General features: G+C 46.5%; 2 protein-coding genes across 2 annotated transcripts; one reads left to right on the top strand and one right to left on the bottom strand.

Moving 5' to 3' along the window:
* Positions 1 to 41515: 41515 nt before the first annotated feature.
* LZTS1 (leucine zipper tumor suppressor 1) lies at positions 41516 to 88052 on the top strand. Its single transcript, XM_053578230.1, has 4 exons — positions 41516 to 41706; positions 79116 to 79580; positions 80880 to 81668; positions 84268 to 88052. Exons 2-4 carry the CDS (start codon positions 79236 to 79238, stop codon positions 84898 to 84900), a joined length of 1767 nt encoding a protein of 588 aa, XP_053434205.1. The 5' UTR covers positions 41516 to 41706; positions 79116 to 79235; the 3' UTR covers positions 84901 to 88052.
* A 21298-nt stretch (positions 88053 to 109350) lies between these two features.
* ATP6V1B2 (ATPase H+ transporting V1 subunit B2) lies at positions 109351 to 135245 on the bottom strand. Its single transcript, XM_053578231.1, has 14 exons — positions 135035 to 135245; positions 127163 to 127218; positions 121899 to 121997; positions 121090 to 121183; positions 120888 to 120965; positions 120240 to 120379; positions 119818 to 119919; positions 119356 to 119453; positions 118678 to 118801; positions 116884 to 117034; positions 115048 to 115130; positions 113957 to 114061; positions 113034 to 113163; positions 109351 to 110770 (listed from the first exon to the last, which is right to left on the bottom strand). The coding sequence occupies exons 1-14, from the start codon at positions 135168 to 135170 to the stop codon at positions 110631 to 110633; spliced, it is 1536 nt and encodes a 511-aa protein (XP_053434206.1). The 5' UTR covers positions 135171 to 135245; the 3' UTR covers positions 109351 to 110630.
* Between the last annotated feature and the right edge of the window lie 8934 nt (positions 135246 to 144179).

Below are 144179 nucleotides of genomic sequence, written 5' to 3'. Positions count from 1 at the left end.
GACACACAGTGAAAAGCAGCCTCCCCCAAACACCCTGTATGTAGGGCCTAACTCTGAGAAGGAAACTGGGGGTCCAGCCTGTAACCCCAAACTGGAATCTTAGGTGGGCCTCAATGACAATGCAGACGGGGAAGGTAAAAGAGACCAGAGATCTCCCAAAGTCCGCAGCGGCTGTCCAGGGAGTGAGGATGTGGGCAAGACAGGGCATAAGTTATCCATTCATTCATTCAGCTATGTATTGTAAGCACTTACCTATCCAGAGATGAGTGGTGGTCTCAGACCTCAAGGACTGGCCCCTCTGGTGATCCTTCAGAATTGGCAGGCTCAAGAGCAGCTTGTGGTGGAGGGAAAGTTTAATCCACACATTGAACACTCAGTCGACCAGAACATCTGCTGACCTGCCTGAAGTGCCTCCTTCAAGGAAGGGGAAACTATGGTTAAGCGATCAGAATTCCTCAGCTTCCTCACTTCTTAGAGAGAAAATAAAAGTAGTAGGTTGTTTTTCTTCTTAAAAAAAAAACCGTCTGACTTTAGACCCACTTCTCTGAGCTCCTTATCTAAGAAACAGTGGGACTAGAAAAAACACAAGAAGAAAAATATCCTGACTGAGAAAGGATCTTTTCAATTCCAATTCACATTTTCAAGGACTTATGGCGGCTTTAAAATAATATTTCATTTCATCCTCATGAACTCTATGAAGGCTAAAGATTAGGAAGGGTATGTTTGCCACCCCAGGCCAATATAAGGGGCAGAACTGGGATGTGAAGCTGACCCCAGGGCCCAGGCCCTTCCTGCTATGGCTTCACACAGCCTCTGCGGGGGGACCCCCACCAGCTCGGCCCTACCCCCAGCTGCCCGTGCACCTCACCTCTCTCTAATCAAATGCATCCTGTCTTATCTCCTACCTGGCAAAAGTGGTCCCCACCCAGCTCTTAGAGTTAACAAATCAACCAGCATCAGCACCAATTTTTTTTTGAGACAGAGTCACCCTCAGTAGAGTGCTGTGACATCACAGCTCAGAGCAACCTCAAATTCTGGGGCTTAAGCGATTCTCTTGCCTCAGCCTCCCAAGTAGCTAGGACTACAGGCACCCGCCACAACGCCCAGCTGTATTTTTTGTTAAAGTTGTCATTGCTGTTTAGCTGGCCAGGGCTGGATTCGAACTCGCCATCTTTGGTGTATGTGGCCGGCGCCCTAACCAATGAGCTACAGGCACCACCATCCCCACCAAAGTTTCTCTGTTTAAGAAAATTCCTCAAACCAAAAAGCTACCATGATGCTTTTAAATTATTTTAATCATCACAACAGTTTCTACATAAATTTGCAAAATCGTCTTACAGAGAAACATGATCTACCCACTCAGCCTAAAATGCTTCCTGGGCCCGACCATTGAAAACTCCCTTAAAATAATTCACCTTGAAGTCTCTGGTGGTTGGACCGGCTGAGGACACTGCTGTCCATCCCATAATCTCTCCACCTACTAGACCAGGGCATTCTGGTACTGGGAAAGGAGGGTGTATCTTTCTCTTTTCTTGTTTATTCCAAGCTAGAATTCCATTCCCCGCACATGTAACAATCAGCAATCCAACAACAAAAACCACATCTGACATGACCTTGCAGCACAGACGGCGCACTTACCATATTAACGCGTTTCATCCTCAATTCAGCCCTGTGAGGTGGGCAGTAAGATGGCCATTTTCCTCAAGAAACTGGGCCTCCTTGAGAGTTAAGCAACTCAGCTACAGTTGCTCGGCTCGTGTGTGGGAGAACAAGACCCCAAAGCCGGTGGTGGTCTGACTGGCTTTCTTTCCTCCCCTACCATCTGCATCCTCCCCCACCCTCCCTCTCAGGTGGCCATGCAAGGTTCTGGACTGTCTCACGGGGGGGGGAGCCTTTGCAGCCCCAGGATGGAGTCTCACTCTCCAGCCAGTTTGATGTCTGAGGCTTCACACCAGTGTGAACCAACAATCCTACTAATGAAGAGGACAGTTCCACTTTCCCTTTTCAGACCCCAAGTGACCTCAGGCGGCATAGAACAGTCCCTGTGTGCGGGAATGACCCCCTTCGAGAGCAGAGGCTGCTGGGAGTGGCCCCAGGAGGGAAGCAGCTGCCAAGGGCATTCTGGCCAGCGAAGCTGGGTAATTTTTCTTGGACTGTTTTCTGAGATCTGCTTGGACCAGAACACACAGAGTCTGGGAAGCACTGACTTCATTCATTATCTCTGGGCTGTTGTCTTCCCCTCTATGACATCCCTTCCAAATAGCTCCCTCACCTACAGCTGAAACCCCGCCTGTGGTGTCCACGGGGGCAACATCCCAGGCCAGCTTCCAAGGACTCTTCCCTACCCTACAAAGATCTCAGCAGTCTCCCTCTTGCATTACCTTGAGTGCCTTCCAAGCCCCCTAGGTTAATCGCCAAACAAACAGCTGCCTCAGAAAGAGATGTCTCTCCTCTTCTGCTGACTATGACTGAGGCTGAGACAGAATTTGCACCTTGGGGCCCCAAGGCTCTGGCCCATCTGGCATTTCTCCCTCCCTCTTCTACACTAAACAGTCTCAGGCAGGAGGTGGCCAGCTGGGCCGAGGCCCTTAGAGATCTCCACTTCCCAGACTCCCTGGAGTGACAGCCTCCCTCCTGCCCCCCATGCACAATTCAGGGGCTGACAAGGGCCATCTGCGCCTAACTCCAGGAATTGGGCAGGCAGTGCCCGGGGCCTCCAGGGGCCTCCAAGCTGTGAGGAAATTCTGCCAAGTCCCCAGCTCCTCCCCCAAAGCCTCCAACACCAAATATAACCAGCAATTTCCCTGCCTTTCCCCACTGCCTGAACCTGAGAGCAAGCACCAAGGCAATCTGATTTCCCACCACCCCACCTGGGGAGATGCAATTGCATTAGCACAGCAGAGACGCATTCAGCTACTGATTCTGCAGCTCCTGGGGGTATCCGGACAATTCAGGCTGGTGATGTGGGAGAGATGAACAGGAAGAAACCAGGAACTTATAGGTAAACCCTCAGACCTCCCAATTCCATGTATCAGATATGTGCAGAAAAACCAGCTTCGGTGTCATTGTGAAGAATATAAGAGATAATGTCTATTTTTTTAAAACTGCCTTGACAACGAACTGTTATTTAAACCTTCACACTACTTACAACCTGAAGATAAAAGAGCTCTCAGTCTCCTATACGCCCAGGCTTCTGATCTACCCCCAAACTAAGAGAAAGGCCTGCAGACAAACAGAACTGACGCATCCTTTCGCTTGGGACCTCCTCAAGTCATACAGTTGCTTCCCTGTCTCTCTCCTTGGACAAATTGATTACGCTCTTTCTGGTTTTTGCTTTTTGTTTCTTTTTCTAGACAAGCTCTCTCTCTGTCTCCCCAGCTGGAGGAGATCATTATAGCTCACAGCAACCTCAGACTCCTGGGCTCTAGCCATGCTCCTGTTTCAGCCTCCCAAGTAGCTGGGATTACGGGCATCTGCCACCACACTGGGCTCATTTTTCTACTTTTAGTAGAGACAGGGCTCGCTCTTGCTTAGACTGGTCTGGCACTCCTGAGCTCAAGGACTCCATCGGCCTCAGCCACCCCGAGGCCTGGGATCACAGCTGTGAGCCACCCACCATGCCCGGCCAAATATGCTCGTTCTCACCTTGGTGCCCACCCTCCTCCTGCAGTGATTTCCAGCCACCTGTTGGAATGCACCCATTCATAAAGTCCCATAGCAGTGACGATTCTCTCCAAGAATACTCCAGCCTCCTCTAAACTTCACTGTGATTGGGCAACTCCTTTTTTGTTCATCTTGTCTTTTTAACAGAACTGTAGTTCCTAGAGAGCAGGAATCATGCCTTATTTGTAAGTCTTCTTATGATCTACTGCAAGATCAAGTGTATGTGTAATTGACAATGTCAGTTTGCATAGGACCATTTTCCTGTACCCTAATCCAAAACTCTTCTCTCAGAGGCTCCTTCGTGTATAGGCAAAAGGAAGCTATCAACCCAGGGAGATGGGTACGAAGGAGGTCTTCCCACTTGGTTAAAGATATGAGGCTTTCTGTGTCTATTCGTTCATTCATTTTTTTTATTATTATTCTTTAAGGAGAAGAGAGTTCCTATATCTGCCAAGCATAACTCATGCTGGAGCAACTCTGGACAGAGATGGGCAAACGCCTGGAAGATTTCATCGGACCTTGAGACAGAGCCAGCAAATCCTATGAAATAATTTATATCAATCATAAGTCCTTTTCATACATTCATGATTCTATGAGCTTTATGTATTTGCTCATGCAAACAAACCTTATAACTGTCTTTTGAAGTTGGTAACTACTCCCATTTTGTAGCTAATGAAACTGAGGCATTAGCCAAGCCACTTGGCTAAAGTCACAATGTGAGTGAGTTATTGTTGGAAAAGAAGCCAGACAGTCTGGCTCAGAACCCACTGAAATGCATCTCAGGGCAGAGCCACAGAGTGTGCAAAGGTGGAGGGACACTCGGGGGAGGACAGCAGCATTGAGAGAATGCAGAGCCTCTGGTGTGGGGTGGCTGGAGGATGCCAGGTCCTCCATGACAGCCACTCCCTGTCCCCAGCTCCTGCTCTGTCTCTCGCCCTGTGAGTCCTCTCCTCACAAGGACATCTGGAACCCCTCCTAGAATCTGCCTGTGGAGCTCAGCTGACACAGGGTAGCCCCATCTACCTGAGATCAGCTAGGCCTTGGACACAGAGTTTTTGATTTCTCTGAAACCCACCCTTTGCATTTCTAATGCAGTCTGCCTTGCATTTATCCTATAAAATCCTCAATCCCCTCCTCCTTAGTTCACCTAGTGACAACCGTGGGGTCTGTCTGCTCTGTCCTAGTGGCGTGCAGTGGCAATGCAGAAGAAGAAGCTCAGGAAGGACCAAAGAGACCATCAGAAGAGGCCAGAAAAGGGTGGATGCTCACAGCGCTCAGCACGGAGCACTGCAGACCAGGAGTCCACCACCTCTTGGTCAGGCAGAGAACTGCAACTCTTGAGGGTGTTCTTAAAGAGGAGGAGAGTCACGGTGCCATCATGGCTGTGCACTGATGCAGTGTGAGGCCACCAGGCCACCACTCTTAACCAATAGCCAAGCCAACTGTGAGGCGTGGGAGGAACTGGATACCAGAATCACAGGACCGTGGGAAAGTCTATGTGAGAATGGAAAGTGCCAATATTGCCCAACTAGATGTATGAGAGCAATAGTTCCCGGAGAAACCTTCACCCACTTTTGGCACAACAGCCACTCGTAGAAAGCCAGCTCTTTTTTCATGTAGTCAAAGACAAGTAGAAGCCCAGAGAGGGTGGAAGCCCCAGCCAGCTCCTGTTGATGTGAGATGAGTCCAGGCTGTAAAGGCCCCAAGGTGGGGCTTCCCTGAGGAAGACAGGGAAGGAGCTGGAGACAGCACTCTCTGCACCATGGGGCTGTCCGAGGTTTGAGGGCTGCAAATGCAGCTCACGGAGGGAATCACCCAAATGAGTGGCAGGATGGAGCGTATCAAGGTTAACTCTGGCACTCCACGTGGTACCCTCTGTGGGTTATTGTCCTCTAGTGCATCTCATAGCCTCTCAGGAGCTATCATCTCCCACTCCTGTTCCCACTTTCTCCCATGCCACCACCCCTGGCTCCTTCTGCTTCAGCCACACTGGCCTCCTGGTTATGCCACAGGACCTTTGCACGTGCTATTTCCTCTGGCTACATTCCTCTTTGCCCAGGTAGCCAAATAACTCTCTCTGCCTTTCGGTTTCTACTCAAATGTCTCCTTATCACAGAGGTGACCTGACCTCCCAGAGCACCCTCCCCTGGAATCAGCACCTTGTATACCCTCCCCCACTTCTGTTTCCTCAGACACACATCACCTCCTGATGGTGATGTATCCGTGTATAGACACGTGGGTGTGGACATATATGCATATGTATCTGTGTGTGTGTATCACCCATTTGATCCTCATAGAACCCAATCTCCATGGGAACATCTATGTTTTGTTTACCACTGTATCTCTGTACCTAGCACAGTGCTAGGCACATGGGAAACCTCAAAAGCACTTACTGACTTGAATCCCCTCCTCCCCACTTAGTCTCTGGACCATTCCCTTCTGAAACAGGCCCCGTGACTTCTTTTGTTGTTGATGTTCTTGTTAGTTGTCTTGGCAACCTCAAAATCAAGGTGAATGGAAGGCCACGTCTCCTTCCAGAAGCTCTTGGCTGAACCCATAAGTAAACTGCAAAAGATTCTCATCCCCATAAGCCTGCAAGGGATCAAGGCCCTCAGAAACAAGGCTTCCCCTCTCTCTCTGCACATCCCCCGAAAGAACCCAATGCCTTATGATGACAAATGCATTTCCAACTTGCACTTGGCTATGGGCCCCCACTGGCTCTGTTTCCTAGCAAATGTGAACTCCCTACTGCTTGTCTGAATCCCACTCAAACTTTCACATTCTATCTCCTACCTTCTTTTTGTCTATCTGTTCACCAATTTCTACTTTCTATGAGTCTTTATATCTCTTTGACATTGGTTAGCACTAAAAGTTTAAAATGTGCTGGGCTCTTCTCCTTAATCAAATTATAGCTCTTTGAGGTTAGGACTCGTGGTGTCCTCACGGTGCAGGGAAAGGGGCCTTTAGAACAGCATTCCTGCTGGTTCCTGCTACATCCAAGTGTACATCTGAGCTAAGGAAAAGCATAGGAAAGCCCAAGTCCAAGGCTGGGATCCTGCAGCCCCTTTGGTCACTTATTCAGGGCATAGCACTGCACTAGCCAATCTGAAGACACATTCTAGAACCACAGAAGACGGAGCTGGAAGGAACCCAGGAGAGCATCTCCAGGAAGCAACGCCTGACATCAGGCCACAGGACAGGTTGGGTGAGGAAACTGGTACAGCTATCTGGACACTGCCTTTGAACCGCCGAGGCTCAGCCCTGTGTGACAGCTCTACCTGCAGAGGCTGCCACAATTCTTCCTTCCTTTTGACTCACACTCCTGCCAGGAGCATTTGATTAGGAGTCCGTAGTTAACCCGTCTCCACCTTGGCTGCAAAGAAGAGGAGTAAATAGGCTCATGTCATATTCTTTTTTTTTTTTTTATGGAGTATAATGTGCTGGTTTTGTATACAATTTGAAATGTTTTCTTCACACTGGTTAACATAGCCTTCCTGGCATTTTCTTAGTTATTGTGTTAAGATATTTATATTCTACACCCAGTAAATTTCACATGTACCCTTGTAAGATGCACCGTAGGCGTGGTCCCACCAATTACCCTCCCTCCACCCATCCTCCGCCCCCCCAATTTCCCCTTCTTCTTGGGCTATAGTTGGGTTATAGCGTTCATAAGAAAGCTATAAATTGGTTTCATAGTAAGACTGAGTACATTCTTTTTTTTTTGAGACAGAGCCTCACTATGTCACCCTCGATGGAGTGCCGTGGCGTCACAGCTTACAGCAACCTCAAACTCTTGGGCTCAAGAGATTCTCTTCCTTCAGCCTGCCAAATAGCTGAGACTACAGGCACCCACCACAATGCCTGGCTGTCTTTTTGTTGCAATTGTCATTGTTGTTTAGCTGGCCCAGGCCGGGTTCGAACCCGCCAGCCTCGGTGTATGTGGCCTGCGCCGTATCCACTGTGCTACGGGCGCCGAGTCTTATTTCACATTCTTAATGAGATGTGGACACTGCTTCTGACACAGTCTCTTTAGGTGGCAGATTTCCCAAATGGAGAAAGAGATTCAATGACCTACATCCCCTCTGTCTTTCATACCACAACACAGGCAACCATGGTCCAGAGAGCTAGAGTCCAGGGTCGTGTTGCCAATGGCTCGCCGCTGGGATGAGAATCCGGTATCCCGAATCCATGACTCATTCTTCCGACTCATCTATTTGTGAAAGAAGCAACTGCGAGAAAGTCAGGTGAGGCAGGACAGATCTCAGGGGCAGGCTGCTCAGTGGTCCGTGCCCCTGGCAACTGTTTCAGGTAACAGCTATCTCTTGAATTTAATCGCTGCTTGAATCAGCCATTACCTGCTCTGGGAACCTCTTCTGAATTCCCAAGATCACTGGATTCAATGACTTAGTGCCATCAGAGCATTTGCTATTATTTTGCAATTTTCTGCACATGTGTCACCTTCTTACCAGGCTATGAGCAACTTGAGGGCAGGCAGTAAGTCTCATTTATATCTAAATACTGAATACAAAGGAATGGAAGGGTAGAGTCTCTGTGATGAGATAGAACCATTCGAGAAAGACTAGTATTTGGCTCTCTCCTGTCCTTCCATGGGTGAATACATTGTGTTCATGCTAAAGTCTGTGCCCGCTCTATTACCAAGGACTCTGTAAGGAAGGCTACTCTCTGTGTATCTGTGTGTGTGACTGGGGTCCTCAGGCTCTGTTCACTCATTTATCAGACTAAAAATGAGTGTTCAGTAAATACAGATTGTTAAAATGGGCAGGGAGATAACAAATGTAATATCCCCACTTAACAGATGAGGAAGCTGAGGCCCAGAGAGATTAGACCAGGTTCTAAGGCCTGAGCTCCCACCGGAAGTCAGCACTAGACCCTGCAGCTGGCCCAGCACTGCCCCTGTGCTCGTCCCTGAGCCCTGGTCCACACGTCCTCTCAGCGTGTGACTCCACCCTACGACTCTCTCAGTGGACATGGATTCCAGTATCCCCCCTCCACCACCACCACCAAGATGTCCTGGGTTAGTGCTACAACTGTCATCCATCTCTCGTTTCCAGAGTACCCCCAAATTACCCTCTCCTAGTGTCTTATCAAGGATCCCAGCCACAGATCTCAAGTCACAGACTCACGGATGCTGGCACCTGAGGTGGTCTCACAAAGTCATCTCCAAGGTCTCTTCCTGGTGGGTGGAGGAAAACAAATGGAGCAATTGGCAAAGCAGGTGTGTGAGGCTCGGAGGCAGAGGTCTCAGTGGGGTAGAAAGTGTAGGCAGGTGCCTAATGGATGGCAGGAATTGGGTTCTTATCATCAAGGGCTCTTGGAAACAACAAGAACAGGCCTGCAGAGAAGCTGAGTCAGCAAGACAAATGTCACAGGAATGAGCCAAGAGCTCCTGGAGGGAGACATGGCCTTCCCTTCACCTTGGAATGGAAAGACTTCAGCATTCATTTAAAAAGCTTTTCAAATTCACCATAGCTCTTGATTTCAAGGTTGCCAAACTACACATTGGCCCACGCAGGATACATGCACGGCGGTGTGCTGTTGCCATGCTTGAAAAGCCCTTCCCTGTGCCACCCTCTGAATTCTCCCATCCTTCAAAGCCAAGCTCCAGGAAACGCCTCTCACCATACCTGTTTCCTTGCTGATCCTTCAGGATGATACTTGTCTCTACCATTAGCTTTGATATTTTTCCTGTTATATATATAATCTACCCTATTGTATTTTCTGAATGTAGGATACACCTCCTTCACTAGATTATAGATCTTCCAATGCCTGATCATATCAGAAAGTTCCTTTTCCTCTAAAAGTGCCTCACGGCCAGACAGGCTGGCTCACATTTGTAATCCTAGCACTCTGAGAGGGAGCCGAGGTAGAAGCATGGAATTGTTTAAGCTCAGGAGTTCAAGAGCAGCCTGAGCAATAGTGAGACTTTGTCTCTACAAAAAATAGAAAAAATTGGGAAAACACTAGGGATTCTACTACAAAACTTTTAGAAGTGATCAAGGAATACAGCAATGTCTCAGGCTACAAAATCAACACCCATAAATCTGTAGCCTTTATATATACCAACAATAACCAAGCCAAAAAAAACAGTCTCTATTCCTTTCACAGTAGTGCCAAAGAAGATGAAATATTTGGGAGTATACCTAACAAAGGACGTGAAAGATCTCTACAAAGAGAACTATGAAACTTTAAGAAAAGAAATAGCTGAAGATGTTAACAAATGGAAAAACATACCATGCTCATGGCTGGGAAGAATCAACATTGTTAAAATGTCCATACTACCCAAAGCAATATATAATTTTAATACAATTCCTATTAAAGCTCCATTGTCATATTTTAAAGATCTTGAAAAAATAATACTTCATTTTATATGGAATCAGAAAAAACCTCGAATAGCCAAAACATTACTCAGCAATAAAAACACAGCAGGAGGAAGCACCCTACCAGACCTGAGACTGTACTATAAATCGATAGTGATCAAAACAGCATGGTATTGGCACAAAAACAGAGAAGTAGATGTCTGCAACAGAATAGAGAACCAAGAGATGAATCCAGCCTCTTACCATTATTTGATCTTTGACAAGCCAATTAAAAACATTCAGTGGGGAAAAGATTCCCTGTTTAACAAATGGTGCTGGGTGAACTGGCTGGCGACCTGTAGAAGACTGAAACTGGACCCACACCTTTCACCATGAACTAAGATAGACTCTCACTGGATAAAAGATTTAAACTTAGGACATGAAACTATAAAAATAATTGAAGAAAGTGCAGGGAAAACTCTTGAAGAAATCGGCCTGGGTGAATATTTTATGAGGAGGACTCCCAGGCAATTGACGCAGTATCAAAAATACACTACTGGGACCTGATCAAACTAAAAAGCTTCTGCACAGCCAAGAACATAGTAAGTAAAGCAAGCAGACAGCCCTCAGAATGGGAGAAAATATTTGCAGGTTATACCTCCGATAAAGGTCTAATAACCAGAATCCACAGAGAACTCAAACATATTAGCAAGAAAAGAACACGTGATCCCATCTCAGGGTGGGCAAGGGATTTGAAGAGAAAGTTCTCTAAAGAAGACAGACACACGATCTACAAACACATGAAAAAACGCTCATCATCCTTAATCATCAGAGAGATGCAAATCAAAACTACTTTGAGATATCTCCTAATCCCAGTAAAAGTAGCCCACATAACAAAATCCCAAAACCAGAGATGTTGGCATGGATGTGGAGAAAAGGGCACACTTCTACACTGCTGGTGGGAATGCACACTAATATGTTCCTTCTGGAAGGATGTTTGGAGAATACTTAGAGACCTAAAAATAGACCTGCCATTCGATCCTATAATTCCTTTACCAGGTTTATACCCAGAAGACCAAAAATCACAATGTAACAAAGGCATCTGTACCAGAATGTTTATTGCAGCCCAATTCATATTTGCTAAGTAATGGAAGAAGCCCAAGTGCCCATCGACCCCACGAATGGACTAGCAAATTGTGGTACATGTATACCATGGAATATTATGCAGCCTTAAAGAAAGATGGAGACTTTACCTCTTTCGTGTTTACATGGATGGAGCTGGAACATATTCTTCTTAGCAAAGTATCTCAGGAATGGAAGAAAAAGTATCCAATGTACTCAGCTCTACTATGAAGCTAAATTATAGCTTTCACATGAAGGCTATAGCCCAACTATGGCCCAAGACTATGGGGAAAGGGCCAAGGAAGGGGAAGGGAGGGGGGAGGTTAGGGTGGAGGTGGAGTAATGGGTGGGGCCACACCTAAGGTGCATCTTAGAATGGGTACAGATGAAACTTACTAAAAGCAGAATACAAATGTCTACATACACTAACTAAGAAAATGCCATAAAGGCTACGTTGAACAGTTTGATGAGAATATTTCAGATTGTATGTGAAACCAGCACATTGTACCCCTTGATTGCACTAATGTACACAGCTATGATTTAATAATTAAAAAAAATAGAAAAATTAGCCCAGTGCAATGGTTCATGCCTGTAGTCCCAGCTACTCAGGAGGCTGAGGCAGGAGGATCATCTGAACCCAGCAGTCTGAGTTTGCACTGAGCTATCGACATCACTGCACTCTAGCTGGAGTGGAAGAATGAGATCCTGTGTCAAAAAAATAAACAAACAAAAGCACCTTCAACAATGATGTGCACTTAACAAATATTAACAAAACACCTTGTTGGAACAAGTTCTATGGTCTACAGTATTTGTGTGGCCTCCATTGAAAAGGTTCAGTTGATGATCTGCAACCTCTCTTCTTAAAAAATGTATTTTATTCTCAATTAATACATACCATGGAAGATGCCAGGGGTTGGGTCCATCAAACATTCCTAGATATTTCTCTCATTTGCCTCTACTCACAAGGCTAGAAAAATGAAGTTACTCAATTTCCTGGCATCCTTTGGAGTGTGGGGGCCGGGGATGCCGGTTCCAACAGTGATGCAGATGACGGAAGTGGTCGTCTTCTGCGTTGCTGTTTCCCATTCCTCTGATGGTCTGCCTGGAGCACAGGTTATGACCATGACCGCTGGAATGGCTAATACGACAAACGTAAGGAGAAGCACATAAGACTCTCAGAGATGCTGACTGTCCCTGACACAGTCAAGGTGACAAACCAGGTCCAGAAGCCGTTGACATGCAGACTTCCAGCAGATGAAGGGGGAATCTGTTTGATCAGCCACTGCAACCAGGTGTCTGTAATTTGCAGGCAGATGATAGCATTCCTAACCAACACACAGGTATGCTATCCAAAACAGAGAAAAGTACCAAGATGAAAAATCCTGCCCCCCTACCTCCACAAAGTTTGTTGCATATGAGTCAATATTTTTTAAAATATAAGTTGTGTTTTTCCAGCCTGAGCAAGAGCGAGACCCCGTCTCTACTAGAAATAGAAAAAAAAACAAAACTAGCTGGGCATTGTGTTGGACACCTGTAATCCCGGCTACTTGCAAAGTAGAGGCAAGAGGATTGCTTGAGCCCAAGAGTTTGAGGTTGCTGTGAGTTGCGACGCTGCAGCACTCCACTCAGGACGATGGTGTGAGATTCTGTCTCCAAATAAATAAATAAATAAAAATTATGTTTTTTCCAAAAATGTGATCTTTTAATTATATGGTTTTCCAATTAACATGTATTATTTAAATGTCAAATCTCATCAAGAAGTATTTTATAGCATTATTTTAGGTGAGGTATACCGTTCTTTATTTTGCTAATCATCTTCCAGTGTCATGGGATATTCTTCCTAATATGTCACTTTCTTGAACATCATGTTCATTATGGAAATATGCTGATACGTAAATTTTTGGGTAAATGATTTCTCAAGGTCTTTTCTTAGAGGTGAACTTGGTAAAGGTGCATGTACCTCCAATATTCTTGATATGCCGCATTCAGTTTTCCTCCAAGATTTTTGTATCATTTCCCCAATAGCACAAATGATAAAATACGAAATATTTAACATTTATAAAGTTCCAAGAATAACCAAGGAAAAACAAAAGCCTAAAAGAATATCAAGCTAAATGACCAAGCTTGCAAGTAAATCAGAGTCTACAATGTTTGTGTAGGGATTCAGAAATGGATCCCACCACCACCACCACCACCTCTGTGGTCTCTGCCTCTCCTCTCCTCTAAGAGAAAGAAATGGACAAAAGTCACAAGATTGGATTCTAGAAATCAAAGTACTCAAAGGTGAAGATGGAACACAATCTTCTACTTGTGGAGAGACAAAGATTCGGAGCACAGTTTCCTGAAGGTCATGGCCAGATGGAGAGAGGTGAGAGAGAGTATAATGTGGAGACAAGGTAGCGTGGGGGAAGATTGTCTGGGTTAGAAGGAGCTGTTGAATACAAGAAAATAAGAGAGGAGAAAGGAGGTTAACAGGAAAGAATGCATTTATATTCCTGGTTGAAAGGCGTCAGTGAGAATTTGACTTCTTCCTGCCAATAGGCAGGTGCAGCTCTATGGCCAGCCTACTTGGGTTGGAGTTTTTACACAGGTTATACAAGGCCTAGTTCACCGATCTTTGGCTAGTAGCTGCTCCTGCCACCCATTCTGCCCACTCTCAATCTGCTTCCACAAGGTGGGAGAGACCGTGCAAACCCCAGCCCTGGGCACACCCCCACAAGGGCTCTTGTGTCCTCAGGAGCCAAGCAAGAGAGGGAGGAGCAAGGCCTCCTCTTTTCTGCCCTCCCTCCTTTTAAAGGACTGACTTCCTGTTCTCTGCCCAATGAGGATGAGCAAGAAAATTCTGCTCATCCTCAAGAGCAACCACTCACTTCCAGATACACTAGAACCACCCAAAAGGTACGTCCTGCCCAATGGGCCTGGTTTTGAAAAATCAGAACTGAACACAGGACAACTATCCTTGATTTGATGCCTAGATGGGTCTCATGTTTCTGCTTTTTCTCATATTCAGTAATTTCTGGATTGGATATGAAAAATCATAATTTATATATTGTGTGCTGACTTTTACTGTTTTCATTTTAAAAGTGTTGAGAGTATTGCAATTTAAAATTCCCTATGGATTGGCCTACCCAGTCTTGTTTTTAAGTTTTGCTGGGACAGGTTTAGGGAAGCCCTTATACTAGCACTCTAGTTTCGCCCCACTATTACAGCAGGACCCCCTTTCCACTGAAAGCCTTGAGGGTTCAGGGAGGACTCTCAGCTCCAGCTGGTCAGAACTCAAATGTCTTCCAGCCTGTGTGGGCTCTAGCAGGTGTTCAGCTGACTGCTCCTTAAATGTCCTTTGCCTGACCTGGTAGGTGTGTAGCCCAGTCTTGAACAACAGATTTATGGGGCGGACTCCCATGGAGATTTCTGGGTCTCTGCCTTATTTCTTTTTCTTTTCTTTTCTTCTTTTTTTTTTTTTTTGTAGAGACAGAGTCTCACTTTATGGCCCTCGGTAGAGTGCCGTGGCCTCACACAGCTCACAGCAACCTCCAACTCCTGGGCTTAAGCGATTCTCTTGCCTCAGCCTCCCAAGTAGCTGGGAGTACAAGTGCCCGCCACAACGCCCGGGCGTTGCAGTTTGGTTGCAGTTTGGTTGCAGTTTGGCCGGGGCCGGGTTTGAACCCGCCACCCTCGGTATATGGGGCCGGCGCCGGCACCTTACCGACTGAGCCACAGGCGCCGCCCTTCTTTTTTTTTTTTTTTTTTTTTATTTCCAGCACACCTCAGCCTTCCCAGATTCTGTTCTCTGTTTATTTTACTCAAAAAGACTGCTATGTTCTCACCTCCCCAAGTTCATGTCCAGAAAGTGCCTCCAGGCAAAAAGCTAGGGCAGTCTCAGAGCTCAGCATCTTCGTGTCTTTTCTCTTGAGACCACAGTCCTCCGCTACCTGTTTACCAATACACAAAAACTTTTGCTTCGTGTATTTTCCAGATTTTTAGTTGTTTGCAGCAGAAAGGTACACATGGTTCTCAGTTATCTCCACATGGACAGTTGTGGAAATTGTGTGTCTGTTTTATAAACCAAGCCACAAAACCCTCCTAGATTTGAACAGCAGGGAGCTCCAGAGATCCACTATGGCTGTGCTACAGCATTAAACACAAGAGAACTCTAAAAAGATGAAACGCAGGGGAGAGAATCCCAGGCTGCTTCTGTTGTTGCTCCCTATTACTTGGAGAGATTTTCTTGACTCAAACTTCACAACTCTCTATCTGTGCTATAAAGTTTTCCACAATTTGGCCACAGTTTTCTCTGCTAAGGGTTTTTTTTTTTGTTTTTTTTTTGAGACAGAGCCTCAAGCTGTTCCCTGGGTAGAGTGCTATGGCATCACCGCTCACAGCAACCTCCAACTCCTGGGCTTAAGCGATTCTCTTGCCTCAGCCTCCCAAGTAGCTGGAACCACAGGCGCCCACCACAATGCCTGGCTATTTTTTGGTTGCAGCCATCATTGTTGTTTGGCGGGCCCGGGCTGGATTCGGACCCGCCAGCTCAGGTGTATATGGCTGACACCTTAGCCGCCTGGCACCAAGCCTCTGCTAAGGTTTTATCTCTTAACTTTCCTTCTCTGCATTTCAGCTAAGGCATTGACTTCTGATCAGTGTGCATGAAATACAATTTCCCAGCTTCCTGTCCTTCCTCTCAGCTCATTCTTTTTTCTATATCTGTGAAATACTTTCTTTCAGCTCGGTGCCTATAGCTCAGTGGCTAGGGCACCAGCCACATATACTAGAGCTCCCGGGTTCAAACCCAGCCCAGGGCTGCCAAACAACAATGACAACTACAACCAAAAACCAGCCAGGCATTGTGGGGGGTGCCTGTAGTCCCAGCTAGGTGGGAGGCTGAGGCAAGAGAATCGATTAAGCCCAAGAGTTGGAGGTTGCTGTGAGCTGTGACAAGGGCAACCTAGTGAGACTCTATCTCAAAAAAAAAAGAAAAGAAAAAAGAAAATGCAATCAGTGTAACTTGGTTTCTTGTACCCTCAATTAATCCCCAACACTAAATAAATAAATAAATAACAGAGAGAGAGAGAAGAAATGCTTTCTTTATCCCAAATATTTAAACATACAAGGATTATCTGTCTTTAAAAGTCCTACTCTAAGACTGTCACATTCAGGACAATGTTTATACTCTTAGAAGAAATCTTTCTGTCCTCTCTCTCCGTATTCAATCTGAACTTCACTTATTATGCATATCACTGGCTTCCTTATACTACAATCATCACAGTAAACCCCTCTACTATAGAGTCTGTATCCAATTCTTCTCGGGGATTCCATAAGTATCTAATGCACTGATGTGCACATAAGGGTGCTCAAGTAATGTTTGAAGAGTGCAAGGGGATGAACAATTGAATGCTACACACAGCCAAGCATCACTTGATGCCGTATGTCATTAGACGACTTTGACATTGTGAGAATTAACGCGAGTGAACGTTCACTGCGTGGTATGACTTACCACTCCTGGGGTACCAACCTGGATGACATGTTATTGTACTGAATCCTATAGGCAGTTGTGACACAATTATGAGTATTCATGTAGCTAAACATATCTAAACATAAAAAGGTATAGTAAAAATATAATGGAAACGATTAAAAAGAAACTGTAAACCTGTATAAGGCACTTACCATGAAAGGAGCTTGCAGGACTGGAAGTTGCTCTGGGTGAGTCAATGAGTGAGCGGGGAGAGAGTATGAAGGCCCAGGACATTGCTGTAGGCTTTATAAACACCAGATACTTAGGCTACAGTAAATATGTTTTTTAAATGTTTTCTTTGCTCCTTAAGTTAACCTTACTCTGTTTTACTTTATAAACTTTTCAATGTCCTCAATTTTTTTTACTCTTTTGTAATAACACTAGCTTAAAACCTATACACATCAGACCGCTGTACAAAATTACTGAGGGGAGCGGGGCACGGTGGCTCACGCCTGTAATCTCTGCACTCTGGGAGGCAGAGGTGAGTGGATTGTCTAAGCTCAGGAGTTCAAGATCAGCCTGAGCAAGAGCAAGCTCCTGTCTCTAAAAACACCCTGTCTCAGTCGGGTGTTGTGGCAGTTGCCTGTGATCTCAGCTACTCGGGAGGCTGACGTAAGAGGCTTGAGCCCAGGAGTTTGAGGTTGCTGTGAGCTATGGTAGCACAGCACTCTATCTAGGGCGACAAAGTAAAACTCTGTGTCAAAAAAATTGTTTTCTTTCATGATATCATATTCCCTAAGCTTTTTTCTACTTAAAATTTTTTTTTGTTGTTAAAAGCTAACTCACACACGGGCGGCGCCTGTGGCTCAGTGACTAGGCGCCGGCCCCATATACCGAGGGTGGCGGGTTCAAACCCGGCCCCGGCTGAACTGCAACCAAAAAATAGCCGGGCATTGTGGCGGGCGCCTGTAGTCCCAGCTGCTCGGGAGGCTGAGGCAGGAGAATCGCCTAAGCCCAGGAGTTGGAGGTTGCTGTGAGCTGTGTGAGGCCACGGCACTCTACCGAGGGCCACAAAGTGAAACTCTATCTCTACAAAAAAAAAAAAAAAAAAAGCTAACTCACACAAACACACACACACACATTCACCTAGGCTGACACAGGGTCGGGACCATCAATGTCACTGTCTATTCCCATCTTGTCCCACTGGAAGGTCTTCAGGGCGGTAATATGCATGGAGCTGTCACCTCCTGTGGTAAAAATCCCTTCCTTTGGAAGACTTCCTACAGGAACTGCCTTAGGCTGTTTCATGTTAACTTTCTTTTTTACCAAGTAGAAGAAGTAAACTCTAAAATAACAATAAAAAGTATAGTGTAGCAAATACACAAACCAGTGACGTAATTATTTATTATCATTATCACGTGTTAGGGACTGAACATAATTTACACACCATACTGTTCTATGACTGGCAGGACAATAGTAATAACACGACACGGTCACACTGTGACATCAGGATGGCTCTGCTGTCACTAGGGAACTGGAACTTTCCAGCTCCGCTAGAATCCATTGTTGACCTAAACGTCATTACACAGTGTATAATTGTATGCTCCTTGTTGTTCCTGTTGGTTAATTTAAAATGCATACATCTGAACCGTGTGAAATTCTAGGTCAAAAATAGCCAAGGACCAGGAACTTTGGATGGTTCAACCTTATATATCTTCCATGTCATTTTAATGCAAACCATTGTATTATGTTTTTAAACTCACAGGATGACTAAACTAGTTAGGAGCAAAGGGTTCTCATTAATTCAATAAAAATGTTGTCACAGGTAACTATTTATCAGAAGAGAACTGTGTATGAAATAAACACTTCTGTTCCCTAGAGGACCAACTAGTTTAAGTCTACAAGGGATGGGTTGGCAGCACGTTGGAACATCTTACAGTCTGAGTAAGGTGGCCTTGGGAGGGGAAGGAGTCAGGGCAACTTGGGAAGACCTAAGCAGCAGGACTTCCTGGGCTTTTCCTCCTACAGCCTTCATTCCCAGTCTATTTGGTTTAATTCCAGCTCCCTGATAGTAGCTAATTGACAACCTAACCAAGGACTCTCCTCTGCTTTGTTTAAGGTGAGAAAGCTGTCTGCAGGCTGGCCCTCCAATCCAGCAGCTAGAGAGACAGGGTAGGTATAGATACATGATTTCTAAAATAAAAAGTACACAGAGTCAAAGAAACTTGTACAGACCCCCTATTAGGGAGACATGGGCTCTGCTTTCCTCTTAGAAGAAAAGTTTAAGAATCATCAAAATCAGAAAAAGAAGAATTGGCTTGGCATCTGTAGCACAGTGGTTTCAGTGCTGGCCACATACACCCAGGCTGGTTGGCCCGGGCCAGTTAAACAACAATGACCACTGCAACAACAACAACAACAAAAATAGCCAGGCGTGTGGTGGGCACCTGTAGTCCCAGCTACTTGGGATGCTGAGCCAAGAGAATCGCTTAAGCCCTAGAGTTTGAGGTTGCTGTGAGCTGTGATGCCACAGCACTCTACCAAGAGCAACATAGTAAGACTCTGTCTCAAAAAAAAACAAGAAGAATCATCAAAATACATGATTTCTATAGCATCCAAAGTCTAATGTTTCCTGTTTATAAATCTCTATAGAAAACCCAAATCTTTCTCTTCCCTTCTCCAACTTAGCTCAAGGTCTTTAAAGTTGCCCTGTGAGTGGCTGGTCTGCTGTTTGAGATGTCCGAAGGGGAGAAAAATTTGCGAAGTTGAATTACTGGCCCAAGTTGACAGTGGTCAGGGGAGAGCTAGGCTCAGCTTTCTTTGTAATCCATTTAATCTACATTTGTTCAGCATTTACTCTGCAACAAAACCCAGCACTTGACAACATGAAATATTGCAGATGCTGTGAGAAATATGAAGAAATTTAAGGAATATTCTCTGCAGTCAAGAAAGTTATGATTTGATGAGGAAACCCAGATTAACACATCAGAGATGTTGGCAACCTTGCAAGCTTGGTGGTTAAGGGGGCAAATGTGTCTCATCAGATGCCAGTGCAGACGTATATGTTATTTCATCACAAAATACTGCATGTGAGAGAACCAGACCGACGCCATCTTAAGGGTTCAGCCATTTTGGCTTCTATCAGCCATTTTGTTCAAAACTGATGAGTCACCGTGAATCGCTGGTTTTCCACTTTGAGTCATCGGTGTCCAATCAGAAACTGCCTTCTGGAGTGAGCCATAAAGCAGGACCAGTGGCAGCCAATCCAGAAGCGGTCCCTTTGTTTAACTTGTATACACCTACTTTGCTGTGCTATACTATAAAAACACCCCTGTTACAGAGCTCAGGGCTCCTGGCTTGGATCTGTTGTAGCGGAGTCCCTGGGAGCCGAAGTTCGAACTTGCAATAAACGGCCCTTTTGCTTTTGCATCGGACTCGGCTCCCCAGTGGTCTTTGTGGGGGATTTCGGGACCTGGGCACAACACATAGACATGAGCCAAAAGAATTATTTATAGCACAGGACTATTTGCTATAGAAATTGGCAATAATTGGATCAACAACACCCCACATGAGCCATTTGCAAGACTTGGAAATCGAGTTCTCTGAAGCTCACTCTGAAATGTGGTTTAATGTGTTTTCTTTTGTGTCCCTTTCAGCCTCCGTGCTAAATAACAAGGAGTTGGGTCTGAGCTTTGAGCTGCTTCACCTTCCCCTTCCCACTAAGGAAAGATCCGCAAGCATTCCATGTTCTCGACACGCAGGCTTTGGATGGGGACTAAGGCCCAGGCAGAGGGAGGAAGCAGCCTGATGAATTGAAACAATCTGGGAACCAGAAAACCCTGTTTGGACTCTTACTCCAGACCCTAACTTACGGCAGTGCATTGAGCAAGCTGCTTAATCTCTTTATACCTCAGTTTTGGAGCATCTGTAAACCAATGTGTGTAGAAAAAGGTTTAATAGATTTAGCAGCATGTGTTATGAGCCACCAAGGAAATGCCCTGTTCCACTAAATGCTTATGGGCAGGACTGGAAACCTAGCTTTGCAGCATGAGCCCTCAGACTGTCTAATAAGAGACAATGAATAGTATGACATCTGTTCCCTTTCCCAGTCTCAGGACCCATACCTGGCTAGTCAGGCCATGTGCCTCCCCTCTCTGAAGCAGTGAAAGTCTGAGAACAATTCAAAGCAGAAGATCATTTGGGGACTTCCATGGAATTTTAACTTGTCAAAGACTGTCCATTGCAGAAGCATTAAGAGTATTTAATGCGATGCTAGATACAAGAGCTCACGAACCAGATCTGGCCTCTGAAGCCTTCCTCCTGGAAGTCTGTTGTTGGAAGCTGCGGGTTCTGATTGAGCACTACCAGGGGACAAATCCCACAGCTCCCAAACCCTCCTCCTCTTCTGCCTCTGTTTATGCTCTTAGTTCCGGAGGCTCAGTCCATGACAAAGAAGGGGCAGCTCTGACTCACAATAGCGCTGTGAACACTGTGACCCTGGTGGGCTGCAGGGCCTGGGATGTTTATTTCATTTCCCTTTCATTTGGTGCTCAGCTGGGCTCTCGGAGAAGGGGAGCAAAGTAGCCCACGCTGGCTAACTAGTCAGGAAATATTTACTGAGCACTGCTCGAGTACTGTACATCATGAGAAAACACAAGGACGTGTTGGAAGCCCAGACTTCGGAGCTGCTTGGGGACTTGGTGAGAACCCCATGCCCTAGTTCCAAAGAAAGAACACTTTGGCCCTATTGGAGGGTGTGAGGTTGAGAGAGGCCTGGGATAGGATGTGCTGGTGAAAAAAAAAAAGGGGGGGGGAGGGCTTATGACCAAAGGACCTCAATTCCTCTATGAATTTAAACATGTCCCCAGAGCAGACTGACTTTTTTCAAAATTTGAATGCTTTGGAGGGTACAGAGGAGTGTCCTGGACTAAAAACATGTTCCCAGAAAGTGGCAGAGCAGGAAGAAGATTCGAAGCAGCAAACGTGTAGTACTGTGGTCCCCAATCCCTGGGCCACAGAGCAATACTGGTCCACGGCCTGTTAGGAACTGGGCGGAACAACAGGAGGGAAGTGAGTGAAGTTTCACTGTCACTGACTCCTGTTACTCTCAAATGAGTCCATCTAGCTTCAGGAAAACCAGCTCAGGGCTCCCACTGATTCTCCATTATGTGAGTTGTATTATTACTTCATTATATGTGATAATGTATTATATGGAATAATAATAGAAATAAAGTACACAATAAATGGAATGTATTTGAATTGTTCCAAAACCATCCCTTCATTCCCACCCCTGATCCATGGAACAATTGTCTTCCATGAAATCCATCCCTGGTCCTAAAAAGACCACGGGTATCGCCCTTTTTCCTAGCCTGTGGGCACTACTCCAGAAACAAACCTAGTAACAGCAAATCAGGAAGGCTACAGTCACACTTTCACGTGTTTGTGCCACTGTACGAGCTACTGGTCCCCTAGCAGAGCACTCACAGGTATCCAGGTCTACGGGCCCCATAACCAGCTCAGCGGCAAGGATGAGAGACTGGGGCAGCTGTGCTTGCAAGGGCATCTCAAACCATACTCTCTAGAATGTGATTTCTATCCAGTCCAAGTAGGAAAGAAAAACAGCTGCCACCAATTTCAGACCCCTTACCAGGGGCCAGACACTAGCTAAACGCCTTAGTTGCCTTACCTCATTTAATCTCCACACCACCACCCCCAGGCCCCCCAGGGAGCAATCGTTACCTCTGCTTACCAACAAGGGAAATAAAGGCTTAGAAAGGTCAAGCCACTTGGTTAACACGGATAACAAGAGGAAGGAAGGTGTTGCTCAGGTTTGTCTGACTTCAAACTCTGTGTTCTTCTGGCTCTGACAGCTTGCCAGCAAAGAAGTTGGAAGCTCTGGGAAGAGGGCGGAGGAGAGTGGGTGGTGATAGAGACTGGGAGAAGTGTCAGGAAGCTGATCTCCGTTCAAGCCTTGGAACAGAGTAGAGCCTGTCTCCAGGAAATGCCACTGGGTTGGCGTTCAGCACAAAGTGGTAGGGTCTGTCTTCTGCATCTGTGTATGAAGGTCTTGGGCAGACATTCCCCAGGGACTGAGCAGTCAGCAGCCCTGCTCAGAGTTCCATGAGGACTTGTCTAGACAGAATTGTAGACTGAGGCCCCCACACGGTGACTGTGCACCATGGCAAGTGATACTGTCTTCAATGCTATCAAGCTTTGTCAGCTAGGAGCTCAACCAAGCACCAAGTCAGTGAGTTCCGTCTCTTTGCTCTTTTTACTCATGGTATTACACAAAGAGGCATGAAGACTGGTCTCTGCCTTCATGGAGCATGCAGCTTGAGTTTGGTTTGGTTTGGGTATTTTGTGTGTTTTTTAAGAGCTTTATGGAGATATAGTTCACATACTGTACAATTCACCTAGTTCAAGTGCACCATCCCATGTTTTTTAGTATAGTCACAGTATTGTGAAGCCATCACTACAATTAATTTTAGAACATTTCATCACCCCAAAAGGAATCCTGTACCCATCAGCAGTCACTCCCCATTTCTCTTCAACCCACCTCCCTTCCCATCTCCTGGCAATCACTAATCTACTTTCTGCCTGTATAGATTTGTCTATTCTGAACACTTCATATAAATGGAATCATAGCATGAGTGGTCTTCCGTGACTGATTCCTCTCACTTGGCATCAGCTTTCAAGGCCCATTCATGTTGTGCTGTATGTCAGAACCTCATTCCTTCTCACACTGACTCCTCTGTCATGGCGTGGATATACCACAGTCTAGTAATCCATCATCAATTGATAGACACTTGATTTCTTTTCACTTTTTGACTTTTATGAATAGACAGCCATGAATACTCACGTGCAAATCTTTATGTGGATGTAAGTTTCCATTTCTCGTGTGTGTATAATAGAAGTGAAATTGCTGGGAACTCTATGGATAGCTTTTTCAGGAATTGCCAGACTGGTTTCCAAATTGGCTACACCATTTTATGACATGTCATCAGCAATGTCTGATACTCTGATTTCTCCACAGCCTCACCAATACTTATCATTATCTGTCTTTTTGATTATAGCCATTGTAGTGAATATGGTTTCTCATTATATTTTGATTTACATTTTCCTAAAGATTAATGATGCTGAACATCCCTTAATGTATTAATGGGCATTTCTATGTCTTCTTTGGCAAAGCACCTATTTAGATCCTTCACCCACTTTTTAATCAGGTTGTCTTTTTATTATTTGGTTGTAAGAGTTCTTTATATATTCCAGATATCCTGGTATCCCTTCTCAGATATACAATTTACAAATATTTTCTCCCAATCTGTAGTGTGTCTTCTCATTTTCTTGGTGTTCTCATATGCAGCATGAAATTGTTTATCTATTTTTTTTTTATTTTGTCATTTGTACTTTGGGTGTTTCATCTAAGAAATCATTGTCTAATCCAAGTGTCATGAAGATTTCACCAGTGTTTTCTTCTAAGAGTTTTGTAGTTTTAGCTCATATATTTAAAGCTGGCTAGGCTGTGATGGGATTAGATCTCCTTAGTCCTTGGTGAGCAGAACAACCCCAGTTTCTTCCAACAAGCAAGGCAGCTCAGTGCCCTGTGTGCAATAGGGTACTACTAAGGTTCTAATTTTTAATTGTTAGGGCCAGGCCTATGCAGAGAGAGCCAAATGTGCTGCCACAAACATCATTTTATATTCAAGTTCAAGGAAGGTATGTCTGGAAGAATTAATTTTGTATTCATGAGTCTTGTCCTGAGATACAATAGAAAAATGTAATGATAATATTTCTAGGTGAGTTTCAAGGTAATACATGTATTGTAGGTGGACATCAGCACTGCTTAGCCCTAAGAAAATGAGTCCAAGATATACTTTGAAGGTCAACAAAATACAATGTCTCAAGAAGTCAAGGGGATGGGTTCTTTCTAGTTCATGGGGGCAAAAGGTTTAGAAGCCCACAGAAGCTGCTGGGAATAATCATTGCAGGGTGATTTTTAGCTTAAACAAATGAGAGCATGAGGTGAAAACCTTTTCTAGAGTGTTCTTGGTCCTAAGCAATCCCAAAACAAGAGGCAGGGGAAGCCCTCTCTGTGGTCCAGAAATGAAAACATCTACTCACTTGATAGACCAAAGGCCATGCTACAAGTCAAGGGTGACCCTCAATTAAGCACTGGAATTCCAGGAACTCGGGGCTAGAGGGACAGTACTGATGCAAATTTGCAAGGTCTGCAAGAAGACAACAGCCCCTCAGTGTCCTTCTCAGAGAGTGCAGGCAGTAGACACAGATGGATTCCCACCCCAGTTTAGGCGAATTCATCATGCTGAAAATAAGGCATAGTGCCAAAATTAACCTTCTGCTTAGAGATTTCTTCCAAATGAGGTTCAGTTCATCAGCTGTGGAGTCTAGACAACCGATGCTGATTGAAAGGCGTGACGGTGAAGTGGAAGCCGATGACTCCTTTGTCTACCCTCCTACCCTTATGTAGAATGGCCCTAGGGCAGCACTTAATATTGGAGTCCAAGAACATAATTTTGCCCAGGGTAAGTGCTAAAGGTTGACTGATTTTCTTACTTAGGGCATAGGAGTATATAAAGTCTTCACTTGGATAATCTACATGTGTCTTGTTAACTAGTCAAGCTCTTTAAAATGAGGTGTCCATATGAGTGTGTAATTGTTTACATATTGGTTTCATATTAGTATGGAGTATGGTGGGTATTTATTTTTCCATTCTTGTGATACTTTACTAAGAAAAATGTATTTCAATTCCATCCAGGGCTATTCTATCCATTATTCCATCCAGGTAAATGTAAAAGCTGTAAAGTCTCAATCTTTTTAATGGCTAAATAGTATTCCATGTATACATATATCACAGTTTGTTGATCCATTCATGGGTTGATGGGCAATTAGGTTGCTTCCACAACTTGTCAGTTATGAATTGAGCTGCAGTAAACATTCTGGTGCAAATGTCTTTGTGGTAAAATGATTGTTTTCTTCTGGGTAGGTAACTAGTAATGGGATTGCGGGATCTAATGGAAGGTCTACTTTTAGATCTTTGAGGATTCTCCATACTTCTCTCCAAAAAGACTGTATTAGTTTGCAATTCCACTATCAGTGTAGAAGTGTTTGTTCCCTTCTCTCCACATCCATGCCAGCATGGTATTTTGGGACTTTGTGATGTGGGCTAATCTTGCAGGGGTCAGGTGATATCTTAGAGTGGTTTTGATTTGCATTTCTCTGTCAATAAAAGACAATGAGCATTTTTCTATGTGTTTGTTGGCCATTCATCTGTCATCCTCAGAGAAGTTTCTGTTCAAGTCTCTAACCCACTTATAGCGTAGGTGGTTTGCATTTTTCTAATATGGGGATAGAGGGAGGTGGGAAGGGAGAAGGGAGTGGGGGGAGGACAATTGGCAGAAGGAGGGAGGGGATGAAGTGGGGTCTCACTTAATGTGCACATAGTGGGGGTGTATAACATGCCCCCTGGGTGAGGGGCTCTTTTACAACTGGAACTTTACCCTGGAAATGAGAACAATGTAACCTAAACATTTGTACCCTCATATTAATTTGAAATTAAAAAAAATAAAAGTGAGATATCAAAGAATTGGTGTTAGAATAACAAACTCCCAAAGAAGGGAATTATACTATCCAGTAAGTCCACGCTGTGGCTATTGAAGGGACTTTAGCTTAACCCCACCACCAGGAGCTCCTCTGGCTGAGTCTGAGCAGAATAAGACATAGAAGAGGATGAATTTCAGGCTTTCATTTCCTTGAACTTTACCTCACACAAGCAAGTGAATTTGATTATGGAGATCAGCATCTTTGAACTTTGACTTAGCAAGGGAATTTTCATCTTTGAACTTTAAATTCTCCTTAGAAATTCAATAATGAGGAGGCATTTATATTCAAATCTGAGGTGTTCCTTCATAAAATGCTGACATTTTGTTATTGAATTGTCTTCATGCAGGTTATAATTGTGTGATCTTGGTCATTTCATTTATCGAAGAGCTTCTTATGTTATAATTGTGTGATCTTGGTCATTTCATTTATCGAAGAGCTTCTTATGTGCTGTATTGAAAAATGTGGCTGGACCCAATTTTCAACCGTGAGTATAGAGTGGTTGGGAGTTTATGAGTGTAGAATGTTATGATCTATTTCAGAGGGTTCAGAGATAAACTCTGAACTATTGGGCGGAGGCCCCAGGAAGATTTCCAAAGATGCTACAGTTGGAACTGGGAGCTGAGGACTAAGCCAGGATGCGCGACTGCCCAGATTCAGTATTGCTCTCCACTCTTGGTGGGGAGAGCCATGTCCCTGGTTGGCGATTTACTTCATAGCTAACCCCCATAGGTTAAGCATCTAAGTTGGGGAGAAATGTTTTGTATCCATTCCTGGTTTTCCCTGAGTTCCCTTATCTCCTCACAGGAGGGTTTCTCAAGATATTTACCTGCTGACATAAGCCACATTCTCCAACCCCGTCTTTGTGAGTAATCAGGGTGAAGTTTTGTTTTGTTTTGTTTTGGACAGACAGAGTCTTACTCTATTGCCCAGGCTAGAGTGCCATCATGTCAGTCTACCTCACAGTGACCTCAAATTCCTGGGCTCAAGTGATCCTCCTACTTCAGCCTCCCAAGTAGCTGAAATAACACCTGGCTAATTTGTTCTATTTTCAGTAGAGATAGGGTCTAGCTCAAGCTGGTCTCCAACTCCTGACCTCCAGCAATCCTTCCACCTCATCTTTCCAGAGTGTTAAGATTACAAGCACGAGCCACTATACCCAACCAAAGGTGATGTTTTAATGTTTTGTGCACTTCCATTATTTCTTTGTCTTATTAATCAATATTTTTTCACCACAAAGTAGAAACAAATGACACTATTTAAATACCCAAAAGAATATTATCTTCAAATTGCATAGTAGTTCACGAGGTCTATTTCATGTGCTTACAATGATAGAGGTATATATGAGATTTATATTAATATCCTGTATCATACTATAAGTATATATGCATACATGAAATTTATATATCTTAGCTTTTAGATATAAGCCTACATACATGACTTCTCAGATTGAAAGCAGTAATTCTCTATCTTGAGTGTGCCTCAAAATTGCCTAGAGTGCTTGCTAAACGTCAAATTGGTGAACCCCACCCCCAGAGTTTCTGATTCTGTAGATGGAGATGGCGTATTTCTAATAAGTTCTCATACTTTGAAAATCACAGCATAGAAAATAGGGGCATATTGATTCCATGGTCCTACCTATCCTTGGATGGTACTTTAATTTCATAGTTAAAGACCTTCTTCTGCCCTATAGGTCTCTATGTCTGTTTTAACGTCCAGGGCGAGCTGAGAATTTATGCAGGCCAGCACGAGTTGACTTTACCTTCATCCTTGACTTGTGAGCAACTGGAAAGGCAACTGTACTTTAGGGTTGAAGTTAGAAGTAGCCAATGGATACTTGGTCAGAAGACAGATGTTAACACAGCTGGTCACAGGGGCTGAAGTTGCACACAACTCTAATCCTTCTGAGGACCAGCTTCTCAGCTTCCCTTCTTAATTGTCCTTCAAAATCTGGTTGTAGAGACAAGAAGAGAGAGTCTAGGGAAAGAAACGGAATGCCTGCCAATTCCTCACCACAAGTTTGAACAACATCTTTGTTGATGCATAAAAAATTCCTGCTATAACAAGCATCCTTTTGATGAAAAATAATAAATTTCTTCTGGTTTGAGTGACAAGTGGTTAGAATCATGCTTCTTGCTCTCAGCACACACAGGGAGAGGAAAAGCGAAACTGCTCATTCTGCAGGGGAGGTACCAGGGCTGAAAGTGAGACACCAAGGGATAAAATCCAAAAGGCACAAAACAAATATTCAAAGAAATTAAACCGCTGTACAGAGGAGGAGCACGCTATGTAGCACTCAGACACGTTTAGTGTGCCTACAAGCTTATGCCCTGAGACCTGCCACATCCACATCCCTCTTCTGAGAGATTCCTTGTGAGTCAGGGAGTGTGCCTGGTCCCTTAAGATGCCACAGCCCTGGGCGGCACGTGTGGCTCAGTGAGCAGGGCGCCGACCCCATATACCAAGGGTGGTGGGTTCAAACCCAGCCCTGGCCAAACTGCAACAAAAAATAGCCAGGCGTTGTGGCGGGCGCCTGTGGTCCCAGCTACTGGGGAGGCTGAGGCAAGAGAATCGCCTAAGCCCAGGAGCTGGATGTTGCTGTGAGCTGTGATGGCACAGCACTCTACCAAGGGTAATAAAGTGAGACTGTCTCTACAAAAAAAAAAAAAAAAAAAAAGATGCCACAGCCCTGTGCATAGCTAATTTAATCAGGGTCATGCCTAAGTCCAACAACCCGGGCCATCCAAGTACATGATTATTAACAGAGGTGCCGGGATGAATCAGATTTGGGCAGCAAAAGCAGCAAATAAATGCAGCTGACCAAATAGTGTAGAAACGGAAAGTCACAAAGAAAGACAACAGGAAGACATTAAGAATGGCAGAGGAGAACACTGCAGTGGCTGAAGGGTCCCCAGGACCAGTTTGCTTTTTGCAGCTGCTGAAGTCAACCCCTCAGTTGTGAACAATGGTGGTCCCTTTGGAACCCTTCTTTGGAAGCCCTCACTAGCGGTCTGCAGAAGCTTTCCTTGTCCTTGCAATAAACTCCCAGGAATTGGGATAAGAATTTGTACATTTAGGGCGGTGCCTGTGGCTCAACGAGTAGGGCACCGGCCCCATATGCCGGAGATGCTGGGTTCAAACCCAGCCCTGGCCAAAAACTGCAACCAAAAAAAAAAAAAAGAATTTGTACATTTATAAGAATTTACATGTTCTTATACATTTATAAGAACTAGAACTGTTTCTAGTTCTAGAAACAAAGATACATTTACGAGAACTGGAACTGGGTCTAGTTCTCATAAACACATCTTTTTTTTATTTTTATTTTTTCAAATTTATTTATTTAAGACAGGGTTTCACTATGCTGCCCTCGGTAAAGAGCCATGGCGTCACAGCTCACAGCAACCTCAAACTCTTGGGCTTAAGCATTCTCTTGCCTCAGCCCCCCAAGTAGCTGGGACTACAGGCGCCAAACACAAACCCCAGCTATTTTTGTTGTTGTTGTTGTTGTTACAGTTGTTTAGCAGGCCTGGGCCAGGTTCAAATCCACCAGCCCCAGTGTATGTGGCTGGCGTCCTAACCACTGAGCTACAGGCACAGAGCCATTCTTTGAAACTTGAACTTGAATACAGGAGTTTGAGTCCAGCCTAGGCAATATAACCATCTCTAAAAAGAAAAGCAGAGGTAAGAAGAAATTGTTACAGACTAGAATCTCAGGCCAAACCCAAAACATGAAATATAAGTATATTATTTCCAACATTGACAAATGTCAAAAATAGTGTGGCTTGAGCTGGACACAGTGGCATGCCTGTAATCCCAGCTACTTGGGAGACAGAGTTGGGAGGATCACTTGAATCCAAGAGTTTGATTCCAGCTGGGGCAATACAGCCAGACCCCATATCTAAAAAGAAAACTAGAGTGGTTTATTTCACAAAATAGCTCTTTGTTAATGTACATTTTCAAGGAGAGATGGAACACCACCTGCTTTGTGCCTTGCATTGGGTGAGACATTGAACAGAAAGACATGTAGCCTCATCAAATTCTGTGACAATTGCAATTCTGGTCTGGGTATTTCGGTTTGGGTGTCAAGATTGTGAACCAATCAAAGGAAGACATGATGGCTGCATTATTTCATGGCAGCTTGTTAGGTATGTAACTTAATGTGATTGTGCCTCCATTTTCTCATCTGCTAAGTGGGGATAATAATACCTGTCCTTCCTACTTTAAACGATTGGCAAAGATCAAAGGAGAGAACATTTGGATCTTGAATGTGTAAAGTGTTCTACAAATATATTAAGTCTGCTCCTGAGGGAGACTAGGAAATCCATAGGGACACATTCCCCCCAACCCCACCTCGATGTCCAGGCCAAGATTCTGTCAGTCCAAAATAAGAATGTTTTTCCTCAAACCTCCCTCTCTTCCCTACTTTGTGATAATAGGGCTGTTAACTTGTTTTTTTCAGTTGTGGTGATTTCATTTGCTGCATAAATGTCAAGTTCCACTTGACTAGAAGTTAACATGTAATATCTCTTCCCTTCCCTCCCAAGTATAATCCTGTTAAATTATCCCTTTATGCTCTTTATGCTCACATTGAATTTTTTCTTTCTTTTTTTTTTTTTGCTTTTTAGTTTTCAGTCTTAAAATAGCATATTCTACCCAACTGCTTTCAAGGCAATGGGAACGGTGGCTGGCATTGTGGGAGTTTAATGCAAATCATAGTGAAGTTGGCTGCACTTCAAATAATAAGAGCACCGTCAAATGGGCGTTTATCAGGAGAACCTGACAATTCCAGGAGCTGAAATTACCTTACATTTGCAGCGTTTAATTCACAGTCTCCTGTCATTCTCATACAAGCCAAATGGAAACACAAGATGAGTTTTGTTATCCCCATTTTCCTGAAAGGAAAAACTAGAATACAGAACAACAAAATCCCTTTACAAAGGCCACTGGGCCTGACCAGTCTTGGATGTGAGTTTCTAAGTTGGGCTTCCAATTGGCACATTACTCTTGTTACTAAATCTTCAGGTGCCACTAGAAGGTTCTCTCACCCCATAGGTCATTTCTACCCCCAATTTACTCTCATGATCAATCCCACCATCTCCCAACCACCAGCCGGTCTTGCTAAGAAAGGCTCTCTCCTTTATCATGTTCCCTCAGACTATCAGAGGAAGATTCAGGGAAATGGTCCTCAGAACAGGAGGAAGAAACCAGAAGAGCAAGCTTGTTGTGTTGTTGCAATTTCAGTGTTTAGTCCTTTATGGGAATACTGGGGAACAGGTCTGCATCGGGGAGACCCTGAATGAAGGATGCACCTGCTGTGTGCACAGTGACCTATGGGAGGGGTGAATGTCTCTCCACTTTATGGATAAGTCAGTTGACCTTGAATCACTTGCAGCTGATCTTGTAGCTGGTAAGCATCAGAGCTGCCCATGAGCTCTGCTCTGCAGGTAACACTAATATAATCTCTAGCTAGATGAATCTGTAGCATTCACTAACAACTACAGGGAAATGTTTAGAAAAAGGAGTCTCTTTTTGGCCTCCCAGAAATAATATCATAGAGGCAAAAACTGTATCTCTATTCTTTCCCTGCAAAAGGTCGACCCTGCGTTATTCATAATAGCTTCACTCACTCATTTCCTCCTCAAGAGGACGGAGGCCCCTTCCTGTGGACATGGCTCTTCTCGGGAACCCCGAGAGAGAGGCTGGGAATGTTTGATCTTAGCTTTTAAAACCAGTTGGAGACTTCCCCATGCCCAGAGGGAGAGGGGCTTTCCCAGAAAGCACTCTTGCACAAGAGCACCCTCTTTCTTGTCCCCCCACCTGCACCTCAGTGGAGAGTCACCTTTGTCCCACACCCCTTCATTACCGGATAGCCAGCAGCCTGCTCACATCTCTTGGCTTCTGAGCAAGCAGCCTCTCCCTCAACAAAGATCAGGGTCAGGGTCAAGCCAGTCAAATGCAGGTCTGAGGAGTGGGAAAGCCTGAGCAGCTCCCCTGAGAGGCAGCCATGGGGGCCCCATAAAGCTCCCCTCCCCCCTGCTTCCCAACCCATCACCCCTAATCTCTGGGCTCAGCCCTGCAATGACAGCTTAGGTGGCGGCAAGGAACTTAACCGCTGCAAGTTGAAACAAGACTCCCCGCCTCCCCTCTCAGCAACCAGGCTTTAAATAGGATTAATGAGAGAGAACATTCTAAACACTGCGCTGAGAGGTTCCAGAACAGGCAGCCGGCTACTTCCTCTCAAGCTGCCATTTTGGATCTGTTCCCCTGGCTGCCTCCTCTGACTCGGAGCTAGCACTTTCCCGCTCTGCATTCCAGCTCAGCTCTGAACCCAACCTTGGGATTTCAAGGACAAGGTGAAGTCCTATTGTCCTTCCAAGGACCTCCTCAGCTCACTCAGCCCACTGCTAGTGCAGGGAAAGTTCAGTCTTGCCTTAGTCATTTAGATTAATTGATTATCTGCACTGATAAAATTCAAAGACCTCAGGAAGGAGTTGGGGTGGATCCAGGAAGGAAGCAGCATTAGGCATCTTGTTGACCTAGAGTGGGACGTGGCCATCCCTGGGAAGGGTGGACATTGTCTTAGTCCATTGCATGTTGTTTCCTGTGTCCAACCCTGTGGAATTATATGGTTAATTTCACCCCAAAGAATACAAAACTGAGCTTCTGGGGGCAAGGGACTAAGCCAAGATCTCACTGCTGCTAGAATTCCAACCCAGGCCTTCAGCTCCAGGTCAGTAGCTTCAAAACGTTGTTCTTGTCCCTACTACATCATGCTGATGGGCTGCAGGCCGCACAGAGACTGTTTCTAATTGGAAGAAATAGGGTAGAAAAGTCTCTGGGTATCTGATTGGGGGAGGAGTGGCACAGAGGACAGCAACTAAACACTTAACAAGGGTTTGGGGACATATTTGGCCCTGTCTTAAGTGGTTACAATTGTTAACTCCTGAAACACTCATGGCAACACCATGGGGCAGGCACTGTTAGTGGGAAACCCAGCGCTATTTCACGATTTTGTCTCATGGAACCCTGCAGGCAAAATTAGCTAATTAACAAGAGACTTTTCCAGATAGACCACTCAACCTGGCTTCCATTGATAGCCCTTCTTTGCTATTCCTAGCAACTTTAGAAAAAAAAGTCAGAAAATGCTGAAAGGATTTCAGCATTTCCTTAGAGAGGACCTTGTGTGACCACCTGCCACCTCCACTCTGCTGCCCCCTTTCGCTTTATGTTAATTGGGGATGTGATCAGATTAAGTCTATCTTATGGGAAGTGCAGTCAGCCTTAGGAATAAAAGCAAAATATATGGTCAACACCTACAGAACTTGATATGTAGAGTAAAGGAGTCTAGTTAATCCCAGAAGACAGGAGGAAAAAGTAAAGATGCTAATCCAGCGTTTCAGTGGCTGGAGAATTCAATTAGAAAGTCGGCCAGACCAGAAGGGGCCCACGCCCAGGGCAGCTCCTTGTCTCAGACAACCAGTCTCTAAGGCCCCCAAACCCTCCAAGAACAGCATCATCCTCTCATCTAGAACTCCTGGAGCAGCTTCCTGAGAAACAATTGAGTAAAAGTGTAAATTAAATTGTAGCACACAGGGTCTCCAAAGCCTCTGCTCTTTTTTTTTCCGCCCCCCCTGGGGAGAGGAAATGAATGTGCCAACATTCCCCATAGAGGAACTAAATGATTTCCCAGAAGTCTGGTCTCATATGCTCTATTTGTTTAAATGAGTTTAGGGCCATAAGCAAATGCGAGTTTGACAGGGCCCATTTGCGAAAGGCCTCCCTCAGAACTGACAAGGGTCATGCCAATTTCTTTGTCTGCAGCCATTTCTCAGCCCTGGGGGAGAAATTAGCCCAAAGTCAATTAGTCCATTAGTCACCAGCCCTGTGCTCAGCAGCAGGCTGAGTGTCATTAGGGATATGGAAGAATAAGAGGTGGTCTTTTATACATTTATTTCTGTAATGTTTGTTGACTGCCTATTATGTGCTGAGCACAGAGCTGGGCACTTAAAATCAAATAGGAAACTGGTGTCCATCCACCTTTATGTTGAAGGAATGAACAGCAGGACGTGTGTTATTCAGTAGGACTTGAATGGGGTGGCAGAGGGACCCAGCGGAGAGCAGGTTAGGACTTTCAGAAGGGCTTAAAAGACCCTTCCATTCTGGCCTGAAAGAAGGCAAGGACACTGGCAGGTAGACATTGGTAGGCGAGGAGGCAACGTGGAGCTCTGGGCTGACCTTGACTCAGGAGCCTTACATGTTGGGCAGGTGTGGGATGTTGGAGTCATAAGCACAGATGTTTGGACTTGGTAGCAGAGGGGAAACTATTTTCTATCTTGTGCTATCTATTTTCTATCTGTGGTCCTGAAAGTCTCCCATGCACTTTGGAGGTCTCCAGCCTGGGCTAGGGCTGAGGTTGACTCTAGAGAGACAGCCTGAAAAAGCAGAGAGAGCAAAGGGTTTGGATGGGCCTGAATCCCACCCTTTTTCCTTGGCTTACTAGTGGTAGGATTTGGGGCAAACTGTTTAGGCAACTCTAAGCTATAGTTTCTTCATTTGGAATAGAGATAATGATTTCTACGATTATTAAAAATAAAGACTCTGTAGATAAAGTGTCCAGCAAAGATGTGACAATTAGTTGTAATAGGCAAGCAATGAATATCGTTTTCTCCAGGGCTTTCCCCTTTTTGAAGACAAAGGCGAACTATACAAGTATGTCCTAATACCATTTCTATTCCTAACCAATTGGTCAAAGTCAATCAGGGTAACTGGGTAACTTCGCAGTTTGCCACTGACTGCTGGATGACATGGCCAAGCCTGTTCAGAGTCAGCTGAAGGCTTTGTGAGAAAAGCTTTCTTGACCCTAAAAAAGAGACGCAGGAACAAAGGTCTTTTATTCCTCAGCCCATTACTGCCTCTGGGTGTGACAACCGGACGGATAGAGTCAACCTGTCATCATGAAGCAGCCATCCCCAGGGCAAAACCTATGCTCTGAGGCCGGCAGAACAAAGAGAGATCCAGTCTCTGATGCCCACTAGAAAGCCAAGGTATGAACCGTTAGGATCTGACCTCTGTGCTTATTAATTCATAAATTTATTTCTCTATTTTCTAAGCCACTTTGAGCCAGGCCTTTCTGCTACTTGTTCATGAAAATATCCTCTTAATTCACAACTGTAGACAAACGTGTCTAAACCACAGAAGACGCACATTTCCGAAAAGGTGCTAGGCCAGGCCCTTTCAGAGACTGGATGTTAAATTAGAAATAGTCTTTGTTACATCCTATTGGAAACAGTGGGGCAGGGGAGTTGACTCAGAATGCTTCCTTCTTGTTTCTCTGTAATCTTGTTCAACCCTGAGTTTACATCAAAGGGCTTGCTACACAATTTTCACATTTTCATAGTAGCTCTCAAAGCTATTCACACTAGAAGCCCCTTAGTCCCATTGGAGCTCTGGTATTGCAGTAGCCAAAGTGGCTGGTTCACTGTTCTCCACTCAGGGGAAGGAAGGTTGCCTGCCTGTGGCCAATGCCGTCCAAAACCAACCACATCCAGGTCTTGCATCGGTTAGTTACACAGTTTCTGAGCAGTTTCGAGTTATGTGTCATCAAAGCCTGAGTTCCAAACTCCAGTGAAGCTAGGCCAATTTAAGACAAGAGTCTTATATTTTGATTCCGTTTTCCTTTCAACGAAAGGCTAGGCTGAACATATTTCCTAAGATGACCTGAACATCTTCGTGGGGAGAGGTCATTACTGAATTGAAAATTCTGATGTCAGAGGCCAGGTTTGGTGGCTCACGCCTGTAAACATAGCACTCTGGGAGGCCAAAGTGGGTGGATTACTTGAGCTCAGAAGTTCCAGATGAGCCTGAGCAAGAGTGACACCCCTGTCTCTACTAAAAATAGAAAAAACTAGACGTGCATGGTGGTGCCTGCCTGTAGTCCCAGCTACTCAGGAGGCTGAGGCAAGAGGATCACTTGAGCCCAAGAGTACAAGGTTGCTATGAGCTATGATGAAACTGTGGCACTCTACTGGGTGACAGAGACTCTGTCTCAAAAAAAAAAAAGAACAAAATCTGATGTCAGGAAGATCTCGCAGGGTGTTTGTTCCCACTGTAACATCTCAGGTCTCCCTGAGCTTAGGTGAAGTACTTAGCATGAAGTTATAGACAATAATTCTAATGATGATGATGATAAATAATTCCTTGAATGCATGCAAAGCAGAAATACTATTTGCATTTTATCTCATTTGTCTTTATAACACAAAGAGAAGGCAGGGAAGAGAAACATTCTTCCTGATTCAAAGGCAAATTTACTGAAGACCAAAGATACTATGAAGTGCAAAGTGCCCAGTGATTTACAAGTAAGGGATGTAATTTCTTTTCTTTCTTTTTTTTTTTTGCATCCTTATTTTCTTCCTCTTTTACCTTTCTTTTCTTTTTTTTATTAAGTCATATACACATAGATCCTGAATACATTTATGCATATGTGGGGTACACCGTGTTGACTTTTTTGTACAATCTGATGTGCTTACATCAAACCAATCAACACAGCTTTCACCTCATTACTTGATTATTGTGTTAAGACATCTATGTTCTACACTTGACAGATTTGACTTGTACCCTTGCAATATGCTCCATAGGTGTGGTCCCGCCGTTTACCCTCCATCAACTCTCCCCTCTCCCCTCCCTTCCCACTCCATTTCTCTCCTTCATCCTGGGCTATAGTTGTGTTCTATCTTTCATAAGAAAGTGTGAGTAAATATAAGTTGGTTTTGTAGAAGTACTGAGTACACTGGATAGTTTTCCCTCCATTCTTGAGATACATTACTCAGGAGAATATGTCCCAGGTCCCTCCATGTTAACATAAAAGAGCTAAAGTCTCCATCTTTTTTAAGGCTGCATAGTATTCCATGGTATACATATACCACAATTTATTAATCCATTCATGGGTCGATGGGCATTTGGGCTTCTTAGGATGTAATTTCTGGTAATAAGATCTGCACATCCAGAGCAACCCTGAAGGGAAACAACACAGTGTTGAGACATCCTCCCAGGTCGTGGAGCATTGGCTCTGCCTGCAGGAAAGCTGGCGATCGGCAGCAACACTCTGTTGATTCCTTAAAGCTTTGCTTAGGTCTCTAGCTTTATAATACTTTTTATCTGACCTCACTTAAATATAATCAGCCTTTTCTATCTTTCAACAAAAGGCCCTGGACTTCTTCGACTTGAAATAATTATTAAACAATTATTTGACCTTGACATTTCACTTATTTCCCACTATATTCAACATTATTCTCTTAATCTTCATATAGTTCCCAATATAGATATAGTTGCCAGATAGATAAAATGTTATTAACCCCATTTTACTGACGAACAAACTGAGTCTTAAAAAGACTGTGAGAAAATTGCACGTTTGAAGAAGTGAGAATAAATCTTCTGAATTTGAGTCCAATCTTCTCTCTGAAAAATCATCCTGTCCCCTCTTCCCCCCCTTCCCTCCATAGCATTCGTAGCATTTTTTGAGTGCTTACTGTATACCAACAATGCGTTGGGTCCTGGGGATTCAATGTTGGGTAAGACAGACGGGTCTTTGAGCAAGAAAATTACAGAAAAGTTGAAGAGATAAGCAAGAAGCCGGGGAATTATTTGAACTGTGACAGGTAAAAGTATCTTGAGGAAGGCAGAGACAAGATTCTGCTTTAACTGGTCAATGGGTCTGGTTTGGTGGGCCAATATTTTTTTGTTTGTTTGTTTAGAGACAGAGTCTCAAGCTATTGCCCTGGGTAGAGTGCTGTGGCATCACAACTCACAGCAACCTCCAACTCTTGGGCTTAAGTGATTCTCTTGGCTCAGCCTCCCAAGTAGCTGGGACTACAGGGCCCAACACAATGCCCGGCTTTTTTTCTGTTGAAGTTGTCATTGTTGCTTTAGCTGGCCCAAGCAGGATTTAAACCCACCAGCCTCGGTGTATGTGGCTGGTGCTCTACCCACTGAGCTACGGGCGCCGCTTCAGTGGGCCAGTCTTGTTCCTAGTGGTGAAGAATGAAATGAAAAGCCAGAACAATAAGCCCTGTATCTCAAGTGATGGGTAGATGAGAAAGGGAGGAAACTTTTATGAGAACCATGTTCTGGGTCTTTCACAAAGACCCAGCTTTCTAGACTCTACTCAAGCGAGGGAGGACCTGAGGGATACATCAGAGGTCCACATCAGACACTTTATCTGTACCCAGGGGCCCAGGAAGGGCAACCCTTCCTAGACAAGGAAGAAGAAGAGCCACATTGAGAACCCATCAGTAGTGTTGGGGGTAGACATACTCGGCGTTGCATTACCATACCCAACTGCTGACTCAGGGAGCTAATTATAGCTTTGTACTGCTGGAGACCACATTCCTGAGGCTTTCATGCTCTCTCCCTCTCACACACAACCACAACACACACACACACACACACACAGGCACACACGCGCACTATACCATTCATCACTGGTCTCCTCCCCATTCTGCTGCCTCACTTCCACCCCCTCTGTCAATGCGTCTCACTTTACCTCTGCAGTATCATCACGGGATGTTTCTGTTGTCCCATAGTCTATCACGGTTCCATCCCTTGCATATACATCAATGCAACACTCGCACCTTTTGCCTAACTCCATCTTGATAGAAGGGCTGCATAGTGACCCCAACCTAATCTTCCACCTAGAATGTCTCTGATAGAGATTCAAGTGCGAAAGGAAGGCCCTTAAGGAGTGTCTCCTCCAAACTACCCATTTTGCAGATCAGAAAACTGAGGCCTTCCCGGCCAGGGACACAGCTTGTCTAAGAGGATATAAATAGTCAGTCCAGGGTCCTTTGCCCCTTCCATGGAATTCTACATCTGAAGACACAAAAATGAATTTGAACTGATTCTTTAGTCAAATATTTGACCTATGTTAGCCTATTTAGTAAAAATGGAATATTTGACCTATGTTAACCTATTTAGTAAAAACTCATGAGGCAGTCTCACAAGCAAACGAGCATACATATTCTGTATCAGTGAACTGAACCTACTGGGCTTTAGAGAAAAGAGGCATCCTTCTGCCTGGGGTGATCAGAGGTGTGAGTAAGGACTGCATTTTGCGTCTCAAATTTCAAGAGGTAGGGCGGCACCTGTGGCTCAAGGAGTAGGGCGCCGGTCCCATATGCCAGAGGTGGCGGGTTCAAACCCAGCCCCGGCCAAAATAAATAAATAAATTAAAAAAAAAAAAAAAAAGAGGTAGGGTTAGAGGAACAAGAGGAAAGCTCTTCAGACTGAGGCACAGGTATTTATAAACATGGGGAAAGGAGATAATGTTCCAAAAAGGCTGAGTAGCCTTTGGGTTTGACCTTTAGAAAGTGTAGTATTTTCATAATATGGGTGAGTACATTGGGTACTTTTTCTTCCATTCTTGAGACACTTTACTAAGAAGAATATGTTCCGAAAGGGGAAAGGGAGGGGAAGGAGGGAGGAGGGAGGGGGAAGGAGGGGGATTAATGGGATTACACCTGCGGTGCATCTTACAAGGGTATATGTGAATCCTAGTAAATGTGGAATGTAAAGGTCTTAGCAAAATAACTAAGAAAATGCTACAAAAGCTATGTTAACTAGTGTGATGAAAATGTGTCAAACGATCTATGAACCAAGTGTATGGTGCCACACGATCATACTAATGTACACAGCTATGGTTTAATAAAAATAAATAAAAAAAAAGAAAGTGTAGTATTACTTCTATTTGCTACCATGCGTATGCGCTTACCACAAGCTAGGGGTTCTCACTTAGTTCTCACAACAAACCTATAAACTAGGAATTCATTTGTTTAACAAATATTCATTGAGTGCCTACCATGTACCTGGCAAGTTCTAGGTGTTGGGGATACATCCCTGAATAAAACAGAACACATCTCTCTGGTCAGAAGAAAAGAGAACAAATCTCTGCCCTTGGGGAGTTTACACTTCACACTCCGGGATGGCTACCATTTTTTTTTTCTTGTGGAGACAGAGGCTCACAGCAACCTCAAACTCTTGGGCTCAAGTGATCCTCTTGCCTCAGCCTCCCCAATAGTTGGGAGGAACTACAGGTGCCCGCCATATCAGGCCATTTTTTGAGACAGAGTCTCTTGCTCAGAGCTGGTTTGGAATTCTTCAGCTCAGGCAATCCAGCCTCTTCAGCCTCCCAGAATGCTAAAATTATACGTGTGAGCCACCCTGACCTGGCCACCTCATTTCAAGTGAGGCTATGCTACCTTTCAAGGAAGAACAGAAGGCTGGAGGCAAAAGAGTGTTCTCAAGGGGTTTGAGCTGAGAGTAGCAGAAACAAAATGTTTTGTTTCTGTTTGGACTGTCTCACCTCCTATTTGTAATCAGAGGTCAGCCATCTCAATCCTACCCCCAAGAGCCCCCCTTCACACACCCATCTTTCAGGCAGAGGTTTACACTCTCAGCAGAGGTTTACACTCTCAGCAGAGTTACCACCATCCCCTTTTAGGGGATTAACTCGGTGTATCCTCAGGCCCCCAAGCCTCATGCAGCACCTGGCTCCCCAGTTAACAGTTCCCCGTCGGATTAATTGATTGATGTTAAAAATTAGGGTTGGGGAGAAAATGATAGTGTTAGTGGGTATTCGGTGAGATTAATAGCTATAGACTTGAAACAGGCCTGGGCTTTCACCTGAAACTCAGCCCTGGAAAGGAGCTGGAAAAGCTAGCTTTTGAAGTGTTTTGGGAGAGGGAGTGCCCGCCGCAGATGGATGTTGGAGACTCCAGCCTGAAACCCTGTGGGGTGAAGCAAGGACCCTCACTGGCCTGCTGGTCAGGTGGGTCCTTGAAACAAGAAATGCAGCCTTCTGTGGGAGAGGGAAGAGGAGCTAGGAAAAGGAAACCGGAGAATAAGAGGAAGGGATTATAAACAAGAAGGGAATAAGGAGGAAAAGGGCAGAAGGAGGAATGGATAAAGGAGAACTGAAGGAGAATGGAGTACAGGTAATGAAAAAAGGAAGGGATAAAAGAAAGATGGGGACAGTTGGAGAAAGGGACAGGGGAGAGAAAGACTGAGCGGGCAGTGCTGCGCGGCGTGGCTGATAGAAGTCAAGGGAGGGGGAAAAAAAAAAGAAGTCAAGGGAGGGGAGCCTGGGGACCCAGGACTCCGCGCCGGCCGGGCCAGGGCTCTAAGGAGCCCGAAGGTCGGGAGCAGCCTCAGCTGTCAGCCCGGAACAAAGGCCGCGGAGCAGCAGGCACTGGGCTGCGGGCCGCGCCCCGGCCAATGAGCGGCGCCGGCGCTAGCCCCGCCCCGCCCCGCCCCGCCCCGCCCCCGGCTCCGGGACCCGCGCCTAGGCCGGCGCGCCGGGAGCAGGCGGGCGGGCGGGCTGGCCGGCTGCGGGGAGGCCGAAAGTTTCTCTGGCTGCCTTGTCCAGCCAGCGACAGCTGCCGCGGGACCAGCCCGGCCCTGCAGCTCTGGAAAAAGAAGAAACTCGCCGGGAAACACACTGGGGAAAGAAAAGATCTCAAGCCAACCCGGCAGCGCAGGAGACAGGTAAGGTGCAGGGACGAGGTCCAGCTCGCCCCTGGCCGTGTCCGCTGCAGGGCGCTGGGCTGCGGGGAAACTGCGCTCCCGCGACGTGCCAGGCAGCCGGTGCCCCCGCGCGTCCGTCGGTCTTTGTCTGGGCCGCTGTCTGTCTAAGTGTCTTTGTCTGGGCACGGAGCTGTCAGGGTCTTCCCCTTTGCCGGGGTGGATGCTGCGGAGCTGGCCCCAGCATGCAGGAAATGATAGTGTGTCTGTCCTTCTGTCTTTGTCTCCTGGTCTCTTTCAGACAGAATTTATCTCCTCCCTGCCCCAATCTGATCTCGGTGGACTTAAATATTAGGTGACACTGGTATCAGAGGGGAGGTGGGAGGCGAGGAAGGGGAGCTGCGGTGGCGCTGCCTTTGGGAGAGGATCTGACAGTCGGGCAGGACACTGAACTTTGCGGTCTGGAACTTTGCAGATGGGCTGTCCACGCTGGCTGGCAGGGAGGGCACGGATGCAGTTAGAGGTTTGGAATGTTTCCCTCAAGGAATAAGTGACATGGGCTGGGATAGTGAGAAAGGAGGGTGTTAACCAGGGGTGTCTAAGTGGCTCCCTGGGGCTGCAGGTCTTCAGGGTCAGACCTGGGTGTGCAACTCAGGAATTTAGGAAAAGCCACACACGGAGAAACACACCGAGTCACACACAGCACATTTATTTCTGTCCCTCAGCCAACCACAGGCAGCCAGACCCACCCTCCCTCCCCAACTCACCCTAGAGAGCTCACACAACTCAGCCACAAAGGCTGAAACATCACCAAGGGCCAGGTGATGTTTCCCTCCCTGCTCCAAGTGGAAGGGATTGAACTGTGGAGCAAATGAATGTTCTGCCCGCCCACGAGTGCCAGGCCTGGGAAAGTGCTCCAGACTTGTCAGTTTCCCAGGAATAAGGATCTTGGGGATCTTAACAATCTTAGGGATCTAAGCACCTCAAGCATTCCTGGGTCCTTCCTCATAGTCCATCCACATCCTTCTGCTGCTATCGGTCCTCCTGCGCTGGCAAACTCATGACAGGGCAGAATTCTGGACAGTGCTTGGTGGGGACTGCTCAACAGCAGTGTCCCCCACGCTGCTGGACGTGCGGCCTCATAGCAATTGAGGAAGCCACAGAGAGATGAGCTGTCTGCCTGACAGTCCCTCCTGTATGGAGACCCTGGAGAAGAGGCAGCAGGTGGGCAAGAGGGTGTTTGTAACCTGAGCTTTCTCCAAGTTCAAATACAATTTTCTGCAGGTGTGCTGAGGAGAGTGGAGGTGTTGGTGGGGGCAGTGTATATGGGCTTTAAAGATAGTATTTACCGACAGGAAAGGTGTTTGTGTTCAAGGGTGGATAAGAACACAGTCTGTGGGCAGGAGTCCGTGGGCAGGAAGCGTACAGGCTAATCAGGTGTGGTGTTCCACCTTGTATTTATCCAGCACTTTCCTTCTGAGGAGCTTTCTCCACTTCATAGACGTTATCTCATTTGTTATCTTATTGATCTTCACAACATAACTACCAGGTTGGCACATTTGACTCTCTGTGTCTGTCAGCCAAGAAACTGAGGCCACCATAAGGGAAGGATGTTCCCTGAGGTCCTACAGCTAAAATGGGAGCAATCGGGGCAACTGGTAGTCCAAGTAAAAGGTCCCAGGTGGGTGGATGTGAGTGTGGGGCCCTCTTAGCTTAAGGTGAGAAGAAAACCAGTGAAAAAAAAGAAAGGGCATCTCTTGTGGGTGTGTGTCTGCAAGCAAGAAGGTGGATGGGATATTTGCTGTTGCTGGAGATGGCTGTTATTTAACATTTATAGCAGCCACTGTGTGCCTCAGGGTAAAACTGTTCTAACAGTTCAGCTCGGGCATTTGTGTATCTGCAGGAGGTACCCCATCTGTCTATGTGTGACTCAGTGGATGCATATTGGGGGCCTGCCACAGAAGGATTGCTGCTGTGTACAGTGTGCAAAGTTGGTGGGGGGGAGCAATGCTTTGGGAGTATATAAGGGAAAGATTTGCCTTTCAGTTTTGAGCAGCCATGTGTCTGCACATATAGTGAAGAGGTAGATGGTTCCAGACATATATAAATGGCTTTCTAATCCTGAAATCTTATTTAAATGCCTTTGCACTTATTCAACATTCATTTCATAAATATTCATGGGGTGCCTACCAAATGCAAGCTCTGGGCTACACAGTGAGGCTACAAAGATGAATAATGTAATGATGACAAACCCGTGGTTAAGCTGCTTATAGACCTGTGTACCGGATAACATTGTAATGTTTAATACCATTCCCTACTGCTCTGTGTGCTCCGTGTTTTTTATTCATTGTCTCATTTAATTTTCACTGCAGCCTGCAAAGTACTATAACTTAAATAACCCAGCTAGGTTGGTAAACAGAGGAAGAGGGGTTTGAACTCAGCTCAGTGAGACTTTGGACCCTGGTTCTTCCCACTTTTCTTCTGATGCCTTTGAGCACAGAAACATACTGTTTCTTCTTTGTAGAACATTCTTATCCAGTCCCCCCACCTTCTCCACTTTGGGTTTTAACCATAGGATCAACCCCTCCAAGAAAGCTTCCCCCATCTTTTCCTTTCCTACCATTATCCCATGCTATGACAGACAGCATTTACCCACTGGCTCCTGAAGAGTCTACAAAGTTTCTAAAAGCAAAGATTGTGTTGTGAATCTCCAGCTCAGAGTACTGAGTAGTCTCTTGGTAAATGCTTGTTTAATAAAGTAACAGAAAAAGGAGAGCTGTCAGAGGCCATTGGCAGAGAGCGTTTTTTGCAACAGTGGATATCTATGTGGGCACTCTTTATAGGCGTGGCCTCTGATTTTTCTCCCTGAATTATCTGGCCAGCTCTTTTCAGGGTCTCTGCCTAGATGAAGCTATCCCAGGCCCTGCCACCAACAGTTTGGGAGAGGGGAGTACCCTCACCTCCCCACTCCATCTCCAGATCTATCAACCCCAAAGTACAATTACAGAAAGGGAAATTTCTAGGTGTGAGGTAGACCTGAAGTTTTAAAATCCTGCCTTTTATGTTTTAGAAAAGGCACCTAAAAAAAGAATGAAATAAAATCTCGCACTTTGAGGGCAGCACCTGTGGCTCAGTGAGTGGGGTGCTGGCCCCATATACTGAGGGTGGCGGGTTCAAACCTGCCCCGGCCAAACTGCAACAGAAAAATGGCTGGGCGTTGTGGCAGGCGCCTGTGGTCCCAGCTGCTCAGGAGGCTGAGGCAAGAGAGTCGCCTGGGCCCAAGAGCTGGAGGTTGCTGTGAACTGTGTGATGCCAGGGCCATAAAGTGAGACTCTGTCTCAAAAAAAAAAGAAAAAAAAAATCTTGCACTTTCAATCTGAAAGGGCAGATGGTTCCAGGGCAATATTAGATGTTTCTGGATTTTTCCCTACAAAGAAGTATCCAATTGGCCAGGCGCAGTGGCTCATGCCTGTAATCCCAGCACTCTGGGAGGCCGAGGCGGGCGAATCAGCTGAGCTCAGGGGTTCAAGACCAGCCTGAGCTAGAGTGAGCCTCTGCCTCTAAAAAGAGCTGGGGTTGTGGCGGGCGCCTGTAGTCCCAGGGAGGCTGAGGCAAGAGAATCACATGAGCCCAAGAGTCTGAGGTTGCTGTGAGCTGTGATATCACAACACTCTACCAAGGGGCGAAAAAATAACACTCTGTCTCAAAAAAAAAAAAAAAGTACCAACTGCCTGGGGAATCTTTAGACAATTTACATATCTGCTCTTTGAGTTTGCCTTTGAATGGATCTTTGTACTGCTACAGCCTAGAAACTGTAATGGACACTCTTGAGCAGCTGTTGGGAGTGTGAATTGCTACCGTGTTTGGGGAGGTAATCTGGCTGTGATTTCTCCAAGGTCACACAGGTCAGGTGACTCTCTTCCCATGTCCTCGGCACCACCCACTTATTTCTTATATTGGGTTTACCACATGTGTTCTTATATGTCCACAATGATTTTAGTTTTCCTTTCAAAGATCATTACTTAAGTTTGAAAAACTCTACAGTTTACTATTTATTAACGATCTGATCCATGGGAGGTCCCGGGGAAATGGGGGACAACAAGAAAGGCTAACTAATGCTTTGAGACTAAAATCTGAGATGGGAATTGGGAAGAAAAGCTAGCACACCTGAGTCAGTGACAAGTACATTGACAATTGGGTTATACTAGGTTTGAACACAGCAGAAGGCAGGTGAGTTGGAACCTTCCCCACCAGGGAAGAGGTGCCCTGAGCTCAACCGTGAAGTTGAACCAAAGGAGGGTATGAAGAGAGTTGATGAAACAGCAGCCAAGGTCCTGAATCCAGAATGCAAGCTGAGAGGTGAGAACAGGGGACTCTCTCCCTAGCAGGATGGGTGGCCTCCTGGGCAGGGCTGTGCCCTGCCCTCCAGTCCAGACAGAGCTGCAGAATGGTAAAGATAAGTCACTTCTCACCACTGCCTCCAGCCAATATGCAGACTGGTCTCTAGATCTCCTCCTTGAACGGTTTGGAGAAGCTGATGGGGCTTGTCCACTGGAGCCAGCATGGCTAAGCTGGGCTTCAGGCTAGCCGCCTCCATGCCCCCTGGCAAAGCCGCTCTGCCAGGCTGCAGTTTCCACCTGGGGTCTCTCACACTCATGCTTCCTGCCAGACCCTGACTTTCACCATCTCTAAGCTTCCTTAATAATGATTTTAATAGCCCTTTTTATTTGTACAGGACCTTACACTTTAAAAGGGGGCATAAATTATTATTATAATTGTTTACACCTTATAACAACTCTGTGAGATGGTCCTTCCACCATTTGGCTGACATGGGAACTGAGTGAGCCCCTCAAAGGGGGAGGGGTTCACCAAGGATTTTAAGAGGAATGCCGAGATGTGAACCCAGCTACCTTGACTCCCACTCTGGGGTTATCACAACCAAGCCATGGGTCTCATTAATGATTTGGATTTAGGCTCAACAATTAAGTGGGATTGTTAGGAGGTGTTTCCTATGCAGGTAAAAAAAGAGATTTTTTAAAATTCTAATAATGGGGTGGCGCCTGTGGCTCAAAGGAGTAGGGCGCTGGAGGTGGCGGGTTCAAACTCAGCCCTGGCCAAAAACTGCAAAATAAATAAATAAATAAAATCCTGATAATGGGTTACTTTCATCACTATTGTAATTGAAGCATGATAAAAGTGTTAGAGTGGCGTTCACTTGTTCTGTGGTCTTTATTTGACATGCATAAATGTTTAGCTCAATAGACAATACATTAGGGAGTATCCAGGGTGATGACATGTCTCCTTGAAATTTAAGGAATGAAATTTATCCAAAGTCAGTTCTTTTTTTTAATAGTTTGTCAATCCATCAGGTTTAACCCACTCCGCATTGAAATTAGAGTAAAACTTGCCTCTACAGACTCTGAATTAGTGAAATTTCATGGGAATACCAAACTTTATCCTATAATATACAGAGGATACCAAAAACTGTATACATATGTTAAGATAGGAAAAAAACTGTATTAAAATTTTAACGCTATTACATTTTAATACAGGGTGGAAGTTCACGTGCAATTTTACTAGGTTCAACTATTTTAAATTGCACACAGACTTCCTGTCCACCTTTATATTGATAACAGAAGGTGAATTGAAGTCACCTTGAGCACCTCTTGTAGTTGCAGACGTCAAAGGTGACTTGAGCATTACAAATGTCAGTATTTCGCTATTTCCATCTTGTCCATAAGTGAGTAAAGCTCCCAACTAAAATGGGATTGCAGTCTGTTCGCTGGTGACCTAAGCAGAGTGTGGAAACCAGACTTCGGGGGCAATCTGGCATGGAGGCTGCCACCCAATTGGAAAGAGAACTGGAGGAGCTACATGAGAAGAAGCCTGTGGAGGGAAGGGGGGAGGTGACAGAGACAGGCGACAAGCAGGGAGGGAATGGGTGTGTTAGCTGACAGCTAAAGCTAATTGTTTTAATCAATCCAGCAGAGGGGTGATTTTTCTTACTAAGTGGCAGGCCACATTGGTGTCTGAACAGATGTGATGTGAGTTATATCCAGTACTTGGAACAAAGGCAGCGGAAAGCTGCCCGGCACAGATCACTAGGAGATTCGCTTCCATGTCAGTTAATCACTGTGGGAGAAGGTACCTGCCTTCAGGGTGATGCCAAATCCCGTGCACGAGAATGTGCGAGCACACCAACATTCATTCATTCACCCTTTCCCATCGTCTCTAGCTCTGAGACGTGCTCTCCCATGATACCCAGACTCACAGTCCCAAGTGCATCATAGAACACAAATCTTCAGAGACTCCCATGAGGTCTGGACCTGGAGGATCCACACCCTGTGAGCTGGATACCACAGCACCTCAATCTCTGCCATGCCTGGAGCAGTGGCCATGACCCCGTCAGGGCTGCAGATCCTCCCAAGCCGAGCAGCAGCCACCAGAAGAGAGGAGAGCAGAGTGAGACAGAAACAGGGGCCCTCAAGTGTGTTGAAAGTGGAGCTGAGATCAGGATGGGGTGAGCATCCTTGCAAACCCTGCCTGTCCCTGTACGGGTCTCTAACCTCACCACACAGACTGTTGGGCATGAGGCAATCCCTGCCGGAGGCAACAGGGCAGGGCTGTGCACTTGGACACCGGGGTGTTGGCTTGGGGGGGCCCTTCACTCTCCTTGCTGTTGCAAAGCCGTTTGCTACTAAATTACCTCCTCCTGGCACCCTGGACTGCTAAATTGGTCTCGACTTGCTGTACTTCCACCCACCACCTTAGTCATTATTCACTGGCAGCGTTCAGAGAGTGGGTGTAAGACAGCTGAACATTATATTCCCGCTGTAAAGAGGGAGAATTGGGCATAGACACGCAAGGAAAAGGGAAAAAGGGAAGGAGGTGAGACAGTGCGCGAAGGAGGCAGAGAAACAAAGCTTGGGGTTTGCCAGCACCTGTCTCTGGGGACCCCAAAGCACTGGATGGAGGGGCCCTGGGGGTGCACTCACTGCTGAGGGGCTGCACAGGCCGAGCCTGGAGGAAGGAAGGGATGTCAGCCGTGGGGAAAGAGGAGTTCTGCCCTCCACGAACTCCCTGTTCCTTGAATTCGGGGGCAATCAGCACAAGCTTCTCATGCCTGTTGAGCATTTGTTCCCATGTATTAATATTTAGCTTGTCACCTCCACCCTCCCTCCCACCCTAGATTAGAAGCCCCCTGAAAGAGGAAGTGTGTCATGAGTCCAAGAATATCTAGCACCAGGTCCTGGAGACAGTCAGGGCTCAGCCCTGAATGATTGAGGTGGACGGCGGAAAGGCCTGCGGTGGCCCTTCCTGCCCAGCCGTTTCAGACCTCTCTGTGCTGCCCAAGAGCCAAGGAGCCTAGAATGCCAGGCAGGCAAGAGGAGAAACAATAACCAGGGAACTTGCAGGGCTCAGTTTACACACTTCAGGGAGGGAAAAGGCTCAGAACAGACCAGCTAGGAAAGCAGAAACAGAGGCCCCCTGCCTTGGCGCAGAAGTCTGGAGTGACCTCCCGCCCAGAGCCTGGGGCTCCCCTGATAGCACATCTGTGCTCAGGGGGTGGAGAAGAGTCAGTTCTCAGGTCGGGCAGCAGAGACAGGGTCAGGAGAGGTGCCCAGACAGAGGTTAGAAGCGGGAACAGCACCAACCCAAGCTGGCTTGAAACCTGGAGGGCCCCAAACCCAGGCTCCTTCTCTCCTATACTCTGTATGAAGATAATGAGAAAACCCCGAGAACAGAAGCCTCTGCACATCTAGGGAGGCAGAGACACTTGGATCACATGGAGATTGTCAGGGGCCAGGAGAATGAACCCTGAAGCCGCCCTTGACCTTGTACCAGTCCCTGAGAGGCAGCCCCCTGCCTGGTATGTGCAGGGTGCCTGTGCTGGGCCTGCCCTGCCCCCAGGCAGCTGCCCGGCTCCAGAGGACAATTTGAGCACTCAGGGCAGCTTCCCTTATTTATTGTATCCTTCAAACACTCCAGCTTCAGCCTCTCACAGGGTGTCTGAACAGCGCAAGGGAAGGAGGGAGGGAAGGATTGCACTGTGCTCATGTCTTGAGACAGCCTCCCCCTCCTTGCCGATCAAATTCCCCCAGCCCCAACGCCTCAGTGGCGCCAGCAGACAAACCGCACTGCAGGCAGGTGGGAAAACAAGGGAAGCCAGGCGGAGCCCCCAGCCTCCACCTGCGCCCTAAGTAAATCAAGCTGACCATTGAAGGAGGCGGGGAAGGCTTCCCCAGCTGCCCGGGTGCCTCCTTCTGCAGGCCCACAGCTGGCCCCACTCAAAGGCGGCTGGCTGGCTGGTGGGGCAGGTGTGGGCAGGATGTGTGGCTTTTTCTGAGACTAACGTCCTTATCTCAGGAGTAGGAGCACTAGGCTTTTAGCCTCCCTAGGCCTTCCCCGAGCTTCTCAGACATCTGTTGACTTAGACCCTTTCTCTTGATAATGGAGTTACTTCTTACCAGAGCCACAGATGGGACCTCCAAGTCTAGGCCTCCAAGATTTATCCAAGGAAATTAAAGAGCCTGCCCTGAAGAAATGCCAGATACTCTGCACACAAACACAACAGGGCCAGGTTGAAAGGGTCCTTCAATGCCATTTTAACCACATTACCCACTCCTCCTCCCCTTAACACACACACACACACACACACATATCCATCCCCAACTTGCCTTTACTCAACTCTAAGAATTCTCGTTTCAGATTGCTGGGGCCCTGTTCTTTTCTTTCTTTCTTTTGTATTAAATCATAACTGTACATTGATGCATTCATGAGGTTCAGGGTACTGCTTCGATATACAATGTGAAATGCTTACATCGAACTAAGTAACACCTCCATCACAATTATACTCATTTCTTAATAGTTTTGAAATACACCATTGCATCATGCACATTAGGTGAGGTCCCCCCAAATACCCTCCCTCCTCCCATATCCCCCCTCCCATCCCCTCCCCTCTCCCTCCTCTTCCCTTCTACTTTCTGGACTACAGTTATGTTTTGCCATTCATATGAGTGTGTAGGTGGTTATATATTGATTTCATAGTAATATTGGATACTTTTCCCCCCCATTCTTGAGATACTTCACTAAGAAGAATATGTTCCAGCTCCATCCATGTAAACATGACAGAGGTAAAGTCTCCATCTTTGTTTAAGGCTGCATAATATTCCATGGTGTACATATACCACAATTTATTAATCCATTCGTGGATCGATGGGCACTTGGGCTTTTTCCATGACTTAGCAATTATGAAATGGGCTGCAATAAACATTCTGGTACAAATATCTTTGTTATAATGTGATTTTTGGTCTTCTGGGACCCAGTTCTTTCTATTTTATTTGCATCATCTTGAAATCTTAGAAGGCTAGGATTATCCCCAGAGCTGACCATGCTGCATCTGGGAAGTGCAAAGATGAGGACAGAGAGCTGGGGTTGGGAATGAGACCAAGACATACACACGAAAAAGCCGGAATACAAAACAGGGTGAGCACAGCAGAGTCTTAATGGAAGACACACAGCTAGGGAAGGGTCCCAAGGGCTGGGTGTGATTTCCAGGCAGTTGAAGTGTAGGGGTGTCAATATAGGGGCAGCAGGTGGTGGCAAACAAAACTTTCTAGAAAGGTCAGGTTGGGAAGGGCCAGCTGGGGGTGCGCATGAGGTGCTGCTGAAGTCACAGGCAGAAGAGCACCTATAGCCAACTTTGGTTTTAGGAAGTTGCTCTAGCAACGGAGTATAGAATGGATTTGAGAGCGGGGAGACATCTGTCTACATCTTTCTATCTTCATCCTGTATGTCCTAGTGGATAGCACAGGTCCCCAGAGGTCTCAGGCAGCCTAGAAATACAGCGGGTAGCTAAGGCTTCAAGGAGAATGAAGTTCATAGTTCAAGGTCAAGATGCTGGCACAGTATTTACTTATACAATAGGAAGGATGCATGGGTAATGCCTCCCTGCTCTGAACCTGGAAGAAATCACAGAGGGCTTTTAAGCTTTTTGTTTTTGTTTTTCAAGATGAATATATGGGCCCAAGAAGTGGAGGAGACTTGTTCAGCCTCCCACAGCTGTTTAGTGGCAGGGCCAGGACCCACACATGGGTTTTTCCACTAGGACATAATAGCCAGGAGAACCCAACAGCCCCTCAAACCATGGGTGTCAGGCCAGCCTGCCCTAGAGGACATGTGCAAACAGACACACTCCATCCTTGTGGCCTTTTCTCTCCATTCACGTCAAGGACGCCCCTGGACTTCAGTGACAGCTGATACCGCAGTCTCCATTTTTCTCTCCTCTCTCGTTTCTTTGGGCTCTTTAGGCATCTTATTTTCTTCTGTTCCTCTGCCTTTTCTGTCCGTAGGGTTCTGTGACAGTGAAGGCTGACTGTGACAGTCATAGTTGCTACCAGTTGGTACTTGGAGAAATGAAAAAGCAAGTTCTCCGCCTCGGTCTCATATGTGCACAGCTGAAACAAAACCCAAACAAAACAGGAGGGTGGTTGGATGCCAGGAAGCTCTACGAACCACCCGGAGAGCGACATCACAGAGGGAAAGCTTCCCAGACAGAAGGCAGGTGCACGTGCCAAGGCTGAGGGACGCTGATGACAGGGCAGGACACCCCTCAGTCTTAGAAGAGCAAGGTGCCAAGGGCTGTCCTGGCCGCTGCTATGAAACTCTCAGAACAGCATTTCCCATCTCTCTCTGGAAGGCCCCCAACCTGGTGCCCAGGATTTTCTGTCTTACCTACTAGAACCCTGGTTAGCCATGGGCGAGGGCAGAGTTGGAGCAGTGTCCCGTGAGAGCTCAAAAGAGGTGACACCTGTGCTCCCTTAGTCTCCCTGAGGAGTTCACTCTCCCCTGGACAACACTCTATGGCCCTGGTAGAGACAGCAGGTAAGTCCTCAAGGCAAGATGTGCCGTTTTTCCTGTGTGTAAACCCTGTGGACAAGTTTGGGAGTGGACAGTGGAGTAAACATGGGTTTTGGAATCAGATCAGCCAGTGTTCAGATCCCAGCTCTGCCACCTATGAGCTGTGTGACATTGGACAAGTCACTTGGCATCTCTGAGCTTCAATTTTGAGAACTATAAAATATGTTGTGTCTCATGGAATATTTGTGAAAATTACATCGGCCAATATAAATCAAAGCATAGCAAACGTAAGAGCAACTCAGTTTATGTGAGTCTTGCCCCCTTTCGGGCAGCTGCAAAGGAAGGGAACTGGGCATGAGGCTGAGGTGCCTGTGCAGGAGGGCCAGGAGCCCTGGGTACAGGCGGTGTCCAGGAGGTCAGCAAGGGATGACTTTAGGGCCAGGCAGAGCTACCTGTGGCAACAACCTTCTTATCCACTGACTCTGGCAAAGATAGACGGTTGTAACAACACAGTCTGAGAGGGAATCATTTCCACCTTCACCAGTCTACACCTCCATCTATATTGTCAAGTTCACTGTATTAAAATAGACTGAAAGCCTCTGAAATTACATGGAACAGGTGAGTGAGGCATCCCTGAGTCTCCTGAGGTTGGGACTCAGCACTGAAGGCAGGTGTCTTACCCAGATTGTGCCAATGTGTGTGCAGAATAGGATGAGAGAAGAGAGGGCTGGGGGAGCATCCAAGTCGCCGGGGCTTCCCTCCTCCTCTGGGAAGGACCCCATACCTCCATCTCTGCCATCTCAAGTCAGGGTGTGGAACAGACTCTAGGGAAGGAGGATTTCTCCCCAGGGCAAACAACTGGGTGGAAAGAAACCTCCTCTCCCTTTTCTTCCTTCCCCCGCCTCCTGCTTCAAAGCCAGTGTCTTTCCATCTGGATCATTTTCCGGATTATGTCTTGTGTAAGGTCAGGAAAGGAGGAGGAAGAAAAATAAATAAAGTGAAACTTCTCTCTCTGTTCACTTTATGGGGGCTGCACAGATGTGGGAGGACCCTGGTCTGCCTGAGGCTCACATAGGAGAATGCAGAGACATGTTTAAGAGTCTAATTCTGCATATTGGAAAGTTGGCGAAACATTTATTCTGCCTAAGTGGCATTGAACAAGTTGGGGGCAGACTGGGGTTGGGGGGTGGCCGAGGAGAAGCTGCTTCTGTTTTGGGCACACACTCCCTAGCAGGGACACTTGTATATGAGTTTTCCCACGTGAAACAAGCAGGCTGGCCTTGAATGATTGAATGCGTCTCCCAGGAGCTCCACATCACCTTTCTTCTCCTCGGTGTGTGTGTGTTTCTTTTTTTGGAGACAGAGTTTCACTCTGTCACTCTTGGTAGAGTGCTATGTTGCCATAGCTTACAGCAACCTCAAACTCCTAGCTTAGGCGATTCCCTTGCCTCAGCCTCCCAAGTAGCTGGGACTACAGGTGCCTGCCACAATGCCCGGGTAGGTTTTACAGATGAGGTCTCTCTCTGGCTCAGGCTGGTCTTGAACCCGTGAACTTGAGCAGTCCACCCACCTTGGCCTCCCCAAGTGCTAGGATTACAGGCATGAGCCAACACTTCCATCCTGTGTGTGTTTTTTTTTAAGTGGAAGAAACTTCTCCCTCTTAATGGTGTGGCCTAGGGAGTTAAGGGAAAGAGCTAAGAGAGCTCCAGTCTGATGTTAGAACTTGCATTGACAAAGTCCAGCAATTTCTCCATCCTCCTGTCCAAGTATTAACCAGGCCAGACCCTGCTTAGCTTCCAAGATCAGACAAGTTTGGGCGTGTTCCGGGTGGTAAAACTGAAGACAATTTCTCCTTTCTAACATGTTGTTATCGACTAGGGGGAAGGCAGTGTCTCCAGGAAACAAGCACCGTGTGACTGGTAGAGGAACGTCTAGCAGAGGGGATGTTGTGTGACTTGTGCCAGCCCAGTTAGAAGAGCTATCTGATTCTAGAACAGAAATGTTCCCCGAGATCTCAAAAAGCTGCCTGGGAACAAAAGGAGTCCTGAGATTTCCCTCTGGGCAATCTCAGCACCCCCCCTCACCCCACCTCTCTAAATTATGGGTGGTGGGAACCTCCCACCTGTGGGATGGAGACACGGAGTTCAAAGGGCTGCCCTCTGCACAGTGCCAGAGACAGCTATTAAACTCCCACTTGACCTTGCTTTAGGGATTCAGAAGCTGGTGAGAGATGTGGAACTTGTTAAAGAAAACACAAGGCAGCCTGGAATTGGACCTGACTTTAGTTGGCATGAAATGCTTTTAGGGAAGTGTGCCAAGAGTCAGAAATAATGGAGCTACCCTGTGGGCTCTGCTTAACATGTCTCCACCCAGAAGGCCCTAGGGAGGTGCGTCCCCGGACAGGAAAACATGGAGGTGGCAACACAAACCCGAGTCCTTCTCTTTCTCTGTCCCTCCTCCCTTGCCTGCCCACGACTGAGAACTGCGCCCCATTGCCTGACCCAAGAAGGTGAGGGCGAGGAGGGGTGAGGCTCTTTTGGGAGTTCCTGGCTGCGGATAATGTCCCCCGGCTTTGCCCAGACCTGTGCTTCTGAGGCCGCCAGTTCAGGGCTGTGCAGGGAGAGGGTGGCTTGAGAGTTTGGCCCACTTCTCCTGAGGATCAGAAAGGGCTTTCCGGAGTCAGCCTTCACTGGAGAATCCTTTCCACACTGAGTGGCAGAGGAAGAGTTTGCTTTCTAAGGGTGGTGGCTTAGCGTCCTGGATCTGGTGCCAGCCCGAGCATGGCCCAAGCCATGAGGCAGGTGATTCCTTCAACTCCTCACTCTGTCCTCCTCTTTCTGTTCCCTGAAAAGGACCCCACAAGTGCTCCTGTTCAGGCTTCCTTACAGAGGCAGTAGGATGTGGCTGAAGGTGGAGGCTGACATCTCATCCCCGCCCTGGGGCTGTCCTGCTCTTACCTGGGAGGAAAGGTGCAGAGAGGGAGAGGAGATGGCACTAACCCAAAACACCCCACCCCTAGGCCCTCCCTGTCACTATGGCAGGCCTCTGTGTCACCCTGGCAGGAGGCTAGGACTGCTCAATCTGGCCCACACAAGTGCTTCTTTTCTTTCTTTTGAGACCGGGTCTTACTCTGTTGCCCAGGCTAGAGTGCCCTGGCATCAGCCTACCTTATAGCAACCTCCAACTCCTGGGCTCAAGCGATCCTCCTGCCTCAGCCTCCTGAACTATAGGCACTGTGACTCCAGGTTAATTTTTCTGTTTTACACAGAGACAGAGTCTCGCCCTTGCTCAGCTGGTCTCGAACTCTTGAAATCAAGTGATCCTCCCGCCTTGGCCTCCCAGGGTTACAGGTTTGAGCCACTGGGCCAGCGTCGACTGCTCTTTTCTTAAATGTATTGGGTTCCACCCGGGTGGAAGGTTCTGTGCTTCTGGGCCCTGCGGTGGGAGGCCTCCTGGAGTTTTTCTTTTTCCCTACCTTTTTCTGCCACCAGTTTATAATCTATTTATCAGATGAGTGATTTCCATGCACTTTAAGGGCAATTCCTGCAAACAATTGATATGTGATTACTAATCTTTTGTCTAAATCTAATCTCTAAAGTCCCCAAATGGAAATGATTAGAGTTTTTTAGATAAGAAAGGCTGACAAATAGTGCCCCAGTCCTTGCAGCAGTGGTGGTGATGGGGAAACAGAGAGAGAATCTGAAACCCTGCAATCGGGTGTCTTATTGCTAAGTCCCATAAGTTAAAAAAAAAAAAAAAAGAAAACCCAGCTGCTAATAAAATTATTAACCTCTTAATTGTATCCTTTTACAAATAAAATTTTACTCGATCCTTACCAAACCCTGTGAAGTAGGCTCTGCTGTCAGCTCCAGTTTACAGACAAGGAAATGGAAGCTTGGGGGGTGGGCAGCCGCGCCCAACACGAGAAAGGGGGAAGTTAAGGGATCACGGACTGATCCCAAAGCAGACAGTGGGAGGACACGGGGAGGGGGCCTGGAGGAGGGACAGAGGTGGAGTGAGGTCTGCAGGAGCAGGGACGCCAGGGGGACAGAGGGATGCCACAGGGCTCTGTGGTGGGGAGAGCTGCTGCCCAGTGCCCTGTGTGTGTCACCCCGTGTGTGTTGCAGAGCGGCTTCCTGCCTCTGTTGGATGGGGGTGATCACAAGGGCATGCCCGCAGATCATGTGTGTGTTGTACATGGTCCGAATCTTAGTGCACAGGGAATACACAGTGAACAGGGGCCTGAGCCTTCCGTGCCTGCCCAACATCCCGGGGACAGAGCACGGCTGCTTCACCTGGGGCATTGCCTCTGCCCAAGGCAGGGAAGCTGGGCTGTCTCCAGATAGCCCCTGCCAGGCAGTGGCGACCCCCTTCCTGAGCTGTGGGAGGCTGGCAGGCAGCCCCTGCAGAGGCTCCTGACAGCATCCAGGTCCCGATTCTTCAGCGAGGAGGCGGTGATTTAAGAATCTCCCAGCTGCGTGGGGGAGGGAGGGAGACAGCGGGAAGGCCAGCCCTGACACGGGAGCTGCCAGCACCGGGAAGCTTCACTCCTCTTTAGGAAGGAAAAGGAGCTTGCTAGGCCCAGACGGTGAGGGAGGAGTGGGAGCTGGGGGCTGAGCAGACAGTGCGGTCGGGACCCCCACACAGCTCAGCAGAGAGCACTCTGAGAGGAGGGCCCGCCCCTGCTTGGTGGTACGGCTGCAGGTGGACTGGGCTGTGGACAAGGAAGGACCCAGGGGCAGCCCAGTCTTTCTCCCTTAAAGCGCTGCTGCAGCCCGCCTAGAACTAGAGACCCACCTTTAAGGCACAAAGCCCCAGTGAGGAGCCAGGCTGCTTGGGAAAGTGAGTAGTTCTCTATGTGAGTCAGGGGAGGCAAGGGTGGGCTCGAATCTTGGCTCTGCCTCTCACGCTTATGTGACACCAGCTGCCTTCCTTGTGCTGAGACTTGTTCCCTCATTGGCAAATTAGGGAAAAAGAACCACCTTGTAGGATTAGGGCGAGAAGTTTTTAAAAAACAAAACATGTAGGGGGGGCACCTGTGGCTCAAAGGAGTAGGGCACCAGCCCCATATGCCGGAGGTGGGGGGTTCAAACCCAGCACTGGCCAAAAAAAAAGAAAAAAACCTGCCAAAAAATAAAACATGTATTGAAGTAAAACATACATATAGAAATGTACACTTACCATGGATGAATAGCTAAACGAATTTTCAAAATGTTCATATATATAGAACTCATGTCCAAAGATTAAGCATGAAAAGTAGGCCAGAAATTCCTAGTGTTTCCCTGCCGGTCTCTATCTCTCCCCATTCTGACATCATCATGGTTACCCATTTTTAAACATTTTATTTATTTTTGCAGTTTTGGCTGGGGCCAGGCTTGAACCCACCACCCCCAGTATATGGGGCCGGTGCCCTACTCCTTGAGCCACAGGCACCGCCCCCTTGGGATTGCACAGAAGGTGCCCTTTGTGAGACTGGCCCATGTTGTATGTAGCAGCAAAGCCCTCATGCTCGTCACCCAGCCCATTTATTCTGTTGATGGACATTTAGGTTTCCAGGTACTTCCGGGCTGGGAATTTCACACACAAAGATGCTGGGTCTCATAGTAAACTCATGTGGCCATTTCTACCAAGAGCAAATCCAACAGTGGAGTTGCTGGGCCATAAAGTATGCCTCTGTTTGACTTCAACACTGCCACGAGTTGTCCTAGTGTGGCTGGGCGTGTGTCTGCGTCCCCACAATGGTGTGTGAGAGTGTCCCTTGCTTTGAATTCTTGTCAGCCCTTGACCCCATCAGGCTTTCATTTTATGACTCTAGTGGTTGTCCAGTGGTATTTAATCATCACTTTTATTTCCATTTTCCTGGTGACTAATCCTGGTGAACACGTTTTCAAACATTTTCAGCCATTTGCATATCCTATTTTATAAATTGCCTCTTCTGATGATTTGCTCATTTTGATTTGGGGCTTTTTTTATTGGTGATACCTAAGAATCCTTTTCCATATTCTGATACGAGTCCTCTGTCAGGAATATGTATTATAGATACATTCTTTCATGCTATGACGTGCCTTTTCACTCCCAATGAAGACCTTTGATGAAAAGAAATTCTTAATTTATTCTTGGAGTCCCAGCTACTCAAGAGGCTGAGGCAAGGGGATTGCTTGAGCCTAAGAGTTTGAGACTGCTGTGCTCTAGGGTACCACAGCACTCTCCCGAGGGCATAGACTAAGACTCTGCCTCGAAAAAAAAAAAGAATTCTCAATTTATTAATATTTTTCCTCTAGGGTTAGTGCTGTTGTTGTAGTTGTCATTGCTGTTTGGCAGGCCAGGGCCAGGTTCCAACCTGCCACCACCAGTGCATGTGGCCAGTGCCCTAGCCGCTGAATTACAGGAGCCACCAGGGTAGGGGTATTTTAAGTCCTGACTAAGAAATTTTTGCCTGGGTGGCCCCTGTGGCTCAAGGGAGTAGGGCACTGGCCCCATATGCTGGAGGTGGCGGGTTCAAACCCAGCCCTGGCCAAAAACTGCAAAAAAAAAAAAAAAAAAAAATTTTTGCCTATCCAAAGGTCAAGAAGATATTCTCCTGTGTTGTCTTCTAGAAGCTTTAGTGTTTTACCTTTTGCATTTATTTATGTCTACAATCTATCTGGAAATATCTGCATGTGAAGTAGTGGTGGAGATTCTTTTTTTTCCTAAACGGATACTAGTTGACCCAGCTACAATGTCCTCTTTGTCATAAATCAAGTGACCACATATACATAGGTCTGGTTTGGGATCCTATTCTGTTCCTTCGGTCAGTTTATCCATGTACTTTTATGTCAACAACAGATTGTCTTAATTACCATTAATTCATCATAAATCTTGCTATCTATTTGCATTAACCCCTCACCTTGATTCTTTATCAAGATGGTCTTACTTTTTCTTGGTCCTTTGTATTTTAATATAGAAACTGCTGAGGTTTTGATCGTGATTATGTTGTAGGTCAATTTGGAAAGAATAAAAATCTTTAGATTATCCAGACTTCTGATACCCAAACCTGGGATATCGCCTCATTAATTTAGATTTTCTTTATCACAGTAATAATTTACAGTTTTCAATGTGGAGGTCATATCTAATTTCAGCCACATTAATTCCCAGACATACACATTTTGTAAATGGTATGTCTGTTCTTAAAATTTGTCTGTTTATTTGTGTTGCTAGTGTATAGAAGTGGTCATTGTTTTGAGACAGAGTCTCATTTTGTTGCCCTCGGGTTAAAGTACTGTGGCATCACAGTTCACAGCAACCTCAAACTCGTGGGCTTAAGTGATTCTCTTACCTCAGCCTCCCAAGTAGCTGGGACTACAGGCACCCGCCACAACACCCAGCTATTTTTTAGAGATGGGGATCTTGCTTGGGCTCAGGCTGGTCTCGAACCCATGAGCTCAGGCAATCCACCCGCTTGGCCTCCCAGAGTGCTAGGATTATAGGCGTGAGCCACTGCGCCCAGCCTGGTCTTTGTATATTAATGTTGTAGCCAGAGACCTTTCTAAGTTTATTATGAGGACTAAGTGAGATAATTAGGACCCCCCCCCACACACACACACATAGTGGGGCTACTAATTGTTATCTGTGCACAAAAGAAGTGGGGCAGGTCAGGCTCAAAAGTAAGGGGTGTGGTGAGTGAAAGAAGGTTTCAGGGTAGGGGCCTGGTGAGCTTTGGAGGTCAGGATTTGCCTGCCAGTAAAAGGAAGAGAACGCCTATGGAGGGAAAAGTATGAGGACCATCCTGAATAGACCTTGAGAGAGGTCCCCAGCACCCCCGTGAGCTGGAATGTTGCCAGAGTTTGTAAAGCCCTTGCATCCGCTGACATTGATGTTCGCTGCAGGTCTATGAGGTCATTTTCAGAGAGCAGGAAGGTTTCCCCCTGAGGAAGTAGTGGTAAGATCAGTCAAACACAGTCTTTTGATTTCACCACTTAATGGAGAGTTTTTCTAAGACTATCAGATGGCAGCGTGGGTCTTGATGAGAGCACGAAAAGGTTAGCGGGCTGCAAGAGCATGGTAAGGCTATCAGGCAGGTACCCTGTTTCCCCGAAAATAAGACATCCTTCGAAAATAAGACCTACTTACAGGAGAAACAGGGTAGGTGACCCAAGTATTGAAATCTGTGTTTAGAAAGTCCTTTGTGGAAAATGGGCTGGGGCAGAAGAGGTAGGCAGGCCACGTCAGAGGTTGTCATTACAACCTTGAGCTGACCGAGGGGGGACCGGAGAGGGAGGATGTGAGCAAATGCAGAGGAGGGGACCACAGAACACGGCCAGGTCCCCCCGGGTCAGGTCCACGGGTCTGCATGGCAACACACAGAGATGAGTGACAAAGGTTCCTTGGGGACTTTTGGTTCTGGACTCTCCCATTTGTTTTTAAACTTCAGATAATATGAGGGTACAAACGATTGGTTATATTGTGTTTGTTAGATAAAGTTCAAGTTGTAGTTGAGCCCTTCCCCCAGGGGATGTGCTGTATACCCTTACCTGGTGCCCGTTAGGGGTCAGCGTACCATGTCTCTTCCTTCCTCCTCGCTCCCTTTTCCACTCCCCTGCCCCCACTTGAGTATACTTGTTTTACAGGAGAGAAAAACTCTCCTTTTTTTTTTTTTTTGTAGAGACAGAGTGTCACTTTATGGCCCCCGGTAGAGTGCCGTGGCCTCACCCAGCTCACAGCAACCTCCAACTCCTGGGCTTAAGTGATTCTCCTGCCTCAGCCTCCCGAGTAGCTGGGACTACAGGCGCCGCCACAACGCCCGGCTATTTTTTGGTTGCAGTTCAGCCGGGGTCGGGTTTGAACACGCCACCCTCGGTATATGGGGCTGGCACCTTACCGACTGAGCTACAGGCGCCGCCCGAAAAACTCTCCATTTTTAAAAACAGTAAACAAGCATGTGCATGTCTGTATCCTTTTGCTAACCTGGTGATTAAAACAAACAAACAATAAACTCTTTGCCCCCAGACTTCTCTGGTGGCCCTGCTCCTGGCAGAGCGCTGCAGGGCCCCAGCTCCTGTTCTGCACTGACTCACAATTTTCAGAAGGACAACTCTGCTGTGGCCTCCTGGCCATGGCCCACCTTGCTTCGCCCACCTAGCGCTCACCTGTAAACTCAGTCCTTTCATAAGGTGACTCCCTCTTAAATGGCTCTGTTGTGGCCTGTGCTCCCTCAACACAAAGCTGGCCTTGTTGGTGGACTTTCACCAGCAATCCTTTTTCTCTTCTCAAAGTGTGTGTGGTCCCTGATCTGACCCGTCGCTGATAGAACCTTTCTCTACTGGAAAGAGCAGTTACAAAGCTGTCCATGAGCTGAGGAGGAAGTGAAGCCTGGGAGAGAAAGCCTCTCAAGACCACACAACCGGTCGATGGCTGAGAAGGGCAAGTTCAAGCCTGGGATGCCTGACCTGTAGACCATTGCCATTTCTACTCCACCATCAAAAAAAGGGAGGTGTTGATAGCTTGGGCATCTCTCAGATTCCCTGTATTCAGTTGGTTTGGCCTCTAATGGAACCCTGAGTTGTTGACCTGGGAGATTTTCAATGACCCTAGACCACTGTAATGGAGAGGCTGCATCTGACACTGCAGCTGCTTGGGCCATATGTGCAGTGGGCATAGCTGGTTAGTCTGCTCTGTGGCTTGTAGGCCCTGGGTCTTTCCTTCCTATGCCATAGCCAAGATGACATCTCATCAGTGTCCCCACACTCTCTCCTTATGGATGAACTGCTGCTCTACATAACCTGTATTCTTTTATCTGGCCATGTGTCTCCCCAGAACAGCCAGGTGGGGAGGAAGAACTGAGAAACAGGCTGTCTGCTTGGAAACAGCTCTCCATGTAAATTGCTGAAATGTGTCCCTCTCTGAGCCTCCAGAAGGGACTTCAGTCTGTTCAGGCTGCTATTAAAAAAAAAAAAACATGATGAGGATAGCTTACAGGCAGTAGAAATTTATTTCTCATGGTTTTGGAGACTTGGAAGTCCACCATCGAGGCGGCACCAGCAGGTTCAGTGTCTGGTGAGGGCTGCTTGCTGTTCTGGAAGGTGAAAGGGACAAAGCAGCTCTCTGGGGCCTCATATATAAGGACACTGGTCCCATTCCTGAGGGCTCCCCTCTCCTGACCTCATCACCTCGCCCACATTAGTGATCAGGTTTCAACAAGTGAATTCTGGGGGGATGCAAACAGTCAGATCATAGCAACTTGCAACACCCTTTTCCTGTTAGATGGTTCCAGAACACATCTGAGCATCCACAAAATGTCTCCTTTTTTAATTTAAATCCTGAGACCCCTAAAGCCACTGGGTCTTTATCACTGGGCTGGGATAAAGCTCTTCTAGGCCAGCTTGCACTATCTCCCTTCTGACCCCCCAGAGATGCTCCTGGAAGGTGAGGATGGAAGGAAAACTGCCCTATTCTATTCTATTCTATTCTATTCTATTCCATTCCATTCCATTCCATTCTAAAAAAATATCTGTTCTTTAAATGTCAAATGGGACAACATTTACTAAGCACCTACTATTGTATGCTGGATACTGGGTCAGATGCTTTAAGTATGTTATCATATCATCTAATCTTTAGAACTACCCCAACCTGTTTATAGTAGTGGTTTTCAACTGGGGGAAGCTAGCTGAGGCCCGTCTGCCTGACCCTAGAGAAACTCTGCTCTTATGGTTTCAAACATGTTCCTGATGTTCAGGAGCAACTGCCCACCAGGTCGTATCTGTCAGGGGAGAGGACACGTTGTATTGTTTGCTTGAAAAACATCAGCCTGCCTTCACTGGACCAGAGGCCCAGCAAGCACGGAGAGCAGCTGTTCAGGTGTAAGCGTTTCTCACAGGTGCTCTGGAGGGTGACAGAGGCATGAGCCCCCACCTCGCCTGTCTGAAACTTGACATCTCACCTGAGGATTAACCACACGGGACCAGGAAGGGGCCTTACAAGTACCTGCAAAGGTGTTGCCAGGAAGGCCAGGGGCAGTGAAGAATTGTGTGCCTGGGGGCAAAAGGAATGGCCTCCCTCATGGAGGGCAGAGCTAGGGTGGGTCTTAGAGGGCCTGGTGGTGGGATTTTGGTATCAGGGGAGTTCAGATCTGGGGGCAGCCAGGGACTGCACTTTGGTGGGTGGGGAGCAGAATGGAGTACAATGATAGACCATCCTCTCCCAACTCTTTCCCCCTTACCTCCTGTCGCAGTCTTAACCTGTGTGCTCCGCTTCTTTTAATGCCTTTCAAGTTAAAACGTTCATAGTCCTAACAACCAGCTCGCTAACCATTACCCTAAAAAATGTTGATGAAACATTGTTTTGCTGAGTTGCATAGGGAGAACAGCTGTTCTTGCAGCCCCCCATCCCCTAATCAATGATTTAAAAGAATATATAAGCAAAGTGAGTGTTCATGATGATAGGAGCAAAACTGGCCAGGTGGAGCCGAACTCAGTGCTGGGAGGAGAGAGAAGGTGAGTCTGGAAGGCCAGGCTGACGGCCGAGGGAGAGGTGGGGGAGCTTCAGGATGCGCTGGTTCTGGGACAGACCAGAGGGGACGAGAGTCAGCCTATAGACTCTGTCTATCTGGAGTCCTCTGTCTGCAGTGATTGATGTTGCTGCTGGAACCACCTCTGTCCCTTTGTCTCTTCCTGCCCTGCCCTGCCCAGCCACCAGTTCTCCTGGCACTTGGCACTTCTTGAAATAACATTAGTGCAGTGGACTCCCCAGCTATTTAGCAGGGAGGGCAGTTCCACATCCAGGCAATGCTGCCCTTTATTTCAAGTGTCCTCACTGCTAATGGGACACGGGGTCTGAACACATGTGCACGCGCCTCCGCGCATGTGGCAGCGGGAGGAATTATCCCCATGAATGTCAATGAATGGGCAGGGACAATGAAGTACAGTGAATGAGCCAGTTGTAAGGGGGGCCTTTCATGAGGCCTGAGTGACAAGTGAGGTCCCGAGGAAGACTGCCAGCGGGGACACTATCCACATCCAGAAAATTCAGGAGGACTTTTACATCTAACAAAGCAAGGCTGCAGGAGGAGCTGACGTCCCTCCAATTAGCACTGTCACGGGGCAGATGGAAGCAGGAGGAAGGGGGCACCCTCGCTGGGGGCCGCTTGATCTAAGATCAGGGCCAATACTTAGAAAGAAACAACTGATAAAAGGGGGGAAATCCGACCTCCTCTGCGGGGGCGGCTTGTGGTGCGCCTAAGGGACCCAGAGCATCTTCACTTCCACCTTTATGGGAGGACTGTCCAGGGCTCCTTCCTCTCTCCTGCCTCACTCAGTAGCAATTCTGCATCTTGGGACGGAAGCTAAATCAGGAAAAGGAAGTTCAGTGGCAATTTCGGCAACTTTGGAGGCAAAGAGCTAAGTGCCTGCCATTTTTTATTTCCCTAACACTTCTTCCAAACTCTTCGGGCTTCTCTGGCTTGCCTTCCTCATCCTTCGAACAGTTGTTTACTGAGTGTGCAGAGACAAATACACCAGTGTTACTGTTCATTTTCAAGAAGCCCAAAGATTAGCAGAGGATAGGCCCCTCCACCCTAAAAAAATCTATCTGTTTTTTACAATATGCCAATTGTCCATTCAGTAAGCCAGTGTATCTTAGAATGAATAACACAAAACACATTTTATCCTGAGATTGTATTATTTCTTGATAATCTGAAGGCTTTTTCTACATTTTCTTTCCTTATTTTTTGGAGGTGGTGGTAAAAGGGATGCAGGTAGGTGGCTACTAGTTTTATAGACTTCTCCTCCCGTTAAAATGTGCTCCAGTCCCCGAAAACCCGCCTCCATTTCTGCAGGCTAAGATTTCTCCTACCCGTTCTAAAGTGCGCTCAACCACACAGCTTGCTACTAAGCTACTCCTTTCAGTTAACAGCAGCTCAGGCTCGTCTGGAGCATCTGCGCAGAAGAAACCAGATCTCCTAACCAGCAGCTGGGATACAATCTCTGTAAGCACCGCTGCTTTTGCGGGGGGCTTTCTCCCTCCCCTTTTCCGCTTTGTCACTCCATTTAGATCGTGGTGCAGCCCCAGTCTGGTGCCTCCCTGTGCTCCCCGCCGCATGGTCCATCCTTCTCGCTATGTCTCTGCTCCTTTTCACCCAACCTCTCCTCACCACAGACAGATGGCCCCTCGCCCTTTGGGGTTCCCTTTCCTCCCCCATCCCCTTAACCCTCTTCCTCCTGCTCAGGCTCCCCCCTCTCTCTGGAGTCTGGGGGTGCAGGGGAGAGGGCTGGGGGCTGACCAGCACGCACAGTCCTGTCTGCCTGCACTTTGATGACATTTCCTCCACCCACTGCCTGCAGACACTTCCCTCCCCCCAGCCCAGGGTCACACCCCTGAGCCCTAACCCCATTGAGACAGGCACATGGCAGCCACTTTATCTTTGTTTTTGATCACATCCCTCCAGAGAGCCACTCAGGGAGGGACCAAGGGTCAGGTCAAAGGGTCACTGAGAACTAATTCAATCTTCTTGCGTACAAATCCCAACTTCCAGCCTAGGTGGGGCCACCAGCTCCTCCCAGCTTTACCGGGACTCTCTCTGTGATTTAGCACTGACGTCTCACATCCCAGGAATCCCCACAGTCCCGGGCAAATGAGGACAGTTGGCTGCTTTGTGTGTCCCTGATTCTCTTCCCAAAATGGAGTGCAGAAAAAGCCAACATCGACAGGAGTGTTGATACAGTGCACACCCGTCGCCTGCCGGGTATCACTCAGCTGTGATCTCCTCTCTGTGTGAGGAAGGTGGAACCCCCAGACTCCAGCACTATAGTCCCTAATCCCTGGGCTGCAGAACTGGTCCACACAGCAGAGGGTGAGTGGGGAGTGAGTGAAGCTTCATCTATATTTACAGCCTCTCCCATTGCTCACATCACTGTCTGAGCTCTGCCGCCTGTCTGATCAGCATTAGATTCTCAGAAGAGGGCGACCCCCTTTAAACCATGCATGTGAGGGATCTAGGTTCCATGCTCCTTAAATCTTATGAGAATCTAATTGCCCCTTATTCCTGCCCTATGAAAAAATTGTCTTCCATGAAACTAGTCCCTGGTGCCAAGAATGTTGGAGACCACTGCTGTAGCAAACATGCAGCCCAGGCCCATCCACTGAGGCAGGAGTGTCCCCATGACATGCGGGGTGGAAATTGTCACAGCTGTGCTCTGGGCTACCTAGTGTGTACCAAGGAATGCCTTAGGGTGGGGGTTAGGGTTGAAGACATGTAAACACCCACCATGTAGAGTGTTCCATGGTATCGGAGTTAGGAAAGGGGAGCTCGTGGAACTCAAGCACCATTAAGGAGAAGACAATTTCTAAACACACGCCTGTCCATTCATTCAGTCACCACCTGCCGAGCCCAGGGGCAGGCACTGTGCTGGGAGTCGGATGAAACACAGTCATCCAGTGCACTGGGGAGGAGCCAGAGGAAAGAGGAGCTGCACTCTGTACAATTCATGTTGCCATAAGAACAAGCACAGGCTGCCTTGCAGGCACATAGGAAGGCTTCAGAGCCGGTGTGATGTCTCAGTAAAGCCCCAGCAGCCAGGGCGTAGGGACCAGCCTGGGAAAACCCGGGGCAGGGTCCTCAAGAGAAACCGGAGACCTACAGAAGCCTGGTCAGCCAGCAGAGATGGAGGGCCGAGGAGAGGCAGCCGGGCCATATAACGAGAAGATGCAGAACAGAATCTGGAGGGCTTCTCTGTCACGTTAGAAAGTTTGGACTTCGGTCTTTGGGGAACAGGGTATCCTTAAGAGAAGCAGGGAAAGAGCAAATAACAGGTCTATGAATAGCCTAAGGGAAATATGATAGCAGCTTCAACCAAGACGGTGGCAGTAGAGCTGCAGGGAAATGTTGCGTTTTAGGAAAACCAAAAAAAGACAGAAGGGAGGGAGGAGAAGGATCGCGTGTTCCTGGCTTGGGCAGGTTTCCTGGGGTCAGGTTTCTAGCTCGCTCACAGCTGTGCTGTTCTCTAAGACTGGGAACCCAGAAGGGGGGGCCTGTGGGGGTGCAGGTGGATAACGGCAAGGAAGATGGAGGAATCGTGGACGTGCTGGGGGAGAGCTCAGAAGGGAGGTTTGGGCTACAGGCACAGAACTGAAAATGGTGCACTTACGGATGCGGCTGAAGCCAGTGGGGAGGCTGCGGCAGAGGGGGCAGAAGACAGGGTCCAAGACAGACCCTAAAAGAGCATCCACACTTAGGGAATGAATGGGACAAAGGTGATAGAGAAAGTGCAGCCAGGAGGGTTGGAGGAAAGCCAAGAGATCCCACTATCACACAGGCCTAGGAAACAGTGTTTCCAAAAGGATGGAGTAAAATAAAGATGGGGTAACTGAGAGGTCAAGTTTGATCATTAACAGAAATGTCCATTGGATTTTGCAACATCCCTGGAGAGCAGTGTATTAGCAGGGACAGAAGCCAGCCTCCCAAGGCTCAAAGAATAAGTAGAAAATGAGTGCGTATCAGTAGTGAACATGGTGTTCTCTAAAAGCCAGGCTGGGGACAGGAGGAAAGAGGCGTTCTGAGCTTGTATGTTGGTTTAGAACTAGAGGACTTATTCGTGTTTCGGGGCTCATGAGAAAGAATAAGAAAAAAATCAGAACTTGAAGAAATAGAAGGAAGAAAACATAATTCTTGGAGCAAGACCCCTGAGACGGTCAGGGTTGACAGGAATCATGCCTTGATGGAGGGGGTCACCTGGTATGAGGACAGACTTCTGTTTCACGGTGACGGGCACAGAGGAGGCTGCAGTCACTTTGATCGCAGGCTCCTGAGTTCAGGGAATTGAGGGAGTTTCCTGCCAATAATTCTGCTTCTCTCTGTATTATAGAGCTGAATTTGTCTGCAGGGGGCGAGGTGGCAGCAGGGCTGCAGGGCTGGAAGAGTCGCAAAGGTCTGATAGACAGGACTTGAGAAATGTGAATGGGGCCGTGAGCGTCCAGGCCAGCTAGGACACCATGAGTCTTTAGTGCACTCATCAGAACCCGGCTCAAAAGGTGTTTCCTGTGTAGTTGACAAAAGCACTAGCTAATGATGTGAAGTTTCCCAAGCACACGAGGGAGGGAAAGGGTGGGCTGGGACATGTAGGGCTGGAAGGTACTGGGAGGGAAGTGACATGCCGCAGTGCCCACCCTACCAGGCCAGGCCCCTGCCTTTGACTCAGGGACTTCTGTGGCAGCTGGGACACAACCCTGCTGGAGCCCTGGGCTTCTGTCAAGGGTGGTGGGGTCACTGGATGCCCAGCAGAGGCTCAGAGACTCCTGTGCTGAATGTGAGCCCTGGAGGAGTTGAGGAAGGTTGGGAAATCAGGGCAGAGGTGATGCAGAAGTCGGAACTCCTCAGCCAGATGTTGCAAAGGACACAGAGAGAGATTTGACTCAGGATATCAGAGGCTCCCTGGGAACAATCTCAAGCTTCCCTGGGGGGTGTGCAAAGATTCTTAACTGACAGCCCCATGCCTCTGAGCGCACAGCAACAGCACCCAGTACCCAAAGCTCCCCTCCCTAAAGGACCATGCTGATCTCTTCACACCACGCCAGGTCATCTCCAGCTCCCGGAGTCAGGGATGTGCTCTGTGCCCTCTGCCAGGACTGCCTCGATCCCAGGACCTTTCTGAGTTCTGGAATCGGCCAGTCTCCCAGCGTGGCCCCCTGCATGGCCTCCCGCCGCCCTCCCACACACTCTGGATACACTCGGTATAAAAGGACAGTGGGTCAGGGGGAGGATGACGGGAGGTGAGAGGGTAGGAGGGGGCGTCTCTAAGTTTAGCCTGTAATGTGTGTTCCTCCCACTTCACCACCACCGCCCATCCCCTGGGAGTCTCTGCCTTTTGTCTCCTTCTTCCCTGCCCACAGCAGAGCCCTCCCAGGGGTCTTGCAGGTGGCACAGGGCTGTCCACTCTGCCTGCTTCCTTCCACTCTGAGGGACTGCCTCCATCCCTGGTCACATCCCTGCCCTGCCCAAACTGACACGCTCCAATTTGCCACTGACTTTTCATGGAAAGACAGCATTTGTCACTCATTGCCAGACCCTGTTTGTGGCTGGTGATGTCACTGAAGTCTCAGGCTCCATCTCTAGTCTGACAAAAGTATTCTTTTTTTTTTTGAAACAAGAGTCTTACTCTGTTGCCCCTAGGGTAGAATGCTGTGGCATCATAGCTCACAGCAACCTCAAACTCTTGGGCTCAAGTGATGCTCTTGTCTCAGCCTCCTGAGTAGCTGGGACTATAGGCATCTGTCCCAATGCCTGGCTCGTTTTCCTATTTGTAGTACAGACAGACAGAAAAACTCAGGCTGGGCTCAAACTCCTGAGCTCAAGCAATCCACTGCCGTTAGCCTCCCAGGGTCTTAGGATTACAAGCCTGAGCCAGCATGCCTGGCCTGACAGTATTCTAAAAGCGGCGTTTCTCAGCATGGGGATGTTCCCACTCCACTCCAGAAAAGAAGACTTGTCATCAGGCAGGGTGCTGGGAGGGGAGCGGCTCCAGGAGGCCAGATCCCCACCCCAGCTCTGCTCCTGCCTTACTGGGTGTTCTTGCACAGTCCCCTAACCTCTGTGGACCAGGGAAACATCTCTGGCCTTCCAAGCTTTTCTCCATTCTGTTGTTCTGTCTGCCATTTGGCACCAGCCTGTTTCTCATCCTCTCAGCTGCCTGGGACAGGACAGCGCTCTGGCTGGAGGACCACGGTGGTTGCCTCTGCAACGTCCCTGACGGGGCTGAGTGCCACCTCTCTCTTTAAGGGTGCACCATCGCCACTAGACTATGTCGCCATTTCTTCTCCCCAACTCCAGAGATGGACTAGACAGTCAGCTCACCTGTCACCTTTCTGATGGAGGGTCCTGGTTGAAAGAGTAAAGAGAACCATGATGGGGAGCAAGGGACAGTGAAGGAAGATCAAAATTTGGGAAAAGGGGCCCACAAAGGCAATCCTCAGAGTCAGAAGTCCTGAGGGAACTTGAGCTCTCTCCCATCACATTGGAGATGTTGGGTTATCTGGGGTGACAAAGGCCAATCAGGTACCAACTTTGGTACCCGACCCAGGGACCTAACAGTGCACCCCGCTCCCCTTCCCCACACCCACAGCTGCCACAGCTCATTTTTCACAGGTTCTTCCTACTGAACCTGTACTTGGCCTCAGAGGCAAATTCAGGCAGCTGCCAATTTGGTAAACCGGTAAAACTTATATTTCAATCCCTGTCCAAGGCCTTGTGGGTTCTGACCATCCATCACTCAGAATCAGGGTTCACCTTCCAGGGGGTCTTATCTTCACTCGGGGTTTCTGAAGGGTTGGCAGGCAAGGGACCACCGTCCCTGACATTTTGGCCTTCAAAGGTTCAGTTGGTCCTGGGTTTCTTAAGTCTTTCTGTGCAGGTGAGGACGTCTCCCCCACTCCCCCACTTAGGATCTGAGTCACAGGTCTTCAGAAATGGCTCCTTTCATCAGCAGGCACTGCCCATCTCCTCTGGGGCCCTGGGGTCTGGTGGCAGGTGGCACCCAAGTCATAAGTGCAGATGAGCCTGAATCCTGCTGTCCCATGTGGGAACACAAACAGCAGCAGGGTTACATTTGCATGAGCTTTGCATGTAACTGTGGTTTTATATTTGGAAGGGGGGAGGGCAGGTTGGGATTGGTGGGTAATCTTGTTCCCGGGAAAGCCGTCAATCAGCACCGCTGCGTGCGACACAAGCTGCCCACCGGGATGGAGGAAGGTTCAGCACAGCTGAATGCTGACAGCGACCCTCACACAAAAGGCTGCCAGGCAGAGTGGCTTTGATTTCTCCTGAGCAGTGGGAAGCAGAATTGCTTCCGATTGTTCACCCTGATGGAATGACTCAGCCTGCCAGCAATTTCCCTTTCACTTTCTGCCTTTCCACGGAACCCAAGTGCATTTAACTGAGAGCGGCGTGGGCACCTGCTTCCACCCCACCAGCAAACCTCTCCCACTGCCACCTCCGCACCCGGCCTCTCCTTCCACAACCCACGCCCCCACCCTCTCCCTCCTCCCTCTCCCCTCTTTTCCATTCATCCATTCACTCAGAAAATATGGATTGAGTTCTGCACATGCAGCCCTCCAGGCTCCGGAGGTTTGCAGACTAAGCTGAGATGATTAACTAGTTCAAAGGCTCACCCCTGCCCCAGCCCTGGCCCCTGACCCTTCTCCCTCATCTGGAAGAGCAAAGAGGAGGAAGGTCACGAACAAACCAGAAGAACTTCAGATAAGGGAAGCTGGACCAGGCAGTGTGTAGTGGGGGCGGGGCAGAGGGTGAGTCAGGGAGTCACCATAAAAGGGGGATCAATTAGCCCTGGGCACGTGCCCCATTCAGCCCTAACAGGAGCCTTGCTGGGGAGCTGGCACGGCCTACAAGTCTGGTGCAGCCAGGGGCCATGAGCCCCAGCTGGCAGATGCCTGGGGACAGCTCTCTCTGCTCTGCAAGCCCCAGCTGCCCTCCTGAGGTAGATCTGGTGCCACAAGGAGATGGGGGCAGGGGAATTTTTCCTAAAGCACCTGCTCTTTTTTAAACAAAGTCCCTCTCTATTACCCAGGCTGGAGTGCAATGGCAAAATCACAGCTCACTACAGCCTCCAACTCCCCAGTACGCAGGACTGATCATAAGCATGCACTGCTACACCCCACTAAAGTTCAAATGTTTTTGTTTTGTTTTGTTTTGTTTTTTGACCAGGGCTGGGTTTGAACCCGCCACCTCCGGCATATGGAACCGGCGCCCTACCCCTTGAGCCACAGGCGCCGCCCAAAGTTCAAAAGTTTTGGTAGAGATGGGGTCTCACTATGTTATCCAGGCTGACTTTAAACTCCAGGGCTCAAGTAATCCTCCCACCTCAGCCTCCCAGAGTGCTGGGATTCCAGCCGTGAGCCACCGCACTTGGCCAGGACCTGCTCTTTTAATTTCAAGACATGTGTGGGTCTGTTGGTAGCATCTTTCCATTTTGCTTTATAATTTCATAAGCATTTTGGTTCCCATCCATCCAGTTTGTACCATCCCTCTCAGGGGGGTCTCAGGCGGTTGTTTTTTTATATATGAGATTTCCTTTAACCCTGACAATAGCTGTGAGTCGATATCAACGGGGCTTAGCTGACACTGAAGAAAATAGAGGGGCTAGAAGGTTGAATCTGATGCCAGATGACAAAACAAATACACCAATCTTGGATCCTTTGCTGAGGGCCCAGTGTGAGAATGCAGAGAGAGAGTGTGCCAGGTACAGGTCTGATAAGTGAGACCTAGTGGTTCCCTCCAACTGTGCTGGTCACAGGAGCAGCAGGCAGGGCCCAGAACATGAAGTGAGTGTCCCAGGGCAGGAGTGAGGCAGAAACAGAATTACAGTGCAGGTGCCCTGACTTCCCGCCTAGTTCCATCTGCCATCCCCTGCCCACAGAGGACAGCAGGTCCACGCAAGTGGGATCTCAGCTCTGGGCAGACAGAAAAAACAGGAGGAAAGAATATAGGATGACGCCAGAAACAAGGGGACCTGGCAGCCTAGACAGCATCATTGCCAGGGTGGCTGAGAGTTGAGGCAGATGAGGGAGTAAGCTCCTTTTACGTGAAAGAAAAAATTAAAACCCCCACATCTGCGGAGCACAGAGGGGACTGGCCCTAACTCAGCAGACTCCTGAGAGCCCCTCCTCTTTCAGTTCAATGAAAGCTGCCTTTTAAACTTTTCTTATTTAAGTATGTGTACTTGTCATAGCTCTCAACCAGATCCTTGAAAACAGAAACTCTGCCTTCTATCTCTTTTTCTTGGCCCAAAGCTTTGAGCAGACCCACTTGTTGAGGAAGAAGGTAAATGTACCCCCCACAGGGTGGCCAGTTGATTCAAAGCCTAAGTGGCAATCATTTAGGGGGAAACTAGATTTGAACTCTAGTTCTGTAGGCTTGGCTTTGGCATCACACAGGCTTAAACTTCAATGTAAGCCCCATGTCCTCCCTGGGCCTCACCGTCCCTTCTGCAAATGAGGTCAGTTGTCCCTGTGCCTCCCTGTGAGCTGATGTTACTTAACATGTTTGCTGAGCACCTCTTACGTTCTACCCACAGGGCTTTAGCCCCATCACTGCCTTCAGGGAGATTTAAAGATAATCAGGGAGACAAAGTTTACCCCTGAAAAGTTAGATAATGCAAGAGCTGTCTGCAGGTGGCGCAGGCAGAGGTCAGGGGAGGTGAACACTGAGAAGTAACGGTGGCCACAGGGGACTTCTGCCCCGAGCAGGGTGACAGGGGCTGCATCCTTCCTTTGGAAAGGCAGCTGAGGTTCTGCATTGAAATGCAGGTTCTTGACTGAGAGGGCCACTGCTCTTCTCAGTACCCACAGTGATGTCTATGCTGAAGGACAATGAACTTGTAACAGCGAATGTGAAGATGTCCAGGTCCCTCGAATGGAACTAAGCACAAGAATGCCAAAGTGAAGCTCTTATGGTTCAGGATAGACGTCATCGTCACCCTGCCAGTGTGTGCCCTGGGGGAGGGAAAGAGCTGCAGACAGAGTGCTGGTCCCTGCTAAGCAATCTGCAGCCATTCCTGAGGACAGGTCAGCTCTCCCACTTGCGACTGCCTGTGCAGCCCGCTCTTCCTCCTGGGGAATGGACCCTGCAAGGCAATCCCCTGTGATGGGACCAGCAATGGAGCCTGCAGGCTGGACTCCATCTGCCTGGGGCAGCCTTATGAGCACCCACTCCACACACACCCCCCTCTTCCGCACAAGGCCAGGTAGAGCAGTGAGCTGCTGTCCCCTCCCTTTTCCAGCCATCTGGGAATGGAATCCAGCTGGCTTTGTCCTGTTGGTAAAATGGAAAGAATACTGGGTTCGAACCTGGAACTTGTGATGTGACCTGGGCAGATCCTTTCCTGGTCTGGCCTCAGTGTAGCCTCTGTATAGTGAAGGGGCTGGGGCAGAGGAGCCCATGGTCCAACTTGGCGCCCTACTTGGCTGTGGTCCAGGCTGCCACAGAGCAGGGGGCTCCTCTGTCACCTGCAGCAGGTGGACCTCTCTTCTCAGCTTGGCCAAAGCCCCTTCACCCTGTCAGTCGCAGGGCTCTTCCCTGGGCCACCACTCTGCCGGTGGCCCCTCTAATGAATAACAACAGCAACCTCCCCTTCTGCTCCCCCAGGGTAATATAGTGAAATGTGGGGGGGATGTTCATCCCATGGGGGCTACCCTCTTTTGATGTGGTTAGTCAGGGTCTCAGATGTCACTTCTCCTAGGAGCTTTCAATTTAAGGGGTGAGACAGCTTCTGAGACCCCCAATAAAATAAATCTTAGCCCTCATGTAGATGGAAAAGGAATCACAGACAGTGGGTTTTAGTGACAAAATGGGAACATCTGAGTAGAGAATGGTAAAAGAAACAAAGTGGGGGAGTGGAGTTCTACTACTCAGCAGGTGAAAGGGAAGAACCAGCGTTATACACGGGGACGGGAATGGATCTCAAACATAAAATGAAAAGTCCAAGAAAGCAGTCAGGGTTGCAGAATGATGTATACAACATGGTACCATTTGTGTAAACTAAAAAACTAATATTCATATATGTTGACATATATTTAATGATCCAGAGATGTTCCCACCAAATTCATGAGAATGTTCTCCCTGGGGGGAGATTCAGGATGGTGATGGGGGAAAGGCATAGGGACTAGGGGCTCTAACTCTGAGATGTTTTATTTCTGAAACAAATATGACAACATTTCACACTCACCAATTCTGCATGGGGAAACTGGGTTACTTTTTAGAAGTATTTTCATATTTTGAAAGTTTTTTAACATAAACTCAAGAAGGAATCTGGAGCGTGGAGCATCTAGCACTGAGTGAGCACTGGGGGTGGGGGTGCTCTGCCCTGGGCCCCATTCACTAATCTAGGCATCCTCACTGTCTGACTTCCCAGGCCCCTTCCTTCACTCCACCTTGTGACCCCCTTTGAAGTAGGTCTAAAGTTTCCCAGCACTTTGGGAGGCTGAGTCTGGATGATCACTTGAGGCTGGGAGTTTGAGACCAGCCTGGACAGCATTGCAAGACCCCATCTACAAAAAATAAGCCAGGGGAAATGGTGTGTGCCTCTATTGTCTCAACTACTCAGGAGGCTTAGGCAGGAGGAGTGCTTGACCCAGGAGTTCAAGGCTGCAATGAACTCTCATCACCCACTGCCTTCCAGCCTTGGCGACAGAGCAAGACACTATCTCTAAAATAGACAAATAAACAACTAAGTCTGCCCATGTCTTAGGAACTGGGGTGGCTGGATGCTGTGGTCTGAGTACTGGAGGGGAACATGACACCTTTGGTTTGGTTTCACTTCTTCCCCTGGCCCCCATTTCTCCAACTCCAAAACGGAAGCAGGGAGTCATCAAAGCCATTTCAGTAACCTAAGACCAAGCTCTTTGTTCTTCCCTGAAGTTCTGTGTTTGATCCCCTAGAGCCAGATATTTCAATGTGATTAAACTAGGCCAATCGAGGGGCACTGGGGTCAGGGGACCATTAAAAGTCACAGCCAAAAATGTTAGAGGAGGGTGCATTTTCCTGAAGAAGGGGTTAATCACTCTCATTAAATTCCCAAAAAGAAAAAAAATAAGCTGAAATGAATCCAGCTCTCATGTTGTGGTTATAAACTGACCCAGAGGGACTCAAGGCTCGGCCTGCTTCCAAGTTCAGGGGGTGCTGGGACAAGGAGTGGCGCCAAGACCCCTGAGGCCAGGCCAGGCTGTGTTCTGGGGGTGGAGCCCTGCAGTGCTCTCAAACAAACTGAACATCTCAGAGAACTCTCCTGGGGAATAATCATGAGAACATATGCCAACAAAAAGCAGCCCTGGGGATTTTCTGGAATACTATCTGAGTTCTCACTTCCTTTCCTCTTCATGGTGAAGCCATGTGACAGGGCAGGTGTGTTAATTACAAGTGAAAAAACTGAGGCATGGAGAGGTGAAGTTGCTTACCCAAAGTCACACTGAGTCAGTGACATAGCTGAGGTTCTCCCAAACCACGTTTCTCAATCTCCAAACTATTGACAAGTTGGGTCAGGTAATTCTTTGTTGCTCGTTCATTGAGGAAGCATTCCCTGCAGGGTGTTCAGCCTCTTCCCCCTAGCCTGGGCCCAAAGCACCCCATCACAACAACAAAAATGTCCTCTCTCCAGGTAGTTCCAAATCACACCCTCCGAGGACCACTGCTCCGCAACACCACGCCCAAGTTCATTCCTGCCTCAGGGCCTTTGCGCTTGCTGTTCCTGAGGAGAGGACCATTTTATAAAAAACCTGTATCGAGGGCGGTGCCTGTGGCTCAAGGAGTAGGGCGCACTATTTCTAGTGGACACTGTAGGTGGTCACACAGAGGACGGTGCCATGCCACACTCAGGGGAGGCCTATAGTTCCTTTATCTTCTCTCTGTCTTAGATTTCAGAGTTGAAGAGTCTCTGGCTCCCTTTCAGCTGTGCATAGCAGTTCTCTCTGACCGGCCTGGGGTTTCTTTTAGATTGATGGTGTGATTAAGAACAGATCCAAGAACCCAGGGTCCTTTTGACTGATTGAGAAATACTTCACAGGACATGATAATCATATAACCTTCCAGGCTTAAAAAATCATGTGATCCATGCTTTGAGATTTGCCTGAATCTCCACACATGCCAGCATTGAGGTCACAAGTTATTTCTCTGTCTGGTGACTGGCAAGATTGCTGTTATTAAGTATTGATTATAAGCTACAAACTTTTTTTTTTTTTTTTTTTTGAGATACAGTCTCATTCTGCTCCCTGGCTAGAGTGCTGTGGAGTCATAGTTCACAGCAACCTCAAACTTCTGGGCTTCCACAATCAAGCCTCTTGCCTCAGTTTTCCAAGTAGCTGGAACTGCAGGTGCCTTGCCACAACACTCAGCAAGTTTTTCTGTTTTTAGTAGAGACAAGGTCTCGCTCTTGCTCAGGCTGGTCTCGAACTCCTGAGCTCAAGCAATCCACCTGCCTTGCCCTCCCAGAGTGCTGGGATTACAGGTGTGAGCCACCCTGCCCTGCTGCAAACATTTTGTTTTTTTTAAGTTTAACTGTGTCTTAGAATTTATTTTCAAAACTGAAGGTTAAGGAGGTTAAACAGACACCTGTGTCATGGGTGGCAGGTGACATGCCAAGAATGCAAACCAGGCCTATCACAGACTTCTCATTGTTCAAGGCTTACTCTCTTCTGAGCCGTCTCCAATCAGCCTTCCCACCACCAGTCCACCAGGACTGCTCTTGTCAAGGTTACCAATGGCATGGCCAAATCCGTCAACCAATTTTCAGCTGTCATCTTCCTTTGGCACCCCTTGGCACTATCGTTTTGAAACAGTTTCTTTTCTTGGCTTTCCTCGTTTCCTGCGTCACCTGTCAGAACCTTCTCTGCCTCTCTTCCTCTCTCCTCCTCACCTGTCTCACCTCCTGACGCTGCAGCCTGCCACCAAGCTGTCCTCAGACTCTCCCTTGTCTGCATCTGCTCTTTGGGGATCCCATGCCATCCCGCAGCTGCCTAATACACACTCACAACTGGGACGTGTGAACCTGCAGCTCTGCGGCTGACCCCACACCCCACTGCCTGCTTTCCAACTCCCCTGGGTGCCTAACAGGCTTTGCAAATGGAACGTCTCCAACCAACCACCCATTCACCACCCCCTCCTCACTCTAAACTAGCTTCTCTTGTGGTCTTTTGCTTCTTAGGAAACACAGCAACTTTCTGCCACTAGTTGCTTGGATGAAAAGCCTGGAGTAATCCTTGATGGCTCTCTCTGTCTCTCTCCCTCTCCCCACATCCAATCCTTTAGCAAAGCCTATCAGCTCCACCTTACAATTATATCTGAAATTTACCCCGCAGCATTACCAGGGCCAACTCTGGTAGTGCTGTGCCTACCGGCCTACCACTTGCACCTGGCCCCCCCAGAAAGCTTCCCACCCAGCAGCCAGAGTGACCCTCCCCGCCTAAGGCAGAGCGAGGTGTCAGTTGCTAACGCAGGGCTCCTCATCTCAAACAGGGCAAGGCTGAAGGCCTTAGAGCCACTTAGGCTCCTGGCTACCTGCTAGCTCGCCGGCTCTTCTCCTACCCTCCCTTGCACTTGGGCTTCCTCTGGTAAGCTCTCTCCCCACCAATTTCCAGGTGGCTTGTCCCTGTGTGATCTTGAGATCTCTTAAATGCTACCCTAAGAGAGAGGCCTTCTTGCATAAAACAGCCCGGAATTCTGTTCCACTCTCCCTGCTCCGGTCTCCCCCACACATGTGTGTCACAGGCTGCGGTATATTCTGATCTATTTATGGCCTGTCCACACCACACAGAACCTAAGTTCCAGGAGGGCAGAGATTGTGACTTCGTTAGTCACTGCTGGATCCCCAGTGCTCAGAGCAGAGCCTGTCCTGAAATGGACTCTCGGTGAGTGTTTGCTGAATTAGTGGACAAAGGAAGAATGAATGGAGGGCCCAGTACGGAGACGGAGCTGGGGCTTCCAACCTGCGTTTCTCTACTCCTCCTTGGGGCATTTGGAAGGATCACGCCTCAGTCACCACCAAGGCTGTGCAGTGACTGGCCCATCCTCGACTGACTTTTGTCCTGTGTCTCCTTCCACTCAGGTCATGGCCCTCCCAGGCCCTGTGAGGCTCTTGCTATGACCCCAGGCCCCTTGTGGAGCCAGGACTGCGCCCTGCTGCTGCAGCCCCGCCCCGCCCAGCCTCCTTCAGCCCGGAGTCGCCATGGGCAGCGTCAGCAGCCTCATCTCCGGCCACAGCCTCCACAGCAAGCACTGCCGGGCATCACAGTACAAGCTGCGCAAGTCTTCCCACCTCAAGAAACTGAATCGGTGTTCTGACGGGCTGCTGCGCTTTGGCTTCTCCCAGGACTTGGGTCATGGCAAGTCTAGCTCCAAAATGGGCAAGAGCGAAGACTTCTTCTACATCAAGGTCAGCCAGAAGGCCCGGGGCTCCCACCGCCCAGACTACACAGCACTGTCCAGCGGAGACCTAACGGGCCCAGCGGGAGTGGACTTCGACCCGTCCACCCCACCCAAGCTCCTGCCCTTCTCCAATCAGCTAGACATGGTGAGCGGGGGCTCTGGCAAGGATGGGTGGGTCAGAAAGACTGGAAAGAACAAACTGGGGGTGGAGAATGTGGCTGAAGGGGGGATGATGACCTGAAAGTTTAGACCTCCAGCTGACACAGGGCGGGAGTTCATGGCTGCTCTGGCTGGTAGACTTATGGAGGTAGGGTTTGTTTTTGGCTGCCCTGGTGTGAAGTAGCTCTTTGCTCAAGCTGGATCAGAAGCGTCTTTGGCTGAATGCAGGCTGAGAATTTATTATGGTCTATTTAGCAGGGATGAGAGCAAAAGAGTCCCAAGTACTCAGAAATCCAGCCCTCGGGCCACCTCAAACACTCAGGGATATAACCCATGGATGCTGAAACAATTTTTCTATTCAGTCCCCTGTCCCTGCCCTGGGGGAATGAACCCACAGCTTTGATTTACTAGGAAAGGGCTCTTTATGTTTGCACAGAGCATTCAGTTCTTCAAACTAAAAGCCTCGTAAACTGCAAGGCACTCTACCAATGAAAATTAGGGTTTTGAAAAAGGATTATTTCATATGACCCTCCCGGCCCTACAGCCCTGTAAGAAGGCCATGGTCAGTGTTCTTGCCCCAGGTTTAATGGAAGAGGCACCAAAGGTGAAGAAGGGTCACCTAGTCTAGGAACCAAGCCCATCCAGTGTAAAGCCCTGACCCACGCTACACAGAGACCCAGAACAGGAACCCGTGAGTGGTGTTTATCCTCTCAGGAGGGCTGGGACAAGCTGGTGGCAGGTTGTTATTTCATAGAACAAGGGGCCCAGGTTATTATTTAAGAATGTCCTGGCCGGGCACGGTGGCTCACGCCTATAGTCCCAGCACTCTGGGAGGCCGAGGTGGGTGGATTGCCTGAGATCACAGGTTCAGGGCCAGCCTGAGCCGGAGGGAGACCTCATCTCTAAAAATAGCCAGACGCTGTGGTGGGTGCCTGTGTTCCCAGCTACTTGGGAGACTGAAGCAAGAGAATTGCTTGAACCCAAGAGTTTGAGGTTGCTGTGAGCTATGATGCCATGGCACTTTACCAAGGGTGACAAAGTGAGATTCTGTCTCAAAAAGACGTCCACCCAGGAGAGAGGATTTTGTCTTTCTTGAGAAAGATTCGCCGCGTTCAGCTGCTTCAGAGCAATAGGTGATGTCTGCGGTGGTCACTGGCCGGGAAGGGTGCCACCTGGCTCCCTGAGCTCGGCTGGCCAAAGCAGGCACTCGGACCTGGTGACAAGGGACAGGTGGGATGGTCTTGCTGGGGAGACTTGGAGTCAGTCCAGTCCTTTTTCTCCCCAGGGCTCCGAGAAAGGTGTGACGAGGCCCACCGCTTTCAAGCCCGTGCTGCCGCGCTCAGGGGTCACCCTACACTCTTCCCCCGAGAGCACCGGCCACCAGCTGCACCCCGCCCCTGCGGACAAACCCAAGGAGCAGGAGCTGAAGCCCAGCCTGTGCTCTGGAGCACTGTCCGACTCCGGCCGCAACTCCATGTCCAGCCTGCCCACGCACAGCACCACCAGCAGCTACCAGCTGGACCCGCTGGTCACCCCCGTGGGGCCCGCCAGCCGTTTTGGAGGCTCGGCCCACAACATCACCCAGGGCATCGTCCTCCAGGACAGCAACATGATGAGCCTGAAGGCTCTGTCCTTTTCCGACGGGGGCAGCAAACTGGGCCACGCAAACAAGGCAGACAAAGGCCCCTCATGCGTCCGCTCGCCCATCTCCACGGACGAGTGCAGCCTCCAGGAGCTGGAGCAGAAGCTGCGGGAGAGGGAGGGCGCACTGCACAGGCTGCAGCGCAGCTTTGAGGAGAAGGAGCTGGCCGCCGGCCAGGCCTACGAGGAGCGGCCGCGGCGCTGCCGGGACGAGATGGACGGCGGTGGCAAGCTGAAGCCGGCCTCGCACAAGAGCCAGCGCGTCCAGCAGGCGCTGCCCCTGCAGGTGCTGCAGCTGCAGCAGGAGAAACGGCAGCTGCGGCAGGAGCTCGAGAGCCTCATGAAGGAGCAGGACCTGCTGGAGACCAAGCTCAGGTCCTACGAGAGGGAGAAGACCAGCTTCGGGCCCGCCCTGGAGGAGACGCAGTGGGAGGTGAGGCTGCCAGGGGCTCTGAGCCATCATAGGAGCCAGGACCCAGAGAAGGGGCTCTCTGTAATAGCTCTGAGCTTCCTCCTCTCCCCAGCACACCCTCGTAGCCCCCAGATTGGAATTTCCTAACCCAGTCGCTGACCAAGAAGCCAGAACCCAGGGAAGCGAGGCCCAGTCAGGTGGAGGGTTGGCCTCAGGCCATCTGCTCATGGAGGCTCAGAGAAGCACAAGAAGCCCAAAGCCCCAAGAGAGCTTAAAATGTTATTTGTTGCTTTCGAGAGAAGGGATCCCACCCACTATAAAGAGTGACCCTATTTGTGGCAGGTCTCAGTGACAAAAGTGGCCAGTCCTCAGTGGTTCTCAACCTTCCTAATGCTGCAGCCCTTTAATATAGTTTCTGTGGGTCGCGACCCATAAGTTGAGAACCTCTGAAGTAGAGCTTCTATTCAGTGAGCAGAGACAGGAACTTAGGAGAGGAAGAAAAGCTTCCACACATGCAAACTCACATGCTGTCACTCAGGCACACCTCTGAACGTGGCATCTGGACCTGGCCATGCCAGGGAAGCAGTGTTACCCTGCATCCTGCTAGCCAGAATGCAGCTTTTATCACCAACTGGCACCGGGTGGGAGGACGGCACTGGGTGGGGGTGTGGGCATTGCAGCTCTGTCATTCACCCCAAAGATTGCCCCCCAGGAAAGAGGTGAGAGTTTCTGGGTGTGGCCAGACTAGCACCATGCCCTGTCAGGGGTGACACCTGTTGGCACTGGAGCATCCCATATTCATCCTGGAAAATAGGGTGACAGTATTTTTAGGAGCAGGGAAGGAAGCATCCTTTCTATGGATGAAGCAGATGGGAGGACTGGCCCGATAGGAGGGGACGGATGATCACTTTCTGTTTGCCAGGCTTCCCAGAGAGAAAAGGCTGCTAGCCACGGGACATTGCCTTTTCTTTCCCCATCGATGTTGTCCCAGCAGACCCCACACCAGCCACGGTGTCAGCCACACCCAAGATGCACAGCTCATGCTGGCATTAGGCGCCCAGCCTTGCCTGTCAGTCTGGAACTAAGCTAGACATTGCTGTGGCCTTGTGCCCAGCTATCCAGTCAGGCTATATAGTAAAATGATAAAATAAATAATAATAAGAATAACTTAGAATGGCACATATGTTATTATAAACATGTTTATAATAATAATAATAACGTGGAGAGTGTTTGTTAGTAAGTGCCAAGCTCCAGGTTCTTTCATTTTTTTCCTACAATGGTCAAATGACGTAGGTACTTTTACAAACCCTCAATTTACAGTTAAGAAAACTGAGGCACAGAGCGGTCACCATAGCCAACAACAAATTAAGCAACTAGCCCAAGGTCTGATATATGTGTGTTATATATTAGGATTTGCTCCTAGTAGGATTATCTCACTATACCGTGTCGCCACCACGCCATGGATAACATAGCCAAGATCACCTGCATCAGCAGTGGTCAACGTGGGATTCAAGCCCACGTCTCAGCCATCATCACCCTGTCTGTTCCCTTCATGACGTGAACACCGGCTTGGCCTGGGAAGGAAATGCTGGCTCCCAACTAAGCATTGTGGGTGGGGCTGAATGTCCTCTGTGACTGTGCAGCCTCCTCACCCCCACCAAAAGGAAGGGGGAGGGAAAGTGAGGAAATAGTAAGTGGCTTCCGGTCGTGTTGCGAGAATGCATTCTGTAGAGCCCCAGGAGCTGGCCTTCCTTCACCTTAAAACACAGCCAGCCAGACTAACCCTGGCCTATGACCCAAATGGCCAAGACCCCAGAGACACAAGGGTCTGATATATGGCTTTGGTTCTCCTCATTGCTCTTGGCCCAATTTTGGTGGGGAACAAAAGTGGAAACAGTGACAGAAGGGCAGGACTTACCAGTTTGTCATCTGGGGGGTTGACATTGCGCTCTGCCTCTCATCCAGCCCTGTGCTCGTCACTGGGGCTTGGCAATGGATGCAGAGAGGGGAGCGAAAAGGTGAGATCAGGGGTCATGGTCATAAGCGTGCAGGATAGAAATCTGGCTGACATAGAAACCAATACCATCAGTGTTAAGTGTGGGTGACAGAGCTAGCGGTGGGCAGATTCAACCACCGATCACTGATTTGCACAGGCTGAGATTTGGGCCCTGAATTGGGGGTGAGGGAGGCACATAGACAGACTGAGCCAGACAACAAGCATGGTAAGACCCTCAAAGAGTGGCTCGGTGCCCTTAGTACAGTGGTTATGGCGCTGGCCAATGCACTGAGGGTGGCGGGTTCGAACCCAGCCTGGGCCAGCTAAACAACAAGGACAACTGCAACAAAAAAAGAGCCGGGCATTGTGGCAGGCACCTGTAGTCCCAGCTACTTGGGAGGCTGAGGCAAGAGAATCACTTAAGCCCAAGAGTTGGAGGTTGCTGTGAGCTGTGACATCATGGCACTCTACCGAGGGTGACATAATGAGACTGTCTCAGAAAAAAAAAAAAAAGACCCTCAAAGAGGCACTTGATTTTTAGTCACTCAGACTACCAGCTACCCTGTCCGTGGAGAAAAACACTCACTTCTTGGCGCTCTGTCCCTGTGCCCGCTTCCCCGGCAGGTGTGCCAGAAGTCGGGCGAGATTTCCCTCTTGAAGCAGCAGCTGAAGGAGTCCCAGACGGAGGTGAACACCAAGGCCAGCGAGATCCTCGGCCTGAAGGCGCAGCTGAAGGACACGCGGGGCAAGCTGGAGGGCCTGGAGCTGAGGACGCAGGACCTGGAGGGCGCCCTGCGCACCAAGGGCCTGGAGCTGGAGGTGTGCGAGAACGAGCTGCAGCGCAAGAAAAACGAGGCGGAGCTGCTGCGGGAGAAGGTGAACCTCCTGGAGCAGGAGCTGCTGGAGCTGCGCGCCCTGCCGCGTGAGCCCGTCCTGCCCGCCATCCCCGAGGACATCCCGGCTCTGCAGCGGGAGCTGGAGCGGCTGCGGGCCGAGCTGCGCGAGGAGCGGCAAGACCACGACCAGATGTCCTCGGGCTTCCAGCACGAGCGGCTGGTGTGGAAGGAGGAGAAGGAGAAGGTGATCCGGTACCAGAAGCAGCTGCAGCAGAGCTACCTGGCCATGTACCAGCGGAACCAGCGCCTGGAGAAGGCCCTACAGCGGCTGGCCCGCGGGGATGGCGCCGGGGAGTCCCTGGAGATTGACCTGGAAGGGGCTGACATTCCCTACGAGGACATCATAGCCACGGAGATCTGAGAGGCCACCTGGGAGAGTTAGGCCTGAGGACCTGGCCCTGGGGGGCAGGGGCTGTACCTGTTCAGGGAGGGGTGGCCTCCCACCTCCCCTGCTCAGCACTTTGGGCCCCTTTGAGAGAAGCCACCGCTGGGGCACAGGCTAGGGCCCCCAAGTGTTGGGCAGGGGCCGCAGGATGGCCATCCCTCCCCTTTCCGATGTCCCAGTGCTCACCAACCCCACAGCCTGCTGGACCTTGGGCTCTGACTCATGTGGCTTCCCCAAGGGATGGAGCCACGGGTCTCCATGCTTTAGTTAAGGGCTCCCTAAACCTTGGCCTTTGTTACAAATAGTTAGAGACACCCCCACCAGGGAAGGTGGCTCCTTCCCTGAAGGCCACGTGGCCACACCAAGTACAAGGCTCCCTTTCGCCCCTGATCCCATTCCCTTTTCCCGTGGACACACTGGAATGAATGCCTTGGGAGAAGAAAGAAGCCATTTGTGACCAGAAGCCTTGGAGCATGGCCTGTCTGAACCTGAACTGCTTTTTCTCTTGGCCTTGGAGATAGTGAGTTGGAAGGGCTGCAGAGAGTCTTGCTAAGCATCATCAAGGCTGTCCCTGTAAGCCACAGGAAGGAGGGGACAGTAGACCAGACCCTGAAAGACCCTGAGGAGGTCAGAGGGAGAAACTAAATTGCATGAGCTGGTAGTGGGCCAGTACCAGCCAGGCCCTGAGCCCAGCTTTCCCTGTGGTTTCCTGCTCACTGGAGCTAAGCAGCCTGGGAACAGGAGGTGACCTTGGACCTCAGTACCCACTCTTCTAAAAGCCATAGATGCTAAAGCCCTGAGGTGGGCTCTGGAAGGAAAGGTCAAAGGCACTGGGACACAGAGGGGGTGGGTTTTCAGTCATCCCAGGGGAGCCTCTGGATCCCTCCAGCTGGGGCTAGAGACAGGGATGTCTCTCCCTGGTTCAGAGTTGGCTGCTGGCTACTCTGGTATGTCATTTTCTTCCCAATAATCCAGGTTTTACTTGGATGCAGAATAACCCATGTCCCCTGAGATGGCTCATACGTGGTCTGGGGTCTGGACATCTTCCCCCTGCACCTGTGGCCAGATTCCATGTGCACTTCTCCCCTCCAGTACCTTCAGTGTTAAGTGCCGGGTCTTTACAGATCAGGAGGGGGCCCCAGAGTGCCAGTGGGCCAGAGCCCCAAGCAGGGAGAAGAGGTTTGCACACTGTGGTAGGAACAGCCCTGGGCCACCAGTCATTCTGTCCTCCCCACCCCCGCCCCCAAGGCCCCCAGGGACCCTAGACTGTAAAGGATCCAGATGGTGGCAGCTTTCTCAGGGGCCCGGGCACTGCCCGGGGAAGGCCAGGGTTTCTCTCCTAACGATGTGCAGAGCGGGAGGTAAGGGGGAGAAACGTGGACTTTTTAAGTTGCTTGGTTCAGGGAATTTTCTCTTCTGTCTTCTTCTTCCTTTTTTCTTTCTTGTCTTTTCAGAAGCAAGCCAGACCTCGCAGGCTGTTCTGTGTTCTATTTTTGACTCTAGCCACAGCTGCTGTTCTCAGGACAGCCAGCCCTGCTGGATCCGGCGCCTCCTGCCTGCCTGCTGAGCTGGGCTTGGGGACAGTCTGGTACTTGACAGTCTGAGACCATCCCTAGTTCTGCCTCCCTAGCACTGGGGGCTCCCCTTTCTTCTTGCCCACCACCCCCTCACAGGTGCCCCACAGCCCTTGCTTGGGTGTGGGCTGATGGGAGGGCCAGCTTCCCATGGGTGGCCCCACCTCTGGTCCCCAGGCTAAGCCATGCCCATCCTGCAGTCCCCAAATGACAGAGGAAGGTTTCTAGAATTTCAAACCACTGCTCTTAGTCATAAGCTAGATTTAAACCTGGAATCTGCAGGCCAGAGCCCCCTCCCTGTATGGAGGGAAGTACCTCCATTAGGCGTGTTCAGAAGTCAAAGGCGTCCCATTTTTGCCCCACGGCCCTGGGTCCTCCATATTCCCACCAGCCTGTGCCTTGTTTGAGTCCTTCCTCCCAGTGAGACACCCCACAGAGAGAGAGGGGGGCAGGCTGCCTCTCCCAACTTTGCCTTCAAGTTGTCACCTGGGAAGAGGTGGGTGCCAACCCAGGGGCAGGCACTCAGACATGGACCCTGTGCTCCACTGCTGGGGGATGGAGCCTCCACCCACAGGGAGTGCAGCCCTCTTCCATGTCTTCTTCACCCTTCCCCAGGCCATCCCTAGGATGTCTACCCAGGCCTTGCCCATCATCCAAGATGGCAGAAGCCCTCCCTGGGTCGCCACCAGCCCAAGGCCCCAGGGTGGCCCAAGCTGGCTCCAGAATGCAAATGTCCTGTTTCCCAGCGACCTTGCCTTCTTCTGGGTTTTCTTCCCTTCCTTGTCCACAAGCATCCTTAATATTCTTGGACCATGCCAGACCCCACCTCTCTGGAAGGCAGCTCTGCACAGTGGAGGTCCCAGCCTGGGGCGGGCTCACTGCCCTTCCCTCTGGGCACTCTGCCTGGCACACTTGCCCACCAGCTCTCTCGAGGATGCCTGGCCTGCAAATGCTCCAGCTGTCTGCAAAGGGAATGCTCCATTCAGCACCACCTCAACCAGGAGGTGTCTCTGGTCTCTGCCTCTGGGCCTTAGAATAACCAGGCTGGCAGGAGGCATCTTCAGGGGCAGCTTCCAGTGAACTGCTTGCACCAAGCACGGTCACGTGGGACTGGGAGTGGGAGGAGGGGCATCTCTTCCCTGAGAGGCACTCACAGAGTATCTTGTTGCTGGCGCCAGCCTGGACCATCTCTTAGGGGAGAGAGTTGCCCAGGCATGAGCCAGGCTGGCTGTTGGCAGTGTGGCTTTGGGAGAAGGGTTTCCCTGTGGCCCTGTGTTTTCATCCTGTGCTGACGTGGCCAGAGGGCCTGATGTCCTCGCCTGTCATGTAGGTGGTCCCCATGCTGTGGCAGGCTCAAGCTTTGGATGGACTGGCATTTGGAAGAAGATGTACATAGTTATTTTTCTCTGTTTTTTCTCATTTGGTTCAGTTTGCTTTTGACAGCTTCGTTTGATTTTATTTTTGACGGTACTTTTTGTCCATGTAAACTATTTCTGGTAATTTTATGTTTTTATTTATGAATAAAGAATGCCATTTCTCATGTCCTCCAGTGCCACTTTTGCCTGTCCATGCCACCCTGGTGTCCCCTGTCTGGGATGTGGCAGCTCCTTGGGACAAGAGAGGTGATGAAAGTGGCCCAGTGGGGAAGTGTGGGCGCTGCAGTGAAAGAAACATCAGGCTGGCTCCTGCCCCCCACCAAGCCCAGGACCTTACCTGTGAAATGGGAGGAAAGCAGGGTGAAGGCCCAGCCCCCGCAGAGTTGAGGGTCCTCCCCCAAAGAGAAGCCCTCTCCGCCTGACCCTCACGGCTCTCCTGTCTCTCCCCACCAGCTGCCACCTTGCCTGCCTCGCTGGCAGGAGACCAGAGTGGCTATTGTTGCCACTTCCCCAGGGTCCCCTGGCAGGGAGGGAGGTTGGGTCACCGCAGTGGCCATCTGCCCAGCCTTCTCGGTATCAGCCCACCTGCTTCTCCTTGACAAGCATTCCCTGCTGTCCTGGACTCTCAGATCCTGGGCTCTGAGGGCTTCTGCTCAGGTGGCAGGAGGCAAAAGGCATGCATTAAGAGGGGATAAAAATACAAGGCAGCCTGTGGAGGGGCAGTGACAGTGGCTTTGAGGCGGGAAATGTGGCAAGCAAGAAAGGATGGGGGCGAGGGTGGGATCTAAGAGAGTGTGAGGAAGGGAAGACAGAAGCAGGTCCCGGTGGCAGGGATCTGCGCAGTGAGGCCCCCTGCCCACCCATGCCCATGAAGGTGACAGGCAGCATGGGGCAAGGGGCGGAGACGCAGGAAGGCTGAGGCACAGTGCCCCCAGTGCCCAAAGGGGGTTGGGCAGCTGAGAAATGACCAGGCCAGGAGCAGTGCCCACCGCTGTGTAACTCAGGAGCCTCAGCTGGAGGGCAACAGGATCACGGCAGACCTGGGGTCACCCTTCCCAATTACTCTTCCTCCTAGATAGACCTGGCCCCAGGCTGGTGACCTCAGTGAGACAACCCTCCCACTAATCACAGCCTTGGTTAGCCCCTCCCTGCTTCAACTCAGGCAGACCCAGGACTTGAACCAGTGGAGCTCAGCCACTGCCAGTTTCAGCCTGAGCTTAGAAGGCCTAGCGGCTTCCACTTTCATACCCTCAGGGGCTCTGAGCTGCCATATGAGAAGCCCCCCGACCCCCATCCTGCTGGAGAGTCCCCGTGGAGCAAGAGGGGCCTACAGTTAGGTCCCACCTCCAGCTAAGCCACCCAGCACCAGCCCCCAGCACCCAGGAAAAGCAGAGTCTCCTTCCTGGCCTCACTTCTGCTCTGCCAACACCCTGACCCCAACAATCCCGAGTCCATGAAATGGCAGCCATGAAGGTCAGAGTGATCTATTACATAGCACAGAAATAGTTGACCAAAATGCCCACCAGCGACCCCCCTTGCTTGCCACCCTGACAAGCCTCTTTCCAGCCAAAGGGCTAATAATATAAAAGCATAAAAGCAGGGCCCTGGAAAGCCCACTCCAGGTAGAAGAGGGATAAGATGTGAAACAGACGCTTTTCCCATCCCTCTTCTTCCGGAGTCCTGCTAGGACACGGCCTTCTGTAAACTCCTAAACCTGCTTGCTATTTCAGGGGAAAATACAGAATAAAAGGAGTCCAGCGTACTGGCTCAGGCCTGTAATCCTACTCTGGGAGGCTGAAGCGGGAGGATCACTTGAGCTCAGGAGCTTGAGACCAGGACCAGCCTGAGCAAGAGCGAGACCCCATCTCCACTAAAAATAGAAAAGTTATCTGGGGGTTATGGCAGGCACCTGTAGTCCCAGCTACTCAGGAGGTTGAGGCAGGAGGATCACTTGAGGCCAGGAGTGTGAAGTTGCTGTGAGAGCCTGAAGCCATGGCACTCTAGTCTAGGCAACAGGGAGAGATTCTGTCTCCAAAAAAAAAAAAAAAAAGAAAAAGGAAGAAGAGGGAAATGAGAGAGGAGGGAGGAGAGAAAGTGAAAGAGAGAGGGAAAGAAAGGGGGAGCAAGAAAGAGAAAAAGGGAGAAAGAAAAAGGGAAAGAGGGCAGCGCCTGTGGCTCAAAGGAGTAGGGTGCCAGCCCCATATACTGGAGGTGGCGGGTTCAAACCCAGCCCTGGCCAAAAACTGCAAAAAAAAAAAAAAGGGGGGGGGGAAGAGATGAGAGAGAAAGGGAGAAGGAAGGAGAGGGAAAGAGGAAAAGAAGACAGGGAGAGAGAGAGGAAGGAGGGCCCTCCTTGCCTTGACAACACAGAGCTCCGTGCTCAGCCTCAATCACAGGTGATTTCTGAGTCATCTGGGGAAGGCCCTGCTGCCCGCAGTGTGTCCCCAGCCCAGGTGCCCCAGCCCCAAGCAGCACCACTCCCTTCACTCACCAGGGTGGGCATGACGGATCTGCTCCTTTACTTAATGTGTTTTGGGCCCCTGCTCTATTCCAAGCCCCATTCTGGACACCAGAAAGGTAGAGGTGAACAAAACGGTCAGGTCCTTTCTCCTGATGAGGTTTACACCCTAGAAGTAAACAACTAATTATGACTTTCCTTTAGGCCGGGAGCGGTGGCTCGCACCTGTAATCCTAGCACTCTGGGAGGCTGAGGTGGGTGGATCTCCTGAGCTCAGGAGTTCGAGACCAGCCTGAGCAAAGCAAGATTTCATCTGTACTATAAATAGAAAAATTAGGTAGCATTGTGGTGAGCACCTATCATCCTGGCTACTTGGGAGGCCTAGGAAGGAGGATCACTTGAGCCCAAAAGTTTGTGGTTGCAGTGAGCTATGACGCCACAGTGTTCTACCCCAGGGTGACGGAGTGAGACTCTCTCAAAAACAAAACTTTCCTTTATAATAAGTGCTATAAAGGAAACAATCAAGACTATAGGAGCTGGCTGTGGGGGGACTGGAGGTGCTAAATCTGGAGAGTGAGGTGGGGGAAATTGATACAGAAAAAGGTAAGTCGAAGAACCACGAATGCCTTCTGATTTCACCATTACGACAGACCACGCCAGCCACTGTCCTTGGATGCTCCACTAACTTGGATGCTCCCCACCCCAGAGGTCTCAGCAGATACCTCCTAAACAGGGAACTTGTCACTTCCCTCCTCCAACCTGGGCTTTTCCTGTTCCTGTGTCCCAGACAGCTCTTCCTGAGCAACCTGACCTCACCTTCCTCTCCATCCACCATAGCTCTTTCCACCACCTTCCAGGGAGCACCAAGCATGTTCTTTCACGCGTGGAAATTAAAGACGAAATTTTGTACAATGGCACAATCCTTCCACCAAGGCTGAAATTAAAGTAGCCTCTTCCTAGGGAACTCGATGAAGAAATGTTCAGCTCCAATGAACATATCTAGATATTTTTTGTTGTTGCTGTTTCTTTGTTTGTTTGTTTGGGTGGGAGGAGTGTGTTCCCCTGGGGCTTCAGTCCACTGTGTCATTAGGGTAATCTCTGGCCTGCTAATCTCTCCCTGTAGTTTGCAGCCATCCACCCACGATGCTTGCCTGTCAGTCATCCTCTCTGTCCAATCAGATCCTAGATCCATGACTGTCATCCTCTCTGTCCAATCAGATCCTAGATCCATGTCTGTCATCCTCTCTGTCCAATCAGATCCTAGATCCATGTCTGTCATCCTCTCTGACCAATCAGATCCTAGATCCATGTCTGTCATCCTCTCTGTCCAATCAGATCCTAGATCCTGTGGGACAGTGATTTTCAACCAGGGATGTGCCGCAAAAAGTTTTAAAGAGCATTAATTAAATTATTTTTGAAAGAAGCCCAAACCACAGTAAATACATATTTTTTTACTCTTTTTTTGATCAACATAATTTAAGTGTGCCACGGAAGTTTAACTATGGGTTCAAGTGTGCCATGAGATCAAAAAAGGTTGAAAAACACTGCTCTAGGTTCTACCCACTCCCTAAGCTCTCCCAATCACCCTCTTTTCTTTCTACATGTGTTGGCCCAGCTGAGGTCATCCAAAGAATCACAGAATGTTCAAGACACCTTTGACATCTAATTCCATCCACTTCAAATTTACAGATGGGCAAAAGCAAGACTCAGAAAGGAGACAGGGCTTTCTCAAGGTCACACAGCTGGATGATGAGGGACCTGGCCGTCGTGATACCACCATAAGTTCCATCAACAGTGAGGGAGTCCTGCCAGTCACAATTTTTATGAAAAAGACCCCACTGGGGGGCCCCATCCTGTCTTCTACCTTGATACCCTTGGCAGGAGGCAGCATGTGTGGCTGCCTGCTCCATCTGCAGAATCAGAGCTAGCCACAGACTCCCTGATGCTCAGCTGTGTGGCATTAGATACGTTCCTTAACCTCTCTGGGCTTCAGAGAGTTGTTCTGACAATTCAATGACATAATATTCAATAAAGGTTAAAGTACTGCTACTATTTTTTATGACTACTACCAGTGGCCCAGGATCTCTGGGCCTGGCAAAGCTGTCCACCCATGGGAAACAGCTGATTTTATTGTGATCAGCTGTCTCCCCAGATCCCCCAACCTTTCTCTCCAGCTCTCATCTCCAGAAGACTGGCTTGTGGGGGGGAATAGCCCCCGGGGGAGAGGGGAAAGAAAGGAACAAAGAGGGATTTACGGGGTGGGGAGGTCGATGGGACAGGAGTCCCTCAGAGCCCTATTTTACCACCTCCCTAAGTCCCTCTTCCCCATTCCCTCCCCCCTCCAGCTCTGCCACATGGTGCTAACCCAAGCGTACACCCATGCACACACATCTTTGCACAGGCACGCACACAATGCACATGTGCATATGAACACATGCAGAGAAGCACACACACGATGCACACACATGCACGTACACATACATGCACACACATGCATCCATGCACACACGCACACATGCACACACACGATGCACGCACATGCATGCACACACATGCACGTACACATACATGCACACACATGCACGTACACATATATGCACACATGTGCACACATGCATTCATGCACACACGCATACATGCATGCACACATACGTGCACACATGTGCATGCACACATGCATGTACACATATATGTGCACACACATGCATTCATACACACACATACGTGCACACACACATACGTGCACACACATGCATGCACACATACATGGCGCCCATGCTTTCTCCTTCGTCCTAACCCCCCCATGGTCTCAATTACAGCTAACTGAGCAGTAAGGAGCTCACAACAGCATTTGTAGTCAGTGACAGCTGAGGCAGATTAAATTCCTCAGACTGAAAGTAACAGGATGATTGGCCTGCCCTTGGCCTTTACTCAGAGGCCCCACTTGGACTCTGGTGGAGTGTTTCAAGGCCCAGAGTTCTCTTGGCTTGACTGATTCTTCCAGGTGGAGGCTCAGGGGCCTCAGCAGAGGCAGAGCAGGCAGGGTGCAAGGTGCCACTGTCCCAAGAAGAAGACAAGTTCGCTACTACTGACTGGGATGGGCACTGGGTGACTCCCCAAGGCCGTCACTTGCATTTGTACCCGAAGAAGCTGCAGCACCATGGATGGTCACAGCCCTGGCCCAACTATAGCCTAAGCTTGAGCTCTGGCTCTGATGTGAGGCTGCCTCTTCCTTCCACCCTGACTTCGGGAGTAGTGGAAAGTCACAATTTTGGTCAAGGTTGCCTTACTGTTCTCCCACCCTGATGGGTGCATCAGAGTGATTCAGCCTTTCTGATCTCTGAAGAACACCCATTTGAGCAGCTGGGTGCTTGGCTTCTGCCCACCTAGGATAGTGGCTGCTGGGAGGAGAGGCCACCAGGGGGCCAGGCCACCTGGCAGAGAGGAGAAAAGAGGAAGGGTCCAAGCACCTTTGCTTACTGCCCACCCCACCCTCCTCCTTCACTAGCTTCCCGGCCCTTCTGTGAAGCCAGCACTTTCCAGGGAAGTCCTGGCTCAGGCTTCATCTGGCCATGCCTCCAAGGCTATTCTTAGAAAGCAGGAGGGGCCACTGCAGTGCCAACTGGCCAGCTCCAAGCAAGAGCTGGTATCACAAATAGACACCAGCTATGTGAGGAGCAAAGTCAAGTCCCCCAGGCCGAGGCCTGCCCCCACCCCAGTACTGGCCACCCCTCCCTCCTGCTTCCTGAGTCCAGGGGCAGTAAAACAGCTGAGTGCAACTGTGTACGGCCCTCTCTGCCTGTCTCAATGCCCTGCATACAGATCCCCAAAGGGCACAACTCTATCAGAAAAGGGAAAAGCTCATTGAACTAGTTTGCTTTTCCTGCACACGCACACACAGTAAGCCTGTAAAAAAAGCCGGTCACTCGCAGGAAATAGGTATAGGTGACCTCCAGAGAGCACCTGGAGGGTGGGTGAGGCACAGCGAGCAGCAGACCTGCCTGGGTGGAGCCTCTTGGCCTCACCTGGGGAACCTCAGGGAAGGAAGGCAGCAGGCTGGGAAGGGGGACATGAGGTGGACCATCACACACAGGGCTCAGCCCATCCCCGCACCCAAGCATTGCCCCTGCAGTCCTGGGTGAGGAAGCCCCCTTGGCCTGAGCATAAGCCTCCAAGTGCAAGAACGACTCCTCCAAGAGTCATGGCCAACAGCTGGGGGGTGAGGCCTCACCCCACACAGGGACCTGGCCACCCCCAGGGCCTCTGCCCTTCCCCACTTTCACTCCCCCACTCCTCTGCACCCTCATCACTGACCACCCCACCTCTGAACATTGTACCACAAGCCAGAGCCTCATGAATGGGATGGGGCTTCTCACCATTCCCCCCACAAGCCCTCCAAGATGGCACCAAGGCCAACTCGCAAGCCTGGGGGCCAAGCTGTAGTGGGGGTCACGTTCACACCCAACACCCAGCTGTGAAGACACTCTGGGACACTCACTGCCCAGAACTGACCGTGTTTAACCAGCCCAATTCAGGGGAGAAGGGCCGCCGGCTGACTGCCTTCACTGTGCCTCCCAGTCTACAGCTAGAATTGGGCTAGAAGAGGCAGAGGGCTCAGGACAGAGGAGATTGATTGTGGCTGTACTGGGGGTTACCCAAGAGCCAGGTGCCCACCGAGAGTAGCCAGCAGCAGGTTGGGCGTCCCAGAGCAGTGGCCAGAAGCTGGCCTAGACTCTGGCGTCCCGGCAGAGGTCTATCCAGGAAGTCAGACATCCCAGGAGCTCCCGGGCACTTCTCCCAATCAGCCTTGAGCCAACCGCTAGGCCTCCAGGGATCCTGGCCCCTTCCCACGGGGCCATGTTGATCCTGAAGAGATCGGGCTGCCTGGTGAGGCCATTCCAGGCAGTAAATGACAGACAAGTCACCATCTCCAGGCTATTGTGCTCCCTAGAGGAGCAGGGAGAGAAAAGGCTGCCGCAAAGAGAAGTCATTGGGGAGGGGGCGGCTCCACCCCCAGCCCCAGAACCAGTACGCAGGGCTCTCAGCACCCAGGGCTGGAGGCTGGGCAGTGACATAGTCAACTAGAACTGACCCGCCCCAGTAGAACCAACCTGCCCAGGAAGAAATGAGTGCATGAATGCCCCACCCAGGAAAGAATGAATGACTGTGCCAATCCCACCCCTCCTCCCCTTTAATTCCCATCCTCCTTAACCCACCTGCTGACTTCCTTCTCGAACTCAGCTCACCTGCACCCAGGTGGAAATAGAGGCTGATGTTGCCCACACAGAACCTGGACTCCATTTCCTTTCATTCATTCCAGACGAATCTTTTGTTTTGGTTGTTGACCTCTCAGGCAGGCCCTAGGGTGTCCCCAGCTTTCTCTTTGGAGCACCGAGAAGTAGGGAGGCCACATGTCTGGCCCCTGTGGGGAAGTCACATCCACAGCCCTGTGTGTGACACTGGGTTCAAAATTGCTCAGGGCCACGTGGGCCACCCCATTTCACAGACTCCCTAAGCATCTTGCGGAGGGTCACCCACCCACTGAGTTAGTGACGCTGGGACAGCCCTTCCCTTTCCTCCTCGCTGAGTTCCATCCTGCACCTGTTGAGGCAGATGGGATAGGCAAGGAGGAAGGGAGACCCACTGACACCTCTCAGCCCCACCAAGATGCCACCAGCAACTACAAGCCTGGCTGAGGGTTGGCTGGCTGGATTCTCCACAAAGCAACTTCCCTCTCTGGGGAAGGGGAAGACTCTGGAAGGTTTGACTAGGGCTGTTCAGGTGGGGCAGGAGGGGCCTAGATTGTGGGTGGGGATATAAACTCACCCTGGATCCCAGCAGTCTTTCTGTGACCCTGAGGCCATCTTGGGTGTCTTATTGCACAAAGCACCACCAGTTTGTCAAGATGGTTACAACCCCAGCTCAGCACCTGTGGCTCAAGCGGCTAAGGTGCCAGCCACATACACCTGAGCTGGCGGTTTCGAATCCAGCCTGCACCGCCAAATAACAATGATCGCTGTAATCAAAAAAATCGTTGGGCGTTATGGCAGGCACCTGTAGCCCCAGCTACTTGGGAGGCAGAGGCAGGAGAATCGCTTGAGCCCAGGAGTTGGAGGTTGCTGTGAGCTGTGATACCATAGCATTCTACCGAGGGCGACGGCTTGAGGCTGTATCTCAAAAAAAAAAAAAAAAAGATGTTTACAACCCCATCTCACAGAGGGCCACGGGAATAGCAGCCTTTCATCAGGAGACACAGAGCCGGCCACGGGGCCTCCTCCCAGGAGGACAGGCACGTGCCCCAGACTTGCAGGTGTGGAAGGGGCTGAAACAGATCCTGCTTCATGGTGCCCTCCAGACTGTAAGCTCCTTGAGGTGCTAATGTCTTGAAATCCCAAACACTAAGCAGCAGGAGAGACGCACAGGTGCAATCAGATTCTGAGCAGGGGGAAGAGGTGGCAGGAAGGGTTTGCCTTCTGGCTGAGAAGGTGCAGCACACACAATGATAACAGGAGGCCAGAGGCAGGCTATGCTGACACAGAGGGGACCCCGAAGCCTGGGGGAAGGACTTGGGTGGAGGGAGAGTGATCTTTGCTCATAGTCCAATCTTCCTTCCATCTCATGATGTGGTTTCAGCGTCCTGGTTGCCCCTTAATTACTCTGGGGCTTTACTATGGGGGAGGCTGCAAGAGGAGGACAGGGAGTGGGTCGGGAGAGGAAGGACCAGAGAGCACTGGTCATCCCAACCACAAAAAACTGCTGGGGGTGTCATCATAGTATAGCCAGGTCCTCGGGACACTTGGCCAAGAAATTCAGGGGGTTACTTGTTTCCTAGAGTTGCCATAATAAGGACCTCAACTGGAGGGGCTCAAAATGACTAAAATTGATTCTCCCACAGTTCTAGAGGCCAGACATCCAAGATCAAGGTGTTGGCCGGGCCGGGCCTTTCTGAAGGCTCCAGGGGAGGAGCCCCCCTCCCACCCCCCATCCCACCCCAGCCCCCGCGCCCCTTGCCTCTTCCATCTTCCGGTGGCCCTAGGTGATTCTAGGCTTGTGGCAGCATCACCAAGCCTCTGTCTTCACATGGCATTTCCTTCTCTGTACCTTTTCTTAAAAGGGCACAGTCCTATTGGATTTGGGGCCGACTTCATTTTAACTATTTACATCTGTGGAGGTCCTATTTCCAACTACGATCACATTCTAATGTCCTGGGGGGTTAGGCCGTCAATATGTCTTTTGCAGGCCACAGTTGGACCCATGACAGGCTTTGCTGGGGGGATTGAGATGAGGGTGTAAACACAGACCAGGGGTCTTGCTAAGAGCCGGTGTCACTGATGTCGCATCCAGATCAAAACAGACCCCACCCCAAAGAGAGTGCCAGACAGAGGAGGGTCCTGGGGAGTGGCTAGCAAGGGCTTGTGAACTCTCTAGGGTTGTTTAAACCGCCCTCTGTTAAGAAGGGGGTGGAGCCCGGATGGGTAACTCACTCAAAGCTACTTGATTTTCCCCAGAATAGACCCAGGTCCCAAGAGCCCTGCACTGGGGCTTGTTCCCTTTGAAGTGCAAATGCAGGCCTGGGGTGCAGCCCTCCCAGCATAATCAGCGCCTCGCATCTGCTGTCGTTTCTGCCCCTGCCTGAAGTGTGACCCACCAGCTGCTCCATTCTCTGGGTGCCCCACTGGCTAAAGTCAGGTGGCTGGGAGATCAGGCCCCAGGCAGATCCCAGTAATCACCACTCTACCAGGAGGGGGAATTAAGAAAACAGTGTTTAATGTGCTGAGTGGCAGCTGTGGCCTCTCCTCTGTGCATGTGCTCAGATACCTGCAGTCCCTGTTGGGCCCAGCCATGGGGGCAGGTGGGGGGGGGGGGCGCGGCACAGGAGGTGGGGGCCTTTGTTTGAAGGCAGCTCACTCCAGGTCACAGGAAGAGGAAGGCACATTTGGTGGTTTTGATAACAATCAGCCAGTGACCTTGGTGGTAAGTATATGGAGCCAGGCTCCCCTGAGGAAGAGGGGTGCCAGCTGGCTGCTCTAGGATTCCCTCTGTGGCCCCACCTCAAAGCCCCAGCCTTCCCCCCAAGAGAGGTCAAAGCTAGCACCCCAGACAAGAGGGCTCTGCTCCAGAAGCCAGGCTTGGGGAGCAGACAGAGCAGACACAGTGACTGGCACTGGAGCTCAGCATTCTATGGGGCTTTGGTTAAGTTGTCTAACTGGAGCCTCAGTTTTCCTATATGTGAAATAGGAAGATCAATGCCTACAGGGGAGTGTATGGAAAACATCTTTCACAAATACTCAGCACATGCTTTTGCCCTGGGCCCTGGGAGCTTCTGGGAAGGTTTCAGTGCTGCCCTCACCCTGGACTGTGGGGGGGAGGGGGCGCGAGGTGAGGCGTGGAAACATTAGGCAGGGTCCTCCCGGCATCCCCAGTGCTGAGACCTTGCTCATGAAGGGATGGCTTCCCTCTCTCTTTGTCCCTCCACCCTCTCTGAGGGCACTTCATCCCATGGCCACTTCCCTCCTCCAGGGCCCCAGTGAGGCAGCTCTGCCCTGGCTGAGGAGAAACAGGGCCACCACTCCAGCCTCAGGGAGACAGCCTGATGTGCAAGGCCCAGCAGGCAGGTGCTCTGACCGGCACCCTAAGCAAACCCTGAGCAGAGGCACTGGGCCACAGCAGGGAAGGTGGCCTCTCTCCCCAGTACGTCCACCTGCTGCCTGGAGGTCCTGCCCAGGGCAGCCTTCCCCTCAGGGATCCTTCTCCAGGCAGCATCCCTTTCCGTGGGGACTTTAGTCTTGACCCACATCAGGGAAAGCCCCTGGGGGCGCTGAAGAGGAGGTGCTGGAATTGGGACAGCATTTGTCTGCTCCAGTAACCCTGTCCTGCAGAGTGGGTGCCTTAAACCACAGAGCACGGTCTCGTGGTTCTGCAGGTCTGAAAATCAAGGTCACAATCAAGCTGTGAGGGGTGCTGGCCCCTCCCACCAGCTGTGAGGGATGCTCTGTGTCACACATCCCTCTCAGATGCCGGTTTGCAGCAATCTTGGGCTTATAGCGGCTTGGCTGCTGTCCTGTGCCTCTGTCTTCATGCGGCGTCTTTTCTAAGGACGTTGGTCATGCTGGACTGGAAGCTGATCCCATCTTAACTATTAAATAATGGCCTATCCACAAATGATCCTATTTCCAAATAAAGTAATATCATGGATACTGCAGATTAGGACTTCAACAGAAGAATTTTTTTTTTTTTTTTTAGAGACAGAGTCTCACTTTATTACCCTTGGTAGAGTGCTATGACGTCACAGCTCACAACAACCTCCAACTCCTGGATTTAGGCGATTCTCTTGCCTCAGCCACCTCCCCCCGTAGCTGGGACTACAGGCGCCCGCCACAACACCCGGCTATTTTTTTTGACCCCATTCAACTCATTAGAGGACTTAAGGGTAAAACAAGATTCTGGCCAGAGAAGAGGCCTCTTCCTGATGTGGCTCCCAAAGCAGGGTAGAGAGCTTTCCAGTAGGACTTACTTGGAGAAAACAAGGAAACCGGTGTGCTTGGGACCCAGGGCCCCTGGGCCAGGAATGAGGCTGCCCTCCCAGCATGGTCACTGCCTGGGTCTGCCTGTCTGATCGTGGGGAACTACTAGGAGTTTTCCTGGGGACCCACTGAGAGCTCAATGATTTTACACCAACTGCGGGGAGAAATGGCGGGGGGCGGGGGGTGGGTGGGGACTGCCGGTGAAAAGCCAGAGAGCCTCGCAGGCTGCGATCATCTCCTTCCGCCCCCTCCTCATCTGTCAATCAGCCCAACAGCTGTGCCCACCTCTCCCAAACGTTCGCAACACTCACGCCCAGCCATGTAGTAAATGCACGCATTGCAGCCCCACAGAAGGCCTCGTTAGGATTGTTGAGAATACAAAAACAGGCCAGACCGCGGGGGCGGAGAGAGGGCCGGGAGGAGAAGGATGGGCGCGGGATATGAGGCGCTCTCGCCTCCTGAGCGCAGGTGGCCGTGGGCACCGCCCGCACCCTCCCCGGTCTTCCCCTGCCACCTGGTGCTGAATTGTGGAACTGCAGCAAGCGTCTCCTCCCCTCCCCCCAACAGGTTTAATTTTTCTTATTAAAAGTACTACAGACGCCCCTTTAGACACACAGACTTCCTTCATGTGGCTAGTCCAAGTTTCCCCAAACAGCCTGATGGCTGTCATGGACCTCACACTAATGAGGGCTTTAAGCGGGGTCCGTGATGGTGGTGCTGATGCCGTAGCCTCGTCTCCGTATTCAGGGCCAGGCCAACCTCCAGAGCAGGCGTCAGGAAAGAGTCTGCCCTCTAGGGCTCTTAAAAGATGTCTAGAGTACACAGCTATGATATAATAATAATAATCTGTTTAGAGTAGGACACTGCAGCCTTCTGCTTAAAATGAGCTCTCCCCATGCCAGTCTCCAACTGTCAAAAGCAGCCCTGACGGATTAGGCCAGACCCAACAGCCTGGGTGTAGTTGTCAGTTTGAGAACCTGAGTGTGTGACTTTGGGGGAAGGAAAGAGGATGGTAGAGAGAGCACGAGAAGAAAGAACAGCTTGAGAAGGACATATCTAGAACTCTGCGAAACAGTCAGCACTAGGGTGCCATGGTGTTATCGATCACTACCTGGGAATTAGGATTCAAGTCCTCTCCCTCCTCTTTTTGGGCATCGAGTGCAGGAGTACGTCAAGCTGTGGACGGCCTGGTGGCACATTCTGCAGAGATTTCCAGTGACTAAACTCTGAGCAGTGTAGCACCTGGGTCTTAGGGTCTAAAGACCCAGCCAGGTCAGGAAAGGTGGGCCCGTCTCCCAGGCACATCCTCCGTGAAGAGACTGGGGTGGGGGTGCCACAGAGATTCTGGAGCCGGCACTTCCTGGGTCCCTCAATAACCACAGGATTCTGTCTTGGACTGAGGCTATGAGGCCTCACTAGTCACCGCCAACCCTGTCCTCTGAGACCTCCTCCTCAGTGGGTGTCATGGAACAGAGATGAAAGGTCCTCCGGGTGGGTGGGCTGTGTTGGACCTCCCAGCTGCCACCCTGGTCCCTTACTGGAAGTGCCGGGGGCCTCTCTTCTGAGATGGTTGGGAACAGACAGTCCAAGGTCACCAGGGTTTGCTATTTTGCTTTGCTTTTTTGAAAAGGATATCAGTCCAGTACTGACATTGATAAAGTAGAAAGTATCTCGCCAGCTACATAAGAGACAGTTGTCAGCTTCTTGTGGACACTCAAGGTAACTTCTAGGAGATGTGGAGCCATATTATTTTCACTTTGTGTTGAGATCGCACACTGTAAAACAGTGTTCATCTGCTTTTGATTTCTATAACCACTTGGCAATATAGGGATGATCCCTGCTCAGATTGCTGTACAGATGAGGAACCTGAGCTTCAAGGACTCAGTCACTGAGGTGTGGGCACGGAATTTCTCAATAGCTGAATCCACCTCACCATCCAAAAAATAAAGCTTTTTTTGAGGTATATTATTACAAATGTAGAAATGGAGTCTGAGAAATTATCATGACATCAATAAGAAAGAAGCAAAACCAGGATCCAAACCCAGATGCTCTGGTAGAAGTTTTGTGGTGCTTTCTCTTCATCCTTAACGTTTATTTATCCCCATTTATATGATAAACAGGGCCAGAGATAGCAAATAACTTGTCCAAATTTTCATAATTTATATGACAAATAGGGTCAGAGACAGTAAATAACTTGCCCAACTTCCCAGTTTCATGGTGGAGCATATATTTCATCTCCAATATGTTGTTTTCCAAAGCCCATGATTTCCCACACTAGGCCACAATCCGACTTCTTCCCCAAGTGGGGACACAGAAGGACAGAAGGGCACTCAACAAGGTTTCAGGATCCCCAGATTCCAATCTGAGCTCTACCCTTGGTGACTGGACCTCTGCTCACCCCACCCTGTTAGGGTGTTTGCTGTTAAGGACAGTGACATGATGTAGTGGTTGAGGTGAGACTGGGGAGAGAGCTGAGAAGAGCAGTACACTTGGAACCTTGCAAGGCACCTGGCGGAAACCCTATTCTTTATTCCTTCTTCTTAATGGCAGCAGCAGAGAACTAAGTGGCTCCCGATAGGGCTCCAAGTCACCTGCATTTGTAGTGATGTCCCTTCCAAGTGTGTAAGTATTTGGGTTTGAATGCAAGTGGAAGACCAGGGAACAAAATGATTAGACAGTTGGGGGAAATTGCCAGTTCTGATCTGAGCAAAATATCCTGTTTTCTCAGCATTGGGAAACAGCTTCCCATTCTAGATTTCTGGGTGGGTCTGTGGGGGAAAGAACGACCGCTCCCTAAGGTGTTTATTCTATACTATTCTAGGAGCTCACCATGTACAGATAATGTTGATCAGAAGTAGAGCCATGAGTTTAGTCGTGCCTTGGGTGAAAGTGTCCATTCGTCCTCTGAAAGCTCTGTTGCTGACTTAGAGTCCTACAGAGTATCCTCGTGTTTGATGATATATGAGGGATTGAGGAAATCTCATCATTCCCCCGGCAACATGGTAAGAACGAAGTCTCACTGGTTTCCCACAGGGGATCCTGAGCACAAGCATGGCATCCTGCCCCCCAGGCCAAATCTGAGATCCTGGGATTTAGAAACCACGGGGTTGCCCCCACTCATCTGGAGATCTTAAAATAAAGAAACGTAACTCTGCAAAGGACACGATGGGGCCCTGAATTTCCAAAAGAAATTCAAATAGCTAAAACGGATGGGAATTCTTTGGTAACTTGGTTTACTTTAACAAATGTAATATGATGCATTTTCACACATTAAATGGGCAAAGATTTTCCCCTCTGGTGATAGAAGTCAAGAGAGCAGTTTCCTGGGGGAATAAGCAGAGACAGGTGGAACCTGGAAGGGGCTGTGGTGGGAATTTCTGAGGTGCTGGAACCACCCTACCTAGTGAAGTGGGTTTAGTTATACAGGTGTGTTCACTTTGTGTATATTAATAGACAAATTTTCTTATCATTAAGGTGTTTTTTGTTTGTATTTTTCAACAAGAAAGAACACCCAGTGCTAGTGAGGGTGCAGTGAAATGATGGCGGCATCAGAAGTTGTCATAAACGTTTTTACAGCAGTGGCACCAAGGTAAGTCAAGAGCTTTAGTAGTGCTCATATTCTTTGTCCTATCCCTTTGAAAAGATAGTAGTTATACCAGAATAGAGACAAATATTTATGTACCACCAAATTTATTACGGCCTAAGTAAAAAAGCTGAAAATGTCCTAAAGGGTAAACAATAGAAAGAATATGGCGTATTTATGATCAAGTATTATGTAGTCATTAAACTGAACGCTTAATGACTGCAGTCTCCCATGCAATTAAGTAAAAACGGAGAGTGCAAAATTTATGCATCTTTAGTTTCAATTACATTACAGTACTTGGAGTCTCACTGAAGATAAAGGTATTTTTTTTTTTAAACAAATGATATTAAATACATCTTCAAAAGCTCAGCAAATAAGCTAGACGTAACTTGCTTCTCAAACAAACCAGAATCTTTGGCATTAAAAAAAAAAAAAAAATCACCCCTCACCCTACACGCTGCCAACAGGAATATAAAGTGCTACAGCCGCTGTAGTGACTCGTGTGGTAGTTTTTGAAAAGGTGAAGTATAGAATACGCACAGGACCAGCAATTCTACTCCTACGTAGTGTACCCAAGGGAAGTGAAACAAGTCCACGCATACAGTTGTACGTGGATGTTCACAGCATCATTACTCATAATGGTCCCAAGGTAGAAGCAGCCCAAATGTGCATCACTCAATGAATGGATTAAAAAACAGTAGTATATTTATATATTGGAATATCAAAAACATGATACATGCTCCAATGTGGACAAACCTTGAAAACATTATGCCAAGACACCAGGCACAGAGAGCCGGGTACTCCATGATTTCAGTTAAGTGAAATGTCCAGAATAGGCAAATCCACAGACAGAGATGATTAGCAGGTGCCTGGGGTTGGTAGTGTTGGGGAGAAATGGAGAGAGGCTTCTAATGGGTACAGGACTTTTTAGGAGAATAGGAAAATGTTGTAAGATTGATTGTGGCGATGGTTGCACAACTCTATTAAAAACCACTGAAGGGCACGTCAAGTGGATAAAGTGTATGGTATGTGAGTTGGATTGCACTAAAGCTGTTATTTAAACACACAGACACTCCCAAAGAGTACAGCCCTTTTCCTGCACTATCTTCAACGGTCCAGGGCACGAACAGTGCTTCAGTCACGATCTATTAAAGCAGATTCTCCTGGAGTCAGTATGCAGACTGAACCTGTTATTAAATTTCTTCACGCCAGCCCTTACTGGAGTAAAACCTATTTCACACTCGGGGTTTTTTGTCTTTCAGACTCCTCAGCAGAATGCCTGGGTAACTCCCTGGTATTTTCACAGGTTGCTGAGGCTCTTAGGAATAAGATGCCTGGGCCCCTCTCTGTGGATGCTACAGAAACGAGTGCACGAAGCTTCCGGCCCTGCCGGGCCCCTCCCTGCAGGTGGAGGTGGGGCTTCTAGCTAGGTCCACACTTAGGCCCCGTCTCCTTCCTTCCCAACCCTCCCGTCTCCTTCCTTCCCAACCCTCCCGCTGGCTTCAGCCTTGTCACTCCAGTTCCTGGGATCTCACAGGAGGAAAAGGAGGGAGGAAGCTCAGAAAGCAGTGCCATGGAGGATGGCTCCCTGGTAGCCTCAACTCTCTCTGAGGTTTTGATCCAAGTGGCTAAAGGAGACAGAGCAGTAGACACATAAGACTCTTGAGAAGTACATCTAAGGGTCCGTAATTCCTCATAGTGTGTACGTAAGTTAGGAAATTCAAACAAGGCCGGGCGGGCTGGCTCCAGCCTGCAATCCTAGCACTGTGGAAGACCAAGGTGGGAGGATGGCCTAAGCCCACCAGCTGGAGGTTACCGTGAGCTAGGCTGAGACCATCGCACTCTAGCCCTGGTAATGGGAGTGCGACTCTGCCTCAGAAACAAACATAAATAAATTCAAACAAGTTACATTTAGCAATTATTTCTGGTTTGGTTACATGAACTTTGTTGTTTTTTAAATGATACTACTCAGATTGAACCACATGTATTCAAAGTTTATAGCTTACTGTATTCAAAGTTTATAGCTTAAACACATCTCTTCTTGACAGGACTCATAATCTTATGTAAATAGTCTTTGGGAAAAAGGAGGCAAAATTGCTCTGGGCTTTGGTTTAACAAGCCAGTTGGTAAGTCATGATTGTTGAGGGGTTCCACATGACAAAATGTTAACAGTTTCCTGTGGGTAGTAGAATTATGAATTTTCTTTGTACTTACCCGCACTTTTCGGGTTTTATTTGTACAATGAATTAAGTCAACCATTTATGAGACTTCCATAGAGCTGGGTAGTATTACACCTGCAGGATACTGAGTAGCAGGTCCTGGGGAAATGCATAGTAGGACCAGAGAACAGAATATTAGCTCGGAGCATCTTGGGGTCTCCTGTACCTAAGCATGGGTCAGAGCTCTGGGGACAGGCCAAGGCCACCACTCTGCAAGGTTAGAGGGAGGTGAAGTTTTATCTTGATTTAGGAAAAATATTCTGACTGTTGAAGATGTTGATCTCTGGAGCAGAAGGCCTTCTGAGACCCCTCTGCCTGGAGCTGGATCTGTTTCAGATGCTTGAAAGGCCCTTCAGCTCCCAGGAGAGAGCGGAACGGAGGAACCTCTGCCATCTATCTAATCCAGACCTTCTGATTCCACATCTGGGGCTCTTTGCACTGATTTCAGTCTGTTTGAACTTACTTTTACAAAAGCATGTTCTCCCATAGCTCCCAGGCTAATGTAGCTCCAAGGGGGGGAAATCACTGAGCACCATTTGATTCAGTGACGCCTTAACTGCTCTGAGCTGGTATTAGTGCCTGTGGACTCATCAGCTGGCTTCACTGCTCAGGAGCTGCTGCCCTCTTGTGGAAATGAAGAAAACAACCGTTGAAAAAAGTAATCTAAGATGCATTTTGGGGCTCTTGTCTGCCCACTTGCCACCAACTTAACTTACCTCCCCACAGAAGCTTTTTCTGTGAAAGTTCTGAAGTTCTTGACTACAGCCTGTCAAGGCCTTTGGTTTACATTTTTTTTAAGCTTTTTTTTTTGCAGTTTTGGCTGGGTTGTGGGGCCGGCACCCTACTCCTTGAGACATAGGCACCGCTTTTTTTTTTTTTTTTTTTTGAGACAGAGCCTTAAGATGTTGCCCTGGGTAGAGTGCTGTAGCATCACAGCTCACAGCAACCTCTAACTCCTGGGCTTAAGCGATTCTCTTGCCTCAGCCTCCCAAGTAGCTGGGACTACAGTGCCCGCCACAGCGCCCGGCTATTTTTTGGTTGTAGTTGTCATTGTTGTTTGGCAGGCCCAGGCTGGATTTGAACCCACCAGCTCTGGCGCCAAGCCCATTCATACTAACATTATGTGCCCTAAGATACTGGCCTGTAACTCCAGCCACAATACAAAATCCTTGTTTCTAGAGTGATCAGAATTTGAGGACACCATTCTAGGGTTTGGAGTGGCCCTTGATGTTTACACAGAACTTTAGACAGAACACAAGATTAGGCTTAAAGACCCAGATCCTAGCCCATGCTCTGCCCATCTCTATGTGACGCTGAACAAGTCATTTACTTTATTTCTTATTCTGTGGGTAAGGAGCTGCAGGACCACTGCTATCTGAAATGACACGATGTATTAAATTTATAAACTGTGCTAGAAGCTTGCAGTCGGGAAATTCTTTGGAAAAAAGTGATACATCGTATTTGCAATATTTACAGCTACTAACCACAGCCAATAAGCATGTGTTTTATTGTAGGACCCTCAGGCTCCTGCAAAAGAGACTGGCTGGCTGCCCTTAGGTGATGTTCATCCGAGCCTCCAGCTTTCCCCCTCAATAGGACCTGCAATGGAGCAGCAGACTGATCAGGGTGGGATTGACAATTCCTAGCTTGCCCACACGTCTGAAAACATATAACAAGTCTTCTTTCTGGGCAGGTTTTGCTACTCTTGCTGAGGATACGATGTGCTGTGCCCCGTGGAGTGACTGGAAGCAGTTTCTCACTGTTTCTAGCCAGGAGTCACCTGCACCACATTGACATTCACAGCTTCAAAGGCAGCAAAGGACACCGCACAGCCTGCTGGACCACCAGGCAGGTATGCAACCCCAAAGTGGAGAATGGTTTGGTATAAAGTACAGCTGAAAGCTCAATAAGGAGCATGACCGTTTCATTAAAAAAAACTCAGCTCCTTGTACTTCAGCTTTCCCACAAAAGATAATTTTCCCTCAAGGGCTGCCTTGCTAAGTTTATCTTGCAGTCTCTAAATGGTATTTTTAGTTCAGTACAGAGAACTATTTTCTGCTAGCCCCTAATACTGAATTAAACTAACTTTCCTTTACTGGATAAAAGGAAAATTTCAAAGGCAGATGATGCTTTGTTCACCTCAGAAAACTCACACCCCTACACTTGGTGAAAATAAAACATCTTAGTGAGGTATTTATTACATCAGTCCGAAAACGCCTTTTCACTGACATGAAACCTCACACACTGAAGTGACAGTCAACTGAAAGTAATAAATGTTTCATGAGTCATTTAGTTAGCTGCACCTTTGAAAGTACTTGCCTTTTCAGCTGGTCTCTTGTAACTCCCTTAGAAAATGTTTTCATTAAAAAGTGTTACAAACCAACAAGAGTGCTATCACACTTCACCAACTAATCATTAAGTATTACGTACAAGTAACAAGGCAAATCTGTCTTAATAAAGGTTTATTAATTAAACTCACCTGCTATTGACCAGGCACTGTCCCAGTGCTTTATATACAAAATCTGTAGTCCTTATAATGATCATACAAGCAGACTCACAGTGGTCACATGGCTAAGGAAGGCCATACAGTTAGTGGCCAAATCAGAGAGAGCTCAGGTGTACCTAGTTCTTGCTAGGATTGTTTTTTCCTTTGCATTCAGAAACTGCCTTGAACTTAAGGTAGGAGAAAAAGGGGAAGTCTCTAATACCTCAACTCCCCGGTGCTTTAACCAGGTTTTCTTTCCTTTTTTCTTGAGATGGAATGCAGCGGCATCACAGCTCACGCAATCTCTAGCTACCTGGCTTAAGTAATCCTGCAGCCTCAGCTTCCCAAGTAGCTGGGACTACAGCTCAAGCATGCTACAATGCTCAGCTAGTTTTTCTTATTTTTTTGTAGAGACTGGGGTCTTGTTATCTTGCTCAGGCAGGTTTTGACCTCTTGGCTTCAGCCTTCCCAAGAGTGAAGATTACAGGTGTGAGCCACAATGCCTTGTCTAGGTTTTCTTTAGATACCAGATAGGCATTTATGATTTTATGTGAAACAAGTTTTGGCTTTTTTCAAGTTATATTTCATTTTATATTTACAATCTTTTTTTTTTTTTTGATTTGTTTGTTTTTGTTTGAGACAGAGCCTCAAGCTGTCACCCTGAGTAGAGTACTATGGCATCACAGCTCACAGCAACCTCCAACTCCTGGCTCAAGCGATTCTCCTGCCTCCTCCTCCCAAGTAGCTGGGACTACAGACACCTGCCACAATACCCGGCTATTTTTTGGTTGCAGCCATCATTGTTGTTTGGCGGGCAGGCAAACCCGCCGGCTCAGGTGTATGTGGCTGGTACCTTAGCGGCTTGAGCCACAGGTGCCAAGCCATATTTACAATCTTTTATTCATAGCAGATAGGTTCTAGAGATCCTAAAAATGTTTCACACAACGCTATGGGGCACTCACAGAACTCTTGCCCCAGAATCAAACCACAACATGTGGTAAGAGGTATTACTGAGAAGAGCCTGAAAACGCAGCCTGGAGGACAGAAGGTATAAGACATGGGCCACGTCCCTACAACACTGGGGGGAGGGGGAGGGGCTCACAACACTGCTTCTGATGCTTGCAACTGTGAATTGAAGAGATGCATTATTATATATTGAATTGTTGTTGCTTTTCTGATTAGAAGATACAGAGTCGCTCCAGGTAACTTCCATTTAATTTAACATTTATTTTCATTTTATATCCAGATATCACATTTTCTACATTAAAATATAATCATGCTGACTCCCCACGCCCCTTAGACCCTCAGAGAAAAAAGTGAAGAACTTTACACAACTTGAAAGATGGAATGCACAGAGTAGGGAAGTTGCCATTGCACCCAAGTCCAAGTGACAAAGAACACAAAAGACCAAACAGCAGACACGGCAGAACTGCACGGAAGGTAGCTCAGGGCTCACTTCAGAAAGGAGCAGAAATCAGTAAAACTCTAAAGCTTTTAAATGCAATCACGTGTGCCACAAGATTACCCTGAAAAGATAAGAGGTCAGAAAGCAGAACCAAGGGGATTTTCCAAAGGTTGCTCTAACAGAGTTTAAAATATCCATAAACGTAAGAGCTTTTGTTCCCCACCTTGCCTTCAGCATCTGGTAAACGCTTTAGAAACTTAAACCACTGTTAGCACAACAGAAGGTAAAATAGATACAGGTTTTTCTTTCTTCTTTTTTTGCACCTCAAATAATTTTATTAGTTATTTTAATCATGTGATTCCTCCGCATGTAAACTGAGGAAGGGTCGCCAAGAGAAGGCATCTTACTGCTATCAGGTAAATGCAGGCTATGAAAAAGTTGCATGATTCTGTCACTCAGAGGGAGAAATGTCAGTAAGACACAGGCTCCCACTGCCTACTATGGAAGAGGAAAAGGAAACTCCTTTTGCTAATCTAGACATTATCTAGGAAACAGCCGCAGACAGTAAAAACCAGCTGCTTACAGAAGCAGCACAGACCCACGGGGGCACAATGATCCAGAAGAACACTCAGGAAAGAGCCTGTCAGTGGTTCTTCCAAAAAGAGATTTCTTTCAGGCCTGATCTTGCCCCTAATTTAGAGCAAAGCCTTACAACTTCAGAGCAAAACTCTTAAGGGGGTTGAGAAGTAAAGGTCTAAGAGACCCAAATAATAAGGACATGATTGTGTAACTAACTACACCACTATGTACAAATACACACATGAATAAGAAAACTCCATCCCTGCAGCTACTTTAAACAAAACACTGAAAACCCAGCTTTTCTGAATAGCGGATATTTTAAAGTCTGTTAGCAGTTTAAAACATTGCAACACTGGCACAATATGTTACCTAGTCTTTGTTTTTAATTACAGGGTAACACGGTAAACTCCAACACAAAGGTGGGGAATGGGGGAATGTGAAAGAAAGAAATAAAACAGAACCAGTAATTTCACAAGATGACCAAGCCAGCGATGAAGTGGCAGCTAATGCTTGGCAGAGTCTCGAGGGTAAAATTCGCTCAGGGTGCTCTGAGGGATTCTCTTCAGCATTTCTTTGGGGAAGATTCGGAGCAGCTGCCAGCCAATGTCCAAAGTCTCATACACAGTGCGATTTTCATAAGGACCTTAAACAATTGAGATTGATTTAATAAAAGCAAATGGCTTTCAACTTAGCAGTGTTAACTCAGTACTTACTGTGCTATATGACTAGAGTGTCAGCATTTAATATAAAAAAGAAACAAAGTTGGGATTCTCAAGACTCAATGGGACTGAATGTGGTGACGAGGCTACAAACAGAAAGTACCACAGGGACTGAGGGGAGAGGGAGAGGCCAGGAGTTGAAATCAGGAGTCTGGGGACGGGGGCTGTGTTTTCAAGCACACATGGGGGGGTGGAGGATTGATCTGGGTTTTGACAGTTGAGTAGAATCCTTGAACAATGGAAACTAGACTGTGTTTGTCCAGAGATCAGTGAGAAAAGCCGTCTCTCTTGAACAAAAGAGCACAGAAAAGGCAGAATCTGAAGAGACCAGTACAGACCTTACAAGGCCTTATGTGACAGTGGAGCCCCTGAACCCGTGCACAGGCCTGTGCTTCCCAAGCCTGTTGTAATTATTTCTAATAGCTAAACCACCCTCATCCCCCAAATAAATCTTATTGTTTGACTAGGGAATCAAGAAAGAGTGGGTTGAGTTCTTGGGCTTTCTTCTAGAGAAAAATTTTACTTTTATTTTTATTTTATTTATTTTTTTTTTTAGAGACAGAGTCTCACTTTATCACCCTTGGTAGAGTGCTATGACATCACAGCTCACAGCAACCTCCAACTCCTGGGTTTAGGTGATTCTCTTGCCTCAGCCTCCCCAGTAGCTGGGACTACAGGCACCTGCCACAATGCCCAGCTATTATTTTTGTTGCAGTTTGGCCGGGGCTGGGTTTGAACCCACCACCATCGGTATATGGGGCCGACGCCCTGCTCACTGAGCCACAGGTGCCACCCTACTTTTATTTTTAAAATACTGAGTTTCTGCATTAAAAAAAAAACCAACAATCATGTATACTTTTGAAATTTTAATACTAATAATGCACTATATAACTAGAGAAGTACACAAATCCTAGGTGTACAGCCTGATGTATTATTCCAAAGTAAACACATATGCTGTAATTACCCAAAGGGTGACGGGAGAGATCAAGCAAAGCACCTGGGAAACACTACATATGCCATGCAAGGGAAACCATCTCAGGTCATTTTTAGCAGAGGGAGAACCAATAAAGTCTGTAATAAAGTTAGCAAGGCAGCGGTGTACTGGGAGTCGGGAGACTAGTCAAGATGCTAACCAAGAGCCAAACGATGGAAGGGACAACAGCTAGACCAGGCTGCTAGACTCCGAGTATGGTCTGACTCGGTGGTCAGAGACCAGCAGCTTCAACGTCACCCATAGAAATACAGTCTCTGCCCTCCTCCACCTTTACTGAATCAGAGTCTGCATTTTAGCAAGATCCCTGGTTGATTCAAAATATACTAAAACTTGAGGAACAATGGTCTAAGGTATTATGATGGGAATGAAACAGAATAGGGTAAGATATCTTAAACAATGCAAACTCATAAATAACTGGAGAATAAGTGAAGGAGGTTGAGAATAATACCCATTTGGGCGGCACCTGTGGCTCAAAGGACTAGGGCGCTGGCCGCATATGCCGGAGATGGCTGGTTCAAAAAAAAACAAACAACAACAAAAAAACAAAAACCCAGTTATTGAGCTCAGGTTAGTCAGGACAATGATCGTTTCAGAGATAGAAATGCTGAGGTTACTGTGGCCTTGCTCAGCGGGTGAGTTGAGAAAAGCCTTCGGTTCTGGCCACCCTGAGCCTGAAGGATGGTGGCAGGAACATGAATGGCATCCCTAAGGCAGCCAGAGCTGGGGGATCCTAAGAAACTAACATAGCAGCCCCCAGCATGGAAAAGTCAGCAATGGGAGAAAACGTACAGAACAATCAGGTAACTGAGTAAGGAGCAGGAAGGTAAGAGATGGGAAAGGGAGATGAAAACAGATGACTCAGAAAAGTCCCAACCCCGAAGCAAGAGAGATGGCTGCTGAGAAGTTGATGAGGAAGGACAACTGGCAGTAAGGCGGCAGAAGGCCAGCTGGACGCAAGTTTCAGAAGCACGAGGGAGAGAGGAAAAAAACAAGATGGCAGCCAAATACCTGGAAGGACAAGACCTTCCCAAGTGGTTCAGAAGACAGAGCTATGACAGGCAGTGGGAAGACCCCCTTCCCTAATCACAGGGATACTGGAGAAAGACCAATGTAAATTCTCTCAAACTGGGAAAGAAGTCTTCAAAACTACCTGAGGCTTTGTATATTTGTAAGAAAAATGATAGTCATCTTACCCTGAGCAATAAAGTTCCTCTCAAACTTCTGCAGAAATTCCAAGTAAAGAAGGTCATCTGAGGTAAGAGCTTCTTCTCCGACTACAGCTTTCATGGCTTGTACGTCCTTCCCAATAGCATAGCAAGCGTACTACAGAGAAGACAGGCACACGTGAATGGAGAGAGGACTGTACACATGCAGACAGTAACTCGGGATAGACAGACGTGCTGCTGAGTGTTCCTCACACAGACAAGAATGTGCACAGTCACACAAGTTAATATGAAAGTACCAGAACCTTGGAAAGGAGCCTTCAGCATTCAGGACACATCTTACAAAAAATACACTTCCTCAATACGTCAATGAGCTTACAATTCACAGAGCATTTGAAATTGAGAACTCACAGTCAAACCATGGAGAAATCTACCTTGAAGTTCCACTCAGGAAAAATATCTGTGCTATCAGTAGGTTTGTCATTTCTACTGTAGAAATGACAAATTGTGTTATTTGTGTTTGATGTACAATCTCATTACTATAAAAATTAAGGATTTCATGTAAAAACTGTATCTCTTACTGATTGCTTAGTATGTTAAAGCAGAAATACATTAGTATACTTTCAGGAATTCTCTACACTTACCATTAAAATTACTAATAAAAATTAAAACCACCTGATTACTTATTTTTGTATGTAGAAACTATATAGCATTACGCACGGGTTTCAAGCGTATTATTTTTAATATTGATTATCAACATCTATCTTTATGAGAAAAAGACTGTTTGGTTCTAATTAATGAGTAGGTATCTTCTACTTCAATCCTACACTGGAATTCTACATGGATGAGAGAAAAATGGTAAGGGAGAAAGACAAGAGGTATTAAGGCAGAAGAAAGAATGAACCGAGAAAGGTATTCATTTCTTCCAAACACCATTCGGAGAACCTACGTACCAGCTGGTTAGAGACATCGGCATGATCCTTTCTGGTCATACCTTCTCCAATAGCAGACTTCATTAACCGTGATAGTGAGGGCAGCACATTAATAGGAGGGTAAATCTTAGGTAGAATGAAAAAAATAATTTAAGTATAAAATTTGAGTTTTACTAGTAAAGAAGCATTTGAAACCCATTATTACCCCCTTAAATCACATAAAACTGCTACATTTGTTTTCTACATGAATTCGAGTATCTTTTCCTGGAGAGAAAAGATAGTAAGAAATACTTTACAGCATGGTATTTCTTAAAAAGATCAAATCCAAAAAATCGTAATTTACTAAATAGTTCAAGACTATTTTGAAAAACATTTTTCAACTGGCAGATACTATCACATGAGCAAGTTTAAATGGTCTTCTGAACTCTTAACTCAAAATATCATAACCCAAGTGAAAAGATTAACGAGTATTACATCTAAAAGCCGATTTTAGGGCCGGGTGCAGTGGCTCACGCCCGTAGTCCTAGCACTCTGGGAGGCCAAGGTGGGTGGATTGCCTGAGCTCATGAATTCGAGTTCAAGAGCAGCCTGAGCAAGAGTGAGACCCCACCACTAAAAAACAGCCAGGCACTGTGGCAGGCACCTGTAGTCCCAGCTACCCGGGAAGCTGAGGCAAGAGGATCGCTTGAGCCCAAGAGTTTGAGGTTGCTGTGAACTATGACTCCATAGCACTCTACCAAGGGTAACAAAGTGAAACTCTGTCTCAAAAAAATAAACAAAAGCTGGTTTTAAAAGAAGCACCTATTACAGAACTACCAAAAATTTGTTTTTCTATTAATAATCAGATTGGCAGATATACCATTATGGAATGGAATACCCCAAAATGTGGAGGTAACTGACTCCGTTTTAAGGCACAATAAAAAAAAAATGATCATTTTTAATTCTCGCACTCTCCCCACACCAGAAATGATGATTTTATACCCATATTAAAAACAATTCAGTTGATATTCTGAGCAAAATAATTCCTGACGGCACAATCAAAGTCACTGAAGAGTAACGATGCGAGAGAGGAGAGACCTGCGAGCTCTGGGGCAGTGCCGAGTGTCAGATACCTGTCTGTTGTGCAGCTGTCTGTCCACGTAGATCTGCCCCTCTGTAATGTAGCCAGTCAAGTCAGGGATGGGGTGAGTGATATCTACCGGAGCAAGACAGAGGATGTTAAGCACGGCATTCTTAGTTTATGAGTTTTAGAGTGCTATCTCATGGAAACAAACTCTTAAGAAGTAGATCTGTACTGCTTAGACCATGCAGTGTTACTCAGAAGAATGTTACTAGAATACTTCTCTGTAAGGATGGAAATATCTGCGTCTGTGCTGTCCAATATGGTGACCACCAGCCAAGTGTGGGTAACGAACACTGGAAATATGGCTAATAAAACTGAAACTTATCTGCAATTGTATTTAATTTTAATTAATTTGAACTTAAAATAACCAAACATGGCTAGTGGCTACTGTACTGGCAGTTTAATTTGTGTGGTATAGCAGTGAGATGCGAAAGCACTATGAAGTAAATGGCTAAACTCAAAAAACACTCCCTCCTAGATACCTGCTCTCGCCTCCAAATACAAGTAAAATTCTATTTGAAACACAAAATTACCTTACAGAAATTTGCCAACTTGATGTATACTGAAAGAGCATTCTTGATCCATGAGCTCTCTCAGACGGATGTCAACATGTCACCGTGCAAAGGACACAGATGAAGACAAGTAGCCCAGCACTGCCGGCCACCCCAGGAGTCACCCAGCAAAGCAACGCACTTGAAGTCTGTCAAATTACCTAAGTTTGTAGCTACCCCCTTAGAATGAGTCATTTTCATGTCCGAGGCAGTGCAGAGAACAGAGTCAAGTATGAACTCAGATCTTCTGGGTCCTAAGCCTACCACTTCCTGAAATGAATTAGTTCAGCTCTCTGTGCCCAGATGACAGCACCTGCCTCAAAGTTGCTACGAGGATCGAACAAGGGAATATTTATAAAGCACTCAAAAAGGAGCTCAATTATAGCAAGTTACTGCTGTTTTAAAAAATATAAAAGTGATTTTTAAAAACTGAAATAAGGAGAAAAAGGCAATAATATGAGGAATTCTGAACAGTTCATCCCAGGAGCCACCCTCAGCACCCATACAGACAGGCACTGCACCATGTGCTTTTAGAGACACAGTAAAAGAAAGTCATTTCTAACCAGCTCTTGGTTAAAGACCCTCTCTAGTCTTGTGGCATTTACTACCCGTACGTTCCATGTGGCACTTAACATAAGCCATCTTAAATTACTGGCGCATAATATATTAAATACTCAGTCCCCAACTAGGCTGAGGAGATTACATTAAGGAGAGACCATAAATTATTTTTAAAACTTTCCTACATCAGAATAGCAGGCACTCAATAGTACCTAATAAATGAAAATTAAACATTTAAATTAAGGGGCGGCGCCTGTGGCTCAGTTGGTAAGGTGCCGGCCCCATATACCGAGGGTGGTGGGTTCAAACCCGGCCCCGGCTGAACTGCAACCAAAAAATAGCTGGGCGTTGTGGTGAGCGCCTGTAGTCCCAGCTATTCAGGAGGCTGAGGCAAGAGAATCGCTTAAGCCCAGGAGTTGGAGGTTGCTGTGAGCTGTGTGATGCCATGGCACTCTACCGAGGGCCATAAAGTGAGACTCTGTCTCTACAAAAAAAAAAAAATTTAAATTAAGAAGAAAATTGCTCTTCTTCCACAAAAAGATAATGATAATTATTGTTAATGAAAAAATATATTTAAGCACATGTAACTAGCTAAACTCTTAGAGGATAAGCTCTTGAAAGAATTTCAACTCAAAAAGGTCAGTGGTCTTCTCTAATTTTAGAATTAAAATCCTTGTGATAATTATGTCTGCTGTAACACAAAGATTCACACTTACCATCGTTAGGCATGGTGAGAATAGGGATTTGAGTAATCGAGCCATTTCTACCTTCCACTCGACCAGCACGTTCATATATTGTGGCTAAATCTGTGTACATGTAACCTGGGAAGCCTCGTCTACCAGGAACCTCCTCCCTGGCTGCTGAAACCTAACAGTAAGTCAAGGAGAACATCACAGACCAGAAGACAGTAAGCAAAGCTCGGTGAGAACATGTTTGTTTGAACTTGCCAAATTATTAAGTGGAACATCTCGTCCTGTTCATTTTAAATACTGTCTTTAAGAGATTTAGAAAAATATCTTAGCAATGTTAAGTTCAAACACTCTGCAAAAAATGTTGACAGTGGAGGACCAGAAGATTTTTGTTAAAATCACATTACTATAAATTTTCAAAATAAGAAAATATACTTGCAATTTTATAAATCAAAGGAAGTTAATTTTACAACTGGGGTAAGATTCTTAGTTTCCAGATTTTTTCATGCTGTGGAGCCATATTTATGTAAACTAATCCCAAAAGGGTCAAAAGGGAAGGAAATGTACACCAGGAATCACTTGTTGTACCTTACACACGTTATTTAATTTAATTCTCACAACAACCCTATGAGGAAGGCTGGTATCCCCAATTTACAGTTAGAATTAAGGGCCAGTTACCCAAAATCACAAAGCCAGCAGTCCATTACACTGGGTAAGGTAACAGTAATAATGAGCAGTCTTTTTCTCCAGAGAGACACGCATAATGGAAAATGAGCACACATACAAACCTATCATCAACAAGAACCCTAAAGTGTGATTAAATCCGACATCTAAATGCTGCTCCCGTACCTCTAAGAGTGTACTACAGCAGCCGTGCTCAAAGCGTGGTCTACAGACCAGCCGTGCTGCCTTCGTACCTGGAAGCGTGCACTGTAGCAGCCGTGCTCGAAGTGTGGTCTACAGACCAGCCGTTACCAATGCGCAGTGAGATACTGAGAAGGCACAACAAGCACTTAGAAACTGTAGGGCAACGTGGCAGAATAATTTTATGTCTTGTTGGAATTAATAATAATTTAAAAATCTAAGTTTGCAGATTGTACAGCTTTTAGAATTTTTCACTTTTCTAATAACTAATTTTTATTATATTTTACAAAAGTATTGGTCTTTGACGGATGAGAGAAAAAAATAGTCTTTTGCCAGAGTTAGTCTGAACAGTAATATACCAAAGTGAGATATGGTGACAGATCTCAGGGAATTTTAAGAAGCTGGAAATCTAGCATGTCTCTTCAGAAGTTCTTTTCCCTTTTTATGTGCTTAAAGGAGTTAACTTACCCAAACTTTCAGTAACTTATATTATCTGGATAATAACTGCTAGATCTTAATATTGTTCCTAAACAAACAGTTTTATAAGTTTTCTAAACAAAAAAGTCCTGAAGAGAGAAGTGCCAGAGTATGGTCTTTATTTATTTAAATATTAACATCACAAAAATGGAATTCTAAAGAGTTAAGACAGAATTCCCTGGGAGAGTCCCTGAATAGCCTGTATCATTTTCTCCCTTAGACAATCAGCCCTTAATCCATGCAGACAATGTCAGTATCATAAGCAGGCTAATAATTTAAATTCCATCCTGTAATCGCTTCTACAAGTTGACAGAAAAGTTGTATTTTCCTTTCTGACTAATTAAGGTATTCTACTAATATATGTGTAATGAGTTTTAAAAAATGACATTAGAGAAAAAAGAAAAGTTGCAAAGAGACAAGATAGCTCTGAAAATTAACCCACTTTGTTTAATTAAAGAAAAGAAAAAAGAAAGAAGTTACCTCTCGAAGCGCTTCAGCGTAAGAACTCATGTCTGTCAGGATAACCAGCACATGTTTCTCGCATTGGTATGCCAGAAACTCAGCTGTGGTTAGAGCCAGGCGAGGTGTGATAATTCTTTCAATCCTGAAAGGGAACATATTGAGTCCTAGGTCACTGAAACCAGCCAAAACCAAAACGATCTGGAAATAATAGTATAACCTTAATTTAAAGTTTTAAATAAATTAAAAAGATTATCTTTTACATTAAAAAGTCTTAAGTAAGACAGTTATTTTATAAATGCTCCGTAATTTCTCAGAGGTACACAACTTCTCAAAACTGGGGGCAGGGTAGATTGAGGGAGGGAAGGGGAGAAGGAAGAAATGGCAGCCAGATTTCTCAGGAAAAAGGAAAAAACTTATTTCCTGAGTATCAACTGTGTGCTAGGTAGTTTACATGTATGATCTCATTTAATGTACAAACAAATGAGACAAATATTTGTCACATTTTACGAGCTTCAGAGCCTAAGCAATTTGCCCAATGCAATAGCTACCAAGAACAAGAAGCACGGGTGCAATTTAAATACAGGATCACCTCATTCCCAGGCCATGTTTTCATCACATCTTACCTCTCCCTCATCTTAAGTACAGTACAGTTTTGACTCTGAGTCTGGGTGAACAAAAAGAAATAGCTCTACTTACGTTGGGTCATTAGCCAAGTTCAAAAAGAGGCAGACGTTGTCCATTGAGCCATTTTCTTCAAAGTCAGATTTAAAGAAACGAGCAGTTTCCATATTTACCTAAACAGGAATAACTTCATCAGTGGTGGGAGAAAAAAATGCTCAATATTTACTCTAATGAAGATCAAGCTACAGATCTAAATTGTTCCTTCCTTTAAAGTTTCAAGCACCCCCAACCCCAAATTCAGAAAAGCCAATAGAATAAAGAACCTGCTTGGAACACAAACATATCATATTTATACTTAAATTTTAGATTTCTAAAATGGTAAATTTTAAGTCTTAGTCTGGTAAAAATGCCAAGCTGCAACTTCTCTACCTAGAGATAAATTCAATTATATATGTGCAGTTTACTTCACTGTTCTAGTAATGCAAGCAATGAATTTTATGTGCCATACTAAAACAAAACAAAACAACCTGTACTTACACCCATAGCAGCAAATACAATTGCAAAATTTTCCTCACTGTAGTCCACTACATCTTTGGATTTCTTTACCAAACCAGCCTGGCGACAGATCTGAGCTGCAATCTGAAGAAAATTGTAAGAGAACTGAGTTGAAATCTAAAACAGCATTGCTATGACTTAAATAACTTTTATCCTTAACTTTTTGAAATTATAATCATAAATGAAATGGGGAGAATTTAGGACACTTATCCAACAAAACTATTTTGTACTTTTTGTAAAGATAAGCGTATGTGTAAGACATTTGTATGTGTGGATAAAAATTCAAGGTAACTGGATTATACAAACAAGAACACTAAGTATTTATTCTAAAAACCCTTTATTTCTCATTAACAGTGATGCACTGAGAAATTCTTCCCTGCTAAATTTCAGATCCTACTTCTCACCTCATTGTGTGGTAACCCAGCAGCAGAGAAGATAGGAATCTTCTGCCCTCGAGCAATACTGTTCATGCCGTCTATGGCTGAAATGCCGGTTTGAATCATCTCCTCTGGGTAGATTCGACATTGAGGATTGATTGGTTGACCTAATGCATTTCCAAAAGGGAAAATTTCAATATGTCTGCACAGTATTCTTGAATTAGAAATCCAATTAATTTAAAAGAAAAAGCACCAGAAGTCCAGAACTGCATAAACCGTTTCTCTCTACTCTTAAAAAAATCGGTTTACTTTTGAAATATGGAAGTTGAAATAATTTTTTTCCTTTAGTCTTTTGTTGACTCATAAAACATATGATAGCAGAATCAAGTTCCTAAAGTGAAATAAAAGTATAGCAAAGAGAGAAATCCTACTTTCAAAGTCATTATAACCATATTCACTTCAGCTGTATCCTAGATACTTTATAACATCTTAAGATATTACATAAGATTTTAAGATAATTTCTAGGAAAAATTAATTTGTAAAATAATTTATAATACATGGAGTACATTAGTTATCTACTTAAAAATGGCATCATAAAAATCACTATCTGGCAAAGGTGCAAGATAGATAGAGGCTGTTTTCTGCAAAACACAAAAATCCAACTACTGCCCCTACCCATAATATCTAGAAAGTCTTCAGCCAGTACAGCAGGCCCTCTGTCAATGGGTTTTCCTGATCCATTGAATACTCGACCTGTAAAACAGTAACAAAACAGTACAGAACAGACCTTCAAATACTCATAATTTTTTTCACCGTTATGAAATATGTTCACAAGGCAACAGATCTCTGCTCAGAATGAATAATAATATCAATTTACCAAGCATATCCTCAGACACTGGTGTTCGGAGAATATCCCCAGTAAACTCACAGGATGTTTTCTTGGCATCTATACCTGATGTACCTTCAAATACCTATAAATAAAAAGAATAAATCAGAAGGGTATTCAGCCCTTGTAAAGTAAAATACATAAATGTATACCATTTTAAATAAAATGAACAAAGAAACTTTCATGGTCATGAACCAAATTGTCAATCTTGGACCAAGGGTCCCACCTGCAGAGCCAAATTCCATAAGCAAACTAAGAATGTTTTCTGCATTTTCAAAGAATTATTAAAAAAATAAAATAAAAATAAAGAAAAGAAATATGCAAAAGAAGTTAGGTGACCCTTTATAGAAATTTGGCCAACCCCAGCGCTAGACTATTTTTTAGGGGAAGATGTTAGTTGAAAACACTATCATTTCCTATAATGAGCTAACGTTAAAAACCAGGAACTATCAGAGACAATGTAAAGGAACAGACTTAGATACGGTTTCAGTTTCATCCCATAATCAATGAACTCTGCTTTTCATCCTTCTATGTTACTATTTCATTTTACTCATTAAAAAACAAACAAACAAACAAACAAAAAACTATTTTACCAGAGGGGTTACTAGACTAGAGTGGATGCAGGTGGCAGATTCTGAGCAAGACAACTCATAATAAGACAACTCTTTTCTCCCTGCAATCAGTAATCACCCTCCAAATACTCTTATAAAATGATCATTAGAGAAAACCAAGTAGTACTTCTTTACGTGTCTGCTGTTAAGAAACAGTTCAATTGACAAAGTTTTTAAAATCGCACTTACCTGAACCACTGCTTTGGAACCACTAACTTCCAGAACTTGCCCACTTCTCTTCGTGCCATCTGGTAATGTCAAGTGGACAATCTCAGCATATCTGGGAAACTAAGCAGGAAAAAATAAAGGATGGACAACCAACATTTTAAAAGCTCCCCAAATTACTCTATATGCTCTGTCTTTAACCATCTCCAACACACAGAGTTTATGCCGTTTATAATTTTCTCAGGCAGTTTAAGTCCTTGGAACACACGTCAGTAACATATATACTGGCAAACGCAGAATAAAGTATAGGGAGAAGATCTTAAATTCATGAAAACATGGCAATTCTTTATTGCTTTTCTTCTGCACACATCTTAGAGTTCTGAAGTTATAAAAAGGTATAAAATTTACAAATATCTGTAGCTGTGCTCCCACCACTTGGAACTAATGCTTGCTCTTTGCGCTGAGTGTGTCATCACCTGGGAGATGGGGGTATAGAGGACAGGGGAAGAATAATTACTATTATGATAAAAAATAATGCTTAAGCCCCACCCTTAAACTAACTACCCTAATAATATATTCCTCTAATTCATTTTTACTATTTTAAAATACATGTCTCCAAAAGACATAGGTTAGTATTTTTCTTTACATAAATGGCAATGTACAAAATATATCATTCTGCAACTTGTTTTAACTCGGCTTTATGCTTAGCATGACATACTGTCATGTTCATAATCTTATCAACACAATTTACTAAAATTGTATCACTATTTTACGTGACATAAGGAAAAAAAACAACTCTGCCAATCAAACTATGATGCATCATTAGATAGAGACCCTTGGATTTAGGGATGTTCAAATGTGAATACATAAACACCTGGCACTATTAAAACAGACGCAGTTTAAATCCAATAACTATACTACATTTTATTCAGCTGTTCTTCTACAAATGGAGTTCAAGGTTGTTTCAAATTTACACTAACAAGAAAATGCTACTATCAACAGTTTTGCAGGAGGCTCCTTGCATTAGTGTGCCAAAGTTTCCCAAAGGGATTTGGTAGGGTACATACAAGTCACTTCCATTTTCTGCCAAATTAACTCTGCAAAGGAACTGTGTTAAGTTATGATCTTCCTAAAAGTATAAAAACATATCCTTTTTCTCCATCTATGTCATATGTCAGTCTTATATTTTTAAATTTAAATTTAATTTTTACCACTGCATTCCAGCCTGGGCAACAGAGCCAGACTGTATCTCAAAAAGAAAAAAAAGAAAAAGAAAAGAAAAGAAAAAAAAGGAAGGAAGGGAAGGAAGAGACAGAAGGGTGGGGAGAGGAGAGAAGAGGGGGGAGAAAAGGAAGAAGAGATGACTATACTTGTTCATTTTCCTTTTCAATCCCTTTATACTCTAATTCCTTTTTCCCACAGCACTGGCTACATTTTAGGCAAAAAGATGGATAATGATGGTGACTAGCATTGTCATCTTATTCCTGACTGTGATACTGTGATATAGTAAGAAATATATATTTGGTCTTTATCCCTACTCCTGTCCAGAGGCCCTAAAATACAAGTAATAGCAATAAAGGTGAAAAGAACACATTTTATTATTTATAACAAGCCCCTTTCAAACACACCAGGGTATATGTTAATACAATGACTTTTGGAAAGTCTTTGTGGGGGAGGGGCAGTCGCTAAGGGAACCAACCACTTGTTTAGAGAGTCGCAATGTTCAGCCCCATCCCCTGACCTCTGGGAGAATATAGGGACTGGAAATTGACTTGACCACCACAAGCTAATTATTTGATCAATCATGCTTAGGTAATGACGTCTCTATAAAAATTCTAACTGAAGGGGTTTGGAGAGTTTCTGGGTTAGAGAACAAGGTAGCATCCATGTGCTAACAGGGTGGTCACCCCAGATCCATGGGAAAAGAAGTGCCTAGGTTCAGAACCCTTCAGGACATCACCATATGCAAACTCATCATTTGGCTACTCATTTGTTGCCTTTAATATATCCTCATTTTAAAAAATCTGTAGTAGCAAATAAACTGTTTTCCTGAGTTCTGTGAGCTAGCAAATCTAAATTCTAGCAAATTATCAAACTTGAGAAGGGAATCTTCGATTTACAGCCAAATTGGACAGTAGCAGTGGGTAATGTGAGGACCCCCCTCCCCCCATCTTCAACTGGCAAGTGAGGTGGGGTCAGTCTTGTGGAATATAATCCCTTAACCCACGGGGTCCACATCAACTCAAGGCAGTTAATGTCAGAACTAAGTTAAATTGTAGGAAACCAGAAAATAGATGTTCACTGAAGAACTGAATTGTTGCAGGAAAAAACTCATATACCTGATGTCAGAAATGAAATAGCTAAGAACGGTAGCAGAGAGGAAACAGTTTTCCTTTCACCGATTTAAATGGGACTATTCCCAGAGTCTTGTGAGTATGCTGTTTGCTGCAGACTATGGTGGATACTCATTAAGAGGTTAAGTTTGTTTTATTCCTTATTTTCTAAAAGTTTTTAAAATGAAATAAGTAATCACATCAGATACTTGTTCTGTCTTTATTGAAAAAAGCATAAACTTTTTCTAGTTTAATCAATGAAGGAGCAAAATTACATTGGTATGTTTTCCAGTAATAAATTATATTTGTTATTACTGGGATCAATTCTACTTTCATTATACTTTTGTTGATTTTTTTATACAGATATTTTCGCTAACATCTAACATGTTACTGTATTTAAGAACTTTGGATCTGTGTTTCTAAGTGAGAATAGCTATTTTTCTCTTTTCTAGTATTATTCTTTGTCTTGTTTTGAAATCCAAGATAACCCAACTTCATAAAATGAGTTGGTAGCAGGGCTTCATCTTCTATTCTGATATAATTCGCACAATTCCTGATTGTATATGTTTTTTTTTTTTTTTGTAGAGACAGAGGCTCACTTTACTGCCCCCAGTAGAGTGCCGTGGCATCACACAGCTCACAGCAACCTCCAACTCTTGGGCTTACATGATTCTCCTGCCTCAGCCTCCCAAGCAGCTGGGATTACAGGCGCCCACCACAACGCCCGGCTATTTTTTTGTTGCAGTTTGGCTGGGGCTGGGCTTGAACCCGCCACCCTCGGCATATGGGGCCAGCGCCCTACTCACTGAGCCACAGGTGCCGCCCGATTGTATATGTTTTAAGTTAAAACCAAAAGCTTGGCTCAGCGCCTGTAACTCAAGTGCCTAGGGCGCCAGCCACATACACGGGAGCTAGCGGGTTCAAATCCAGCCCGGGCCTGCCAAACAACAATGATGACAACTGCAACCAAGAAAGAAAAAAAGAAAAAAACAAACAAAAAAATACATATATATAAAACAACAATGATGACAACTGCAACCAAAAAAGAAAAAAAAAAAAAAAATATATATATATAAAACAACGATGAGAACTGCAACCAAAAAAGAAAAAAACACACACACACACACATATATATATATATAAAGATAGATATAGCTGGGCATTTTGATGGGCACCTGTAGTCCTAGCTATTTGGGAGGCTGAGGCAAGAGAATAGCTTAAGCCCAAGAGTTGGAGGTTGCTGTGAGCTATGACACCACAGCACTCTACCCAGGGCGACAGCTTGAGACTCTGTCTCAAAAAACAAAACAAAACAAAACAAAAAAGCTAAAAACAAAGAAAAAGAAATCACTATAAATCTCATAGTCTAAAGTTATTTTACATAATTTTTTTTTTTCCAGTTTTTGCTGGGGTCGAGTTTGAAACCACCACCTCCAGTATATGAGGCTGGTGCCCTACTCCTTGAGCCACAGGCGCTGCCCATTTTACATAAAAATTATTTACCTCACCCCCAAGTAATACGTAATGAAGCTTTTTTAGCTCTGTTAAAATTACTTCTTCAGAGATAGGTCTGCTCTAATACTGTCTCCTATGGTGCCCTCCCAGACCCTTCAGAGAACTACCTAATTACACATTTCTGTGTCTACAGTCTATCTGCTTCTCCACTGCCCTTCGCTCCATGGAAGGAGGGCTCATTCTCATTGTTCACCATGATATTTTCTGTGCAAAGTTCAGCACTTAATACCACTGAAACTAAATAGTTTCTGAGCTGTTTTTCAATAATACATTTACTAATATAAAAATTTCTTATTTTAAAAATGAGGCAAAATTTTTATTTAGTAAAGAATGTAGAAAAAAGGGAGAAATAAAGCTTCTTAATATTTTCCTAATGAAGGAACATTTCATAAAATGTTGTAGGTACCTACATAAATCTTGTACGTCTGAGTTTACCATACTGAGGCTTCGAATCAATCTGCAGCCTAGTATGAAACTGTGGCCAAGAAGTAAACTTGGTGGGTACCTTGTCACACATAAAGTTTCTCTTAGTGCTAAACAGAAAGACAATGCACTTTGCTCTTTAAGAAATGCTTCTCAATGAATTTTCTATTTCCAGAGAAGTCACATGCCATACACACCTACCACTAACCTCTCTCAACAAACTAGTAATTTTGTGTGCCTCTCCCCCAACAACCAATGTACAATTATTGTTTTAGAAAGCATATTATATAAATTACTTTCTTGGAAGGTATTTTGATCATACAGTTCAGGCAAAAAGTTTAGCACCCAGACTATGCAATTATAAATTATATCCTATGCATTTCTCTCTAAGATAATAAGTGTTTATAATTCTGTATCTATATAAGTCTGGCTAAAAGAAAAAAACCATGTAACTAAAGATCTTTACAACAAACAGAATAAGTAAAAACTTCTCTTTGCTTTAGCTTTAGGGTTTTAGTTGCTGTTGAGATAACCTGTTCTTGTACATTCATTATTTGAATAGCAATGCCAAACCCTCAAAGATAAAAGTAACACTGTTCCTTCACTCAAGAACCTAAAATTTAGCAGAAAAGATAAGATAAATACTGTAAAAAAGAACTATAACACATGGCAGTCTACAAGGGCCATAAGATACCATATAAACACGCTCATAAATATTATTGCTGATTTTCTCTTAATAAATCTGTTAGGCAATATTAACTTTTCTTTTCCTTTTTAGATTTTGTATGAGGGATTCAGGGCCACAGACAATCCCACAGCAGATCCAGTGCTGGAATCTGGTCTTAACAACTTTTAGTCTAAAACTCTTGTCTCCAAAACAACACTGACAGTCCCAAGAATGACTTAAAAATCCCAGCAAAAATCTGAAGTGAAAAAAGAAAAGTCTAAAATGTATTAAACAAGACTCAATGCCATGTTTTAACTACATAAATAGACTATAACAGATGGTGATATTACCTTAACATGATCTAAGATCACTAGTGGACCATTGACTCCTGATACTGTCTTGTATGCTGGAAAGAAAAAGAAGAGTCAGTTTTACCCAAACAGCACAAAGATCCAAATTATCTCTCTACTTCATCACACCTATTATAATATGAAACTCAAACAGCTACATTTTTCAATGAACTTATAAAATATGCCTGTGCCTACACAATTTTTCATAACCCACCCTCATCCAACCCAAATCATTTTGAATCCTTACTATGAGTACGTCATTGTTGTAAGCACCCAAGATATGTAAACAAGGTACACAGGGACAAGATTCTGCACGCCCTCAAAAGTTCACAGTCTCATGTGGGGAGAATGTGATAAGGGCTCTCCTCACTGGAGGAGCAGGAAGGGTTTGTGGGAGCACAGCAAAAACAGTAACAGTTCCCACCAGACAGAGAAAAGGGAATATTTTATGGAGGACATGGTGATTAGCTAAGTTGATTAGAAGAGAAAGGGAATTCTTACGTTAAGTACAAGTGATAAAACTCATAAGGGAAGGTCAGGCAAAGTGGCTCACACCCTTAATCCTAGCACCCTGGAAGGCTGAGGCAGAGGATCCCTTGAGCTCAGGAGTTCATGACCAGCCTGAGCAAGAGCAAGACCCCATCTCTACTAAAAATAGAAAAATTAGCCAGGCACAGCGGTACCTGCCTGCAGTCCCAGCTACTCATGAGGCTGGGGCAGGAGGATTGGCTGAGCTCACGAGTTTGAGGTTGCTGTGAGCTACGATGACGCCATGGTACTCCAGATGATGCCACTGCACCCTAGCTGGGGGGTGTGTGTGTGTGTGACAGAAACTAAGAAAATGTAGCCAGCAAGGTAAAAAGCCATAGTTAATCAGTTATAAAAACAAGGGGGAAAAACTTTGTGAAAGAAGGAGTGGGCAATGGAAAGCAAGCCAGGGTTGTGAGTCAAATGTCATTGTCAGGTTAGAGGCTGATATTTTCTGCTGCTCTAACTATGCTCTAGGAATAAACTGGTGGTCTAATAGTCTTCTCTACAAGGCACTACCCAAATCCTACACTGTGTGGCAAGAGTAATGGTAATTACACATAAACAGAATGCTAAGGGGAAAGTTATTCCAACAGACAATTTCAGAATTCACTAAATTTCATAATCAAAACAGCTAAAAAGAAAAAAAAACATGAAATAAATTTCTGAAGAAAACTTACCATAAGGCTTAAAATAATTTACATGAAACTTTCAACACACTAGGAATTTTTCACTTTCTAGATTTCTTTTGAGGTCTTATAATGAGGTTGGCCAGAGGTTCCCAGCACAAACATAGACTCCCAAGAATGAGGAAACCATTTAATAACCAGTCTGTCCACTGCAGGAACTATGGAATCTAAAGCCATGATTCCTTCAGCCTAAGGCCAAGAAGCAAGTGCCCTGGGACAAATGCTGGGACAGAGAAGGCAAGCACTTCCAGGTCTTCCGTCTTTCATACTAACAGGACATTTTCATCCAAGTATTTTATCCAGACATCAATTACTTGAATAAATCAGTAATTGTCCTGTAATTATCCACAGGATTTTTTTTTAATCTTAAATAAAAGGCAAGTCACGAGTTTAAAAATTAAGCTACTAGAGTGAAGGGTAATATAAAAGGATTAATCTTCTCCTAAGACTCCATTTACCACATTTCCTGCTATTTTTATGAAAACCCTCCCCATTGTTTTAAAATAATCTGATACTCTTAAAAACACTTCCAATCCTTACAAATATTATTTCATTGTTCTCATTTTAAAGGGCTCCCAACATTCTGTTTTTCAATGACTTTCTAAAATTGCTAAATAGAAAAATGTAAAGTGAATACTAGAAACATTTTCTCAAAATCCAGTTTTCAGAAATATAAAAACACAGATCATTTCATTTCAATCCTTTATCTAATGGGGTGGGGTTGGAGATCTAGTCTTCAGATTTATAAGAAGCTTTGTTTTGTTTTTTATTTTTTTTGTAGAGACAGAGTCTCACTTTATGGCCCTCGGGTAGAGTGCCATGTCTTCACACAGCTCACAGCAACCTCCAACTCCTGGGCTTAAGCGATTCTCCTGCCTCAGCCTCCCGAGTAGCTGGGACTACAGGCGCCCGCCACAACGCCCAGCTATTTTTTGGTTGCAGTTAGGCCGGGGCCGGGTTTGAACCCACTTTGTTTTTTTTTTTTTTTTTTTGTAGAGACAGAGTCTCACGTACCTCCCTCGGTAGAGTGCCGTGGCGTCACCCGGCTCACAGCAACCTCTAACTCTTGGGCTTACGTGATTCTCTTGCCTCAGCCTCCCCAGCAGCTGGGACTACAGGCGCCCGCCACAACGCCCGGCTATTTTTCTGTTGCAGTTTGGCCGGGGCTGGGTCCGAACCTGCACCCTTGGCATATGGGGCCGGCGCCCTACTCACTGAGCCACAGGCGCCGCCCTGAACCCGCTTTGTTTTGAATGAAATGCAACATCAATAAAATCTTTCAGGTTCTTAAACTGTTCTTTACTTTTTCAACAAGACTGCATCTCCTTTGAATTTCTAATATCTACAACAATGCTTCAGAATCTCATGTTTAAAATTCAAGCTTATTCCCAACTACTAAGTTTTACCAGTCACGAGCAAAAGCATGACCAAGAAAAAGAAGTCACAGCTTTTCCTGGAAACAGTGAATCCAGCTGACTTCTACCACAGAAGACAAGAAAGATTCTACTTCACCAAGAATCTCCACATTTGCAACAATGTATACAGTGCCTTTAAAAAATCCAGTAAGTAACCCTGCAAGCTAACACCAACACACATTTAATACTGGTCAGAAGTTCTCATTTAATCTCCGGACTTCTTCTTCTTATTATTATTTTTGAGACAGAGTGTCACTGTCACCCTCGGTAGAGTGATAGAGTGCCATTGTGTCACAGCTCACAGCAACCTCAAACTCTTGGGCTTAAGTGATTCTCCTGCCTCAGCCTCCCAAGTAGCTGGGACCACAGGCGACTGCCACAACTGGCTATTTTTAGAGATGAGGTCTCACTCTGGTTCAGGCTGGTCTCCAACCTGTGAGCTCAGGCAATCCACCCACTTCAGCCTCCCAGAGTGCTAGGATTATAGGCCTAAGCCACCACGCCTGGCCTTTGGACCTATTATTATTCCAAGTTTTAACAGAATAGGGAAAGTAAGCAATATGCACAAGGACTTGAACCTATAGGGTCCTGGCTCCAGAGTCACTTATTCTTTAATTTTGTTGCAGCCTGAATTCTAAAACCAAACTGGTCCCCCCACCCCTTTGGTGATATGGTGCTCTTGTACTTACAGGAATTATGAAGTGAAGTTACCTAAAATAACTGCCCGAGTCTAGAATTTTAGCTATGAAAAATAGTTTTTTAACTATTTTTAATAATGCACTAAGCAATACTCCCTTGTGTAGTGGAAAACAATCTTTCTCCAGCCACTGGAAGTGTTTGGGCAGAGAATGGAGGATCTGACAGAGATGCTTCATCAGTTTTCTAGCACGGAAAACATGAGACAGAGACCACTTCTGATACAAATCAGAGGTTATATGTGGTTATTTTAAATTCAACTGAAATATAAAAGCTAACCTAATAAATGTTATAACACAAACTAAACAAAAATACTACCAAACTTTATATCTGGAGAGTGGTTCATGTTTTTACAAAGCTATCTGATTTCATCTTCACAAAATACTGTGAGGTTAAGCACTATGCTTTGAACATCCCCTCTGAAACTCTGATTCAAACTTCAACCTCAATGTAGCTATATTGAGAGTATAGCCTTTACGAAGTGACTAGATCATGAAGGCTCCGTCCTCGAGAATGGATTAGTTCATTCAGGGACTAATGAGTTATCCTGGGAGAGATTTTATAAAAAGAGGAAAAGAGACCTGAGCCAGCACCTTGGCATGCCCAGTCCCCTCACCCCATGATGCCCTGAACCACCTCAGGACTCTGTGAAGACCCCACTAGCAAAAAGGCTCTCCCACCTTAGACTTCTCAGCCTACAGAACTGTAAGAAATAAATTCCTTTTCTTTATAAATTATCCAGTTTCAAGTATTCTATCATAAGCAATAGAAAATGGACTAACAGGGGAGGCAAAGCTGACAGCTGCTCACTTTACACATAGGAAAGTAAGGCCCTGATAAATTTGTTTTTAAATGGAGGGTACGGGCTTATATGTGTTTTATTTTTCTTTAATTCTTAAGGTTGGTACTCTATGACTCTAACATTTCTGACTTTACTCCTCCGTATAGTTAGAAAATACAGAGAACACACAGTTCCTAGTTCTTGGACTGCACGAACTATATTTATATAAAACTATTCTCAAAGAAAACCAACTGGAGAAAATGACAACCAAACACTACCTTTTATCCCTCAACAGTATCCAGCCTTCTTCACCATTAATCACTAACAGTCCAAAGCAGACTGTGTAAAGTCCACCTGTCAAACACATTAAGTTGTTCTTCCAATAAAAAAAGGACAAAACCCATTTACAAGTTCTTAAATATTTTTATTTACTAAAATAATGACCACTCCTCTCTTGAAAATTTCCAAATGAACAAGAACTTAAGTCCACAGGTACATGTACGGGGAACAATCAGAACTTCTAACAACACAGTAGATACATGCTTAACACTGCATACTTAACACATCTTGCAAACAAAAAGTCTTAACCTTTGACTCTCCACAATCAAGTAGAAAATAAGTAGTTATAAAGTTAACATTTAAAAGCCAAAATCCACACAGATTTTAAGGAACACAAATTTTAACAGATGACATTCCCTTCCTCTAGCAGGATAAGGAATTGTTCTACACTACTAACACCACTTAATGATTATGAAATATTCTAAGAGAAAATCCGACAGCCATTGCACAATAAGAATCCTAGTCCCTAAGACTCCACCTTATTCGCAAAACAAAAAACCCAGAGCAGTCATCTTCCATTGTGCAAGAACGGTAATGACCCACACCCTGACCAGTAGGCAACTGAGGAAGAGGTCCTAGAAGAAAGCATGAAGTCAAACTGAGGAAGAGGTCCTAGAAGAAAGCAAGAACTCAAAGTTTATTTGACTTTTTGCTGGGGCTGGCTCTGTTTTATGAGGTAAGAAATTTAAGGTTCACCTAGGACCTCAGGAAAAATAGAGATCACCAAATTCAAAATATATAACATCCACAAGCTCTATCTCTATTCTTGAGTCTTTTCTTTTAAAAGAAAATCAAGTTTTCTTTTTTTTTTTTTTTTACTGTTGGGGATTCATTGAGGGTACAATAAGCCAGGTTACACTGATTGCAATTGTTAAGTAAAGTCCCTCTTGCAATCATGTCTTGCCCCCATAAAGTGTGACACACACCAAGGCCCCACCCCACTCCCTCCATCCCTCTTTCTGCTCCCCCCCCATAACCTTAATTGTCATTAATTGTCCTCATATCAAAATTGAGTACATAGGATTCATGCTTCTCCATTCTTGTGATGCTTTACTAAGAATAATGTCTTCCACGTCCATCCAGGTTAATACAAGAAAATCAAGTTTTCATTCCTTCTGACTTTAGAAATTCAGCTAAATTGCTCAAAATCACTTCCTAATTTCAAGTCTGTACATTGTCTTTTCCATTTCTTGTAACCAGTCCTATAATCCTGAAGCTGTTTTTGTACAGGATCCAATGTGTACAGGCGAACTGCTACTACTACTCCATTCCTTCACTCAAAAGGCACACAGGAAATAATTACACATCACCTTAGATGGTATCATCAATCTTTAATTACGAAAATTAACAGATTGATCAATATTTATTCAGAAGCAATTAAAGCTGTTAACTAGATAAAATATGGCAAAATAGGAAAAAGATATTAAAATGCAGTAATATGTTACCCTAAGCATATCATTTATGCTTCATTTTTTTTAATTTTTAAAGTTTTCACTTTTTATTTTTATGCTCAATATTCTCCCTAACATCATTTATGGCTTTTCAAATAACGGAGATACATAAGGGAAACTCAGCTCCCTACTGATTCCATTCATGTTAAGAATCTATCCACTAAACCCTGAGATCAAGCAATTTAAATGCAAGTCATACATACATTCAACAAGACACCATCTATGTGTCATTCATTATGCTAGGGACTGGGGATGCCTGACCTCTAAAGATTCAGTTTTAAGCACTATGCTGCAATAGTTCTGCCAAGATTAATGTCATCTGGAGAAATTCTTCAGCCACAGACTAGGCACACGGGGAACGTCAAGAAATCATATTCATCTCTCTCAATGGTTTACAGCCTTAATCATGGAGTATTTGTTAAACACTATGAATTCAGCTGAAATTCTCTGGGTTGGTAAGGAATAATTAAACAGAAATGGACTACTGTACCCTTATAACCTTTTCCTAAAGCTTTGCACCATTAATGTCCATCTGCTCTGCTCAAATACAACACAATTCATAAAAGAAAATTTGTCCTTCTTAGGCATAAATTTACTGCCAAGGTTTATATGAGAATGCAACATCTGTCAATTTCCTTAAATATGTACTTCAGCTCATACACAGTACAAACCCCCAACAGGCATTCTCCAGTTCAAACAATTCACCGTGTAAAAAGCACATCTCAGCAATCCACAGAAATGTGTTTTCCTTCTTCCTCACCCTGCAGTGCTGTCACATGACCCACTGACAGATCAGGATGGGATTAGTCAGGCTTCAGATCTCCCAGACCAAAACCATTCATCTGAATTTTTTTTTCACCAATGAGCCACCTTCAAACAGGCATTCTGACAACTAACCAGTGCAGTCTCACCACCTGGGGAAACGTCAGGTGCTTTTCCAATTTTTTTTTTTTTTAAGTCTATTTCCAGGGTTCATCCCCAGCTCCTCAAGACGCTGTGAATGGCGGTCTGATGCTACACAACTGAATTCTTTAGTAATCAATAACCATTTCTTTGGAACTGAACTGTCCACTTAAAACTGGTTTATTAAGGTCTTTTTATGATCATTGCAACACTTAAGCCTATGCATACGTGCTATATATAGGCAAAGCTGCTTGACTTCCCTACAGAACTTTGCACTCAACCAAGTTTGGTTAACCGGTCAGTAAATGAAGAAGCAATGGTAGAAAAAGACCCAAGAGGAATTTAAAAACCTGGATTTTTAGTTCCTGCTCTGCCAGTAATTAAGAGACTGAAGCCTGGTAAGTCCTACCCCTCCCGGAACCTTAGGCTTCTCACCTGTAAAACGAGAGGGTTGTTGGACTAGGTGACCTGCAGAGTACTTTTCAGCTCTAGCGTTCTCTGATATCTAGGTGTCCTCCTGTGGAGTAGCCCCTCCACCGAATAACAAGCCACATCTCCCTCTGGCTGCTGGCCTGACCTCCATCCACGAGAGGCCTGACCACGTCAGCGATGGCATTACACCGTCCGTCCCGGGCAGGAGCTCAAGACCTGCCCTGAGGTCCTCACCAGCGAGATGGGATGGATGGGAAGGGGCGTTGCCTCGACCCGTAGCCATTCAAAAAAAGCCAGGGGAAAATTAAGATCGGAGTGACAAGAAGCGGCCCTCAGAGACAGGAAGCGCCTGAGAATGCTCCAGCCTGGGGAAGTTGGAGAGGGTAGGGAATGACTAGAAGCAGCCCACCAAGCCTAGGAAAAAGTTCCCGCTGGCGCTCTTGCCCTCAGCCCACCTCACGGAAATGCAAGGCACACGCAAATCTCCTTGTAGAGAGAGACAAGTGGGTCAGGGCTGCGAGGACAGCGGGAGGGAAAAATAAATCCCACCCCCCCACCCGCTGGCTAAGCAGGTGAGTGGGAGCAAAGGGCTAGGCTAAGGAGCAAAGACGGAATACATCTTGCTCTCAGATACTCACTGAGGCGAGGCTGGGAGAGGTAGTTCCGACTAACTGCCAGCGCCTGCTCCCGAGCTCCCACCACTGGCCCACTAGTGGACACGGGTAGCTCAGGCGCGGCCCCGTTCACAATCCCCCGCATCGCCCGTAGCGCCATCTTGTCTCCTCCGTCCCGACTGGCCCAGCTGCGACCCCGCGCAGGCGCAGATATACCAGGGCGGCCCGCGCACCCGGCTCCGCCCATGCGCGCTGCGGCGCCCGGGCCTCGCTCCGCCCCCTTCGCGCCTCACCGCCCCCAGCCTCGTGACTGGGCTCCGCGGGGGCGGGGCGGGGCGCGCGGGCTGGAGGAGCTGACCAGCGTGCTGGGAGGGCGGCGCGGGCCGGGGCAGGGGAGAGGGAAGCGGGAGAAAGGCACGAGTGAAGGAGGAAAGGAGAGAAAAGAGACACAGAGGAGGGGCCGGAGCGGGGAGGAAGGCAAGCAAACACGTAGAAGTCGTCAAAGGATGTGCGTTTCGAATAGGCTTTCATGACGTTGAACGAAGAAAACTCAAGCTGTGAAAACCACTTTGAAAAACATGCAATAATGCTATTCAGTGATTAACGTAGGGTACTATTATATATGTCATCGTTTGTTTCATTTTGCTACCTTTCTACCCAGTTCATTCACTCACGTTATCTATTCAGCAAACACATACTAGCTTGGTTTAGGGTGAGGGTATCGATGTGAAAGACGAATAGGGACAGATCTGAAAACTGTTTTAAAGCCAGGAAGTAATACAGGATGACTACCTAGGGGTGGAAGGTGACAGCCAGGCTGAGGCCTGAGCCACTGAATGGATGTGATGCTCTTTATGGTGTGGCACTCTGCTGGTGTTCTGCTCCGGGATCCATTAAGTTTCTTGTGAAATTTCCAGAATATGTATGCTTTGTGTTTGACTCTGGGTGTATATGCAAGGAGATGATATCTGGGCTTCACTGAGGGGAGATTTGTAACTTATCATGCTGGTATTACGGAAATTTTAAAAAGAGACAAACTGGAGAGAATGCTAACAGCCAGGTTTTGAAAGGATCACTATGATTAGGAGATGGGTAAAGGAAGAGATTCTTGCAATCAAACTTGGAATGGTATTAGAGTTGGAGACAACCCAGACTACATTCCCAGAGGCCAAAAGAATGGAACATTTTAAGGAAGGACTATTGCATAACACAAAAACTGAACAGAAGGTGAGTGTAGAAACGTCACAAGTATCCTGATGTGTTTAGCCATCAGGTCTTTGACCATATCAGCCTGAATACACTTGATCTCATCCGTATTTGTTCATTAGAAAGCCACTGTGATGATGGAGAGATAGACGCTTGATGGTGAAAATTAAATTTTTTTGCATGGGGGAAATGTTATGGTTCAAATTGTTTACAAAGGTGGTATGTTACAAAGGAAGAGACCACTATTCAGCTGTCTAAAGTGGGTGGACCTCATTTCCATGCACTTTGGGATAAATGTCTATAGCCCTTTTGAACCTCACCACTGAAGCAAGAATCCTTAAATTATGAATGAAATTCAGCATCATTTAATATGTTTTATAATTAAAGACAAAAAGGCAGAGTAATATGAGACACCATTTTGTTTAAAGTCATGAGACGAGCTGTACTTTTAAAGTTTCTTTAATATCTAAAGTTGGCAAGCATGAAAGGAAACGGGAATTTTAACACTTTACTGATAAGAGCATAATTGGTCTGAAATTTGGAAGAGCAATCAAATATTTCTGTGCTAGGAATTTATGTCTAAAGAAAAAATATGTACTCAGTGTTTGTGACCCTTTCAATTATATATATGGTATGGTATACATTATATAGTACATATCATTATATATTATATGGCATATGATATTTGCATGTGTATATTCACATAGCTATTCATTGAAACAGTTTTGTAACAGGAAAACCCTAGAGATCATCTAAATGCCCTTTTATAAGTTACAACCTATCCCTCAAAGGTATTCCTCAGCTTTTCAAAATGAATTCAGTGGAGAATTAAATATTGAGGTTAAAAAAAAAAGCACAATATCCTCCAAGACACATTATTAAATTTAAAATGAAAAAGAAATTGCAAAATGCTGTGTGTTGTAGATTAATTTATGAACATTTACATATACCATATATAAAAATACAAGAAGGGAAATTTTACTTTTAGTTTAATAACCTTTTATGTAGTTCAATATTTTAACATATGTTTGCAGTGATTTTTTAAATACAATATATGACAACTCCCTCTTTAATGAAAATTACAAATCAAGTCTTCTCATGCCAATTTTTACCATAATAGATAAGTTTCAAATATGAGTATCATATTCAAAAAGTTGAGCTCACACAGCTCACAGCAACTATTAGTCATCTTTGCAATTTTTAGTCTATTATTTTAGGAGTAGTTCAAGACTTTTACTTTTAAAATTGTTTTCCTTTAATGTTTTACTGTGGGAAAAGGAATCAGTTAATGGTCTGTAGGACATAAGCAGAATAGTAACCCGAACGTTTATTTAACAGACATTTCTTGAGCAATTCCTTTTTTTGTTTTTTTTTTTTTTTTGCAGTTTTTGGCTGGGGCTGGGTTTGAACCCATCACCTCTGGCATATGGGGCCAGCACCCTACTCCGTTGAGCCACAGGCACCGCCCATCTTGAGCAATTTCTTATGTGTAGGGGGCACTGTTCTCAGTCCTAAACAAAGCCCCTATCCTCATGGCATGTATATGAGGGAAAAACTTGGAAAACAAACATACAAATAAAGTACCTGCTGGTGTCAAGTGTGAAGAAAAATAATAAAACCTGTTCAGGAGTAAAAGAATGCTTGAGATAGAAAATTGTAGAAGATGTGATCAGGGATTGTTCCTTTTAGTCACCTGAGACCTAAAGGAGGAGAGATAGCAAGTCACAGGAGGCTCCAGGAGACATGTGATGAAGTTCTGAGACAGAAAAAGGGAAATGGGGCTAGCATGGGCCAGGCTACCCAGAGAGTAGCAGGAGAGAGTGTGGGGTCAGGTCATAGAGCACCTTGAGTATTATGTGGACAAAAGTTTGAATTTATGCTAGTTTAAATGTAGATTTTCTTTCTTTTTTTTTTTGAGACAGATCTCACTTTAGCACCCTCAGTAGAGTACTGTGGCGTCACACAGCTCACAGCAACCTCCAACTCCTGGGCTTAGCTGATTCTCTTGCCTCAGCCTCCTGAGTAGCTGGGACTACAGGTGCCCGCCACATCGCCCAGCTATTATTTTGTTGCAGTTTGGCAGGGGCTGAGTTCGAACCCACCACCCTAGTATATGGGGCTGGCGCTCTACCCACTGAGCCATAGGCACCGCCCTTAAATGTAGAATTTTAAGAAGGGATAATGTGATCTAATTAGGCTTTAGACATCTTGTTCCAGGGAGCAAAAAACAAACTGGTGCAGAAGACAAGAAAAAAGTTGAGAAATTAGTTAGGAAGCCATCCATTGTATGTGTCTGGGTGAGCAGTACTGATTCAAAGCACCCTGAAGGCTCCCCTCCGGAGCACTTCAACAGCACGCTGTCCTTACCTCGGTCACAGAACTCTTTACTGCTATTCTATCATTGAGAAGTGTCCATAGATATTTTTCTCCTCTGCTGTTTCTCCCTGTAACTTAAGTTACAGAACAAGGAAATTGGCAATGGGAAGGTAGAGAACAATGCACGGAGGGGAAGCAGTTTGAAGGGAAAAAATGGTAAAAGTAAGTCCAAGACTGCTCCAAAACTGGGGTCATTAACTTGGGGTCCATGAAAGTCCTGTGGAAGCTTATGAAAGATGCATGCCAGGGGCATTTGCCATGGCAATGGCCCATAATATGTTATTAAAGTCTCAAAGGAGCCAAAACCCTTGAAGAAAACAACTGGGTAAACATCTCTGAACAATTGGGAGAGTGGTATTGTCACTTACAGAATGACAGGTGTTCAATAAATTTCTATCTGATTGTGACAGATAGTTGGTACTAGCAGACACCATCTCCAACTCCTAAGATGACATTTGTTTTTAATTATGATTTCTTAGCATCGTATGATAGATCTGTGTAGAGTACAGGCAACCCAAAAATGTCAACTGAAATTCAATGAGTGTTTCTCAGAATTATTTAGAGCATCGTTATTTAAACATTTTTTTCCTGAGGTGTTTTTAAAAAACGATTTCCTTAAAAAAAAAAAAAGATTTCCTTAATATATAAGAACGGCAAAGGATACAACACATATTTTGTGCATAAAAAAGTGCAGGTAGGAAAATACAGAAAATTTTTAGTAAAACAAACGAGATTCTACCATATCTTTTTGGGTAGGTAGGGGGCGGAGTTTCACTTTGTCACCTCCAGTAGAGTGCTGTCTCATCATAGCTCACAGCAACCTTAAACTCTTGGGCTCAAGCGATTCTCTTGCCTCGGCCTTCTGAGTAGCTGAGACTACAGGCGCCTGCCACAATCCCTGGCTATTTTAAAGATGAGGTCTCGCTCTTGCTTGGGGTGATGTTAAACCTATGAGCTCAGGCAATCCACCCACCCCGGCCCCCCAGAGTGCTGGGATTACAGGTGTGAGCTACTGTGCCTGGCCCTAAGTGATCCTTTTTTTAAGCATTGGTGGGATTAGGGGCTAAGAGTTGCACCAACACATTTCTAGTGCTTTTTATTTTTTATTTTATTATTTTTTTTTTTTTGGCCAGGGCTAGGTTTGAACCAGCCACCTCCGGCATATGGGACCGGCGCCCTACTCCTTGAGCCACAGGCACCGCCCCTTCTAGTGCTTTTTAAATTGGCCTGTCTTTCAGGTGTGGTGTAGGTATCATAAACTTGTTCACACAGTTTGAAGTTATAATTTGATTCTGTCATCTCAGTGATGTGATTATTAACTAAAGGAATGCGCTTCTAGCTTATTATGACAATACTGTGCATCATAGTGAAATGAAGTGGTAACCTGGATTTCTAATAGTACACTGGACAAAAATTCTATAATGAATACTGGCATAAGTACAATATATGGATAGTAGAATTTAAGTATATAGACTACTTATACAAAACAATATTGAGTGAAAAGAGCTAAACACAGATACAGACCAATAGCAATAGTGTAAATCACGTTTCAGAAGAGATTATGCGGTGATAATTGATGCTGTCAATTGGGGAGAGGATTTTTTTCCCCTCTAATGTATACATTAAGTATCCAGAAATTGCATGGACTTACACAGAATGACCTGGGGGCAGGGGAGTTGCACGGTATTATGGGTAAGAGGTGTGGCCCCTGGAGCCAAAAAGACTTCGTTTAATTTAAGGCATGAGTTCATTAGTTCTATGACCTTGAACAAAACTTATTCTATTTAGGTCTCATTTTTTTTCATTTATAAAATGAGAATAATACCTTCTCTATAAAATTGTTACAAGCATTAAAAGAGATAAGAATACAAATGTTCAGCAAATAGCGAGGGCTAGATGAGTCTTAACTAACATTATTACGAACTTTGATTTGTTGATTGATACAAAATTTACATATTAATTACTATGTGTCGAGTTCTTTTCCAGGAGCTGACTGGTATGTCTCCCTGACTAGCTGAGTTTTGTCTTAAGCAGGGACTACATCTTATAATTATCTTGCGTCTTCTATCTAACACGCCTATCAAGGTAATTTGCTTATAGTGCTTTGTACATGTCTGTTAGATAAATGAAAATGTGCTGCTTCTTTTCTAAGAATGAGCAGTTGTCCACCAATCTTATTCTTCCATATGGGAAAATCCCCCAAGGAAGAGTCACCTTACTCAAATCATTTGCTCTTTATTGTCCCTGCCATGTTCGTTGAAATCTTACCCTTACTTGACTCTCAAGGAATGCAAGAATCCAAGGAATTCCCCAGCAGTAGGGTATGTGGTCAGGACATGAGACTCAGACTCACCAACCCGGTTTCAATGCTGACTATCTTTTTATGCACAGTGTGACCCTGGGCCATTCTAAAATTCCTTTTCTCCCCGTCTCCATTTATAAGTGGGAAATACCTCATGTCAAGCCTGGTTCTCAAGGATTCAAAGGAGATTTTCAGAAATCAGCATCTTAGAAATGAAAACCCTTATTCTTTTATTACAAAGGATTATTGGGGAAGAAAAATAGGGAAGGAAAAGGTAAAAAAAAAAAAAAAAAGCTCATGCAGTGACCTAATTTCCCCCATATAATGTTTGTCTCTCCATTTGCTGGAAAATCCTGATCAAGGAAAATATTATACAGTAAAACCATGGCAGATTAAAGAGTCCTGAGTGTTTCTATGTTTCCATGTAATAAGGCATAAACCAATATAAAATCATCAATACAAAATTGCCAGCATAAATGAGCTTTATATGCGTATAATTTATGTATCTTTATTGTTGTTACTGTGTTACCTACTTTTAAATTCTGACCATCAGATGCAGAGTGAGCTTTACTGAACCTTGACCTCCTGGAAGTGAAGTCTGTGGTTCTCTACTATATTCTGTAATTACTTGCATCGTCACTAGGGTCACAGATGTGTGTGGAAAAGAGAGGAAACAGCAGAGGGCCTCCTATGATCGGAACAATGGCTGCTCAGAGCAATACAAATGTTTAAATACATAAAAAAGAAAAATAGGCTGATGGCTGAAAGGATCCTTACCAGGTGTTGCTGTCCTGTTGCTTGGTAGTTTGAAGGGGGAAACCTGTCTTTGAAACTCCAAGTGCCCTTTGCTGTACCCATTCTCCAAAATTATTCCAACACTAAGACATATAGCAACATAGTTTAAGCCTGTGAAAATTTTCATAATGGAGTATTGAGAAGAATACTCCACGTGAAATGGCATATCCCGTATAACCTTGTTATCTATTTCTCTGTGTGTGTGTATATACTCAGAAAATATTGAAAATATATTCTGATGTTAACAGTGACTATATCTGAATTATGAGATGTTTGGTTTTCTTTTTTAATTTTTCTATTTTTTCACGAGCATCCATTATGTTTTCCAATCAAAAGTAAATGTATTGGAGAACAATTAGGGATCTAAAAATAGACCTGCCATTCGATCCTACAATTCCTCTACTAGATATATATCCAGAAGGCCAAAAATCACATTGTAACAAAGATATATATTTTTTTTTTTATTAAATCATAGCTGTGTACATTGATATGATCACGGGGCATCATTCACTAGCTTCACAGACCGTTTACCAAGTTTCACATATACCCTTGTAAGATGCACCTCTGGTGTAATCCCACCAATCCCCTTCCCTCTACTCACCTCCCCCCTCCCTCCCCTCCCTTTCCCCCTTCCCCCTATTCTTAGGTTGTAACTGGGTTATAGCTTTCATGTGAAAACCCTAAATTAGTCTCATAGTAGGGCTGAGTACATTGGGTACTTTCTCTTCCATTCTTGAGATACTTTACTAAGAAGAATATGTTCCAGCTCCATCCATGTAAACATGAAAGAGGTAAAGTCTCTGTAACAAAGATATTTGTACCAGAATGTTTATTGCAGCCCAATTCAAAATTGCTAAGTCATGGAAGAAGCCCAAGTGCCCATCGACCCATGAATGGATTAACAAATTGTGGTATATGTACACCATGGAATATTATGCAGCCTTAAAGAAAGATGGAGACTTTACTGCTTTCATGTTTACATGGATGGAGCTGGAACATATTCTTAGCAAAGTATCTCGAGAATGGAAGAAAAAGTATCCAATGTACTCAGCCATACTATGAAACCAATTTATAGCTTTCATATGAAAGCTATAACCTGATTATGGCCCAAAATATGGGGAAAGGGGAAAAGAAGGGGAGGGGAAGAGGGAGGCTGGGTGGAGGGAGGGTGACTGGTGGGACCACACCTACGGTGCATTTTACAAGGGTACATTGAAACTTAGTAAATGTAGAATATAAATGTCTTAACACAATAACTAAGAAAATGCCGTGAAGGCTGTGTTAACTAGTTTGATGAAAATATTTCATTGTATATAAAACCAGCACATTGTACCCCATGATTGCATTAATGTACACAGCTGTGATTTAATAAAAAAAAAAAAGTAAATTTAGGACTCATAGGTGCTTCTCTTTAAAACCCTATGCTATTTAGCAGCCCCAGTATCCTAATGGATAAGGGATTGGCCTCTTAAAATGGTAAGACTTTCATTCTAACAGGCAGCAGGTTGTGTGGCTTCTGGTGAAATAAGTGCATAGGTAAAGGGAAAGCTCAGTCTTATGGAGACCTGGAAGAAATCGGGTCAAAGTGAAGAATTGGGGTGAAAGCGGGTAGTGACAGATGACACGGAATCAACATTATACTGTAAGACTTACTATTTTCCTCTAAGACCAGCTAATGATTATAATATCTGGAATGAACCTTAGGAATCAATGAAACTTACCTTCCTCATTGACAGATACAGAAACTGAACCTCAGGGAAGTAAAGTGATTTCTCCCAAGTTCCAGAAATGAAAGACTGGCAATCTAAACTTCCTAGACCATAAACCATGCTGTTTTCATTGTTTTGCCTCTGTAGCCAACTCCGTTGCCTGTGTAAAAATTTGAATACATCAGGGGAGATTGCTTCTGATGCAGGGTAATTATAGTTGGTCCATTCTACCCCCATCCATGGGAACTTTGGAACACCAAATAAATTATAAGAAAGTTAGGAATGTCTGATCTTCTGAAATAAGAATCTAAGACCCAGGCTCTACATGGCATCTGCCTGAAGGCTGTTCTCTGTGTCAGAGATGACCTGGGACATACTGGACTGAGAACATAGGGCATTCTCAGGAAACATTCTAGGGATATGTGCTAATTTGAATCATCAACACTTCCCCACCAGTTGTCATGACAATGTGGCAGCACCAAGTCTGAATGTGACCATTGCCAGAAAACGCTTTAATGCTTGGCTTATTTATGGATGTATTCATTAGAGGAGTGCAGGGACTAGAGAGATGTTTTCTATCAACAGTACCTATTGAGTGAGCACCAGGAATGAATTCAAGATGACGCAGGGCTCTGGAGAACCACAGAAGAACTACAGGATGTGTTCCTGCTCTTGGTGGGAGAACGTTGACCTGAGAATTGGGGGACTGGCCCCAGGTTTGCTTCTAACTATCTCTGCATGTGGGTGTCACATCTTTAAAGTAAAGATGACATTACTCTGC

The sequence above is a fragment of the Nycticebus coucang genome, chromosome 24, assembly GCF_027406575.1.
Source record: "Nycticebus coucang isolate mNycCou1 chromosome 24, mNycCou1.pri, whole genome shotgun sequence".
NCBI classification, from domain to species: domain Eukaryota; kingdom Metazoa; phylum Chordata; class Mammalia; order Primates; family Lorisidae; genus Nycticebus; species Nycticebus coucang.
Note: the sequence above shows the minus strand (reverse complement) of the source record. Positions and strands in the feature narration are given on the sequence as shown.

What these genes read in the sequence shown, in the direction of transcription:
- LZTS1 (XM_053578230.1), top strand. Translation starts at nt 79,236, where the DNA reads ATGGGCAGCGTCAGCAGCCTCATCTCCGGCCACAGCCTCCACAGCAAG. An exon ending in TCTCCAATCAGCTAGACATG is followed by an intron (nt 79,581 to 80,879) that starts GTGAGCGGGGGC and finishes TTTTCTCCCCAG; the next exon opens with GGCTCCGAGAAAGGTGTGAC. An exon ending in TGGAGGAGACGCAGTGGGAG is followed by an intron (nt 81,669 to 84,267) that starts GTGAGGCTGCCA and finishes CTTCCCCGGCAG; the next exon opens with GTGTGCCAGAAGTCGGGCGA.
- ATP6V1B2 (XM_053578231.1), bottom strand. Translation starts at nt 135,170, where the DNA reads ATGGCGCTACGGGCGATGCGGGGGATTGTGAACGGGGCCGCGCCTGAG. An exon ending in TGATCTTAGATCATGTTAAG is followed by an intron (nt 121,998 to 127,162) that starts GTAATATCACCA and finishes TTTCCTGCTTAG; the next exon opens with TTTCCCAGATATGCTGAGAT. An exon ending in TCTCACCATGCCTAACGATG is followed by an intron (nt 115,131 to 116,883) that starts GTAAGTGTGAAT and finishes TTGCTCCGGTAG; the next exon opens with ATATCACTCACCCCATCCCT.